Raw genomic sequence first — 119,792 nt, 5'->3', positions numbered from 1 at the left:
TTTTCCCAACTGTGTATGTATCTCTACCCAATGAACTGTTTAGTTTTACAAATCCTCACCTGAGGACATGTGTACGGGAGTGAGGGAGAGAGAAAAAAACATCAGTGTGAGAGAGAAACATCAATGTGAGGAAGAAACATCAATTGCTTGTCTCCATATGCGCCCCAACTGGGGATTGAACTCACAATGTAGGTATGTACTCCTACCAGGAATCGAACCACAACCCTTTTGGTGAAAGGACAATGCTCCAACCAACTGAGCCACCCGGCCAGGGCAGTTTTGCCTGTTTTTGAATTTATATACGTACTACAGGCCTGGTGCATGAAATTCATGCACTGAGGCGGGGGGAGGGTCCCTCAGCCCGACCTGTGCCCTCTCGCAGTCCAGGACCCCTCAGGGGATGTCCGACTGCTGGATGTCCCTGTGGGATTGGGCCTAAACCAGCAGTTGGACATCCCTCTCACAATCCAGGACTGCTGGCTCCTAACCGCTCACCTGCCTGCCTGCCTGATCGCCCCCAACTGCCCCTCCCTTCCGGCCTGATCACCACTAACTTCCTCCCCGCCTGCTGGCCTTACCACCCCCAACCGTCCCACCCTGCTGGCCTGCTCACCCCCAACTGCCCTCCCCCACCGGCCTGATTGCCCCTAACTTGCCTCTGCCTCCGCCCCACCACTATGGCTTTGTTCGGAAGGACGTCCGGAAGGTCTCCCAGTCTAATTAGCATATTGCCCTTTTATTAGTATAGATTATTTCATTATCTATTTCTAACTCTTATTCAATATTATGTTTTTGAGGTTCACCCATGTTAATCTCAAAATTATTTTTGTTACTGACTAGTATGCCACTGTATGAATACAGTCATAATTGGTCAATAACAGGCCATTGTATATGACTGTGGTCCCACAGGATTATAATGGAGCACACCATTGCGTTTTAAACCAACTGTTCCCGCCCTAACCAGTTTGGCTCAGTGGATAGAGCGTCGGGCTGCGGACTGGAGGGTTCCAGGTTCTATTCTGGTCAGGGGCATGTACCTTGGTTGCGGGCACATCCCCAGTGGGGGGTGTGCAGGAGGCAGCTGATCAGTGTTTCTCTCTCAATGATGTTTCTAACTCTATCCCTCTCCCTTCCTCTCTGTAAAAAATCAATAAAATATATTTAAAAAATAATTCCTTTAAACCAACTGTTCCCAAATGTTTCTTGAAATCCCATTATATGCTTAGTTAGCACCGTTCTAGACACGGAGTACAACGGTGAACGAGAATAGTGGAGTTTATATTGTAGTTCTGGAGAGATAAGTTGTAGCACAATGCAGTAGTCACGTGTTTGTGGTGATACTGGTGGAAGCAAACCTGTGCTGACTGTCATACAATACAGTACCGTACATAGACCTGATAATAAATGAGTATGTTACCGGTTTATGCATTCACTATACTTGTTACCATTATTTTATAGAGTGCACTCCCATTTACAGAAAGTCTGCTGTGAAATGTGCAGTATTAGGCTCACGTCTCTTGTTTACTGCTTCTCTTGATTGCACCATTTTCTCTTGTGCTTGAGGGAATCTCATGGTGTAGTGTAGCCTAAGTGCACAGGGCTTGTGAAGTCTCCAGCAGTGGGCAGTCACGACCTGGCCTTGGCACTCACCCTCACTCACTGACTCCCCCAGAGTAGCATCCAGGCCTGCCAGCTCTGTTCATGGTAAGTGCCCTACACAGGTGTTCCACTTTATCTTTCATAGTGTATCTTTACTGTACCTTTTCTATATTTAAATATGTTTGGATACACAAATACTTACCATTCTGTTATAATCGCCTCCGGTATTCAGTAGAGTAACATGCTGTACAGGCTGTAGCCCAGGAGCAATAAGCTATACCATATAGCCTAGGTGTGCAGTAGGCTTGTACCATCTAGGTTTGCTAAGTGCATTCTACAATCGCACATGGATGAAATTGCCTAATGATACATTTCTCAGAATGTGTCCCGTCATCAAATGGCATGTAACTGTATACTACACTATTAATTCCACTGTTTATAGATACTTGAGTTGTCTAGTTTTTCGTTGCTTGCTTTTGCTCTCACAAGCAGTGTTTTTTGTTTGTTTTTTAATATTTTTTTTATTGATTTCAGAGAGGAAGGGAGAGGGAGAGAGAGAGAGAGAAACATCAATGATGAGAATCATTGATCAGCTGCCTCCTGCACGCCCCCTACTGGGGATCGAGCCCGCAACCCAGGCATGTACCCTTGGCCGAAATCAAACCTGGGACCCTTCAGTCCGCAGGTCGACACTCTATCCACTGAGCCAAACCGGCTAGGGCAGCAGTGTTTTTATAAATACTATTTTACAGGTCTCTTACAGTGTGCAAGAACTTCTCCAGGAGGGATGATGCTAGGTCATTCATTGTGTGCACATTCAGCTTACTTTTCCCAGTACACGACCACAGCCCGCACTGTGCGAGAGTTCACTTCACACTTTTGCCAATGCTTAATTTTGTCAGGCTTATTATTTCTTCTAACCTAGCGGGTTTAGACATGAATTATAATTTGCATTTCCAGTCTTTTTGTCCGTTTTTAACAGTTCATAGGAATTTTTCACATATTCCGGATACCAATTCTTGTTGGTTACATGTTTGCAACTATCTTCTCCCAGGATGTGGTTTGTCTTTTTCCATTCTTGATGGTACTTTTTGATGAATAAAAATGAACTTTACTGTGAATAATCTTCTTCCTTTATGTATTCTACTTTTTATTATTGATGTATGCCCTCAAAGGGAAGGATGTTTTAAAGCTATGTTCCTTCTGCTGCTGCTTCCTCCTCCCTCTCCCCTTCCCCCTTCCTCTCCCCTTCCCCCTTCCTCTCCCCTCCCTGCCGCCACCGCTGCACCCTCCTCCTCCTCCTCCTCCTCCTCTTCCTCTTTTTTTACCAAGGAAGTTGGACTTTATGATGCACTTTAGGGGGTTTATATTGTTCTCCACTCCTCAGCTTTCCTAGAGCAGTGGTCGGCAAAGTCATTAGTCAACAGAGCCAAATATCCACAGTACGATTGAAATTTCTTTTGAGAGCCAAATTTTTTAAACTTCTTCTAATGCCACTTCTTCAAAATAGACTCGCTCAGGCCGTGGTATTTTGTGGAAGAGCCACACTCAAGGGGCCAAAGAGCTGCATGTGGCTCGCAAGCCGCAGTTTGCCGACCACGGTCCTAGGGCAATCCTCCAGGCCTCTTGCCTCATTCCTCACCCAGACCTCCCTGTGGGGGAATGGGAAAGAGGCAAAACCCATCTGATTCTGTCATCTGCTGCTTAATCTAAGCCCAGAGAAATATGAACCAAAATGTATTTTATTTCATTTTAATTCAATTTATTAGACCGTCATCCTACCTAATAAAAGGGAAGTATGCAAATAACCATCACTCCGCTATGCCCATGATTGGGCCGGCGGCAGGCTGGGAGCGGGACTTGGGGTGGCCAATTGAGCTGACAGGATGAGCGGGGGGCAGGGACTCACAAGTCCCCGCCCCCCGTTCCTCCCGCAGGCCCCAACGGCAGTCACTGCGGGAGGACCGATCGAGCTGGCGGAAGACGCTGGTGGCGGAACTCGGGGTGGCCGATTGCGTGGCTGCCAGCACCAGTTTTCCGCCAGCAGCAGTTTTCCTCTGGCCACCCGCCGATTGGAGCGCCTCCCGATCGGAGTTCCTCTCGGGGTGGCCGATCATGCTGGCGGGAGGCACTCTGATCGGCGGGTGGCCAGAGGAAAACTGCTGCTGGTGGAAAACTGGTGCCGGCAGCCAGGTGAAGGAAGGTCTATTGCACGAAACTTCGTGCAACGGGCTTCTAGTTGATTAATAAGATTATATAGGTTTCAGTGTACACTTCTATGATACATGACCTGTATATTGCATTGTGGCCACCACCCAAAGTCAAATCATCTTCCGTCGCCATATATTTGGCCCCCTTTACGAGCCTCCCCACCCCTCTTTCCTCTCGTAACCACCATACTGTTGTCTGTGTCTATGAGTTTAAGTTTTATATCCCATATATCAGTGAAATCATTTGGTTCATAGCTTTTTCTGACTGACTTACTTAGCATAATATCCTCAAGATCCATCCATGATGTTATAAATGGCAGTATTTTATCCTTTCTTACAGCTGAGTAATATCCATTGTATGTATGTACCACATCCAGTCATCTATCCAAAGACACTTCGGTTGTTTCCAAATCTTATCCACTGTGAATAGTGCTGCAGTGGACATAGGGATGCATGTATCTTTGCGAATAAATATTACCTTCTGAATACCTCAAACGTGGCTTTGCTTTTCCCAGTTAGATCTTTAACCTAAGTAGAAGAGATTTTTGTGAATTTGTGGAAGGTAATGATTGCATTTTACTTCTTTCCAGCATCACCTTACTGTAAGGTCCATATTTTACCCACTGACCTGCAAAACCACTCTCATCATCAGCTGCTGTACATTCACAGGTTTGATTTGGGCTCTCATCTATTCAATTAGGTTATCACCACGCCATTTCATCACAGTCTAACTTCTGTAACCTAATACAAGTCATTACCTCTGAGACCTTGCCCTGTTCTTAAAGATTGTCTATTCAAAGCCTTGGTGCTTTCATATAAGTTTTAGAATAAGCTTATTAATTTTCACAAAGACTTTTATTAATTTTATTGAAATCTTATTGAATCTATAAGGTCACTGGGGAATATTCACATCTTTATGCTATAGAGTCTTCCAATCCTTGAATGTGAACCATCTGTTTAGGTCTTTATTGTCTTCAATTAACTTTTATACTTTTAATATAGTGGATTTAAACAAGTATTATTTTTAAGTTTTTCCTAGATGTTTTGCATTTTTGATGCCACTGTAACTATCTTTTATTTTTATTGTTTATTGCTGGTGTCTAGAGAAAAATTTGGTTTTTATGTTCAGCAACTTTGCCAAAAACACTTAATTCTAAAATGTATTTGTAGTTTCTTTTGCATTTTTTGCCTTATATAATCATATATGAGTGGTGAACCTTTTGTTTCTATCTTCAATTTTTATATCTTTTTTTGTCTTACTGTGCTAAATAGGATTTGTCACGCAGTGCTGACTGGAAGTGATAATAGTGAACGTCCTGCCCCTATTTCCAAAGCCCCAGGGAACGTGCTGTGTTTCATCACTAAGTATGATATTCACGGGAGGTGTTTTGTAAATACCCTTTTATAAAGTTAGCAGAGTTACCTCCTATCACTGCTTGGCGAGTTTTTATCATGCAGGAGAGCATTGGTCAAATACTTTTACTTTATTAAGATGATCATAATTTCTTTTCTATCTTTAATTTGTTAAATTGGTGAAATGAGTTCATCAGTTTTCTGAAGTACCCTTGCATTTGTGGGGTCATGATATGTTATCTTTATTACACACTAGAGGCCCGGTGCACGAATTTATGCACGGGTCTGGTTGGTGATGGGGCTGATCGGGGGTCTAGCCGGCCGGGGGGAGGGGCTGCGAGAGGTTGGCTGGCCGCCAGGGGCAGGAACCGCAGGAGGTTGGCTGTGGGAGCACACTGACCACCAGGGGGCAGCTCCTGCATTGAGCATCTGCCCCCTGGTGGTCAGTGTGCGTCATAGCAACCAGTCGGCCGGTCATTCAGTTGTTCATTCACTTAAGCTTTTATATATATAGATTGCCGGATCCAATTTGCATACACACAGACACTTGCATGCGCGCGCGCGCGCACACACACACACACACACACACACACCATGTGCATATCTGTGTATTTATGTGTGTGTGAGTATGTGTATTTCAGGTGTTTTTCATCTATGTTCATAGGTAAGAACACCTCAGACCTTCCTTTCTCATCCCTGTTGACCTTTTCTATTAAAATATGCTAGCTTATGAAATAAGTTTCAAGTGTCCCTTCTTATTCTGTACCTGGAAAAGTTTCATAAGACTGGAATGACTTCTTTCTTGAATATTTTCCAGAACTCCCTGAATGCCACCTGGGCATGGACTTGACAGGGGACCTCAGGCCATGCCCCCTGCCCTGGTGCTGGGCTGGGAGACCTCAGGCCTCGACCCCCGCCCTGGCACCAGGCCGAGGGACCTGAGACTGTGCCCCCCGCCTAGAGGGGCTTGACGGGGGTGGGGCTGGCCAGGTCTGGGTCTCACCCAATTGGGCGGGGGAGGGCGTCTGGGTCTGGGTCTCGCATGATTTTGAGGCGCACATGGGTGGGCGGGGACTTGACTCTAGGTCCCGCAGCGAGCCCCAGATTCTGACAGGAGGGAGATTTTCATATACATTTTACTAATTTTCTTTCATCTCTGACACTTGTATTATAGAGAAAGGGCAAATAGCAATATTAAAATATTTCCTCTAATTAATTCCCTTTTAATGTGCACAATTTTTGTGCACTGGGCCACTAGTCTTTTAATAAAAGTTCTTAATTTTAACAATGTTTAAATTATCAGTTTTCTTTCTTTTATGCCTAGTGATTTAGGTGTCCAATTTAAAACAAAAAAACAAAAAAAAAACTTACATACTCCAAAGTAAAGAAATGTTTATATTTTCTTTTAGACATTTTATTGTATTGCCTTTCATATTTGGATCTATGATTCATCTGGAAATAATTTTTGTGTATAGTATGCAGTAGGGGTCAATTTCATTCTTTAGAATTTTTTTAGTAAAGATCTGCTAAGAGCAAACTTCATTTTCGTTTGTAAATATATTTATCTTATTTTCAAACTGTTTTTTGAAGGATATAGAATTCTAGATTGGAAAATTTTGTTTTAGCACATTGATGTTTACTTCATTGTCTTCTGGTTTCAACTATTTCTGTTGTAAAATGAGCTATGATACTCCTTTGTAGGTAATCAAACTTCTTTTTCCTTTTTATCTCTGTTCTGTGTCACTGTGACATATCTGTGTGCAGTTTTGTGTGTGTTTTTTCTGATCCTGCTTGAGATTCTCTGGGCTCCTTAGATTGTTGCCTTTTATCAATTCTGAAAGATTCTCAGCTGTTATGTTTCTATTATCTCCGTCTCCTTCTCCCTCTCCTGTAACCCTGATAACATATGTTGAACTTGTTGTATCCTCTGTCTCTTAACCAATTTCACTTTTCCCAGTCTGTCTCTGTGTTACATTCTTTAATTTCTTAAGAATTGAGACCAAATGGATCTGGGAAAGAACTTCTATTTGGCCTGGCCGGCGTGGCTCAGTGGTTAAGCGTCGACCTATGAATCAGGAGGTCACGGTTTGTTTCCCGGTCAGGGTACGAGCCTGGGTTGTGGGCCCAGTCCCCAGTGTGGGATGTGCAGGAGGCAGCTGATCAATGATTCTCTTATCATTGATGTTTCTCTCACTCTCTCTCTCTCTTACTCTCTGAAATCAATAAAAATGTATTTACAAAAAAACAAACAAACAAAAAAAAACACCACCACTTCTGTTTGGTTCTTCTAGAAATGAAAATTAATTTTTAAATCCAAAGAGTGGGTTTAACAGATTAGACACAGCTCAGGAGAGACTCTGTTTCAAACTAGAATACAGGTCAGAATGTTCGCTTCCACTGCATCACTTGGGGGCAGAGCCATTTCAGGGCCACTTTAACCAAATTCTCAAAGTTTTTGGGCCAGTGTGATTTGTGTTGCAAAACGTAGTAAAATTCACTGACTTGTGGTTACAAACTATTGGGGGTAAAATTGTCCTCTTCATTCATACTGAGGTTCAAAACAGGCCATTTTTTTAACTTTGGTAGGGTTGGGGTGGAGTATTTTAGTTCAATTTACTCTTATGCAGAGGGTGCCGGCTTTGAGCCCGGGCCTCCTATTTGGCCCTTCTGACGCAGGCCCCTTTTTCTCTGTCCTCAGGGTAAAAGCCGGTTCCAGAGGGTCCCTAACCCTCTGGGTTCCTGCCTCCACTTAGACTTTTTAAATTTCGCCAAACATCCGTCGATTTCCACAGGCCAGCACTTAGTCTCCCACACTGGCAGACACGGACGGCTGCAGAACTCGCTCACATCCTTGACAACGTCATTTCCTCCCCACCTGCTGCTGATCTGTACCCGAGAGTCCTGGTTAGGTTGGGGGGGGGGGGGCGGTCTTTGTGGGGTGTTTGGCAGCTCTTCACCTTCCTCTCAGTATCATGACTTCCCTTTGGGGAGTTAAGATGGAAATGGCGTTGGCATAATCTGAGGTTACCACCCTGTGAGTGGGAGTGGGTTTTTATTCAGAAGGTAGTTTAACTCCCCAGTTTGTGCAAATGTTGACACACGGGTTAGATTTAACGCGCCAGTGCCTCTTCGGTAGCTCTAGTGTTTGTGTGGCCCGGGCCCCGCGTTCTTTGGGAGGGCACTGCAGTCCTTGGCTTCGCTTTTCCCAGAAGCGCCTGCTCTGCAGGAGGCGCGGCTTTCCGTGCCAGCAGAGGTGCCACTGCGGGCCCCCAGCTGCCACCTCTGCTGCTCAGAGCCGGGTGCGTACTTCCTGCCGTATCACGTCACAGCGGCCCCATGAGATGGAGTGTTGTAACTCCATTTTCATCAGGAGAAGACGGAGGCGGAAAAATGTAAAAAGCTTGTCCAAGGGGACTCTGCTGGGCACTGAAACTCAAATCTTACCCTCAGCCTGTCTCGCCTCCCTAAGGAATCAGACATCCGTTTTACTTACAGGGGTAGTAGGTGTATATTTCACAAATAATCTTAGTTTTGTCACAGAGGTCTCCTTGGCCTTCGTGGAGATCCTTAGCTTACCTTCCAGTCACGTCTGATCTGTAACACAGATTGTGCCTGGAACGTGTGTGAAGTGAGGGGTGATATTCAGTCATCACATGACGTTGTTAACAACGGCACGCTAGGTTGGCCTCTAGCCGCACAGGGGGCTTCCGCACAGCGAGAGCCAAGGCGCGTGCAGGAGGCAGACAGCAGCAGGGTAATGTGGAGGAGGGCAGTCCTGGAGGAGCAGAGCGTGCCCCTCCAGGAAGACATAAGGAGGCTCCAAGCATGCGAATGTGTGAGAACAGGACGGCGCTGTCAGGACGGTGCAGGCGTGCGGCCGGTTTGAGCGTGCTGTGACTGAGACGGTTCCTGGGAGAGGGGCTGTGAGGGTGAGCAGGAGCCAATTCCTGCAGAACTCCCTCCCCCGCCACCCCCCCTCGCTGCCTGGACGCCCAGGGGTGCCGTGGGGCCCTGAGCATTAATTCCAAACAAGCTCCCAGGCTGTGGGTGACGGGGAGAGCGCCAGCCAGCCGAGCGAGCCGCTGTCCACTCCCAGCCAAAGCTCCGCGTTCAAGACGCAGCCCCAAAATGTGCTGCTCTTCTCAGATGAGGTGGGTATCAACTCCCAAAATTAACTTTATCAGGAAATCAGGATGCCACTGAATTTAAAGACCTAAAAAGTGATGCCCTTTCTCCAAATTCACATCCTCTCGGGTGTTCTTGTTTGCTCCACAAGCCCCTGAGCACCTACTGTGTGCTGACCATGGGCCCTGGGGAAGGAGGCAGCCTTCTGTCCAGTACAGTGGCCACCAGCTATCGAACGTACACCCGGCTGCATGTCAGTGCTCAGGGCTGTGTCACTCACGGCTGCTGTATCACTCACGGCTGCTGTAAGGACACAGACACAGGAATTCCGTCTCAGCTCAAGGGGCTGTTGGGCAGCGCTTGTCTAGTGCGCACGACAGACCCTGCACACACCTAAATGGGCTGAGTTAGCTCTCAGGAGCAGGAAGGTTTGGTGAGCTCTGACCGTGAACCTGAGGGGCCCGGGCACTGTGAACGGGTGGCAGTGGGACAGGCCAGAGAAAAGCAGGTGGGAGCTCGGCTTCCCTCCTAGTCTCCTTGTCCTTCAGTTCCACAGGCCCTCACGTGCCCTAACCCCCTTTGCTTCAGTGCTCTTGATGGCGACTCATGAGAACACAAAGAGCCCCCCGCCCCTGCCGTCTAGGACTGTGTTCTGCAAACGGCTCCTCAGGTGCCCAGCTTCCCCCGCCCCGGAAGAGACCACGGTGCCCGCGACTCTGAGTGTTTGGTTGGCCCTGCAGGGGAGGCGCCCTGACAATCTCAGTTAAGTGGGGTTTCCCAAACTTCGCATGGCCGTGTGGCACAGCAGCTGCTGACACCTGGGATCTGACTCGGAGGACCGCCAGACTGGAGAAGTGTTGTTTCGCACGTTTCACCTGGAAAGCCCGTTGTCAGATGCGGTGCGGATGAGCGCGGCCCCGGCTGCAGAGAACAGGCACACGAGGGGAACAACATGTTCTTTTATTGATGCAAGTATGTCCAGTCACACCAACAGCCGACATGCTGTGTCACAGTACAGCCTGATGCTCACAGTTCATCTCAAAATACCAACACATCACAGTCAGGAGATGGACCCAGCTGGGCAGATGAAGTGGCAGCACGGACAGGTGAGGTGAGCACAGAACTTGGCCTGCGACGTGGAGGTGACGGGAAACTCCTTACACGTGGACAGAAAATGCTCTAACGCGTATTCCAAATATAGACTCTCAGGGTTAAGCCTTTATCTCAAATACATAAACAAAGCAATATGTACTATCAGTATACAATATGTACTATCTAGGACATCTGGAAAGTGCAAAAACACTGTGACAATACAGTGTAAATATTCTCGCTCCACCCAGTTACAGGTGGCGGCAGCAGCGACCACAGAGCCACCCTTCCTGAGGCCTGGCCCGCGCTCCAGGTGTCCTGGGAGCGGTGGGAGCAGCAGCTGGCAGGCTCCCGCTGGGGGCTCTGCAGAGCCAGGCGTGCGGAGAGACCAGGGTGAGGGGCTCCACTCCACGCACAAAGGAAAGCCGCGAGGGCCACGCAGTCCGCGTGGGTGGCCCGCCTCCCGCGCTCAGGGAGCAGGGCGGCCACCGGCCCGCGGCCAGGACGTCGGACGGCCCCGTGGCGTGTGCTCCCTGCGTCTGGGAGTGGAAACGACCTCCCGGTGCCGGGCAGTGCGTGTTCCACCTACACCGAGGAGACTGACAATCCAACCCCCTCGCCTGTCCTTGTTCTAGATTTTCTATTTTCCTAAAATGCAGTTGAAGAAAGCTTGGCCAGACATGTTCCAACAGAAAAGTATGCCGCCAGGTGTCCCCTGCCCTCCCGGCCCCAGAAATCCCTGATAAAGGAAAAGGAAAATGTAAACGTTGGAAAGCCCGCTCTCCAAGGTTGGCTTCCAGAAGTACGCGAACGAGGCGTCCTGGCCCCCCAAGGCCTGTGGGAACCTGGAAGCTCGCGGCCCAGGCTTTGCGGGCCCAGGCTTTGCGGGCAGGCGCCGCCGGCCGTGGGCCCTCTGGGACCCTCTAAGGCACCAGCCCTGACATCCCAGACACTGGCTGGAAGGGCGTCCACGCAGGCAGGGCTCACATGGGTTTTGGTTGGGTTTTTTTAAATATTTTCTCAGAAGGTGAATATAATCAAAAGTAGAAAATAAAAGTCTACGCTTCCTTAGGCCAAGATGTTATCATGGATGCCCTCTCCCATGATACTCCTTCCCACCCCTCCCTGAACCAGGGCGCCGCCCTGTTATTTAAAAGAAACAAAAACACGTTGCGCCAAAGGTTGATGCATGAAATAATCACCATTTTTTTCCATAAAAGTTATATACAAAATGGGCCCCAACCAGTGAGGCCGCCCATCTCCACCCAGGTCAAGGTTAAAGCTCGGTTCTCGTGCGCGTCCTCGGTCGCAGGCCGCACCCACGCCTCAGGCTCTGTTGAGGAGAGTGGTCCTAGAGGGGACGGCGCAGGGTCAGGGGACGTCGGGAGGCCTGGACTCCAGGCCCCGGCCATTGGGGGAGGAGGCAGGACATTCAGACCCAGGTCCTCAGCCTCCTTCCCCTGGCAGCTGCCTAGACCCCTTCCTCCCGTGTGTGGGGTGCCCTCGGCTGCCTTTCAGAAGGCAGGTCCGTGACGCCCGTCCTCTCCCCTCCTCGCCTGGGGCGGCCCCTTCAGTCCTCCTACCTCAGGGTCTTCCAGCTGTCCTTCTCCATGTGGTTCTCGGGCCCCTCGCTTTCGAAGGAGGCGATGAAGAGTGCTGAGAGATGGGGGGCCCCTCAGACGCATGTCCGCATGAGGTCAGCCCACCCTCTGTCCCCGCTGTCCCCTCTCCAGCCCTCATGGCCGGGGAGCAGCTGGGCTAAGAAGGGACTCCTGGACCAAGGGGCAGTGGCCTCGGCCGGGGCTCGTCCACGGATCTCCGCCGTGTGAGGCCCCAGGCCCCGCAAGGCCCCGCGAGGCCCCGCGCTCCCAGCTACCTGCTCGGGGGCTCTGCTTGGTGCCTGGGTCTGAGCGCTGGCCCGAACCCGCCTGGCTCTCAAGTGGCCTTCGGAGCCTGGTCTCCTTAGTCCTTATCCCTCATCTGTCCTCTGCCCACAACCCACCCTCACGAACTCACCTGTGGCCGGGCTTCCCCTGTGTGGTGTGGGGATAGTGATCAGCCCCCATGGAGACCCAGCAAGGGGGAGTCGGGGCCAGGTGCTATGGGGCTCCCGCCATGCGGGGCGGCCTCACCTTCCTCGCTGTAGATGGGCGCCGTAAGCAGGTAATTCTGAATCTTCTTGTCCTTTTCAAAGGGACACTCTACCCGTGTCCATGTCATGAACTCGTGGATCTGTCTGGAGATCTCCCAAAATTTCTGAAGGGGCAGAGGACAACGGCGGTCCCTGTCACCTTGATCAGGGCCGTGTGCTGCTCCCTGCCTGGCCCCAGCACGGCGAGGCGGCGGCTCTGCACAACTGACTGCGTGGCCGCGGAGCACGCTGGGCAGCGTCAGAGCCAGCAGGCGTCCCAGAGCACACACCGTCCTGCCCTCCACCTGGGCCATCAGGCTGGCGGCAGGGTCTGCGCCTCCCCTGCCCCGGGACCCCAATCCCTGACCCCTAGCTGAGACAGGCAGCCAGCCAGACCAGCACAGCACCACCAATCTGAACACGTCATGATGTCACTCTTTGGGGCCCGTGTGGGAATCCATAACCCCCTCCCACCCTGACCTGCGTGAGGTGAGCGCTGGACACCCAGCTCCCCCTGCACCTCCCCAATCCCACCCTGACCTGCGTGAGGTGAGCACTGGACACCCAGCTCCCCCTGCACCTCCCCAATCCCACCCTGACCTGCGTGAGGTGAGCACTGGACACCCAGCTCCCCTTACACCTCCCCAATCCCACCCTGACCTGCGTGAGGTGAGCACTGGACACCCAGCTCCCCTTACACCTCCCCAATCCCACCCTGACCTGCGTGAGGTGAGCACTGGACACCCAGCTCTCCTTACACCTCCCCAATCCCACCCTGACCTGCGTGAGGTGAGTGCTGGACACCCAGCTCCCCTTACACCTCCCCAATCCCACCCTGACCTGCGTGAGGTGAGCGCTGGACACCCAGCTCCCCTTACACCTCCCCAATCCCACCCTGACCTGCGTGAGGTGAGCACTGGACACCCAGCTCTCCCTACACCTCCCCAATCCCACCCTGACCTGCGTGAGGTGAGCACTGGACACCCAGCTCCCCCTGCACCTCCCCAATCCCACCCTGACCTGCGTGAGGTGAGCACTGGACACCCAGCTCCCCCTGCACCTCCCCAAGCACCTTTGTCCTAGCCTCCTGCCTTGGCCAGACGGGCCTCTGCTTCCATCTGGAGTTCTGCTGCCTTCTCCTTCCTGCTCGAGTCCCTCTTACCTAAAGCCGCCCTGATTCTCCCACATGGGATCAGTGTTGGGACCAGTGTCCCGGGCGAATGGAGGCTCCTGTGGCTCCAGGCCCTATAACCAGGTCACCCACCCAGCAGAGTGGGGCCACCCTCACACCTCGAGGTCACATAGTGTGACCCCCCCTTGGAGCTGCCAGTCCTAAAGGCCCTCGCCTTGGGGCCATGCCTTGCTGCTCTCCTGCACAGGTGGATCCTGCCTGCCCTGGCGTGGCCCTCCGGGAGGTCCGCCCTGCTCTGTGCTGGGACAGCCGCCCCGCCCTCTGGACCACAATGGGGCTGAGCTCACCTTGAAGTTGATGTGCCCATTGGGCAGGTGGTTGGTGTGGATCTTGTGCAGGAAGTAGATGTCCTTAACGAAAAGGTTGAACACAGGAATCACAATCTTCTCTCGGCTGCTGTTGGCCATCTGGGACCTCTGTGTGGCCCCCTGGAGGGCCGTGCGGTAGTTGCAGAAGTTGCTGGAAGGATCCATGTGGTGCTGTGCGCAGATGGGAGGGAGGGAGGGAGGGAGGGAGGGAGGGAGGGAGGATGCATGTGGTGGGCAGCGCTTCTCCTGCCCCCTTTACAGAGCAGAGAGTCCGCTGATGAGGACGGCACTTCCTCTCTGGGCAGCCCGGACTGTCACCCAGAAAAGGCCTCCCTTCCAGGAGGGGGCCCAGAGGTGCCAGCTGAGCGCAGGGCCGTCTGGGTCTGGGTCTGAGCGTCACGGGAGAGCTGCAGAGAAGCCGCCCCCCATGCCTCTGCCCTGCCCTACTGGGCCTGCTCTCTCCTCCTTCCTTTCAAAACCCTCCTTTGCCCCCCTGCTTAGATCGCCAACTCCCAACACCCACCAGCTCTATGGACACACATTTGTGAAAAACAGACTCCGTGGTCAAATACATCTGGGCCAGGCTGTGCGTGAACTCACCCGCCAGCCCCCGGGCCAGCCAGAGGGTCTGGTGCCTCGGAAAGCTGGGCCAGGAAAAGGCCCGTGTCTGCTGAGTTAGCATCAACCACTGCAGGGCTCGGGGCCCATGTCTGTCCAACTCTTTAGCAGCTACTCCCCGGAAGCAGCTTTAGGCGATGCCAGATCTGACTGAGTCAGGGCCGAGGACAGCTGCAGCGACCTGGTCCCCAGCGTGGCCAGGTTGGGCAGGCCGGACAGCCCAGCCCCCGCCTGCACTGCGGGTGTGATGGAGGCCCACCTCCTCAGGCCCACACAGGATGGGCTGGGTGCCTACCTCCAAGACATCGAACTTGGCCGTCTTAACTTTGGACCATGTTTTCTTCAGCCGAGCCACAGGACTGAGGTTCATGCCAGCTGCAGAGAAAAACAGGCAGGGTCAGGGCGGGCGGGTGGGTCAGAGAGGAGCTGGGTGGGCAGCCCAGCCGGACACTCACAGATGATGGCCATCATGGAGTTGAAGTTCCCGATGTTGAAGCACTCCCGGGCCACGTCGATGAAGAACTCCAGCATGCGGGTCCGCTGCTTCTTCTTCACCACCTGCGGGCGGCAGCAGCCTCAGCGGGGGCCCCACGAGGGGCCATGCCCTCCACCACCAGCCCCTGAGGGCCTCGGGTCGGAGCTGCCCCAGGGCCCACAGAGCTGTCAGACCCGGTGGCAGGGGGGGAGGGGGGCTGCAGAGGCAGGAAACACAGCTGTGGCGTGTCTGATGTGGGGCAGAGGGCAGGAGGATGGCGAGAGGACTGAGGGGCCCCCAATGAGCTCATAGACGGTGCTGAGCACAGGGTGCACTCCATGGATGGGTCTCCATCGTAATTTAAGGCATCACAGTTGGACGTGTGGGGGGGCAGGGGGGCAGCAGCTCCAAGGCCCTGGCAGTGGCGGCTCCTTATCTCCACTTGCAAAGTTTCAACGCCTGAGGGGCTGGAGCACCTGAGGGTGTCTCGGGCAGCCCTGTGGGGGTGGGGAAGAGACGGTCACCCTGCCCGTGGCTGCTGTGCGGTGCGTACCCGGCACACCTCGGTGGCCACCAGCATGCTGAGGCAGTTGAACCAGTTGTCGTAGGCCTCCAGGCTGTAGGTCTTGGTCAGGTCCCCTCGGCACTGGGGAGGACACAGCAGGTCACAGGAAGCCCAAGGACGCTGCTGGTGCTGCTGCCAGCCCTGCCCCAAGACGGAGGGGCCGGGACCTTGTCCAGAGGAGGAAACTGCAAGTGACATTGAGTGGGGGCAACTGGACAGGTCCCCTTGGCTAGCCTGGGGCTCCACAATGCCCAGGGCTCGCCTTGGAGGCCAGGCTGGGAATACCGGGCCCCCTCCCAGCATGCATCTCCCCGTGTGGCCTCCACTGACCCCCTGGAGCAGGTGCCAGGAAGCCAGACAGCATCCATGGGCCAGACACCCCAGAGGCGCTCAGGCGTGCTGCGTGGGGTCTCCGCCCACCCTGCACGGGATGGAGGTCCAGGCCCACCCGCAGGCCACAGCCCCTCACCCTGTGCTTGTCCCGAGAGTCCATGTGGCTGACGATCTGCATCAGGTCCTGGGGGTGAATGCTGCTGACCCGCTCCTGGGGCAGGCGGGAGACAGCACAGGAGTGATCAGCCTCTGGCCTGGAGGCCCCACACTCGGCGTGCAGGACGTGTTCGGAGCAGCAGTCAGAACTAGTCTGCAGGCGTGTGCAAGGGCCCCTCCTTGATCCGAGCACCCCGCCAATGGGCAATCTCTGCCCAGGCCCCTCCAAAAGCACCCCAGGGGTCTGGAAGGCCCTCCTCTGGAGCGGAGGGAGCAGGGCTGCAAGGAGTGGGGTGGAAGCCTCGGGTCCGTGGCTGCCATGTACAGGGACCTGCCCAGCCCAGGTACAGGCAGGGTGAGGTGACAGTAGGAGAACTGGCTCTCCCCCTCGAAGCCCCTCACCCCCATCCTGGGGCCACTTTAGTCCTGGCCACCCTCCCCCTCCCCTTAGCACAGGGCTGCTGTGCCCCGGGGGCCCGGACGCCAGGCACAGAGAAGCCTGCTGCGAGGTGGACAGTCAGCCAGAGGCAGTGATCAGGGCGGGAGCGGCCTCCCCTGACACCCCACCTGCCCAGCGGGGAGCCCTGTGGTGCTGAGACTGAGAACGCTGTGGGGGCTCTGGACCAGCAGGAGTCCGCGCACCCAGCCTGCCTGAGCGGCACCCGCGCACTGACCAGCTCAATGTGAGTCAGCTGCTGGGCCAGCACCAGGGGGTCACAGCACACGCCCAGGATGTCCTTCTGAGAGGCCGGGGGCTTGGCCTTGAGGATGGGCCCTTTATCCACAGCCGGCGAGCGGAGCTTCTCCCGCAGCTCCTGCAGCTGGCTCCGGGCGGCCAGGGACAGCAGCAGGCTCTGCGTCAGCTGGGCAATGGCCTTCTTCACCGTGCCGTTCTCCTGCGGGGCAGGGAGCATGGAGGACCACCACCTCTCGGGAGGGACCCACCTCATCTCCAGGGACATGCCCAACGCTGAGCCCACATGCCCGACCCAAACCTGCCCTGAGCACCTAGGCCTGACAGAGCGGGGCACAGTGTGGGCTCCTGAGGCCCTCTGGACAGCTGGCTCAGCGGGCTGTCCTGTGAAGGAGGGATCTGAGGGCCAGAGCAGGGCCAGAGCTGTCCCTAAGGAACCTTCACCCCTTTCTCACACACACACACACACACACACACACACACACACGCACACACACACACACGCACATACACACACACGCACATACACACACATGCACACACACATACATGCACATACACACGCGTGCACACACACGCACATACACACATGCGCGCGCACGGAGCTCCACCCCAGCCGCGGGAGGCCCTCACCTCATCACACTGCATGATCCGGTGGGTGATGGCCTTCAGTTCAGCCATGGCCTTCTCGTCCTGGAAGTCACAGGGGAAGGCCTCTGTCCACTCCTTTAGCAGCTGCACAATCTTGGCTGAGAAGGACTTCAGCATGGCCTGGGGGTAGGCACAGGTGAGGCCTGACCACCAGAGTGCGTGACAAGACAACAAGTGGTACACCAACCCCAGGACCACCGGGCGAGGGGGACGGCCCCCAACAGGGCCACCTGCAGTTTTGTCATACCTGCTTTGTTGCATATTCGCCTTGGGGACCCTGAGAAAGAAGGTACCTACCCAGAAGGGCTCCTGGCAGCTAACTGGGCTCACATTTTTAAAAAACAGCCAAGCAGCTGTTTCTAAACAGGGGTCTCTCACGCAAGCCACTCGTCAGGGAGAAGCCTACACTGAGCTGCCCATCTGCACTGTGTTCCTGCCACTGGAGCCAAGCTTTATAAAGGAGTTCCTGGAATCCTATTTCAACCAATAGGACGACACTTTCCCCATCCAATCAGACCTGTGCAGCTATATCTCCATTAGCACCAGTCAGAGCCGCTCCATTCTGGCCAATCAGGGCAGTGCTTTTTGGACCAATCAAACTGTGAGGATTTGGAGTTCTCATTTGCATAAGCACAGACCAATGAGGGACTAGGGGCAGGACCTCTCTATATAAGTCAGCTCCCCTGTTGTTTGGGGAGCCCTACCTTCCCTTTCCACTGAAGCCTGCGTCTCCCTGGCTGGAGCTGAATCGTCAATGACTGGCCAGAGCACCCACAGCACCCACAGCTGCCTCCCCTCCCAGCGTGCTGCTCCGTACCTGAGCTGTGACACTGTTCGGAGCGGGCCCACACTGTGCTGTTGTCACAGCCATGCTGCTTCATAACGGAGGTGCTTGCACTGAATGAAGTTTCCTTCTTCGCCACACCCCAAATTAGAGATTCGAGTTGGCATTGAATTGGTGCCAACGACCATCAGTTGACACCCTTAAGGTAGTTCTCTTTTTCACTTCAGTGAACTCATTTTCAAAAACCCCAAACTTCAGCCAGTGTCTGTCCCCATCGTGCCCCACAGCGCCCGGGACAGCCCCTCTGAAGAGGAGACTCAGAAGGCCCAGCTTTACAGGCCTCTGCCGCAGCCCTGCAGAGCCGGCCTCGGGGAAGAAGGTGGAAGGAAGGTCATCAGTCCCTGGTCAGGCCAGCTCTGCGCAGCCCCAGGAGGCCCTGCCAGCTCTCTGACAGCTTGCCTGCCACCCCTCTGCACCAGACCCTGGGCTTCTAAAACCTCACCCTAAGACCCAGGGCCTCGGAGCTGCGGTTTCTTGACCATCCTGACTGCCCACAGCCTGGCTCTGTCAGAAGGGACAACAGTAGCAAATGGCCCTGTTTGAGTCGCTGAGAACTCCTATGAGCAGACACCAGCCTGAGGGTGCTGCACCCGACCCCCAGAGGAGGCAGGGACCCAGGCCCCTCTGGCTTCTTTTGCACCAACTGGAGCCAGGCCTCCACTGGGGGGTACTGGCCCTGATCAGGAGAGGGGATGTGCATGCCCACCACAGCAGTATGCCCGCACCCTGGGAGGTGAGCACGGCCCCGGACATCAGGGAGGGCCGGGCCAGGCTCAGCCAGATGCTGCCAGCTGCGCTCAGCATGCTTCTCTTGGAGCGGGCGTGGGGGGCAGCCAGGGCACCGACAGGTGCATCAGGTCAGCACGCCTTTACCTTCTCAGACCCAGCCTCCAGCTGCTGCCTCTGCTCCAGGTAGATCTGCCCCACACGGGCCAGCAGGTCATGAGGGGGCATGAAGACCCGGGAGCTCAAGAGAAACGTGAAGATGTATGTTCTCTGAAAAAGAAGAAAAGGAAAGGGAGAGGGGGCGAAGTGTGGGTCAAGCCTGGTGGGGCCCCATGCCTGCTGCTCCCCTCGGCCCTGCTGGCTCCAAGCCCAGCATCACCAGGCAGCGGCGTGGCTCTGCGTGGCTTACTTCACCGTGGACGCCCCCTGGCTGCAAGGCACAGACCAACCCCACTTTGCAGCGGCTCCAGGCCTCCCCAGTGAGCTCAGCCCCCCGCAGTCTCACTCCACGGGGCTTCTCCTCACCCTCCGTCCTACCCCAAGATGGGCGCTAACCCAGCCTTGGATGTTGGCAGGACTCTCCAGGCCTGGGTGAGCCTGCTGCCCAGCCCACCGTGCTCCCTGGCCTGGCTCCAAGCCTGCTTCTCTCCAGATCCTCACTGGCCCGCCCTGTGGGCCCGGCTGGGGCGGGGGGCGGGGGGGGGGGGGGCTGTACCTGTGTCAGGGACTGTTGCCAGGCCCTGTGCAGGCACTAACCGGCAGTGGGCTTGTGCCCAGCTGCCACGCCGAGGCCCCGTTCCACCCCATGCGCCCTTACCGCCGGGCTCTGCCGTGCAGGCTCGCGGAGTTCCTCAGCATCTGGCTGAAGGGGGACAGCGAGCCGCCCCAGCAGGCCCTGACAGGGGGTTGTGGGTGGAACGAAGGGGTTTGTGGATGGAAATAAGGGTTTTGTGGATGGAAGAGTAGACAGCACCCCAACAGGGAGGTAGTGTCCGGACTTGGTGGGTAAGCCAGAACTCCCCAGAAGCTTAGTGGTCTCCAGCACCATCAGATAAAAGCTGGAGGGCATTGGGGGGAGGGATTCCTCCCCCACTTTCTTTTTTTTAATCTATTTTTATTGATTTCAGAGAGGAAGGGAGAGGGAGAGAGAGAGATAGAAACATCAATGATGAGAGAAGAATCATTGATCGGCTGCCTCCGGTATGCCCCACACTGGGGATTGAGCCCGCAACCTGGGCATGTGCCCTGACCGGGAATTGATCCTGACCTCCTGCTTCATAGGTCGACGCTCAACCACTGAGCCACACCAGCCAGGCTTCTCCCCGACTTCCCATAGGCTACGTCTGACTCACAAAGGCCAGAAAGCCCAGCTCTGCCCTGGGGACGAAGCGGGCGCCAGAAGGGCCAGCGCAGCTTGGCTCTCAAAGGGAGCAGGCAGGCCCGCGGCTCTCAGAGGCAGAGGGAACCCCCACATGACAAGGGAATTCTTTCTCTCTGGTCCAGCCATGCCCGTCTCATGTTGAGGTGAAGAGGGCGGAGCTGGCCGGCAGGTGGGTGCTGGCCCTGCAGGGTGGGTGCTGGCGGGTCCGAATACTGGCGGTCGTGCAGGGCTGTCCCCTCTTCACTTTGGACTCTGGCGGTTCGTGCACAAAGCAAACTTCCCAGCTCAGGGTCGGGGCACGTGCAGGCTGAGGCCTCATAGGACGCCCCAGCTCCTGGCTGGCCCTTAGACTCCACTTCCTCCCCCTGCACAGAACCTGTCGCTTGCTGGCACCACCAGGGCCATCTTCCACCTTCCTGGAGGCCACAGGCCCTCCCCCTGGCCCACCACACCCCTCCCCTGATACTCCCTCCCTGTCCAGGAGCAGCTACCCCTGCAGCCCAGGTAACCCCCCCACCACCAGGCCCAGGCACTCACATCAGGGTAATAGTCCACTGTGGGGACCAGGTGCTCCATCAAGGCCTCCAGGGACCCGGAGATGAGGCGGCCATCCTGGAAGATGAGGTCCCCGGAGCCGGTGGCCCCACCGCCTCGCTCCCCCATGCCAGGCGGCACCTGTCCACTACAGCTGGGCCCAAGTACGCTGGAGCAGATGATGGACGTCTGGGGCATAGCTTCCTGCGAGAGAAGAACAGGCCCTCAGGCATCGAAGGAGCCTCCTCCAGGTCCCCTCCTGGCCCTCACGGGGAGTAGGGTGCCATCGGACAGCAGCTCGAGCCCTGGCCGGTGTGGCTCCGTTTGTTGAGCATCATCCTGTGCACTGAGAGGTTGCGGGCTCGATCCCTGGTCAGGGTAGGTGCAGGAGGAGTCAATCTGTTCCCCTCTCACCGCGATATTTCATTCTTTCTCTCTACCTTCCTCACTCTCTAAGAATCCATTTAAAATCTTCTTTTTTTTTTTTAAGAATCACAGACATCAGCTCAAGCGGACGGGTCTGCAGCCGCTAGGTGTCCTCAGCACCTGCTCCCTGCACACCAGGCCTCATTCCAGGTGAGGGGACACACAGCCATGCCCCTGGGGTTAGCTCCCACTGGCAGAAAAAAGCTATGCCCATGGCCGGAGGAGAACTTGAACACTCGAGGTGGGGGGAGGTCAGGCCGCCTCAGGTAGGGGCCTTGGCATGCACTGATGGCGTCAGCTGTGCAGCTCTCTGGGCTAAGAAAGGAACATTCGAAGCACAGAGATAGCAGGTGCCAAGGTCCTGAGGCCAGTGTGTGTAGAGGGGATGGGCAGGTAGAATGGTCTGAAGAGGGACCAGCCGGGCCATGCACACCCCCCGGCCAGAGTGCGGCATGCTGCTCTCTGATAAGGGAGGAGGTGTGGGAGCTCTGAGCACAGGAGTGGCCCGACTCAGGGTGAACGTCACTTTGGCTGCCATGTGGAGACCCAGCCAATGAGGGGCCTGAAAACCAGTTGGGTGAGGTATTGCTCAGGTCAGGTGGTGCTGAGACAGGTTAGTAAGCCCGGACAAGTGGAAGAGGGAAACTGAGACAGGTACTTACCCAGCCCACCAGTTTACAGCCACCTAGTCAATCCCAAAATCCCATCTTCCCTAAGCAAGGACACTTACCCTTTCCTCCCCAACCGGAGGGTAAAGAGCTTAAACCACCCGCTCAGAGGGACGGCAGAAATCCAATGAGTGCCACTTGCCGACCACACCCATGGACGGACGAATTCAGGGGAATCAATCTCATTTTGGCTCATCAGCTTCAAGCTGGTGAATATTCTACTGAGGTCCTCCCCTAAATGCCCAGCCTTGATATTTTATTATTTTTATTTTTTAAAATATATTTTCATTGATTTCAAGGAGAAAGGTAAAGAAAGATAGAAACATCAATGATGAGAGAGAATCATTGATCAGCTGCCTCCTGCATGCCCCCTGCTGGGGATCGAGCCTGCAACCCGGGCATGTGCCCTTGACTGGAATCGAACTGGGGACCCTTCAGTCCACAGGCCGACGCTCTATCCACTGAGGACCAGCTAGGGCAATGCCCAGCCTTTAAAACCCTCCAGGGGAAGGACCCAGCAGGGCTCCCCCTTTCCCTCCCTCCCTTCCCCCAGCATGTTACCTCTGCCTTTCTCCCTCGTAAGCTCCGAGGGCCCTTCTACTAGCTCTGCCACTTTCTGAATAAACTCTCTGAGAATTGGAGTTCTCGGCTCTGAAAGCTTTTCTTTGCCGAACTCAAGAACCGAGGTCCAACGTCGCTGCCAACACCGCCAGTAACAGCGGAGGAGGAGGGGCCGACTTCGGACACTGCAGAGTGGTCTCTGGCCCAGCGACTAACCAGCACGGGAAAGCGCGAGCGTGGGGCTGAGGAAAGATCCGGAGCGTGCTTTGGGGCATGTTGGATGTGACACGCCTATCACACATAGATGCCGGGCAGCAGTCAGGGGACTGGGCGCTCCCGTGCTGGGGCTGCCCCGTGGCCTGGCCATGTGTGATGGAGCAGAGGGTCCCACCTCCCGCCACTGCCCCGAGGGCTCTCAGGAGGCCTGGGAGAGTCAAGCCCTTGGACTGCCGTGTCCTCACTGCCTGAGGCAGCAGCCGCACTGGAGGGGGCTCTCTGGGGATTTGCCAGCCTTGAAAGCTAGTTCTCCCTGACGCTGCGGGTGTGGCCTGACCCCTCCCCCGCACACACACACACACACACACACACACACACACACACACACCCTCGCTCAGACAGCCCCACCCCGGGAGGCAGGCGGGCTGAGGTCGGAGTGCAGGAGCTGGGCCTTCCTGCCTTGGCGGTGCCATGGTCAGGCGATGCCGCTCTGGTCACTGGCAAGCCGGTGCCACTGCCCCAGTGCCCGCCTCCCCAGGCAGCCTCGTGCCCTCCCGCTCCCCGGGCAGGGCTCCCTTGGCCCTCCGTGCTGACCTTGTCCATGATGCCACTGTCCCTCGCCCCAGCCTGCTCTCTGGCCCAATGGGATGAACTCTGGGCCATTCTGGCCTCAGCTTCTCTTCTGTGCAGAGCAAACCATAGTCGCCATTATTTTACTGCCAGGAGAGAGCCCCAGGCTGCTGCCCTCCTAGGAGGGCACACACAGAACCAACTCCCTCCCAACGCACATCAACTGAGCCTCCCGGCCAGGCACCTGGAGGCGCCTTAGAATCCTCTGGAAACCCTTTGCCAGGAGGGCAGAGCTCCAGGCAAGTCCCCGCACAAGGCAGGATGGGAATACCCCCGGCCCACCGAGGCTTCCCTCCAGGGTAGGGGCTGGGACTCACCGAACATGTTACAGGCCCACCCTCAGCCCTGCGGCCTCCGGGGTTCTGATGCCGGTGAGGCCGAGAACCACCGCCTGGAGCCGTCCTGCATTTTTCAGGTGTTGAAACAGAAGCTCAGTGGGAAGGAACTTGGCTGAGGAAATCTTAGGGTTTCCAAGTCCAGTCCTGGGGTCACTACCTCCAGGAAGCCTCCCTGGGTTAATCCCTGGACTACTGGATGCTCGAGGCGGAAAGTGACCTTCACATCCTCCTGCCGGCTTGAGCCTGGCCCACGGTGCTCACTGGGATGAAATGTATTACTGGTTTGAATACAGTCTGCTGAAATTTAAACTTGCTATTTGTGGGATGAAATAACAAAAGTGGGCTCCCAGGCACCTCAGCACCCTCAGCTGCTCTGCGGTGCCGTCACTGGCTCCCGGGGGGACTTGAGCCCCAGCACTGCACCTGAGACCCATGTGCTGCGGGGCAACTCCCCCACGATCACATAGTTCTGGTTTCAAAGGGTGACCCACGGGTGGTTTCCTTGGTCAGTGGGTGCTTTTTGAGTCACTGGCTCTCCCGCTGTGGAGGCTGCAGGCCGCTCTGGCCAGGAGGTACCAGGGGAGGGCACTGTGGCCCCTCTAGCTCACACAGTCCCTGAGGGCCCTCACAGGGCAAGGCCACCCTGGGCCAGCCCGCAGGGGGTACAGTCTGGAGCTCTGAGTCAACACAACTCAGGTCAGAAGCCTTTGTGGGACCTCAGACAAAAACTTTACCTGCTGAGCATTTGCAACTGCCCTACATCATACATCATGCACACAGACCCTGCACACACAGTGCACACACATACAAAGCACACGGTGCACACACATGCACAGTGTGCACGCAATGTACAACATATAGTGTGCGCAAACATACACGGTATGCACAGCACACACATAGCATGCACAGAGCATGCACACACAGCACATACACAGCATACACACATGCACAGCACACACAGCATGCACACAGCATACATACATGCACAGCACACATGCAGTGTGCATGCATGCACATCATACAAGCACATACTGCAAACACACATGCACAGCACACACATACACCGTGTATACATGCACAGCGTACACAGCATGCACACAGTGCACAAGTGTACACACACATACATAACACACACAGCATGCACACACATGCACAGCGCATGCACACATGTGTAATGCACATGTGCGCACACCTGCTAAGGAGCACAGTGCACCAAAGCATGGACAGCATGGAAGCCGCCTGGACTGAAGGCCCAGGGGGAGAAGAGGGCAGCTCAGCGGGGCAGCCTGGGTCTGGAGACTTCTGAGCCTTTGAGAGAGGGAGAAGAGGGGTCTCAGGCAGCCCCCGTGCTGGGAGAGACCCGGGAGAGGGGAAAAGAGAGTTTTAGGGGCTTTTTGCAGATGATTACGAATGAAATTCCCTTTTGCAGCCTCTTCAAGAGACTTTAGCTTGAGATTGGAGGGCCACTCCCTGCTACAGTGCTTCCTAATGTGGTCTGAACAAGCTAGGGCCTTGGGGGACCCAGGCCTCTCCATCAGGCAGCAAAGTAGAGAGGAGGTACCTGCAGGGGCAGCCCTGCACACCCACGTGTACACCTTTTGTGACCTGCGGCATCATCCTACTCACAAACTCGGGTGTGCCTGAGATGGCCTTCAGCGACAGACAGCCCCACTCCATCATCCCAGGAGCCCTGGTCCCAGGAGCTGCAGCTGTGGCAGAGGCCTGAGGCCTTGTGGGCCAGCCTGGCTTTCCTCTGACAGCGAGCACCCAGTCAGAGCACCCAGTCAGAGCACGCAGTCAGAGCACCCAGTCAGAGCACGCAGTCAGAGCACCCAGTCAGAGCACGCAGTCAGAGCACGCAGTCAGAGCACCCAGTCAGAGCACGCAGTCAGAGCACCCAGTCAGAGCATGCAGTCAGAGCACCCAGTCAGAGCACGCAGTCAGAGCACGCAGTCAGACACTGCTGAGAGCACCCAGTCAGAGCACGCAGTCAGAGCACCCAGTCAGAGCACGCAGTCAGAGCACCCAGTCAGAGCACGCAGTCAGAGCACGCAGTCAGAGCACCCAGTCAGAGCACGCAGTCAGAGCACGCAGTCAGAGCACGCAGTCAGAGCACCCAGTCAGAGCACGCAGTCAGAGCACCCAGTCAGAGCACCCAGTCAGAGCACGCAGTCAGAGCATGCAGTCAGAGCACGCAGTCAGAGCACCCAGTCAGAGCACGCAGTCAGAGCACCCAGTCAGAGCACGCAGTCAGACACTGCTGAGAGCACGCAGTCAGAGCACCCAGTCAGAGCACGCAGTCAGAGCACCCAGTCAGAGCACGCAGTCAGAGCACGCAGTCAGAGCACCCAGTCAGAGCACGCAGTCAGAGCACCCAGTCAGAGCACCAGTCAGAGAATGCAGTCAGAGCACGCAGTCAGACACTGCTGAGAGCACCCAGTCAGAGCACGCAGTCAGAGCACCCAGTCAGAGCACCCAGTCAGAGCACCAGTCAGAGCACCCAGTCAGAGCACCAGTCAGAGCATGCAGTCAGAGCACGCAGTCAGACACTGCTGAGAGCACCCAGTCAGAGCACGCAGTCAGACACTGCTGAGAGCACCCAGTCAGAGCACGCAGTCAGAGCACCCAGTCAGAGCACCCAGTCAGAGCACCAGTCAGAGCACCAGTCAGAGCACGCAGTCAGAGCACGCAGTCAGACACTGCTGAGAGCACCCAGTCAGAGCACGCAGTCAGAGCACCCAGTCAGAGCACGCAGTCAGACATTGCTGAGAGCACGCAGTCAGAGCACCCAGTCAGAGCACGCAGTCAGAGCACCCAGTCAGAGCACGCAGTCAGAGCACCCAGTCAGAGCACCAGTCAGAGCATGCAGTCAGAGCATGCAGTCAGACACTGCTGAGAGCACCCAGTCAGAGCACCAGTCAGAGCACGCAGTCAGAGCACGCAGTCAGACACTGCTGAGAGCACCCAGTCAGAGCACGCAGTCAGAGCACCCAGTCAGAGCACGCAGTCAGAGCACCCAGTCAGAGCACGCAGTCAGACACTGCTGAGAGCACGCAGTCAGAGCACCCAGTCAGAGCACGCAGTCAGAGCATGCAGTCAGAGCACGCAGTCAGAGCACCCAGTCAGAGCACGCAGTCAGAGTACGCAGTCAGAGCACCCAGTCAGAGCACGCAGTCAGAGCACCCAGTCAGAGCACGCAGTCAGAACACGCAGTCAGAGCACCCAGTCAGAGCACGCAGTCAGAGCACGCAGTCAGAGCACCCAGTCAGAGCATGCAGTCAGAGCACGCAGTCAGAGCACGCAGTCAGAGCACCCAGTCAGAGCACGCAGTCAGAGCACGCAGTCAGACACTGCTGAGAGCACGCAGTCAGAGCACCCAGTCAGAGCACCAGTCAGAGCACGCAGTCAGAGCACGCAGAGAACGCAGTCAGACACTGCTGAGAGCACGCAGTCAGAGCACCCAGTCAGAGCACCAGTCAGAGCACGCAGTCAGAGCACGCAGAGCACGCAGTCAGACACTGCTGAGAGCACCCAGTCAGAGCACGCAGTCAGAGCACCCAGTCAGAGCACCCAGTCAGAGCACGCAGTCAGAGCACGCAGTCAGAGCACCCAGTCAGAGCACCCAGTCAGAGCACGCAGTCAGAGCACCCAGTCAGAGCACGCAGTCAGAGCACCCAGTCAGAGCACCCAGTCAGAGCACGCAGTCAGAGCACCCAATCAGAGCACGCAGTCAGACACTGCTGAGAGCACCCAGTCAGACAATACTGAGAGCACCCAACGGCACTCATCGATACACCAGCACATCTCTTCACACGCACTTGCACTTGGCCCCCCGGGCAAGAGTGACCTCCTATCCCCGGGGCTTTTCCTGCCTCCTGTACCGTAAGGACCCCTCCTCTCCCTCTCTCAAAGGCTCAGAAGTCTCCTGACACCGCCAATGGCCTCCCACAGCTGAAGTCACACAGTACCCGGGAGAGGATACAAATGATGGTGACTCGAAACCCGCCCATCACTGCAGGATCCCTGTGCGAGCTGTCGTGCCCACTGCTGTCGGGGCAGCCCTGCCACCTCCCTGGGGTGCCCCATGCCAGGCTCTGCTCTCACAGGGAGCCCTCAGTCCTGCGTTCCAGCCCTCAAGGGCCAGGGTCCCTGCCCAGGAGCAGGATGGCAGGGAGGGGAGAGGACAGAAAGAGGCTCAGAGTGGCCAGGAGGGACAGCGGCCTCGTCCTTCAGGAGCCACATGGGAGGGGTCACGGCCCCGACCAGTGGACTCTCCGAGGCCTCTGAGGGCAGCTACCTGCCCCCACCACCCTGCTCCAGGGCACACGCCGGGGAGAGAGGCAGGGCTCAGGAGCATTCACCCCAGCACCGGGTGTCTGCAGGGCACGCCGCTGGGCCCAGACGGGCTGCAGGAGAAACACTGGAAGGTGGCACCGTGGTAACGCCGGCCTCAGGCACAGCCAGCTCTGCCCCAGCTGAGGGTGGGAGGGCAGTGGGAAGGGGACAGTCTCCTGCTCAGCGGACAGGGCGGTGTCAGGCCTCCACTCACCCGTGAAAAGGAGGAGCTCTGGGGCAAGTTCCCAGGGCACAGCCAAATTTTAGGGCCCCTTCCAGATCCTACCGTCCGCAGTCGGGAAATTTCTGAGAAACACGGGAGCAGAGCCAAGCTTTCTTTCGTGTGTTCGTCCTCAGGAGTTGGAGTCACTGTGTGCTGAGCGTTACACATCTCATCTCACCCGATGCAACCCCTCCACCCCGGGGGCATGCAGACCCCATTTCTCAGATGAGGACCGGCACGCATCTGCCCAGGCCTGCCCGCCTCACAGCCCTGCTCCTTCTCGGAACTGTCACACACCCCCCCTCGCTGTCCTTGGCCTGCACGGCTCTCTAAGCATTGGGCAGAAGCCCGCACCTGTGCACATGGGAAACGCTCGTTCCTGGGCATTCTGCATGATTCCAGGAACCAAGAGGCTCCAGAGGCTCCAGCTTCCTGGACACCAGACAGAAATGGCCCTCAGGGCCCTGGCCGGCGTGCTCAGGGTTAGAGTATCAGCCCTCACACAGAAGGGTTGTGGGTCTGATTCCCGGTCTGATTCCCGGTCAAGGGCACATACTGGTTGCAGGTTCGTTCCCTGATCAGTCCATGTGTTCTCTTGCATCAATGTTTCTCTCTCCCTCCTCCTCTCTTCCACTCTCTCTCAAAAAAAAAAAAAAAAATCAATGGAAAAAATATCCCTGGGTGAGGATTAATCAAAAATACATAAAGGGCCCTCAGGACCCATCCTGCATGAGACCCCAGGAATCTTCCCAACGGTGGAGGAGCGGCCAGGAGCCCCGCCCTGCCAGGCTGTGCACAGGGTGCTCCCCTCTGAGGCAGCGCACACGCTCACACACGCGCTCACACACGCGCACGCGCTTCTATTTTTTAACCTGCTCAACAAAACAGAGAGTATTTTTAGCTCAGCAAGCTGTGAGGCATCACAATTAGCAACTGAGAATTACACACACTGCCAGTCTCCCTTCTGTTATCTGGGAGACACCGATTCGGCGCCCGGGAGGGAGCAGGTGCCAGCCCTGTGTTCCCACCCTGGGGGCCGCTTAATCAAGAGGCCAGACTTTGGCAGAGATTTGGGAATGGGTGCTTCGGTGGAGCTGTCTCGAGTTTCATGCTGGTTCCAAAACACTCCCGCCTGGATGGGAGCAGGGCAGGAGCCACACGCAGTCAGAAGATGCTGCTGGGGAGAGAACCGTGATGGCTGGTTGGACCAGGCCAGCGGCAGGGGAGCCCAGCTCTGCCAGGGACCCTGGCCTCCTGTCCCATCTGCAAAGTGAACTCCGTCACCTTCTACAGGCTGACTGATTCTCTGAAGTCCTGTGCTCTGGGGTGTGGCAGGAGGTGGGGTGCTCCACAGAGCCCTGCTCCTTGTCCCTTCGTCCACTCACTCACTCGTCCATGCTAACAGGCCTGCCTGGACACGGAGGACAGGGGCCGCGGTCCTGCGGAGCCCCCAGGAGCAGGCTGTGGCAGGACAGGCCCTGAGTTTATGGGTTAGCAGTGGCCGGTGCTCTCAAGAGGAAGAAGGCCCCGGCTTCCTGAGGAGGGGAGGTCTGAGCCTGAAGGAGAATGCTGGGAAAGGAAGAGCCTGCGAGAGAGGATGGGCTGGCGCCAAGGCCTTCGGACCTGTCCGCCTTCCACCGCATTGGCTTTCTGGAAAGTCTCCCTGGAGCACTTCCCACCTGCTCACTCACTCCAAAACCAATACCTCCCAATTGCCTGTGTCGTTCTTGCTAAACGTGGATCTGTGCCAGGCTGCCCCTAACCCACCCCAGCCCTGGAGTCAGGTCACATGGAGTCTCCTCCCAGAGCTCTGGGAGTGGGGAGGGGGCGCCCTCCCTGCCCTCCTCCAGCACAGACCATCCCAGGCCTGCATGGGCCTCCAGGGGGGCTCCTCCAGCAGGATCTGGCAGGTGACCCCTTTGGGGGGCAGTCTGGGGAGCGGGATTAGCAGAGGGGGCCCTCACTTTGCATAGCAGGGAACTCTAAGCAGGAGGTTTCAAGTCAAAGCAATTTGTAACTGAAATACTTATTTAAATGTACTAGAGGCCTGTTGCATGATATTCATGCAAGAATAGGCCTTCCTTCCCCTGGCTTCACTCCCAGCCGCCCGGGAGCCGGCAAGTCCTCGCTTCTGTCTGGAGCACCACTCCTGTAGCTCCCCTCCACTGCCCCCCTTCCCCTCATAGCAGGCTTCACTCCGCTCTGCACCTGCTTATGCAAATTAACCTCCATCTTTGTTTGGTTAATTTGCATACTCACTCTGATTGGCTGTGGGCATAGCGGAGTGATGGTTAATTTGCATGTTTCTCTTTTATTAGGTAAGATGGCCCCAACCCTGGGATTCTTTGAGCAAATGCAAAACCTTTGGGTAAACTTTAGAGGGTCCTCTGCAGGGGTGAGGATTTGGGCCTACCCTGAAGTCACACCACCTGAAGGGGGGAGTGGGAGAGGGCTACCCCTGCCCAGCTAAGGCCATCGGGATGCTGAAGGTGGCATCTCGAAGAGGGAGAGGTGACGGTGCTGGGAGGCTTCCTGGTCTGGACAGAGGCTAGAGTCACCCTGGGACAGATGGCAGTGCACTGTGCCTGTCTCTCCTGCGCTGTGAGCGCGGGCCTGTGTCTTGGGCTGCCTCCCTCTGGCCACACATGGCAAGAATCAGGCTTCCCACCCCACGCAGGCCAGGCCAGGCGGCAGAGGCAGCGGCACCACCTTATTCCCCCATCCTCTCACTTAGTCTTCCGTCCTCCGATCCTGGTGTCCCCAGCTGGGCTCACAGACCGGAAAATGCAGCAAGAGCTGCAGACCAGCAGTGGACGGTGGCTTCACCATGCCTCTGTGGTCCCACCTGCGGTCCGGGTGCTGGGGGAGGGGGCAGAGAGAGGCAGCAGGCGCTGGACCCTCTGGCGGGAGGAGCACAGGGCTGCCCGCCCCCAGCTCAACCGCCTGCCCTCTCAGGTCCTCCTTCCTCTCCCCTCTTCTCTAATTATCTCCTCCTGAAAGCTCCGTGTCCCTCCCTCCTCACTGCACACCCCTCCCCTTCCCACTCTGGGACCTGAAGTTTCTTGGAACTATTAGGACGGCGGTTCCCCGCTGGCCTCCATCCCCACCTGGGGCTAAGTGGCACTCGCCCAGTGACCTGCCAGGGCCAGGCCCTCTGGGAGTATCTGCAAGTCACACCACCTGAAGGGGGGAGCACAGGCAAGCAACCCCTACTTGGGAGTCTTCTTGCTTAGCTCACCATCATTTCCAGAGATCCCAGTGGTGCAAGAGGTTCTGGGAGCCAGGACCCTGCCAGCCAGGCCTTGCACCTGCCCCAGGTGGCCCCGCGTCTGTCTGCCCTCCAGCTCAGGTGGTTGGATCCCAGAACCTGGGGGACCCACTTCCGGCAGCTCTGCTGCCCCCCCTCCCCTGCATCCTCCATCCACAGGGAGGGGAGGGCCCAACCTCAACAACCCCCAACAACTGAGGGGTCCAAGCAGGAAGCTCCCGCTGGGGGCTGTCCTTCCCCCTCCAAGTTCTTCCTAACTTTGAGCTGAAATGTGTCCCCCTAAGCTCCAGAAAGCCCTGGCTACTCAGGGTCTGGCTGCAAGCATGAGCTGGGGGCCCAGCAGGCTGGGAGGAAGGCCTGGGCACCCCGTGAGCGGGAGCCAGCACCCTCCTCTGCGCCGCCAGCACCTACTTCACAGGTGGCAGTGAGCAAGGCATGAGGCCACCGTGCTCAGGGCATGCTTAGGACCTGCGGGTTTGGGCAACACCAGAACCATGGGACACTGATGGGCACTTGTCCTCAAGGTTACCTACTGCTTTCTTAGACAGAGATTATGGGGGCGGTGCTGCTGCTCTCCCTGGTCCCTGGGCCCCTCTTGCCACCCATGCCCAGCACAGCCCCTGTGCCCCCACCCCCACCCCACAGACAACGAAAACATGGGGAGAAGCTGCCTCCGGCTTCCAGCAGGCAGCTCATGGCCTTTGTACTGCCCTGTCCTGGCACGTGGGGCCCAGAGCAGCCCTGGCCTGGAACGGGTGGGGAGTGGCAGAGGTGACCCGCCTCTGACAGGCCTCTTCAGTTCTCACCCTCCTCCCACTCACCCCTTTGGACTTTCCACCAGGGAAGTCCTTGGGAGGACACGCTGGCCCCATCCCTGCAGCTCCCACCTCGGCATCCTTCCAGCCCAGTGGGCACTGGGGCCAGAGGGCGGCGGGGGACGTTTTCGTATAAGCCAAGCTTCAAGAGCTCACATTCACAGGTGCCATGAGGGTGGCCAGGCTCACCCTCCCGTGCCCTCTGGGCTGTAAGCCAGACTCCAGTGGGGAGGCCGCTGCCATGGGAACCGGAGCAGGCAGCACCTCCTCTGCAGAGCCGGCCCGGGGACGGGGACAGAGGCTGGTCAGTAAGGCTTTGTTGCAGATGCGTGATTCATATTTTTCCTCTGAATTCCTCCCCATTCCCAGATACTATCTGCATTGACTGAAGGCATCTCGCCCTCTCCTCTTCGCACTCCTAAATACAAATTCTGCCGAGTCTGGGTTTTCGTCTTCTTTTTCCTCCTCCTTTTCTCCTTTTTTGTCCACTCAGCTTCTTATGCGGCTGCCCAGGGGACAAAATGTCATTGTCCACAATAACCATCCCATTATTGAGATGGAGCGGCGAGGAGGAGAGGGAGGGTTTCAGAGAATCCCTGCCCTTTCCCGTGAGCCACTGGCTTCCCACTCAGGTTTGGGGGGGGCGGGTTTAAGGCGGCGGCGGGGGAGGCCTGGGGCTTCCTCTCCCCCTTCACCTCTGGCCTCTTTCCCTCTTGAGCCAATGCCATCAGTTTCCAAGGGAGCCCCCCAGTGGGTGGGTGACTCCGGTGCCTGGAGGCTGAGCGGGGCGCAGGCTAGGACGAGCGCGTGTGCGAACGGAGGAAATCTTAGGAGCCAGGCCTGTCACTTCTGCTGTCCCTCCAGGTGCCTCTGAGGCGGAGGTAGGGCCGGTGCAGACCCCACCTCAATGGAAAGTGCTCCTCTTGGACCCCTTCCAGGCGGGGGGGGGGGGGGGGTACCCGCGTAAGACTCCTGCCAAGCAGGTGCTCCCGCCGGGGAAAGGAGGAGGACCCAGGTTCCGGGAGGAGCAGCTCAGCAGCTCCCCTTCCCAAGCAGCATGGCCCTGAGCGAGCAAGACAGTGAAGTGCTGTCAGAGCTGAGGGTCCTGGAGGACAGGGAGGCGGGACCTCTGGATGAACAGGTGGGGGGCAGGCCTCCACCCCCCAAGCCTACCTGGGGTGCTGGGATACAAAAAGAAAGAACACGGTTCTTTTATTTTTAAATGACATCCAATTAGGCTGATACGTTAAACACAATACTTTTCCTTAAAAAACAAACAAAAATCCACTTCCTTCACTTGAATTTCATCCTCCTGTCCCTGGGACCTCACTGTGCTTCAGGAGCAGAGGTCTCTGTGCCACCCGAGGGGTGGAGGGAGGGGACACCCAGCTCCCCGCTGGGCCCGGAGCCCAAGGCCTGGTCCAGAGGCCAGAGTCTCTCAGAAACAGGACCAGGAACCTGTCCTGACCCTCCAACAAAACCCCTCCCACCCTGCGCCACTCCCTGTGCACCGGCAACTTCCCTGCTCCATGCCCTGTGTCCCCTGGCCCTGGAGGCTTACAGCCAGGCGGCTGGAACCTGCTCAGCCCCCAGAAGTCCCACCAGCACAGCCACCTCCAGCCCCACCCCCCAGGGCAGCGCACTTCCCCACACATCACAGTCCCATCTTTCTTGTTTCAGGAAGGACCCCTCAGGGCCCCTCAGAACCAGGCCCAAAGGGCTGAAGCCATCCACCTCGGTTTTAAAGCTCCAAAGCCGGGCAGCTGGGGTCTGAACCCTGGTGAGTGTGACCATCACGATCTGATCCGAACCCAGGACCATCTGCGCAGACTCAGGAGAACGACGGGGAGAAGCAGGTGAAGGCCCGTGGGGGCTGCCAGGGCCCCTGCAAGATGGCTGAGGCCTGGCCAGGGTCAGAGGGCCCGCCGTGCAGTGCCCCTGGGGGGCCCTTCCTGAAACAGCCCAGCTCTCTCACTGCCAATGAGTGACATTCACAGAGGACTGCCCACCTACTGGCCACCCTGCACATCCCCACAGCGCCCTCCAAGGCGCTGCTGCCTACAGAGTAGGGGCAGCCCTGGAGGCCAGGACAGCCTGAGGCCACACGGAGGCTGTGCCCAGGAAATGGGCCCGGTGCCCAGCACCACGCAGGGAGCTCCTCCTCATGGGCCAGACAGGAGCCAGGACAACCAGAACTTTCTACGCTTCCTGACACTGGTAGACACCCAAGGAGACACTGGTGGGAAGGAATGGAAATACTGCAGTGCATCCTCTCAAGGGGGGTTGAGGGGGTGGAACCATGAAGAGACAAATGCAGGAAACACCACGCCCTACACACAGGATGGCACGTCCTGCATCAGAGGGCCCATCGCAGCGTTTACACATCACAGCGCCAGTGAAGCCCGGCAGGGTCCCAGACAGAAGCCTACAGGGCAGCGTGATACGGACACGCCGCTGAGCGTCAATAAGCAAACGGTGACTCAAAAGTGCTCACCCACTTCACAAAATCTTCCCTAAATCCTGTTTGGGTGCAAAACAATCAAACTCCAATTACAGACACATCAGAAAAATAACCCTTGTAACTCCTTATGCAATTTGATATGGCTAAAGCTGTACCCGGAGAAAAATTCATAGAATTCAGTAGATCTTAAAGAAACACGAACAAAGAAAACAAATGAATTAAACTCTTGATTCAAGAAGTTGAAAAGAGTTTCTAAACAAAACAGACATCAGCAAACTGGAGGAAGGAATTACTAAGAGATAAATTAGTGGATTTAATGAAAGAGAGTAGAACTTGCTGATTACACTCAGGAACTGATTTTCTTTGAAAACACACATTAAAAAATCAACCTCTGGCAATTCTAATCAACAAAACGATGGAAGAAAGGAAGGAGAATGGCAGTGAGGGAAGGGAGGTGGGAGGGAGCTGGGAGGGAGAGAAAACGCAAAAATATAGCTACTGGGAATGAAGATATGGAGAAGAAACTTAAAACAAATACACTATGCAGATCTGTGCTAAAAGACTGAAAGCAGTTTGAACTGGGATATTATCTAGAAAATACAAGTAACCAAAATACACTAAAAATGTTTAGAGCGCGGAAAGACCAATAACCATAGTACAAATTAAGTAAGCTGACAGCCAACTAAACCTCAGAGAAAAGTAAAAGCAAGCCATAGCTGATACAGTTTCTAAAATGAATTACTTCAGGCCTTGGAGAGTACAATGATTTTATATTATATTTAAACTAGCTCAACTACACGATTCATGTTGAAAACCTTTCCTGTTCATTGTATGACGCTAACATAACTATGATTTATAAACGTGACAAATATGCCCCCTAATAGAAAATTACACGGGCCCTGAGGAAAGCCTAGGAAGAAATATAGTCAATAATCCTGCGAGAGCTATGCCTGGTGCAGGGGGAGCCATATCGAGGGGAACCCTATGTAAAGTATGTGATTGTCTAACCACTAAGCGGTTCACCCAGAACCAATACATAACAATAAAAAAGGAAAGCACATATGAATTTCTACCTATTAATATAGATGAAAAATACCCTGAGCATCAAATCAGTGGGACGCACCTGAGCACTTTCAAGCACAGTCGAGCCTGACCCCTGGGATTCCGTCCAGGAACACGGGATGATTTCGCTCAGAAGAGCTAATACGTCAACACGTTAACAAGCCCACGGAGACAGAACTGTGACGGTTTTGCTGAGTACAGGAAAGCTTTTGATGAAACCGAATATGAATATCCATTCTTGGTGTACACACTTGGCGATTAATGTATGAATGGAGCATACTGTTCATGAAGAAGAATATTTACTTGAAATTTAAGGCCAAATTCAGACTTAACCGTAGGACATTCGAGGCCCTCTCATTAAAATAAAAGCAAGCCAAGGCAACTGTCATTATTTAATGTTGCTTTGCACCTTTTAGGAAACACAGAAAATAAATAAAAAATACGTTAGAAATGGAGAGGTAGAATGTATCTTATGTGCTGTAATGGGATTAATTTCTTGGGTTTTCCAGGAATCCCAACTGAAAATCTGTTCCAGCAGATGAGAGTTCAATTATCAATTACCTAATACAATATTTAAAAATAAATAGCTTCCCTACCTGTCTCCCTGGGCACAGGGGTCCCCATCCCCAGAGACATTCCCACTGAGTCCACGGGGAGCAGAAACTGTAATGCTCACTCCAGTGGCCGTGAGGGAGGGGCATGTGTGAGCAGGTGCCTGCATGTTGCTGGCCCTGGGTCGCCCTGGCTCTGTGGGTCTCTCAGCCATTGGCCAGGGACACGTCTCCCCACTGGGCCTGCTCTGTCACCCAGAGCTGCCACCCGGCCTGTAGCCCTCCTTCCTGGCCCCTGACACGGCACCATTCCGCCCTCTATGCGGGGCCTACAGGTTTCCAGCCTCCTTTAGGAACTTGCTCTCCGTCTCCTAAGGACGATGCTCCTAGCCCGGTGCCCCAAGGGCAAGCAGGCTCTGGGGTCAGCCAGTCCCAGAAAGCATGTGGGCTCCCCCTGCTCCCCGTGCTGCTGCAAGCTCTGACCCCTGACCTCCTGGCTGACCTCAGGCAAGCTGGGGCCCCTGGACGCCTTAGTTTCCCTGTGTGTAAAACAAGGAGGCAGAAACAGGCCACGCGCTGTTTCCTGACTACGGGCTTGTTCTTTCCTTTCTTCCCTCACTTACTCGGTGACCAAACATCCATGAGGCCCTGCTGACCTGTGCCTCACACTTGGAAATAGAACCCAGGGACCTCAGGGTCTGCCAGGGGAGACAAATGTAACACCACAGTGCAGTGTGAGCAACTTGGGATTAGGGGTCTTTGCTGGGTGCTGAGGAGGAACAAGGGCGGGAGAACTGACGCTAAAAAGAGAAAGCAGGAAGGGCTGCCTGGAGGAGGTGATTATTTATTTGTTTATTTTTAGGAGGTGACTTTTTAGATTGGCTTCTAAGGATGACCAGGAGTTTTCCAGTGGGTTAAGCGAAGGAAAAGCAGGGCAACATCACAGGTCTCCGGGCTGACACCCCAGTCCCGACAGACCTTGCTCTCCTCTGGTCACTCCCAGCAGCTACCCTGAAGGGTGAAGTCCAAGGAGCCCAGAGATGTGGAGGGTGCAGGCACCTTCCCCAGGTGCCCCAGCTCCATCCTGCGCCCAAGTCAAACCCTGCCCATCCCAAAGCCAATTCATGGTTCTCTCCCCAAAGGGGCCCCCCAGGCTGCTCAGCCCTGGAAGACTGGTCCCTGGCTTGATGGTATGTGGCCTGCAGGTGGTGCTGTCCCCTGATTCCCACACCTCAGCCAGCCCCAAGGCACACAGCAGCCCAGTCATACCAGAGGAGCCAGCGGCTCCCTCAGCTCACCTTCCCTCTCCAGGTGAGGCTCACTGAAGGGCCTCCCCGTCTCCTTGCAGGAAGCCCAGCAGGATGGGAGTGGGGTGCTTGGACAGGCCGGGCCCAGGGCCAGGCTGTCCTTAGGCAGCAGGTACAGGTGTAGGCAGTGTGGCCAGGAAGTGGCAGGGAGCCCACAGGGCGGAGCAAGCTCAGGCTCCAAATTAGCACTCCTGGCCCTGGGTCCCCATGGCTCTGTGGGTCTCTCAGCCATTGGCCAGGGACACGGTCTCCCCAGTGGGCCTGCTCTGTCACCCAGGGCTGCCACCCGGCCTGTAGGCCTCCTTCCTGGCCCATGACACGGCACCAAACATGGGACTCTCCCGGGGCTGGTCACCTGGCTGGAGGGTGGGTGGTCTTGCCCATGTTGCCTCCAGGACCCTCCACCCTGCACGTCACACACAGAAGCCCTACCTGGGGCTCCAGAAACAACCTGGATGCCTGCTCCCCAACTCTGTCCACTGCCTCCCACCTACCCCCCTGCTCCACCTGCATCCTTTCTCCCCTCTGCGGAGGGCCATGCTCTCCTTCCAGCGGTGGCGCCTTCTCTCCACCCGCAGCACCGCACCCCTGCAATCAGTGAGGCCTGTGCCTCGCCTCCTCTCCTCCACTGCTGCCTCCCTGCCTGGCGCCCTGAGCCCCTGCACCTGCGCTGGCCCCAGTGTCCTCGCCTGCTCTGCTCCTGACACCGCCTCCCGTCCGACCCCTGGACACACAGGTGGCTTCCTCTTCAAAGCCCCGCCTGGTCTCTTCCGGCCGCGCCCCTCTCTCCCACTGCCGCACATCAGGTCTCCCCTGGGTCAGGTCTCCATGCACAGGAGCACACGCCGAGGCCGTCCTTGTCCACCCTCCCCAAGGTGCAAACAGCTCCCCGCACTGGCCAGGACTCTGCGCACCACGTTGTCGGGCCCTGGGAGCCAGGCTGAGCAGGATTGTCATCGCTGGTCCCAGAGAGGCCCTCCTCTGCCTGCCAGCGCCGAGCGCAGGGGGTTGGAACAGAGGGCGCACCTGGTCACACTGCGGTGCGTCTGACAGGCAGGGCCTCCGTCAACAGCCGTGGACAGGCAACACTCATGCTCGGGACTCACCTCAGGGCAGGGTCTTGGCCTCCCGCCAGCAGAGAGGAAGCTGCCCCGCACCCGGCGCTCCACTCTCCTGAAACCCACAGGCATCTGTGGCCCCCGAATCCTGCCCCACACAGGCCTCTCCTCTCTCCCCCACACACCCCTTATATAAACACGCAGAAGTTTCACATGCTCTCACTCTCGCCCACGTGCCTCTTCATCACAGACCTCCCCTCCCTGCACCTCCTCCAGGGCTAGCAGGCGGCTCCGGACCCCTGGAGTCTAAGGCAGGACCCAGGGAAATCTTGGTTTCCACCAGCCTGACTGTGCCGGTCCCCGGGCAGCCATCCTGTTTGCACCTGCTCCCAGGACTGCTGTCTCCTGCCTCCCTGGCCCTGTTCACCCACAGGAGTCCCTGCCAGGCTTGCCGGTGCCCTCAGCCACAGCCCATCAGGAAGGGCAGGCAGCCGGGCCATCCCACCGTCCTGAGCCCCGGGCGCCGCCCACCTGGCAGCAGGTGCCCCTGGAGATGACGCATAAGTGGTAGGGGGGGGGGGGCTGTCTCTGGGCCGGACTGGAGGTGTTCGGGAGGGGACGGTCGGGTCGCACTCCCTCCCGGTGACAGAACCCCTTCCCCAGGTGTGCGGCGCAGAAACGGCTCACGCCGGGTCCTGCTGCAATCGGGGTCTCCCTGGCGCTTCCCCGCGGCGCCGCCTCCAGGACCCGCCACCTGCCGGTCACGCACCGCAGCCCTACCTGGGACTCCAGAAACATCCTGGCTGCCTGCGCCCCGCCGGTCCACTCCCACCCTCCGCCCTGCTCCTCCCTCCTGCTCGCGGCCTCCGCGGGGCGGGGCGGGGTCAGGCGTGGGCGGGGGCGGGGGTTCCGCGGGGACCAGCCGGGCCAGAGCCGGGAAACGCGGGGCGGGAAAGGCGAAGCCGGGCCGGGAAGCGGGCGGGGGCCGGGGCGGGAGCGGGCCGGGGCGGGGTTGGGACGGGGCCGGCGGCGTGGAGGGCCGCGGGGGCGGCGCCGGGATGGGGCGGGCGAGCGAAATGCACGGGGCGAGCGGGGGCGCCAGCGTCCGGCGGCGGCGGGTCGGTGCTGGGCGTGCCCGGCTGTGGCCCCGCCAGGGCGCTGTGGGCCCGGCTCCGCGCGGGACGGGACGGGAGCGGTCGTGGGGGTGAGACCCCGCTCGCAGAGAGCCCTACACCCCATTTCCTTTCTCGAGCATCTCCCCTCTCCCTGCCTCACCTGGCCTCGCCTTCTCAGAGCTCGGAGGTGCTGCACCAGCGCTCGGCTTGGATGCGTCCCCTGACGGGGCGCTCACTCCGCACCGCTCCGGCCTGGGGCGTCACGCGGAACTCTGCCCTCCCATTTCCTTGGCGAACACGGGGACACCAGCTGCTTTGGTGGGAGGGCCGATCTGAGACACGCGTGGGGCGGCGCTGGCACATGACACTGAGGCGCATTCCACCCCCAGGAGCCCCAGCGCTCCGGAGGAATCCTGTCAGGTGACAGGTCCCCCTGCACCTTGCTCCTGCCCCCCACCCAGGCGCGCAGAGTTTGTAGGAAAAAGACGGACCGGCCGAAGAGCGCCCTCTCTGGGAGATGGGGAGCCGGGAGCCCAGAGGCTGGTGGGAGAGGAAGCCGGAGAGAGATTCCGGGGACCCATCACTAAGAGGAGCAGGGGATGCCCAGAGAGGAGCTGGTCAAGCCCCTGGGAGCTCAGGAGCAGGCCCTGGGGCGGGGAGCGAGGTGGGGACCCCTGTCCGTGTCCAGGTGGTTCCCAGGATGCCCACCTTTGCCCGGAGCTGTAGGAGACAGCTCTCTCCTCCCGGCGACCCCTTCTTGTTTGCCGGCCGCCTCACCAGTCACGAGATTAAGTTTTGGTAACACAAATTAAAAAATAATTGACAGCTGATTCCCAGTTCCTCCATGGCTGTGGGCCCCGGATAAGGCCGGTTTCTGGACCTCGCCCTCTGTCCCCATGCAATGGAGAAGGGGGCAGCCTCACTCCCCAGTTATTTGCCTCGAGGAATGAGGGGCCGTGCTGGGTCCACGGGCTGGCCTGCCCCAAGGGGGTGAGGAGGTCCGAGCAGCTGTCCTTCTCTTTTTTAAAAAAAAAATATATATATATATATATATTTTATTGATTTTTTACAGAGAGGAAGAGAGAGGGATAGAGAGTTAGAAACATCGATGAGAGAGAAACATCGATCAGCTGCCTCTTGCACAGCCCCTACTGGGGATGTGCCCGCAACCAAGGTACATGCCCTTGACCGGAATCGAACCTGGGACCCTTGAGTCTGCAGACCGATGCTCTATCCACTGAGCCAAACCAGTTTCGGGAGCTGTTCTTCTCTTGAGCTCTGTCCCAGCCCCCACTTTCCCTGCGAGGCCTGGAACTCCGCTCTCACTGCTTCAGCGCCTGCAGTCCTAACCATGGGTGGGCAGTGGGGGCAGAGAGAGGGCACCAGGCAGAAATGGCCACGGCTGCCCTGACCGAGTGGCTCAGTTGGTTGGAGCATCATCCTGTACACCAAACAGGTTGTGGGTTTGATCCCCAGTTGGGGCACAGATAGGAGGCAACCGATCGATGTTTCTCTCTCACATCAATCTTTCTCTTTCTTTCCCCCTTCCCCTCTCTCCCTCAAATCAATAAAAAACACATTCTCGGGTGAGGATTAAATAATAATAAATGGCCAGGGCTGCAGGCTGCTAGCACATCAGCCCCCTACACTTCCGCACGCCCTGCTCCCCTCTGCCTCTGCTGCTCATGTCAGGCCAGCTGGAGGGTGCAAAGCTCCAGTGGCCTCTGCAAGGGACTTGTGGCACCATCAGGCCAGCCGGGGCATTTGGGTCCTGGACCTGCACGGATGGCTACAGAGCACCAAAGCGGGTGGGCCTGGGTCTTGCCCTGGAGACGCCTGCCGGCCACCTGTCCCCGCCGTCCTCAGCCCTGCCCCACAGCCTTGCGGGACATCTGGTCCCTACGGTGTCCACAGTATTGTCTCAGGGAGTCCATGTGAGCAGGTAAAAGCCCTGCTGCCACCTGCACCCCGAGAAAGCCCTCCCCTCTGCCTTTCTGGTACACAGCCAGAGGAGGCGGCCAAGCTGGCGGGCAGCCGCAGGTGCCTTCCTGTACGTCACCGAGTGGTTTCCCAGGTGCGCTCACCCCCAGAACTCGCCTGCTTCCCCCAAGGCTTCCCCGGGAGGAAGGAGGACCCTCTGCCCACTGTCTCTGCCAGGAGCATCCTCGCAGACACGATGGCCCTCTCCTTCGCTCACAGGGGTGCGCCTGGACTGCATCTACACCCTTCCTGGCGCCCAAGGCGGCGGGGCCAGGAGTGCCAGTGCTCCCCCTGCTGGCCGTTCCCCTGCTTGAAGCTGTGCGAGGGGCTGGGCGCAGGGAGCAGGGTCCTGCAGGGAGGGCTGTGGGCTCACACAGGACCCCATTACCTTAGCTAGTCTCCTCTAGGGAGAGTCCGAGCTCCATGAGGCAGGGCCTTCGTTTTGTTCACTGCTGTGCCCCAGTGACTGACATGTTTGCACACGGGGCCGTGACACCTATGTGTTGAATAAATGTGTGTGTGTGTGTGTGTGTGTGTGTGTGTGCAGATGTAGAAATACTTGCATATATCTAGTACAGGCCTTATATCCACAATATAAAGAACTCAAACAAATCAAAAGTCAGAAGACCTGAGTGTTTAAAAATGGGCAAAAGACTTGAGAATATATGTCAAAAAAAGGATATGCAAGAAGATAAACATAAGAAAAAATATTCAAGTTCATTAGTTATGGGGAAGGGAAATTAAAACCACAGTGTGACACTGCCATACACCCAGCAGAGTGGCTAAAATGAAAAGGCAGAAAATGCCAAGTGCTGACAAGGGTGTGGCCCCATGGGAACGCCCAGCCACTGGTGGGGGTGTGACCTGGGGCAGCCGCAGGGAAGAGGGTCCCACAGTGCGTGTGGAAGCTGGGCATGTGCAGGCCCAGAATTCCCTCCTGGGTGGAGACCCACCAGAAACGCTTATTCACGCACACAGCAGCCACATCCCGAGCCGGAGCGCAGCACTCTCACGGCGGCCCTGACAGCAGGCCTGGGTGTCTGCTCAGGGCGCGTCCACAGCGCTGAGGATGCAGAGACAGCCTCCGCAAGGACTCCTCACCCCATCATGTGGACACAAGAAACCGCACACACATCCGTCAGGCTCCCGCACGGCCAGGTCAGAGGGCGGGGTGGGGCTGCGGGGCTGGATGCCCGTGACCCACGTGCTCACCCCGGAAAATCACTGAGCTGCGCACTGAAGACTCGTGCACTTCTCTGCATGTCTGTTACACTTCAGAACAATTATGTTTTGAAAATAGTTGAGAGAGAAAACAAACAAACAAGAGCTGGTGTGCCGGACCCGGCCGGCAAAGCTGTCTGCGCCCTTCCCGGTCTGTGGGGCCCGCCTCGGAGCAGTGACTCAGGGAAGGAGCATCGGGGGCACTGGGCCTTGGCCTCTCTCTCCTCAGGCCCCAAAGACCAAGGCCAAGGCCCTCTGGGGAAGAGGCTGCTCCCGCCTTCACAAAGGTGCAGCCGTAGGTCTGGGTTCTGGCCGATGGAAGGTGGCTCTGGCAGGGCGACGGGCCTGGCAGGCAGAGGAAGTGGGAAGCTGGGTGCCCCACCGGGGGTGCGGACAGGATCAGACAAAGACCCTACGAGACGAAAACCTCCGGGGCTTGGGTTTCGGGATGGGGGCTGCCAAGGGGCGGCCGGGCTGGCAGCAGCACGGATGCAAGTTTGTACTGTGCCCCTGGGACCACGCAGGGGCAGCACTGAGGGCGAGCGCTAACTACCACCCGCCTCACCCCCCGGAGAGCCGGGCAGGCAGAGCTTGGGTTCCAACCCTGAGTGTGAGGGATGGACCGGCAGTGCCAGCCGGGCTGCCTGCGGCCCCGCTCCAGCCCTTTCCACGCCCGCCCCACGTCTCACAGGGGCCACGCTCCGGCTCCTGCTCACGAAGAAATGAACTCATTTCTCACAGCAGAACTTCCTTTGCACAGCACCCCCTTATTGGGCCTGCTCTGGAGTGAGGCTGCGGAAGCCCAGACTAGCCTCCCTGGCAAGTGCCAGCAGCTCCCAAGGTCCGACTCCCCCAGACGGGGCCTGCACGGCCCACCTGCTGGCTGCACCCCAAACGTCCCATTCCTCTGGCCCTGAGGCTGGCCCGGCGAAGGTCCGCCTGACATTGAGGGGCCTGGTTCCGGTTCTGTGATCGGCACAGTTCGGAGCACATCCCTTTTGCCAAGGGGTATGGCCTCCAGGCTTACAAGCCCTGCTGCGGGCAGCTGCCCCCGGAGCGGGCCCAGGAAGTCAGGCTGAAGGGAGACTTCTGGCTCCTGGGGGTCCCAGGGCTGAGGGCAGAGACCCGGAGGCTGGGCCCTCCAGCAGGCACCTCCCTGGGGCTGGGCGGTCCTCTGGGTTGGGGACAGCAGGGCGCTCAGTCCAAGAGAGCGTGTGCTTGTGTCTGTCGCGGTGAGGAAGGGCGTGCCTCTAGCCTGTGATGTCACCCGCGTCCGTGAGCCTCAGTCCCCACCCAAACACGGCACTCAGGACGTGCTTTCTCACAGACGGTGCTAAGGCCGCACGCTGGGTGGGTGCTGCTTCCCAGGCAGAGGGGTGTGCGGTGTCCCCGGAGGGCTACGCAGGCTGAGGGCGGGAGGCAGGGCATGGAGGTGGCACCTGACCGCCCGGAGAGAGACAGGGTGTCTGATGAACACCAACCAACCAGGGAGCACCTGGGGAAGGCGCAAGGGCAGGGAGAGCGGCCTTCGGTCCAGCACGCCCCTCTCTCCGTTGTCGGGGACAGAGGCTGAGGTCCAGGAGGGTGCCTTGTCCCCGGGCCCACAGCCACGAGGACCTGGGATCTGGCTGTCACGTCCAAAGGGCGGAGGAAGGCTGAGGCAGGAGGGCCAGACCACTGTGCTTGCGCTCCCCCATGGGGGTCACCCGGCCCAGCCTGCTTTTACCTTCGCCCCCGCCCCATCGTGTTGGCCCTGTGACGAGCGCTGGCAGGGTGCCCTGTGGCGGGACCGCTATCTGGGTTTGCACCAGCCCACAAGCCGACACTGTGGACGCACCCCCACACCTCCCAGGGGAGGAGACGGCCCAGAGCTCCGGCAAGGCGGCGCAAACGGGATGGCCCTGCCCGGCTGCAGGGGAGCGGCCTCTAGGGTCAGCGCTGAGCACTGGGCTCCCCGGCTTCTCGGAGCCTCAGCCGAGCCGGGCGGGAGGGGCTTCTCTTCCCGCAGCGCCTTGGTGGGAACCAGAAAAGGGCCCCCTTCGCCCGGGCGGGGCGTGCTTTGCAGGCAGAAGTCAGTGGCTCCCAGGCCACTCGCCCCACGACCCGGCACCCTCGCATTGCACGCGGCAGCCGTGTTCTAGAGCAACCGCTGGGCAGAGCGTTTCTCAGCGGTGTGTGACCACAGAGCGCTCTCTCTCGAGTGTTCCAGGAGACCCTGCAGGGTTGAGGAAGGGCCTCCTAATGTGCCCCCCACCCCTGCGGGCCGGCCACACGGGTCCGTCTGCCAGCCCATGCCGTGGCCCTGAGTGTCCGAAGCACGAGCCCTGCCTCATGTTTGTCCCCCTCTCCCCGAGCCCAGCCTCGCGGGGGAGGCCCGGCCAGGCAGGAAGCTGGAGCGAGGCTGCCTGGCTTCCAGGTGCTACAGACACAAGCCCGCCACCTCTCCCCAGTCACTGGGCGGCGGGACCTCCAGGGCACAGGTGTGCTCCGCTGGGATCTATGTTAAGCACCACAGGGTTCGGACCGTCCTCTCGCACGGGCTCCCAGGGATCTGAGCGCGCACGCCAGCCTCCTGCAGACAGAGGCCCTCCAGGAGCCGCTCTGCCAGCTCTGCGAGCCGGGTCCACCCAGGACTCAGCCGCACTGTGGGCTGCCAGACTCAGGGAGCGTGGGGCCGGGAGACCAAATCCCCAGAACTAGCTAAGGCCACGCCGGCCTGGGCCTCAGAGGGCGCGTGGGGGCTCGGATGTTCGGGAAGACAGTGTGAGGACTTGGATTGGAACGCAGGGCCAGGACTGAGGGCCAGCCTGTGCAAAGGCACGGGGGGACAGTGAGAAGCCATTCGGGGAGAGGACATAGGGTCAGGGGTCAGGCCCAAGGCAGAGGACCTAGTGAGGCTCCGGCCATCTGCGGGGCCTCCGGGATGGCACTGCGGTGGGGAGGTCAGGAGGAGGCTGCCGGTCACCCTGCAGGCAGAGGCCAGGGCCGGTGACCTCCCTGAGATGAAGGGGTCCTGATGTGTACCAGGCACCCACAAAGGGCCCAACCAAAGTGACCATGGGGCAGAGAAGGCTGGGACCCTTCCCCACCACAGCTCCCAACACCCACACCCTCACCCAGCAAAGGACGGACTGCCCGGGAGCCGGCGGCACACAGTGGGGCCAGGGCCAGGAGTGAAGGTCCTTGTGGCAGAGCCTCCCCCTCGGCGCCTGGGGAGAGGGGGAGGGGCGGGCACATGAGGAAGCAGGGAAGGCCCATCAACAAGAGGCGAATCGCTGAATTCAGAGCCACAAAAAGCCTGGTCATTGATTTTCACCTGTGAAATCTACAAAAATCACGCCAAAGGTAACACATACAGGGTGCTAGCGTGGGTGCGGGGGACAGAGGGGTCACTGCAGGAGAGAAATGGTGACAGGGATTGGTTCCATCGGTGACCTCCCGGGAGAAAAGCCGCTCCTTGGCAGCAGGCCTGGTTTAGAGCACAGCGCATCCGTGTGTGCGTATCTCTTGTGTGCACGCATTTGCACATGTGCTTTGTGCGCGTGTATGCCTGTACTGTGCAAGCCTGTGGGTGTGTGTGTGTCTGTGTGTGTGTGTGTGCGCACGCACGCCTATAACACAGATGAGCACATACACACTGCAAGTTAATCAGGGTGTGGGGCCCACCGGCCTCTCCTCTCAGGCCCTCTTTTGCTCCCCTTCTCTTCATTTATCCTTGTTGAGTGTTTCCCAGATTCCCTCCAGTCAACATGAGGAGTTCTGTCCCTGGCATAACACCATGCAGGTTCTTTTCCTAAAACCAGGCCTTGAGGCTTCGGGGCTCCCGAGGATGCCTGGTGGAGGCAGGGCTGCGCCAGCAGTGGCCCCCCAAGGTCCTCCACAGGCCAGGGTGGAGCAAGGGAGGGAGGGCGCCCGGGCAGATGCGGTGAGGGCGTGAGGATCAGAGAAGCCTGGGACCTCCTGGTTGGATGTCAGCGTGGCTGCCTCAGGCAGCATGGCCGCTTGGGAGCAGCACCCTCCAGACACCTGGGTCCTTGACGGGCTGTCCCTCAGCTCTGTCATAAAGGCCTAGATGAGTCCCCAAGCAGCCTCATGCCCTTCACTTCTCCTCTCCTTACCCTCCACAAGCTCCTTCCTCCCCTCAAGCTCCGCCCTCCAGCGGGCACATCAGAAGGCTCTGCCTGGTGCTGGCAGGGACCCTGTGGGAGCTGTTTGGGGGCAGGCAAGTGGGTCCCCGAGACAGCCCGATAGGAGCCCTCCTCTCTACACAGGCTGGTTTCTATTGTCTTGGGACGTGTCCACTTGATTTTTACCTCCAAGACTTACGTTATTACCCACCCTCCAAACTGTCCTCGTTCCCCCTCTGCCCCAATGCCTATCACCTCTTCCAGGAAGTCTTCCTGACCCTGGAGCAACACCAAGGGCCTCACCTTGGACTGCCAGCCCACGCACAGCCTGCACCTTACACCCTAGTCTTCCTCCCACCACCTCTCAGGGAGGGCTAGTGGCTCCCCACAGGGCCTCTCTGGGAGAATCAGAGCTCCCGTCTAGGCTCCTTGAGTCGAATGTTCTGTGTTAGATTAGTGATGTCTGACCAGGTGCGGGTGTGGAGGAAGGGATCACTAGGGCCCTGGAACTGCATTCCTCATTTGTGGGTTCTTCAACAATTGGCTGGTAATTTGCATTCCTAACTAGACTAGTCACTTAAAAACACACACACACACACACACACATTTTTATTGATTTTGAGAGAGAGAGGAAGGAAGAAGGAAAGAGAGAAACATCCATGTGATAGCAAAACAATTATTGGCTGCCTCCTGCACGCCCCCTACCGGGGATCAAGCCCACAACCTGGGCATGTGCCCTGATGGGAATCGAACCAGCAAACCTTTAGTGCACAGGGCGATGCCCAGCCAACTGAGCCACACTGGCCAGGGCGGACGAGCATTTACTACGTGTTAAGTTCTCAGAGACACAGTCCCTGCTCTGCTCTCAGGGTTTCTCTTAGGGCCATGGGATGCAGGATGGTCAACAAGTAAACAAATGAACAAAATTATAGCTGGTGATGGGAAAGGCTTCGGCACGGAGTGTGTGGGTCGGAGGAGGCCTCCCTGGAAGGTGAGCCTGGAGCAGAGACTGCTGGGCGGGGCTGCCAGCCTGTGAAGGCACCAGGAGGACACGCCAGGCAGGGAGCCCAGCAAGTGTGAATGCCCCACGGCTCGAAGGAGGTTGGTGCATTCAAGGCACAGAGAGACCAGTGCGGGCGGCTGCAGCGAAAGACCGCTGGACGCTCCTGGCTGTCCTGGGCATCCTCCAGAACTCAGCAGAGTGGCCGAGTGGGAGGTGGGGTGGGGGGTGCATGCTACCTGAGAGGTTTTCACCTGGGCAGCACGCCTTGAGGATTCTGACAGCCTCCGCAGCACTCACAGGGCAGCTGGGCTGACAGCCTTAACCTCCTTGGGGCTAAACCTGCAGCAGCTGCTTCCCAACTGGCTGGAAGCACTTCACTGGTTCAGACTAGGTCTAGCCGTCCACCAACAGCCTCGGGGCTGCACCCTCCCTGCAGCCTCCCCACCCAGAGCCTAGGAGGCCAAGCCCAGCATCTGCCCTCCTCCAGGGCTCATGCGGACCCTGCAGTAGAGGGCTGACTTTGCAGATCAAAGCTTTATTTCCACTTTTAAAGGGGGAAACAAGGCTGAGGCCATTTAGTTAGGATGTGAATCCGGGTTAGGAACCCTCACTTCTTCCCAATCTCTCAAAATCCACAGCTGCAGGTGGGGTTGGGGATGTGTATCTTGGGAATACGTATTCCCTTTTACTCTTGAAATCAAGGGAAAGAACATTCCCAGAAGATGTCCCAAGACTGATGGGGCAGAAATAGGATGTTGGGGCACCAGCTAGTATTGTAAGAAATATTAATCATGCTCTGCTAATCGTGATTGTTTTATTCTGATTAAGGAAGGCACTTTCTCACCTGGCTGGCAGCCGCACTGGGACCCAGCCCCTCCCCCTTTGGAGCTGCCTATTATCATGGAAAGATGAACTTTGCTGCAGACACCAGAGCCAGAAGCCAGAATCGCCAGCCCTTTGAAGCCCCCAGCCCTCTGCTTACCTGTTAACTGCCCATTTGGCATACCCTCTGGCTACTTCCCCGGGTAATCTTTGGCCTTTTACCCAATATAAGCAGCTGGCTTATGGTGGGATGTAGAGCAGGTTTTTGTGGATGACCTGCTGCTCTCCCATGCTGCCGGCAGGATTGGAATAAACGCTCATATATGATTCAACCCTGTCTCTGCTTCATTGGTTCACGTAGTGACAGGCAGCACGGACCCATTGATTGTCCGGTTACAAGACCCTCATGGCGACTGCCTCTCTCCTCTGGACCCCAGCCTGTCCCTGGACCCTTCCGTGCACCCAGAGGGGCCAGCCTCTGAGCTGCTGGCGTGTCCTGCCCAAGTGCCTGCAGTATGAAGTGCAAGCGTGGCTTGTGTGGATTTTGGTTATCTCGATATTCCAAAAATCCTTCTTCATGGAGAACAAACAGATGCCAGAATCCATGGCTAATTCCTCCTCCACACGACGATGGGGCGCAGGACCAGCCCAGCGACACGGGCCGCTGCATGGCCCTGGGATCTGAGTGCAGGCGGTGGACGAGCCCCCCTGGACTGGGGGCATAGGCTTGTTGTGGAGCCCTGGGCAAGCCCTGCCCCTCTGTGTGCCTCAGTTTCCCCATCTGGACTGGCAATTCCTTAAGGGCCCTGCAGCTGGCCACCTCGGATAACACAGAATAAAGTCCTGAGGCTGCTGGGCAGAGAGGTGGGACCAGCAGGTCCATTAGCCTGGCGGGGGTAGCCGAGCTGCTTGGGGGCCGCCCCTCCCACCGCTCTCCTCTCGGACCTGGAGCCCCCCAGGGAACAGCACACCCCTCCAGTGTCTGGTCTCCATGTGTGGGGACTCAGCTGTGCTGTTGTTGCTGCTCCCCATCTCCTCCGCCTCAGGAATTGGGGCCATGTGACCCCAGTCTGGGCAGAACATGCCCAGGGCCCACACTGGGTGGGGGGCCTGGTCTCCCATGTCTCTGCATCCCCTGCCTCTGGCTCCAAAGGGTCAGTACTCGTGGGTCCCAGGCAGACGCCTTGGTCCTGCCTGCTAGGGGTGCACAGTACCCCGTCCTCGTGTCCACTGCTCTCCGCCCCCCTCCCCCATTAGGATGGCTCGCCCAGGCCCTGCAAGGAGAGGACACATGCCTCCGGTGCCCTCTGTCCTCATTTCCCGCCTGGGCAGGGGCTCGCCAGGTGGAGACTGAGGTCACCGCCCTCTGGTCAGCCAGAAAGGAGGCAGGGCAGTCCTGAAGTTCAGTCCCAGAGACCAGAGTCCCTGGGAGACCCTGGGCCACGTCCTTCCTGCTCTGTGGGGAGGGCCCAGAGGCTGGAGGCAGCCGGACAGCTGTGAAGAGCTGTGCCCATCACAAGCATGTCTAGGTCAGGCTCGCCTCTGCTCCAGGATCAGGGAAGACTCTGGGACCTGCACCCACCTAGGGACGCCCGGGTCAGTGACCACGCCCCTCTCCTTCCCACAAGGTCGCCTGCCGCTGCCCACAGTGCTCAGAGGAGACCCAGCCGGAGAACACACATTTGCGCTCCCTGGTGAGTGTGTTCGTGTGTGTCAGGTAGGGGAAGGGGGTGCTCAGGACCAGCTGGCTTGGGTGCGGTTGGGAGTGAAGGTGGTCACGCCTGCCTGGATTAGGAGGCGGCGGTCAGGCTAGCCTGGCGGGGCTCTCCTCCTCCTGGCTGCTCCTCACGGGCATCACCCCGCGGGTGACCCCAGGGGCCCCTTCAGACACACAGCCCCAGCCACCAAGACATTTCTCTGGACACACAAGCCCTGCGATCGCTTGGGCAACGGCACACTGAGACCCGCCCCTTGTACACCCTGGGCATGAGCTCGGCCCGGCATAGCCCCGGGCCTGGTGGGAAGCAGGAGCCAAGAGCAGAGGTGTGCCAGGGCCTGGGCAGGTGCCTCTGAGCCCCTTCAGGGACAGGCTTTACCCAGCAGGACATGGGCCCCGGTGGGTGAGCTCCCCTATTTACTTCACTGGCCTCAGCTCTTTGGGAGAGTCACATGCTTTTGACAGTTTACTTATATGTTATCCTGGGTCTGGGGAGAGTAGGTCCCTCCCCGGCCTTCCTTGTCCACTGTCCCATCTCCATACCTACATGCAGTCCTACAAAGGTCCTGCAACCTGAAGAGGCACCCGGGCGCCGGGAATCCCATGAGCGCCCCCTAGCCCTCTCTGTCTTAGCTGTGATGGACAGAGCGACCCTGACAGTCACTTGGCCATCTGAGCTGGGAGAGGCACTGGGGAGTGTCAGAGGGAGGCCGGGAGGCTGACAGGTGAGAGCAGGGCATGGGCCTCGGGAGCCGTGCCCTCCTCCCCTGCACCTGCCGGCCCCTGAGCATCTGAGCAGACAGAGCCTGTCTTGAGCCGGAGAGAGAAAATGATGCTCCAGACTGTGGAAAGGGACTCGGTGCCCCTGGACACGAGGCGACTCGTGCGTGCAGGAGCCCATGTGGGTCTGTGCACCAGCCTATTCCTAGAACAGCACAAACGTCCCAGGAAGGTTTTTCCCAGAACCCTAGGCTCGGAAGGAAGCTGCCACACCCGCTCCCCCTACCAGGCAGCTGCGGTCCCCTGGCAAGTGCCCCAGTTCCCGGCCATCACTGAGTGGCGACCCGGGGCCACGGCTGGACAGGCCTGTCCTGAGGATACCAGGTGAAGTCACACCGATAAGACAAGAGCATGTGCCCTGTCCCCTCTGGGGCCCCACCTCTGTCCCAGGACCCCTGGGGGCGGGCACGGCCTGTAGAGGAGTGCTCTTCGTTCTTCTCCCTAGAACCCAGGAAGAGAAGGCGACCAGACCTACCTGCGCAGGGCTCACCCATGACCCACACACTGACTTGCCTAGTTTGCTTGTTTATTTTGCCCATTCTAAAACAGAAAATGCACTACCGTGCTCATGAGAAAACACTCCACCGTACAAAAGATCAAACAAGGAAAAGCACGTCCCCTCCCACCCCAGGCTCCAGCGTCACACACACCCCCCCCACCCCAGACTTCACTACTAACAGTTTCCTGTGTGCAACCTTCCAGAATGTCTCTGTGTTCATGAAATCATTGACCTGCGATACAGGGTTCGTCTTCTGAGCTAAAGGGCTCGCGCCCCACACACTGTTTCCAATTTGCTCTTTTCTCACCTTCTGCACCAGCTGTGGGACTCTGCTGGCGGCTGGGCTGCCCCAGGCACCGTTAGTCCCCTAGCAACGGGCACTCCGCTGTGACCCAGTGACCACAAAGACTCCTCAACCAGCGCTCCTGACCAAAGGTCTTTAGCCAAATGTGTGACCATATTTGAAGAATAAACTCCTGAAATTGAACTTGTTGGATCAAAGATTATGTGCATTTTCCGCTTAAAGAGATATCACAGACCTGCTCTCAAAAGAGCATGGCCGAGGGCAGTGAGATGGCAGAGTAATCACCTCCGAAAACTCGCTCTCGTCCCATAAAAGCAACAAGAAAACCAGAATCAACTTCTTTTTTAGAACTTCAGCAACTAATCAAGAGCTTGGATAGATTAGGGAGTATTTATTGGCACAGAAAAAGTAGCTGGACCTCAGTAAGAATCATAAGCTTTGGGGGGCGTTAACTTGCCCTGGTCCCACCCCCAACTCCTTAGCTCCCAGTGCCTTGAAACCCCCCCACTCGTCATGAAAAGCCTGGAAGCCGCCGTGGGGAGCTGAAACTCTCCCGAGGCCTCACTCCCAGAACACTGCCATTGTTTCCGCTAGTTCCTGAAAGATCCCATCGGCATGAATCCTGTATTTGACCTGATTCAGAGCTCACCTCGTACAAAAAGCCTGTTCTCCGGGATTGATTGTCGGAGCAATTACAGGCATGTAACTTCTCAGCTGCCTGAGGCAGTAGATAACAGTTGGAGCGAACAATAATTAAAAAGCTTGAGAGACAAGGCTTAGGAATGAGATGTCCACAGGAGCTTTAAAAGCTTGCAGTGGATTCCTGGAATCCAGAAGGCCACATTCACCGCATGCCCAGGCTTGTGCACATGCTCACAGAAGCACTGAGGAGATCCTGAGCCCTCACCCTGGCCGACTTGGAGGCTCTGAACAAACAGGAAATGAAGGCTCAGGCAGAGTTCTCATCCACCCGGCTGAGGGTGAGGTGTGCCCCACATGCACACGGAGCTCTGGGCAGAGACTGGGAGACTTTCTGGTTCCAGGCATTGACGGAAACCTCTAAGTTGTCTTCGTTACATGACAACTAACATAATGAAGCAGAAACTACAGTGGCTACACACCACCAAATACAGACTTTGCAGAATTAAATCAGAAAAGTCACTAAACAAACAACAACGTCTTCAAAAAACATCAATGACAACAAACCCTGAGGAGGAGGGGGAATCTGACTTCCAGAGTTGCCACATTAAGTTATCTTAAATGTCCAGTTTTAACAACAACAAAAATTAAAAGGCATAAAAAACAACAAGATATGACCCACAAGCAAAAAAGCAATCAGAACTGCCCCTAGGAAGTACATTCGACTTATTAAACAAAAACTTTAAATCAGCTACTTTAAATATATTCAAAGAAATCAAGTAAGGCAACTTATGGAATGAGTGAAAATATTTGCAAAGCACACATTTGATAGGGTTCCAAACCATATAAGGAACTCATATAACTCAACAGCAAAAACTCAAATAGTTCAATTTAAAAATGGGCAAAGCATCAGCAGATGAGTGGATTAAAAAACTGTGGTACATCTACACAATGGAATACTATGCTGCGGTAAAAAAGAAGGAATTCTTACCATTTGCAACAGCATGGATGGACCTGGAGAGCATTATGCTAAGCAAAATAAGCCAGTCAGAGAAAGATAAATATCACATGATCTCACTCATTTATGGAATATAATGAACAACATAAACTGATGAACAAAAACAGATCCAGAGACAGGGAAGCATCGATCAGACTGTCAAACCTCAGAGGGAAGGTAGGGGAGGGTGGGGATAAGGGGGAGAGATCAACCAAAGGACTGTATGCATGCATATAAGCCTAACCAATGGACACAGACAACACGGGGGTGAGGTTATGAGTGGGAAGGTGGAGGGGGGGCAATGGGGGGATAAGGACACATATATAATACCTTAATCAATAAAGAAATTTTAAAAAATGGGCAAAGGACCTGAACAGACATTTTTTTCCCAAGAAGATATTCAAATGGCCATCAGATACATGAAAAGGAGCTTAACATCTCTAATCATTATGGAAATGCAAATCAAAACCACAATGAAATACTACCTCAAACCTGTTAAGATGGCTATCCTCAAAAAGATAAGAGCTACCAAATGTGCTTGAGGATTGATGATGTGGAGAAAAAGGAATCCTTGTGCATGTTTCCTGGGATTGTAATTGGCACAGACACTATGGAAAACAGTATGGCGTTTTCTCAAGAAATTAAAAATAGATCCAGCAATACCCTTCTAGGTATAAATCCAGCAATCCCAATTCTGAGTATATATCCAAAAGAAACAAATCACTATATTGAAGAGATATCTGCACCCCATGTTCACTGCAGCATTATTTACAATAGCCAAGAGATGGAAACAACTTAAATGTCCATCAATAGATGAATGGATAGAGAAAATGGGATAATGTCCTGAGAAACGGAAAGCACCAATCAGAAAGAATGTAGGCACCCCTATGTTCATAGCAGCACAATTTACAATAGCTAAGATCTGGAAACAGCCCAAGTGCCCATCAGTAGATGAGTGGATAAAAAAAACTGTGGTACATTTACACCATGGAATACTATGCAGCAGTAAAAAAGAAGGATCTCTTACCCTTTGAGACAGCATGGAGGGATCTGGAGAGTATTATGCTAAGTGAAATAACTCAGTTAGAGAAAGATAAGTATCACATGATTGCACTCATATGTGGAATCTAAGTAACAAAATAAACTGAAGAATGGAGTGGATCCAGAGACATGGAAGCATGGAACAGAGTGCGCAATCTCAGAGGGAAGATGGGGGAGGGTGGGTGGATGAGAAGTAATCAACCAAAGACCTTGAATGCATAAAGTTAAACTATGGACACATACAATAGGGTGCTGAAGGCCTGGGGCGGGGAGGGGGGAGCGGGGGTGCTGGAGGGGATCAGTGGTGGAAAAGAGGGGACATATGTAATACTTTCAACAATAAAGAATTATTTAAAATAATAATAAATAAATAAATATGTGCTGATGAGTACACAATGTATAAAGATGTAAATTTTATGACAATAAGAGCACAAAGGAAAGAGGAGGTAATAGAACTAAAGAGGAGCAAACTATATTGTTATAAATTAAGATGTTAATGGTAATCTGCCAAGCAACAACTAAGAAAATAACTCAAAAATATATATAAAATAAAGGCAAGGAGTTTAAATGGTACTAAAAATATCTACTCAACATAAAAGAAGGCAATGATGAAGGAACAGAAGAAAAAAATGACCTAACATATGAAAAACAAATAGCAAACCCTATCTTATCAGTAATTTACATACTAGTAAAATGCAAATGGATGAAACACTTCAATTAAAGTCAGAGGTTGGCAAATATATTTAAAAACATCATCCATCTACATGCTTTCTACAAGGGACATACTTTAGATTCAAAGTCAAATAGGTTGAAAGTGAAAGAACTGAAGATATTCCATATAAACAGTAACCAAAAGACAGCTAAAATGGCTCTATCAAACAAAACAGAATTTAATATCAACAAAATAAACTTTATCAGATAAAATAGACTTTAAGAAAACATTAGGACATTTTATAATGATAAAAGGGCCAATCGGTCAAGAGGCTGTAACCTAATAACAGAGCCCCAAAATTTAAGAAGCAAAATCTGATAGAATTGTGGCTAAAATGGACAATTCAACAAAAATAGTTGGAGACTTCAACACCCCACTTTCAATAATGGATAAAACAACTATACCAGTAAGGATATAGAAGACTTGATCAATGCTATAAACCAGCTATACCTAACAGACATGTATAGCACACTTAACAATGGCACAACGTATTTTCTCCTCAAATGCACATGAAACATTCTCCAAGATAAACCATGTGCTGTCATAAAGCAAGTCTTAATAAGTTTAAATTAGCTGAAATCATACAAAGTATGTCTTCTGGCCACAATGGAATAGCAGAAGTCAATAACAGAAAGAAATCTTGGAAATTCACAAATGCAGGGGTGGGCATAACTGTGTTTTCTGTACTCACACCTGTAAACCTACTTTTATTCTGCCCTGTATGTGAAAATTATACAATATGCTCCTAAATAACCACAGGAAAAAGGAGAAAATCACAAGGGGAATTTTAAAGTGCTAACTATAAATGAAAATGAATGTGCAATATACCAAAACTTATGGAATCCAGCTAAAACAGTGCTTAGATGAAAACTTCTAGCTGTAAACATCTGCATTTAAAAAGATCTCAACTTCTATCCACTATTGCACTGGACGTTCTAACCAGGGCAACTAGGCAATATAAAGATATAAAAGTCATCCACATTGTAAGGAAGAAGTAAAGCAATCTCTATTTACAGATGACATAATCTTGTATATAGAAAATCCTAATCAACACACACAAAAAAACTTTTAGAACTATTAAGTAAGTTCAGCAAGATTGCAGAATACAAGATCAATACACAAAGTCAGTTGTAATCCTATATACTGGTGATGAACAATCTGAAAATAAAATTAAGAAAACAATTCCATTCACAATAGCATCAAAAAGAATTAAAATTCTTAGGAATAGATTTAACAAAATAAGTGCAAGACTTGTACACTGAAAACTACAAAACAAAGTTGGAAGAGATTAATTTAGTCTTAAGTAAAGACATCCCATGTTCATAGATTGGAAGACAATATTGTTAACATAGCAATACTCCCCAAATTGATCTTCAGATTCAATACGATCCCTATCAAAATTCTAGGTGCTTTTTTTTTTGCAGAAATTTAGAAGTTGTTAAAATTCACATGGAAATACAAAGGACCTAGAATAACCAAAGCAATCCGTTAAAAAAAAAAAAAAACAGTTGGAGGCCCTAGCTGGTTTGGCTCAATGAATAGAGCATCAGCCTGTGGACTGAAGGGTCCTGGGTTCGATTCCAATCAAGGGCACATGCCAGGGTTACGGGCTTGATCCCCAATGTGGGGCATGCAGGAGTCAGCCAATCAATGATTCGCTCTCATCATTGATGTTTCTATCTCTCTCTCCCTCTCCCTTCCTCTCTGAAATCCATAAAAATCTATATATATAAAAGGCTAATATGCAAATTGTGCAGTTGCTGTCACAATGTTTGTCCGGGCCAGCATCAGTTAAGGTGCTATGACGTGCAGTGGCCACCAGGGGGCATGCACACATGTGAGCAGGCTGTGGGTGGGGGGGTGGGGATTGAGACCCCTGCCATCAGCCCAGCCAGAGCTGGAGGGAGGCCGGGGACCGGCACAGCCGCGGGTGTGGAGCCGTGGGACCCGCCCTCCCCCCCCAGGTGCACGAATTTGTGCACCCTAGTATGTATATATATATATATATTTTTTTTTTAATTGGAGGACACACTTTCTCCATTTCAAAACTTGCTACAAAGCTACAGTAAACAAATCTGTACAGTAGTGGTACAAGGATAGAATATAGACCACAGGAATAGGATTGAGAGTTCAGAAACAAACCCTTATATCTATAAAAATTGATTTTCAGCAAGGGTGGCAAGGTAATTTATGAGAGAAAGCATAATCTTTCAACAAATAATACTAGTGGATAGCCATATGCAAAAGAATGAAGTTGAAACCCTACCTCACACCATGTACAAAAATTAACTCCAAATGGATCTAAGACCAAGCAAAAACCATAAACTCTTAGAAGAAGACACAGGTGTGTATCTTTGTGACCTTGAATTAGGCAATGGTTTCCTAAATATGATACCAAAAGTATAAGCAACCAAATAGAAAAGAGATGAACCGGACATCACAATTTAAAGCTTGTGCTTCAGAGGACACTATAAAGATGTTGAAAGGCAACCTCCAAAATGGGAGAAAATATTTGTATACCACATATATGATAAGGATGAAATATCCAGAATATATTAAGAACTCTTACAATTCAATAATAAAAGGCAAATTAAAATTGTGCAAAGAATCAGAATAGACATTTCTCTAAAGAAACATGCAAATGACAAAAAACATAAAAAGTTGCTCAACACCATTAGTTATTAGGGAAATGCAAATCAAATCCTTGTGAAATACCACTTTACACCTATAAGATGACTATAATAAAAAAGGTGAATAAGAACAACTATTGATGAGGCTGTTGAGGAATTGGAACTCTAGTATGACGCTGGTGACAATGTAAAACTGTGTCGTTGCTTTGGAGAACAGTCTGGCAGTTCCTTCAGATTTTAAACATCCAGTTGCCAAAGAACTACCAGCAATTACAGTCCTAGATCTATAGCCAAGCTATTTGAAAGCTCATGCCCACATACAAACGTGTAAGCAAATGTTCATAGCAGGATTACTCGTATTAGCCACGAAGTGGAAACAACCCAATGTCCATCATCTAACGAAGAGATAAACATGTAGCATATCCACAGAGTGAAAGGTTACATGGCAATAAAAGGGAATGATGTTCGTGTTTCATGTATGAAGCTTGAGAACTTCATTCTAAGCAAAAGATACCAGACACGTGAAATGTCCAGAATAGGCAAATCCAGAGTCATGAGCTGGACAGTGGTCACCCCGGGCTAGCAGGAGGGGAAAGAGAACTGACTGCTAAGGGGTGGGGTTTCTTTGGGGGGTAGTTAAAATGAACTGCAATTAAGTAATGATGATGGTTCCATAACCCTGTGAATATACTACAAAACACTGAATTGGTCACTTTAAATGGGTGGATTTTGTTATATAATTTATGTATTTCAATTTTAAAAAGAAAAAAGAGACGGTCCAAGTTACATTCCTAGGCCAGCACCCCAATTCCCCTCACGTTCACGACAAAGTGATAATGATCTCACTGCAGACTTAATTTGTATTTCTTTAATTATGAGCAAGACTGAGGTGGAGGAAAAAAAAAAAAAAGAGGCATTTTTTTCCCCTTGAATTGCCTGTTTGGGATCTGCCCCTATATCCACCTGGCTGTGGATGTTTTTCTCACTCGTTCGCTGATTACTTACCGGGCACATGCCACGCACTACTCTAGGCACTGGCGATAGTCATGAACGCAATAGACAAGTCCTGGCTCTCAGGAGGCTTACACGGTAGCGGGAAGACACAAATACTGCACAAGGAGCCAGGCACCAGCTGGCAGGAAGTGCTGTGAAGAGAGCTAAAGGGGCTTTGCTGTTAGAGAGGCCGTCAGGGAAGGCCTCTCTGTGTGATGACTTCCCAGCCAAGACCTGAGCGACGTTTCCCTGGAGATCCAAGGGAACGTCAAGTCCAAAGGCCCTGGGGCAGAATCCTATGTGACCTGCAGAGAAAAGGCCTGTCCAAGGCCAATGTTGCTGGGGTGGAGTGACGGTGGTAAGAGGCGAGAGCAAACCCAGCTGGGCCGTGTAGGCCAGGGTAAGGGCTTGCTCTCATTTCCTAGGGTTACAGCACACCTTACCACAAACAGAGGGGCCTAAAACAACAAATGTGTATTCTCTCACGGTCTGGGGAGCTAGACGTCTGAAATCAAGGTGCGAGCCGGGCCATGTTCCCTCTGAGGTTCTAAGAACCCTTCCTTGCCTCTCCCCAGCCTTTGGTGGTTGCCAGCAACACTCGGCGTTCCTTGGCTTATAGATGCATCGCGTCAGTCTCTGCCTTCATGGTCACATGACCTTCTTCCCTCCGTGTTTCTATTGTCTGCTTCCCTTTATAAGGACACCAGTAATTGGACTTAAAGCCTACCCTAATCCATTATGGTCTCTGCAAACACCTATTTCCAAATCAGGTTATATCACAGGTTCCAGATGGACATGCATTTGGGGGACACTATTCACCCCCGTTCAGCCTCCTCTTGAGGCCCTGGAGTCTGCATGTGTCTGCAGCGTGCCCTGCCTCTTTCATACCTCCGCACACTCTCTTTGGGGTAGGAGACTATATCCTGGACTGGAGGATCTGTGTGCAGAATGACACCATCTGATCAAACCACTCTGGTTGGTTTATGGAGACCAGACAAGGGGGCACGTTGGAAGCAGGAAACCCGTTAGAAGCTCCTGCAAAAACCCAGGTGCCCGGGAAGGTAGGCCGGACTTCAGAAGCAGCAGCGCAGGAGCGAGATCGGGCGGATTCTGGACTTGACTGAGGCAGAAACAGAGGATTTGCTCATTGCTCAGATGTGGGTTTGGGAGAAAGAGAAATGAAGGCGCTGTTGCAACTTTAGGCCTAAGGAAAGGAAGCAGAACCTGTGCATTTATAAGAGCACTTTCATAGGAAGCCATCCTCTGACTTGCAGTTTAGATGGTGACCTGAGCACATGCATTTGCTTTTTACCCTTCCCAACCTCCGTGAGAGAGAAGGGCACAGAGGAAAGGCAAGGCGGCCACCAGCGGCCGAGGTGACTCACACCTTCTGGAGAACGGAAGGCAGCTGGCCACAGGTGGATGGGTGAAACCCCGCCGTTCAGGGAGAAGCAGGCTTAGAGACAAGGCCACGTGGAGGTCCTAATACCGGACAAGTGCAGGTCACTACGGGGCTGGGAGGCCGCAGACACCCCATCGGGAGCCGCCCTCTAAGCCAGCCTCCTGTGTGGAGCCGGGCACCCCCGGTGGAGCCCCCTGAGTCCTGGCCTAAGGGGAGGGGTGGCGTGGCTTGCAGCAAAGTGCTGACTACCCCACCTCACTGCACCAGGTCTGCCTGGGAATCCCGGGCAGGGAAGAGACGCTGTGGGGTCCGAGGGAGCGCTCACCGGGCCCCCAGGCTCCTCCTTAACGTGGGCAGAAGGCATGAACAGGCAGGAGAGAAGCACGGACAGCAAGAAAGAAAGGGCCAAGGGAAGAACTGACCCCAGAGAAACAGACACTTGAAGAAGTCTTTTTTAATTGATTTATTGGGGTGACATTGGTTAATAAAACTATCCGGGTTTCAGGCGCACAATTCTATCATCCATCATCATCTGTATATTGGACTGTGTGCTTACCACCCAAGTGAAGTCTCCCTCCATCACCATTTATCCCCTTTTCCCTCTCGCACCTCCCTCCACCCTTGCTTCCCTCTGGCCATCACCATACTGTTGTCTATACCCATGAGTCAACAAAAGAAATCTTAAAAGAAGCAAGAGAAAGAGAGCGAGAGAGACAGAGACAGAGAGAGAGACAGAGACAGAGACGACTTGAGAGTTGCATCCATGTAATGAGCAGGACACTGCAGCTGAGGGCCTGGCAGAGCTGCGGAGACCCCTCCCTGACATTCCGTCCCTCCCTGCTCCTCCCCGGCAGTTTAGCCTGCTCTGTGCTTTCCACATCTGACCTGTCTGTCTGTCCATCCCCCACAGGAACGCCCTAGTCCAAGTAGCCAACCCTTTCTCCCCAGGGAATAGCACTGGCCTCCCGGTGGCCAGGTTTACTGCCACCCCCTCAGCCCCTCCCGCTGCTAACCACTCTATAGAGGGGGGCCTGTGTGTGGCTCCCACCTGCCCCTTCTTACAAACCTCAATGGCTTCCCACTGCTTCAAGCAGAGGAAACCTGTGACTTGGCTGTAAAGGCCCAGACTCCCTGGGTGGGATTCCCCATTGCTGTCGAGTGGCTCTGCTCCCTCCCCCACAGGCCTCCCAAGGGCTGCTCCCTCTGCTCAGAATGCTCCTCCTGCAGGCCTCCCTGGCCCCCAGTCCCTGCAGGACACACAGACCTGCAGCCTTCCCTCCGTGTACCTTCCCAGCTCACAGCTATGCTATTCTGGGACCATCCGCCACTTGCCTCTGATTTGGAAGAGGTGCTCACAGCAACTGGCTCAGCCCAGGACGCTTGCGGGCAGCTGTGTGCTGTGCTCCTTAACGTCTGGCCTGAGTCTGGCCCCAGGGTAGGCTCAGCCTTCCTTTAGACTTTACGGATTTTTGAGTAAGATCAGTAAGATCGAAAGCACGTTAATAATGTACTCTTGCCTTAGCTGGGTCGGCTCAGGGGATAGAGCGTTGGCCTGCCACCTGAAGGGTCCCGGGTTCGATCCCAGTCAAGGGCACATGCCTCAGCTGCAGGCTGGATCCCCAGTAGGGGGCGTGCAGGAGGCAGCCGATCACTGATTCTCAGCATTGTTTGTTTCTCCCTCTCCCTTCCTCTCTGAAATCAATAAAAATATATTTTAAAAAATAATAATTTACTCTCAGTCCCCAGGAATCTGTGCTCAATATTCTCAAGATGCACCTCTGCCCCCAAGAACTGCGGCCCCGGGTGTTGGCCAGGGTTCCTAGGAGGGAGGGTGGGAATGGATGGGGCAGGAGACTATCCTGGGCCGGAGAACAGAGGACGGCCAGTAGTCACGTGGTGCTCATTGAGGCATTGGCTCCAGGGTCTGATAGTTCCTTAATCAGTGAAAGTGCTGCTCCAAATGCTTCCATTTGTGGGTTTAAAGTTTATTTTTAAAGCAGGATTATTCCGTGCTCTCCTCAGGCAAAGCCCCCTGAAGACGGCCACACAGCTGTACAGGACACCCTGCAGCCTGGTGAGGCCCCAGATCTGCGCCCCCACTGGGGGAGCCGGCACAGCCTTTGATCTCTCCGACCCTCAGTGTCTTCTAGGAAACGCCGCGGGTGATGTGCACCCGGGAGTGGGGTGCAGCTCAGCCCAGCACCTCCTCCTGGCGCTGCACACACAGGTGAGGCAGATGCCTCGGGATGACTGCAAAGGAGGGGGGACCCCCACAGGGAGCTCTGAGCAGCTGGGACTGTTCCACCTGGGGTGGTGCAGAGACGGCTCCCAGCTCAGCATGCGCCTGTCGCCACCACAAGGAGACCGTCATCCCAGCACACCGATGACAGCCCAGTGTCTGCCTGTCGTCCGGTAATTCACTCTCAAAGCGTCCCCACCCCCACCCAGCAAGACTGCTTTAAGCGGCTTCCTGGGCTCCACCCCGGTCTGACTACACCGGAGTCCCAGGGCCGTGGCCCGGGAATCGGTACCGAAGTGCAGCCAGCCTGGAGAAGCCCTCGGAAGGCGAGCCAGCTGCCGCAGGGGCCCTTCACTCTCGGCCCTCACCTGGCCCCTAGATCAGGCCCGAACATCAAAGGCCTCTGTGGGGCAGAAGGCTCAGCTCTTTTCCCACCTGCCCCAGGCCCAGGGCAGTCCCTGCAGGGCAGGGGAGAGAGGGCCGGAGGCTGGGGTGGCTGGCCTGCTGGGACAGCGGGGAGGACTGGCAGGAACCCGGAGCGGGCCGAGCACTGGGAAGGCGGCGGGGAGGGCCCTGCCCCAAGGAGCAGAGTAAGAGTGGGCAGTGCCTGGGGGTCACACACAGCAGTGCGGGCTGGATTGCAAACCCCATGTTCCGGGGCACCTCCCTGGCCGCGGGGCATGGAAGGTCGTGGTCACCCCTCGGACGGACCAGGCCTTGAGGGAAGGGCTGGGAGGGCTGCTCTGGGGTTGGGGCCTGGCCTCCCTGTCCTTCGATCCCGCTTCTGAGACTTGCTTTCCCTTCCCACCCCCAGTCCAGACACGCAGCGAGGATCCGCCGGAGCAGCCCCCGCGGTACCCTGGGAGGCCCGCCCACCAGGGGTGGGGAGCAGCCCCGTGCTGCCTGCCTGCACCTCCCAGGCGCACCCCCCACCACCATCCTGTGATCCGGGGCTTCACCAGGAACTCCCCAGGAAGCACAAACTGGGGCAGGAACAGACCACATGAATGGAAAGGAAAAGCAGAAGACACAGGTTGGTTTCCTGCTCCTCACTGGCAGCGGGGCAGGAGCGCCGGTGCACACACCCCTGGACAGGCAGTTGTGAAACAGATGTCAACCCAGGGCTCGGGCCGTGCCGTCTCACCTCCATGAACGTGTGCTCGCTGTGGCAGCTGGAGGGCCCCGAGCGGCCGGCGGGCCTGTCCAGGACTGGCTTTCTGCCTGAGCGCTCACTCACCCCCACGGGCACTGCCGTTCTGCCCCCAACCTCCGTCTGCTCCCCCGGATGGACATGGGCGAGCACAGGGCGGTGCTGGACAAGCACGGAAGCCGGCTCTGGCCCAGCGCTGCCTGATCCAATCACACGCATCCATAAAATTGGGAGCCTTCCCACTGCGGTCAGAGAAAAAGCTGTGACTACAGAGCGGGGCAGAAAGATGGACTGGACACCCCCCTGCTGGTGTGGGAGCCACGTGGGAGGCCTAGAGGGGCCCTGGGAGCCGAGGGCCGCCCTGCCGACAGCCAGCAGGGAGCAGAGCCTCCGTCCCGGCGCCTGGATGGCAGGAAACGTTCCTCCCCTTGAGGCCCAGGAGGAAGGCCAGCACCGTGACCTCAGCCCGCTGAGCCGCACTGGCCTCTGCCCCACAGAACCGTCTGATGATAAATGTGTTATTGCAGCCGCCCTGTGTGTGGCATTTTGTTAGGGCAGCTGCCTGCACAACAGGTCCCTGGGACCATGGCAACCAGCTCTGCTTCAGAGCATCAGGGGTCTTATACGCCGCCTGGCTCAGCGCCACAGCCCGCGGGGCACAGCCCTGGAGGCCGCCCATGCCAGCAGTCAACCTGCAGCCACACACACACACACACACACACACACACACACAGACACACACACACACAGACACACACACACACACACACACAGAGACACACACAGACACACACACACACACACACACACACCCCGCTCCGCCTCTGTTCCTGCCAGGCCAGGAGCTGGCCTGGCTCTGGCACCTTCTCCTCCTCCCTGCAGGGCTGCTGTGTAAAGTGAGGACCACAGACAGGACCTGGAATGTGTCCACATGCGTTGGTACCGGGCCAACGTGCTCCCTCCAGAAATGCCCCGTGATCCCCGCTGTCCGAGGAAGCGGGAGCTAAATGGAAACACCCAACATGGCAAGCCCAGGCGTTGGAGGGGCTGCAGAGAGGGCAGCGGTACGGAGGGAGGTCCCCAACCGTGCAATGGCCCCGAGAGGGGTCCTGGATGCCCCCTCTGGAGCTGCCAGGGTGCCTGCTGCGGCCACACTTCCTTGGGCTGCTCCCAGGGAGGGCACGGGGCGGCCCAGCCCCAGCCCCTCCCCCCAGGGCAGATGCCTCAGCAGGCGCCTTTCCTCTGGGCTCCAGGCTGCCTCTGGGGTCTGCCCTCTTCCTGTCCGCTCCTTCCGCTGCTCTTCTCCATCTCAGGGCTCACGGCGGCTCCCCAGCTCCCGCTCTCTCGTACGCCTGGTCTAGTCTGGCTTCTGCTTCTCGGGGGCCTGGAACCGACACCTCACGCCATGCCACACCATGGCCATACCACACCGAGCCTCGTGGGCCTGGGCAGCAGGACTGGGCGGGGCTGGGAGGCCCAGCAGGCGGCCCTGCTCAGCGGGCAGCTGGCGTTGCCCCTCCACGCGGCTGTGTTTAACAAGCAGAGTGCTTTTTGCTAACGCAAGTCTGGGACCATTGCTGTAGCTCAGGTTCACTATGGGGTGAGCTTCAAGCAGCGGTTCTCCCCGGTGGCCCCAAACTCGCAGCCACAGGGAGGGACCAAAGGAGGCAGCTTCCTCAGGCCGTGTTAGCAATGCATGAGAGCCACTTGGCGAGTCCGCTTCGGGGTCCGCGCACGGAGACCGCTGGAGCGGCTGGGAGCGCTGTGGCATCCAGAGGCGCCTGCACCCCAGCAGCCTGGACACAGGGCACAACGGGAAAGCTGGGGACTTTCCTCCTGGGCACAGGCTGCCAAATTCCCAGGCATCTGGAGAGGAAGCCAGGAGGTCACGGGGGTTCCAGCAGCTCCTGGGAAGTCCCCGCAGATGGAAGCCCTCCCAGCCCGCCCTCTGGCGTGGCTGAGGTGGAAATGCCACAGAGGGAGGTGCCTGGGCTGCGGGAAACCCTCAGTGTCACTGACCGGCCACGCCTCCCAGCAGCCCGCACCTGCCTGCACCACCCGCTGGCTCTGGCTCATTTTGACGTCCTCGCCGCCCCAGTTCGCTACCTGCTCAGTTTCGCGTCTTCCTGCCCCTGCCCACTGCCACCACCTTTCCTCGCTCGTCACCCTGGGTCTGGACCACCACCCCCCCACACACATACACACACACACACACACACACACACAGGGATGTCCTGGGCAGTAGGGAGGGCTGAAGGGGGATGCAGTGCCCGGCTGCACCTTTGTGCAGTTTGTCCCAAGGCTGGGGAGCGTCTGGGGGACCCGTCCTCCTGTCTTCTCTTAACTGTAAGCTCCTGGGGGCAGGGGTTGCTCCTCACAGAGCCCCTGAGTCCTGCCATCCCACTCATGGGTGCCCAGTGTGCCCTTGAGGACTGAATTAAAACATCACAGCTTTGACATTTACTTGTCACAGTCAGTCCTGTGAGGAGTGCTTCTGGCCCATTTTACAGGAGTGCAAGTTGAGGACTGAGATGTAAAACAGTCTGTTCAAGATCAAAGTTGAAACCAACGCCCAGACTCTTACCTCACAGGCAACTGGAGCCCGGTGCTAGGAGTGGGGGTTGGGGTGAGCTGCTGGCTCAGCACCCTTTCTCCTCGCACCTCCTGGCCCGCCCCTTAACCTCTCCAGGTTCCTCTCTGTGAAATGGGGCTGGAGCAGCCTGCCTCGCGGGGTTATGAAGAAACTGGATGCGTGAGTGCAGATGGGGTGCCCGCCAGGCCCCACACAGAGCAAGCCTAGGCATCAGCATCCGTCCTCTGCCCAAACCCCAAGCACCTGACCCCGGGGCATATGCGGGCTGCCCTCGATGAGCCCTGTGCCCACAGCCCGTGTTGGCACCTGGGAGGGCGAGCCTGCCCGCGTGTGCTGGGCTGAGGGAGGAGCAGGGCCTGCAGAGGCTGCCTGTCCCTCTTCCTCTGGCTCCGGGAAAAGCCACAAGGGTCACTGCTGGCCTGAGCTTCAGCTTCCTCCCATCAGCCTGTGCCCGGCACTCTAGTCCCCAGGGGAGGGCGGGGTGAAGGCAGGGGCCCAGCTGTGGGGGAGGAGGGGAAGGTCAGGGGGTGCGGTACCGGGTGTGGTGACCTGCAGGAGGATGAGACACAGCTGGATGAGACACAGCTGTGGGGGTGGGGGCAGGCGATGCAGGACAGAGGCTGCGCCCAGCTCTGGTCAGGGCAGCCACAGGGCAGGGCTAGGCCCAAAGACGCAGGGCTTTGCCGGGACTTCAGCACCAGGTCCTGGACCTGAAATACCCAGGGCACAGGCTGCCAAGGATCAGGCCGCTGGGGCGGGAGGGGAGGCCTTCATGTTCAGTGGGTAAGCAAAGGCCCAAAACGGTGGGGCTGGAGGTGGGCAGGGGCAGGAAGGAGGATGGCATCTGTGGTCCAATTGAAACCATCAGAGAGACACTGTGGGTGACAAGAGAAGGAGTGGAAGGGAAAAGGCGTGGTGGGCAGCAGGCTACGTCTCCCTGGACGGTGAGCCCTCCTCTGTGGGTGAACGAATGAATGGCTCCCTGGACGGTGAGCCCTGCTCTGTGGGTGAATGAATGGATGGTCTCCCTGGACGGTGAGCCCTGCTCTGTGGGTGAATGAATGGATGGCTCCCTGGACAGTGAGCCCTCCTCTGTGGGTGAACGAATGGCTCCCTGGACAATGAGCAGTGCTCTGTGGGTGAATGAATGGATGGTCTCCCTGGACAGTGAGCCCTCCTCTGTGGGTGAACGAATGAATGGCTCCCTGGACGGTGAGCCCTGCTCTGTGGGTGAATGAATGGCTCCCTGGACAATGAGCAGTGCTCTGTGGGTGAATGGATGGTCTCCCTGGACAGTGAGCCCTGCTCTGTGGGTGAATGAATGAATGGCTCCCTGGACGGTGAGCACTGCTCTGTGGTGAATGGCTCCCTGGACAGTGAGCAGTGTTCTGTGGGTGAATGAATGAAAGGCTCCCTGGACAATGAGCCCTGTTCTGTGGGTGAATGAATGAATGGCTCCCTGGACAGTGAGCAATGCTCTGTGGTGAATGGCTCCCTGGACAGTGAGCACTGCTCTGTGGGTGAATGAATGAAAGGCTCCCTGGACAGTGATCACTGCTCTGTGGGTGCAGTTTTGCAGCATCAGATGTGCCCTCTGCCACTTGGGACTTGTCGCGTGCTATGAAGGGTCAGGGGTTCCTGCCCCTCGCACCCCCTCCAGAGGCTAAGTCTCTGCCCACATCCACCCAGGACCCACTCACATGGCCCTTACACGTCATGAAGGGGGCCTTTGGTGTGTGCCCTGGGCCCGGTGAGGAAAGGGAAGGAGCTGCAGCTGGGCCCTGTGAGCAGACAGAGCCTTCGGACCTGAGGTTTCCCAGGTGACTCCCCTGCACCTCCTGGGAAGCTGCCTACTCCCCACAAAGACCCACACAGACACCTGCCAGGTCTGAGGCCGCCTCCCGTCCAGGGAGACCTTCGCCAAGTGGGAGGGGGGCGACCAGGCTGTGGTCTCCGTGGCCACACCACTGAGCCTGCCTTTCCTGCTCAGGCACGTCCCACCCGGTGCCCAGGCTGCCCGGCCGGCGGGCACACCAGAAGGACAGTGCAGGGGTGGGTGAGCCTCTCCACCACCCCTCCCAGGGCTGCCCCCGCGGCTACCCTGCCAGGGCCCCGCCTCCCAGGAGGCTGTGGAGATTCTGTTCACTCCGCTCCCTTCCCAAAGCCTCAGAAACCACACAAACATACGACCGCCTGGCAAATCCCCTGGTAAAAACATCAACTTAACTTGCTATTTAACGATAACTATTTCTCCCTGTACGTCTGGGTGGGAGTCCCGGGTCATGCACCGGCTCCCGCAGCCCGAGGCTTGTGCGCTGCCTGATGGTCCAGGGTCCGGGTCCTCGTTCTGACCCCCGTGCTGCACGGCTTGTCAGCTCTCTCAGCCTCTCTGGGCCCACTCTGCTGCTGCGGACTGAAGAGCAGCCTCAACTCAGGCTCTGTGAGAACAGAGAGCTCTCGTGGAAAGCTCCTCCGAGGTGCTCACCTCTCCTCCCACCCAAGCCGGGATCCCTTGTCAAACGGTCCATTCAAAGGCCTCCCCGTGCAGCCTCCGACGACGACGCAGTGGTCTTGTTTTGCCCCAGGCAGGGAGATGCCAGCAAGACCGTCAGCCCCGGAGTGTCCCAGCCCCTGAACGCCAATGACGGGGAGTCTAACGGGTCGATGCTCTGAGTAACTGGGCTCAGTGGCACCCGAGTGATTGTCTGAGCAAGTGTGTGGGGTGACAGGGACAGGTGTGGTCTGGAAGTGAGCTCCCCCATGTCCTGGCCCCGGGCCAGCCACAGCCTCCCCTGGAGGGTGTTAGGGAAAGGCAGGGCCCACAGCCCCTGAGGGGTCATCCCAAGGGTGCAGTCACGTGTCCGGGGGAGATTTCCACCTGTAATTCTGTGACTGATGCTGGGAGTCGCTGAAAGCCACTCGGCCGCTCTCCAGGGACCAGAGCAAACACGATGAAAAGAAGAGCTCCTGTTCTACATTGAACTCAAAGGTCCCTGCACTGCGGCCCTGCTGGGGCCAGATACATCCCCAGACCCACGCGTGGTGAGCATCCGGGTCCCAACTCAGTCCACTCTCTGCGTGACCTGGCAGAGCAGCATCTGGGAGTGCCTTGCACTCAGGAGGGCTCAGTGGGCTCAGCAATGCAGGCTGGGGTCTGGGAAGGTTCCAGAACCAGAAGAACGGGTCTTATTCTTGTCCAGGCCTGAGACCCTGGGCTGGGCTGCTTGGTTCTGAGAAGTGGTTCTCTGACTTTATCACGCAACAGATCCCCTGGGGGGCTTATGAAGATGCATGTGGCCCCCTTCCCAGAGTTCTCACTCAGCAGGTCTGTGGTGGGGCCTGTGAACCTGCATTTCTTTCTTTCTTCTCTTTTCTTGTTTAATTTCAGAGAGGAAGGGAGAGGGAGAGAACAATAGAAACTTCAATGATGAAAGAGAATCATTGATCAGCTGCCTCCTGCACGCCCCCTGCTGGGGATGGAGCCCGCAACCCGGGCATGTGCCCTGACTGGGAATTGAACCGTGACCTTCTGGTTCATAGGTCAACACTCAACCATCGAGCCACGCTGGCCAGGCGGAACCTGCCTTTCTAACAAGGCCCAGGGTTGTGGTGCTGCAGGTCCTGGGGTCCCATTGTGAGGGTCACAGATGTAAAGTCCCAGCTGGGTGAGGGCTGGCAGCAGGAGAAGGAAGATGCTGCACACAGAGCCCCGAGCCCCTGCTGGCCCAGCCAGAGGCTGCCTCTGCCTCGGGGTCAGTCCAGGGGGTCAGGGCTAGGAAGCAGGGGGCTCAAGAAGAAGACCATGCAGCTGGGAGGAGCGCCCGCAGCCCCACACACACTGGGACAGGAGGTCCTGGGAGCCTCAAGAAACTCACTTCTCCTGCCTGTCACTCTGCTGCTCTCAGCACTTCACCTAAGGGGACACTCCCGGGCCCCCACCAAGCAGAGCCCCAGTCATTGGTCTCAGACCTCTGGACCCGCCACCAGTGTAGACTCGGATATGGATGTGCAGCCTGCCAGGCAGAGGCTTGTCTGACCACCTTTGTGGCCTCAGCACATTGCTGTGAGGCAGATAGCAACTGCCAGTTCACATGTGTAACAGACACGGCGGGTGCCTGGAGGGCGGGTGCCTGGGGGCGGGTGCCTGGGGGGCAGGGCGGGGCGGGGCAGGGCGGGAGAGGAGGCTGCCTGAACACTGGGAACCCTTCCTTCATGCACCACTACACCCTTGCTGCCGGTGCCCCCACGCTGAGCCCCACACTTCGCTGGAGCAGAAGGTGCAGGTCAAGGTGGAGTGTGCTTTCTACACCTACTGGGTTCTTCTGGCCAGTGAGTCAGAGACCCCATGCTTCCTGCCCATGACCCACCCCAGCGTCAACCCACCCACAAGGGGCTTCATCAGACCTTGCAGGAGGCACAGAGGACAGGGCAGAGCTCAGCTCCCCGAAAGTCAGCATGGATGGGGCGGGTGCTGAGCTGGGGCCCAGAGCCCAGGGACCTGCCAGATACACCCTCGCTCAGTGCCCTGCCCCACAGGCCTCCGCCTCGGTCAGACCAGCTTCATCACACAGCTCCCCCTCCTCAGGCCCTTCCCTGTGAACCCCCGCTCCTGCTTGGACCCCAGGTGTGCCCTGCCTCCCCCGTGCTCTGGGCCCAGCATCTCCTACCGCTGTGACTCGGCCATCTCATGGAGGTGCCCCTGTCTGACGCCCTGACTTCGCCGTGCAGAGGCGCCCCTGGTGTCCATCGGTCGTGGGCCTGTTGGGGTCTGCCCTTCCCTCCTGCCCTCTCTCCTAACGTGAGCACGATGGCTCACATCCATAGCATCATGAACGGAAAGGGGGAGACGGCTGGGGAGCACTTCTCCCACATCTCAGGCAGGTCTTGCTCCATGCACGCTCCTCACTCCCCTCCAAATGTGCAGGCGTTTCTGCTACATCCGCGCCAGGTGTCCTGGGGCAGAGCCTCCGCTGCTGGGAGGCCATGCCTCGGCGCATCAGGACGGATGGGAAAGCCAGGTCGGGCCGGCCACCCCCGTGGGTGCAACGTCACAGCCAGAGACTGGTCAGCCACAGTGACAACCACAGCAAACGCCAGCCCGGTTAACAAGGCCGCAGCGTCCCACCAGACAAAGGAGCGACCATCAATACAGAGCTGTGCCCGGAGCCATGGTGCTGACCACCTGATGGAAAGGGGGGTGGCTGGGGCGCCATGAGTTGGCAAAGGAAGGAATTAAGCATGCATCTCGCTTTGTTTAATAAGATGATTTCGGGAAATCCAAACAGCCCGGTTGATGAGGGGATGTTCCTTACGGAGGGTTCCACAGACGCCTCTGGGAGAAATGACATTGGGAAGAAAGCCCTGGTGCCACCCTGGACGCCCACAGAGGTTACCAAAGGCTGGAACCCTCAGAAGGATGAATGAATGATGCCAGGACGAGGGTCTACCCCCCCCCCCGCCCCCAGGCTCACAACCACCACAGCCAAACCTGACTTGGTATGCTCGCCACGCCAAGAACAGGGCAGCACCACGGAGCAGTCTTGCCACAAAAACATAAATCCCGAAGAATGAAGCTGTTGAGCTAAACCCCAGCTCGGAAGGAAAGGGGGTGCAGGAACTAGCTCAGTGACATCGTGAGGGAGCAAACGCAGAAGTCACAAAAACAGGACCTTCTACAGGCAACTCACCAAGGGTCTTCACCAGCCGATGGCTTTAAAAGGGCAGTGGGCGAGGGAGGGGCTGCTTTAGAGTCAAGAGGTGTTTTGTATATTTTTTAATCCTCACCCAAGGATATCAGCACATGAATATACAGACAGAGGAACACAGCAAACAAGAAAATCTAGAAATAGCCTCAAACACGTATGGCGGCTTAGTCCATGATAAAAGTAATAATTCAAATCAGCGAAGAAAAGGCAATTATTTAATAAGTGGTGTCGGACAAATGGGTGGCCATCTGGAAAAAAATTAAGTTGGAGTCCTACCAGATGAATCAAATACTCACATTTGACAAATGAAACCATAAACCTTTGAGATAAACGAGAGAATTTCTTTACAGTTTCTGAGTAGAAAAGCCCCTGAAATTACTGGTAGACAATCATTTTTGACCTATAGAAACAGTAATTTCACAAGGTTCAAGCCTAATATGTATTTTAAAATATGTTTAAAAAATCATAGTTCTGGCTACATACATTTTTAAATTCTTCACGCAAAAAGCACAACAAAATGGACATACAGTAAACTAGGGGAAAGATCTGCAACTCATGCTCCAAAAGTTCAGTTTCCTTAATGTATGTAGAGTCCTCCTATGAATCAATAAAAATAGTGCCATAAACCCAACAGAAACAGTGTTGGTAATACAAACACCAGCTCACGGAAAAGAAAATACAGGTGGATCTTATGGAGATACCCCGATCTCATTCTTAGAGAGAGAAATGCTAATAAAATTCCAACGAGATACCATCTCTCACCCATCAATTTGGCCGAGACAAGGGGGTGGAGAAACAGGCGCTCACATACTTCCACAGCAGGAGATCCGTGCCGATGGCTCTGGAGGAGGGTTTGGCAAAGTCTAACAAAATGACAAGTGCACCTCCATTTCACCCCGTGATTCTCTTCTACCAATGTGCTCCACGTGTCCAGAATGTCCCATGTGCAAGCATGCTCCCCGAAGCACTGTGAGAAAGAGGGTGCACACGGCTGCACGGCCGCCTCTCAGTGTCTGGATGCACAGGTCATGAAACACCCATCCGTGGGAGACCAGGCAGGTGTTAAAAACAGCGAGGCCGCTCCGTGTGCACGGAGATGTGCGTAGCCCAGGACTGACGCACTGCACGCGTGCATGGACCTGAACTGTGCGGAGAGCACTCCGATGGCCACCGGGCCTGCAGGGAGGAGCCGGGAGCTGCAGGGATGGACGGAGATGTGGGCCCTGTCCTTTTGAATACATGAAAATAAATGCAGCGCCAGGATTTACATTAAGGAGAGGGCAGGGGAGAGGGAAAGGGAGGAGGAAGAGAAAAGAATTTCAGGTGCAGGCCTGGCCAGGTTTGCTCAGTGGTTGGAGTGTTGGCCCGCAGACCTACGGCCACAGGTTTGATTCCCGGTCAAGGGCACAAACCTTGGTTGCCGGTTCCCCAGCCCCTGTAGGGGTGCCTACAGGAGGCAACCGAGTGATGTGTCTCTCTCACTTTGATGTTTCTCCCTCGCTCTCTTTCTCCCTCTCCTCTAGAAAGCCACTCTCTCTAGAAATCATTAGAAATAATATCCTTGGGGGAAGGTCCAGGGGGTCACCAGAGTGGCCTCCCCAGAGTCCCTGTCCCCGTGGCCATGAAGAGGCCATGCCTCTCTCCCCGCTTCCCAGGGCGCCTCAAGCTCAATGCTAGTCCTTCTATCTCAGCCCCTTCCCCCAGGCGGCAGCCCCAGGCCCTCCCCTGGGGAGGTGCAGGGCTCTCACGTTGGAGCTGAGGACATAGCGGGGGGGGGGGGGGGGGGGGGGGGCCTTTCTCGGAGCCAACACACATGGCCATGGATGAGCTGAGAGGCGCTATGAGACCCCAGCCAAGCCACACCACTGGCTCATCCCCATGACACATCATCCGTGGCCCAAGTACCAGCTCTCTTGGCGTTCCAGCCACGCCAGCATTGTCCATCTCGGGACACGGGACTTGCTGTGCCCCCTGCGGTGTCACCTGGTCTCCTGCTTCCTCCTTCCCTAAGGCCTTGCTCACGCTCTGCCTCCCCGGGGGAAGGGGGGGCTGCCCTAACCACTGCTCTACGCTGAAGCCCACACCCCTCCTCCTGCCCCGTCGCTCTGGGCCTGGCGCGCAGGTCCTCACCCGCACCTCAGGGAATGCGATGATCAGACACCTCCCAGGAGCTTCTGGTTCTTCAGTGGCTGTGCCTGAGTCCCTCTCAGGGGAGGGGTGAGCGACACCTCAGAGGGCGGGTCTCACAGGCTCCAGAGCCAGAGTGATGGACTAAGGGACAGGCCTCGGCCATCGGCCTCAGGCCCTCGGAACCTTGGCACTACCCGGGTGACTATTTTCACAGCCACCTTGGACAGGCTTGTGTCTGGTCGCCCCTCCACATCTTTCTTGCCCTGTGGGCACCTGGGTGCCACCGCTCCTCCAGGCCTCAGCCCCCATCTCTGTCCTATTGGCCAGCACCACCGTCCTATGAAGGGACATTCTTCTGCCCAGACCTCCCCCGCCCCCCATGCCCAGCAGTGAGGGACAGAGCGCTGGACAACGACAGCTTCCAGAGCCCATGCACCCCCTACCCCCCCCACCACTACCTCCTACCCCCCACCTCCCCTGCATCAGGCTGTTTGTCGTTGTTATTCCTCCAGCAACACGTCCATCTGGGCCAGGGTTCCTCTTCACTGGGTTTCCTCGGGGGGTGTTGGGCCTCACACGGGCCATCCCTGCTGGCCTGGGGAAGGGCGTGCCCCTCAGGACTGACACACACTTAGGGCCACAGTCCACCTCCTCCCACTGCCCAGGCCAGGCAGCCAGCGCTTCCGACCAGGACACACAGAGAAGCCTAGTGAGGGTGGCAGGCTGGAGCCAGGACCTGGGGCCTCTGATGGCGGAGCTGTGAGGCCCAGCGGTTCCAGCGGCCACTGTGGGAGGACACGTACCACCCGACGGGAGAGCCACAACTAGCACGGGCGAGCGCAGGGTTGCTGGGAGGGGCGGGGGGGGAGGGGTAGGCGGATGTGCACACGTGCGTGGAGCACCTTGTAGAGGCCGGCCTGCCTCTGAGCCACACGGGGCCTGGGGCTCTGGAAACACTGCACTAGTCAGCCTGGCCTTGAAAGATGGAAACTGAGGCACAGCTCAGTTTACTTAAACGCAGCGTCATCCGAATAGGTGGGTATGGGGGTGTTTAACCCTGAGGTGGGAGGTTCATGCATGGGGTGCAATGCTGGCTCTGACCAACGAGCCTGCCCTGTCAGAAGGCCGAGGCGGAAGGCAGGGGCAGGGTGAAGATGCCCTCCTGGTGGGTAGCGGGAGGGTGAGGTCAGGGCCCTCCATGGGCCCTTCCTGAGAGGAAGGAGCGCCATGGGGAGCACAGAGGAAGAAAAGTCCCAAGTGTGAGACTGGGGCAGCAAGGAGAATGGGGTAAAGGGGGATGAGGGGCTGCGCAGGGAGCCTCGGAGGGGCCCGGCGGGGTGGGGGGGGGGGCTGCTGGGCCCAGTGCTCTCATGAGCCAGAGTCAAGCCCCCTTTGTGCCACAATCACACTGCCCCTCGCGGTCTGCCCGCCGGCTCAGCCTCCCCACGCCTCTCTCCAGGTCAGTCCATGTGGCACCACCTGAGCTGCAAGGAGCCAGGGACAGCTCATGGGCCCAACTGCAGGCTGCCCCAGGGGTCCCGGAGTCACCGTCACCGGGCACGACAACCTGGGGATGAGACAGTGGCTGCGGCCGGAGGGCAGGCCCCAGACCCCAGGCCAGGGCTCTTCCACCTCCACGGCCCTCACCGGCCCGGGGACGGGCACCTCGAGTCTGGGGGACTCTGGCCAGCCCTGTCTCGCTCTCCCGTCCCTGGCCTGCCTAGCTTCCTGCCACTGAGCCCAGGGCTGACAACCATGACTGTCGGTCAGTCCTTCCCTGGACAAACTGACAGAGTCCCTCCATGGACCGCCCAGCACTCGGTCCTGGAGCCCCCAGGGAGCAGCATGGAGCAGATGGCACAGAAGGGCCGGGAAGGTGGCGCATCACAGCAAAGTAGCCAGTGCTGCGTGCGCCGGGCCGCAGGAGGGGAGGGCAGAGCCAGGAGCTGGGAGACCGAGGGAAAGCAGGTAACGTCTTGCCTGAGGGTGGTGACAGTGCGAGCTGGCCATGCTGCTGGGCCCCCCCAGATTCCTAGGCCCTCCTGCCGGCCTGGGGCAGATGCCCCCCACCCCCACCCCTAGGGCTGCAGGCATGCTGCACAGCCACACCCTCAACCGTCTCCAGAGGACTGGAGGGGTCAGCTCTGGGCAGCTGAGGAGCACGGAGGACCAGAGCCCAGCTCCCGGCCTCAGTGACATGAGCTGGGGGTCCAGACTCCACTGCCGAGCCCCCATGGGGTTGGGCTGAGGTGAGACTTTCAACCCTCCTCCCTTTCCTACCTGCTTGCTCACCCCAGTCCGGAGTCCCTGAGAGCACACCCTCTACACCTCCTGCATCAGAATCCGCATCTCGGCTCTGTGCCTGAGCAACCGGACCGACACCAGGCCCTTCAAAGGCACGGTGAGCGCCAGGCCCTTCAAAGGCACGGTGAGCTGAGGGACCCCTTCAAAGGCACGGTGAGCTGAGGGACGTCGGCGAAGCACTCGGGGGAGACGCTGACACACAGGACACGCTAGCACCGACACTGCAAGTCCCTGGAGAGTTCCCTGAACTCGCGTTTGCACCCAATGACCACAGAGGTGGAGGAGCTCCCTGCCGGGAGCCTGAAATCCGAGGTGCAAATGTGAGCTCAGGGAAGCACAAGGGAGGGGGAGTCACAGTCAGAGGCAGGAAAGGCAGCGGTGAGAGCAGCTCAGGTCCTGGCCGTGGGGAGGTCCGGCAACAAGAAGGGCACCGGGAGGTCAAGGGAGGCACCAAAGCAGCACATTCCCACGCTCCAAAGTGCTCCTCGGCACAGAGGGGAGTCCTACCCCGCCCTTCCCTTCAGACCCAGAGGCTCCTCAGCAACATTGGCGCAATGATGCCGCATGAAGAAAGGTGTTCGGGGCATTACGTGAGGTCAGGTCTCATGGAAACCTGCAGCAGGACCTTTGGGGCAGAGGGCTGTTCAGGGCCCCCGGCCTGGTGCTTGTGTGTGAATGTACACACGCACGCACACGCACGCGCGCACACACACACACACACACACACACACGCCCAGCACACCGATATCCTGAGCTGGACAAGGTGGTCCAAGGGTTCTGGCCACCACAGTGCTGCCCTCTCCCCTCGCCCTCCGCAGCCTCGCACCCTTCCTGGCAGCAGCCCTTTGACGGACACCCCTGCTCTTTGCCTCCTCTCACAGTATCCCTGGCCTCCTCCCTGAACAACAGCTCTCAGGCCCAACCTCTGGACATGCCTGGCTGTGCCCCGGGGCCTTGTCCTGGTGGCCACCCTGGCCAGAGCGCATGCTCTCAAAGCCCTGGTCTCTGCAAGACCCCAGACCTGACCTGCTGACTGCAAGGAGAAGCTGGGGACGCCACACCCCCCGGGGGACCCCTGTGGTCCTCAGGAGGCCTGACCACCGCTCCCTGCCTCTAACCCCTTTCCCATCTCCAGGCCAAGGAGGAGGCACCTGCACACGACCTTCTCAAGCACTGGGCTGTCCACACAGACACCCGGCGACACACTGGCAGTGCCACGACGGCTGTGCCCACCAGCACCCCGCATTATGTTTTCATCATTGGATTCCACTGCCATCTAATACCAGGATGACTTATTCTTTGATTAGTGAATATTTATACGTGCTTTAAACTCCAAATATGAGACGCTTTAAACTACGTTTTGGTATTGATTTCTGTCATTAGCATGGCATGAATCACCATGTTTCTCTGATAAACCTTTGGGTGGTTTCACAGCTCGTCTGCAGGCAATTTTCAGGAAAGTCCCCGCACTGACTGCAGTGTTCTGCTCCTGCGCCTGGGCTCATTAGCCGCTGGGGGCGGGGCACGCGTGGTGGGCGGTTCCCTCCAGGCCCCGCCCCATGCGGGATGCCCACTTGTGACCGCGGTTCTAGCTGCCCTGGCCCTCCCCAGAGGAGCAGCTCGCACCCTGGACAACCCTCCTCACTGTCAACCCTCCCTCCTGGGTCCTTCCGAACTCACTCTGCTGGCCCAGCAGTGACCCAGGGCTCCAGTGCCCAAAAGAGACACCTTCAGCCACACTCACCTTGCGGGGTGAGCTGGGCTCCCAGGCCAGAGGAGGGAGGCCACAGGCCTGGGGGGCCCCTTCCTGGGGTGGGCCCAGCAGGAAGGGCCCTGGCCTTGGATGGGCAGTGCATGTCGGCCACGGGCTCTCCCCCAGGCCAGCCTGAGGTTCTCCTGCGAACGGCTCAGCCTCCCACAGGGCCCACCCGCTACTACTAACAACAGTGCAGTGACTCACTGGCGCAGCCTGCTCTGCCGTTACCTCCTGAGAGCCGTGGAGGCGCCACAGGCTTCTCCTCTAGGAGCCTCCAACCCCATCCAACCCGATCCATCCAGCCCTAACCCCCTCATCTCGCCTGGTCCACACACCCAGCCTGGTCCACACACCCAGCCTCCACCTCTTCCCTGTCCCTCAGCTGAGGGCGGAAACCTGGGTCCTGGCCGCCAGGGCCCACCGTCTGCAGTCAGCAAGGGGGCGGCCAAGACCAGGCCTCAGAGGAGGCGATCCCTGAGAGGGCTCCTTCAGGGGCATGGCAGGGAGCCCCCGCAGAACCGTCTTGGGGAAGTTTCAGGCAGAAGTATGGGCCTCTGAGCTGGGTTTCTACAGTGACAAGATGGGGCTCCTCACCTAGGAAGTGCCCGGTGCCAGGGCTGGGCACATCCCCCACACCCAGGGCCTTCCCTGGGGCCGGCTGTGTCTGGGATCTAGGCCATACCCAGATGGAACTGAGGCACCGAGACAGGCACATTGGGGGTCTGGATACCAGAGTCTCAGCCTCACGGGCCAACCGGGTCAGCAGAGGGGCCATCCGGTGAGCAGCTTAGCGGGGGTGGGCAAACGGGCTCGGCTAATAAACCCGTCAGGATGCACGTCCTCTCCCAGCCCCCTCAGCTTCTGGGTGAGCCAGCCTCCTCCACGCAAGCTACTCTTTGTTAACAGAGTTGCCATGGCAACTGATCCAGGAGAACTCTCTTCAAGGTAGCATCTGAGGGTGACACTTGGATAGATGGAAGTGGTGGTGACAACAGGCAGGAGCCTGGCCTCCCAGCCCACCCCCATTACTCCTTCCTGAGCAGGTCTAGGTCACCAGAGACCTCCCCCTTCTCGGCCCAGAGCTTCTGTGTCTGCTCCCCTCTCCTCTCCCGGAATGGGGATAGCAACGTGGCCCAGGCCAGGCACATCCCTCACCCCTCACCTCCCACTCCCACAGGCTCCCAGGCTCAAATCTGTGCCCCTCTGCCCACCACACACAACTGCTCACAGGCTTTGCTGAGTCTACCAGTGCAGCCACCATTTCTGAGCTTGGGGTCCAATTGGGGCCAAGCCGGTGTAGACATGACTCCAAGGGGTCACAGCCCGATAACTGTGCAGGGGCAGCACCCAGCAGAGGGCCAGGGCACCTGGCACAGCATGCCCATGCAGAGAGGCACCCCAGGAAGGCTGGGAGCCGACTAGGTGGGCAAAGAGGCACCTGCATGGAGCAGGAGGTCCGAGCATCGTTACAACGAGAAGGTTGAAAAGGTCCCCTGACTGTGCTGTGCAAAGGGATTGCAGGGGAGGAGGCTGCTGCAGGTGTCCAGGCCGGCGGGGGGGGGGGGGGGGGGGGGAGGGGGGCAGGCGGGGGAAGCCTGACCTGGGGCGGTGGCAGTGGGCAGGGACAGGTAGAGGGGTAGAAGACAGGTCTGGGATGGCAGGCTAACCTGGCTGATGACTCAATCCATACAAGAGGGTCTGGCAGAGGCACAAGGGAGACCCCAGCTGCCCCACCTGCTCAGATGGGGAGCAGAGGGCAGGAGAGTCAGGGAACCATGACAGCTGACAGGCTGCCCGTGGTCACCTGGAGGCCTCCAGCAGGCACCAGCTTGAATGTTGACAGAGCCCAGGGGTCAGGAGGGGCTGGTACGAGCTGGAAAGGGATCAGCACCGAGGAGGGAACAGAAGCGGTGGCTGGGAGGAGAGGATACAGGTCCAGTTCCTGAGGAATGGAACTGCACCCCGGGAATGGAGCCAGAGGCCATGGAGGCCCAGGGGTGAGCCTGCGGAGCCCAGCCCACGCCTGCCTGGGAGGAGGGGCAGGGACTGCCTGCAGATGTCCACAGGCCTCTGAAGACCAGTTCCCTGGAGCGAAGGGGACGCGCCAGATTGGAGTGGGAAGTGAGGGTGTGGAGTGAGCAAGCAGAGGCGGCTGCAAACTCCGCCTGTGCAGGGGAGGACAGCGGGGTGGAAAGAGCTGGAGAGGGAGACAGTGAGAAGGGGTGGTTGTGTTTAAGCTGCAGAAGCTGCATGCAAGTAATTCCACCCGCCAACTAGGGCAGCAGCACCTCACCTAGGAGGAGGTGACACAGCAGCTGGACAAATGGACAAAGTGCCCCCGAGTGCCCAACACTGTGCCCCGGGGGCTGGCTCCCTGACTCAGAGAAATGGGTGCTCTCCTCTGAAGAGTCAGGGAGACTCCCAGGGGGCCAGCCTCGGCCCCTCCTCCCTGAGCGGTGCTTGCCCACTGCTCCCTGAACCCACCTGCACCGCCGACCTCCACAGCCCGCTCAGAAGGGACGGGGCGGGGTGTGAGCGCCTGCCTCCGCTCTGGCAGCACAGGCTCAGCCTGGGCCTGGCCCAGTGCCGGTGCTCATGGCGGGCGGGGAAGAGGCTTTCTCCTTGCGGTCCCCATCCCAGCATCACTGCGCGGACCCTGGGAGCCTCCCTGCCAATGAGGGAGGTGGAGACGCTCCCCAGCGCAGGGCCGCTGGCACCTGTGTGGTTCTCGGGAAATGTGGACGAGAGCATCACACTGCCCCTGAGGCCATCACTCTGCCGCCCTCCGCCCTCCGCCCTCCGCCCTCCGCCCTCCGCAGGGGCAGCCAGGGGGCAGGAGCATTAGATCTCGCCCACCCTCGCCCTGGCAGGCAGCAGGGTGAATGCTGACACCTTCACACTCTTGGTGACATGTCTCACAAGCCTCAGGCCCAACCCAGGAAACCCATTCATTCCCAAGACCCTCCCTGCCCCCGGAGCCCCATCTTCCCCGCTGGCCCCGGCCCTCCCGCGCTCTGAGCAGGCCGGGACCGTGTGGGGTTCTCCCTTCCACGGTTCCTACGCCACTGCCAGGCTGACCTCTGCTGACCTTCCCAAATCTGGCTCCAGGTTTGTTAGACTGGCACTTCCTGGTGTCCCCAGCGCAGGGACTTTCTGAATGGACCCTGGGAGACCAGCCCCTCTGGGCCAGGCCAGGGCATCTTTTGCATTCACTCCCTGACACACACACATGTGTACACAGCCCTCTGCTGGGGAAGAGGTGAGAAGGTCATGCCCTCTGAGAAGAGAGCAGAATGCCCTCCTCAGACCCCTCAGGTCAGAGGGCCCAGACATGTGACCATGGACGTCAGAGACCTCCCCCATGGCAGTTTCCCTGCTGGTGCCACCACAGCCTCCATGATGACGGCCTCCCTCCCTCCCCCCTCAGACTGCCTGGAAATCACGTTGCTAAGTAAACACTCATCAGATGGAGGTGGGCACCGGAGGGCAAAGGAACAAGCGGCAGCCTGGAGTGGGTAGGAGGCCCTGGAGGCAGATCTCAGCGCTGAGAAAACCAGCCCTAGCGACCAGGGCTGCAGCAGATGGCCTCGGGAGGGAAGGGGAGGGAGGAGGAGTCCCAGCAGGGGCCCAGAGGATGGGCCAGGACTGGGAGCCAAACTGAGTCACGACCACCTGGACAGGCCCGCTCTGCATCTCAGTTCCTTCCACCAAGGCCCTGGGGCCCACCCCCGTGGGGAGGCCTGGGGCCCCCTTCTGGGGGAGAGTCACACAGAATGTGCACCCTACACCAGACACACACACACACACACACACACACACACACACACACACCAGGGCAATGGTTGGGCCTTACAGGCCCAGCTGCTGGCCCTGCACCTTCACTTGACCTATTTGTCAGATTTGGTTTCTGTGGCACATGTGGCCTGAGAACGGGGTTCTGTGGCTCAGAACCAACAGTCAACCAAAGCCACTACCGTCCTGCTCATCCCACTCATTATTCCACAGGGGACAGGGTGTCAGGGGGCCTCAGGTGAGTGGACAGAGGAGTGGGTCTGCCCCTCACCTGTCTGGGGTCCACTTGCTAGAGACACTCTCCCCCCGCCCCCAGCCTGGGCCCACCGGCCCCCGGCCTTGCTCAGGCCTGCCCGGCACAAATGCTGGTGGGCCCGCATTTCGCATTTCTCCCGCCTCCTCCTCTGCCGGCAGTTGCTAAGTTACGCCAAAAAAATCCCTCTGCTCCGTGTGAACTGTTCCATTTCCACGATTTTCCAGGTGGAAGGAAGCCATCAGGCTGACAGTTCGAGAAAAACAAACTTGGGGGCTGGCTCTCAGGCACCGGGGCATAGGTGGGGACACCTGCTTGTGCTCCCAGACCCAGCGGCCATTTGCAAGAGTGCACGGCGGCCCTGGGAGGGTCACACCGGCACGCGGGTCCGAACTGCTCCCTCCTTCTCAGGAGCCTGCGGGTTCTGCTGCCACGCCTGCCTAAGCTGCTGGGCACCATAACCCACGCCTCTGGGAACAGAAAAGCCAAACCCCCCACTTCCTCCCACTCAGGACCCCGCCTCCTGTCCTGGGCCGGGTCCTGAAGTTCCACTGCAAACTGTCCCCATGTGTCAGGGAGGGAAGCTCCCTCAGTCACTGTGACCAGGGGTCATTCTACAGATGGGGAAACTGAGTCTCGGCGAGGCCTGCAGATGGCAAGCCCTGTGGCCTCCGGGCTCCCTAGTTCCCTGCTTGTGACAGGAGCTGCGGCTGCTCCCTGGGCCTTTCCAGGCAGGGAAGAGCCTGCCCCGAGGCTGGGCCGGGCGTAAGTGTCGGGTGGCAGACCCTGAGGGGCAGACCAGGCAGACCAGGCAGCTGCCTCTGTGCCGCTCTCCCGCCTGCCAACCTGACTCCCTGTCCTGGGCTCCTGGGGCAGGTGGCCATCCGGGCCCTTCCCTCGCTCCGGAGGGTAGGAGAAGAATGACAACGCGGGAGGAGGGCGGGCCAGATGGGGCTCTAAGCAGGGAAGCAGGGAGCCCCAGCCACCAGCACACCTCAGCCCCCGGCCGCTCCCAGAAGGCAGGCAGCATCCCCCAGTGCCCACCAGCTTCGGCCCCCACGAGCAGCCCGAGATGCAGGGGGCAAGGGCCTGCTGAGTGTCCTCCCTGGTCAGCAGTGAGCCCTCCCCATTCACACAGGCAACCAGAACGAGCTGTACCTGCTCCCTGCAAGGCCGGGGGCGAAGAGATCACGGTCCTTCAAATGACCCTGCCCACGGCGAGAGTGGGCCGTCACGCCCTGGTCCAGGCCATCTCCCCTCCAATGCTGAGCTCACCCCCAATTCCTCGCCAAACAGCAAGGGAGTGAAATGCCATCGCGGGGCCCAGAAGGCAGACAAGCAAATGGAAACTTCCAACTGCGCAGCGCCGAGCTCCACCGATCCCCCAGCCCCCTCTGCCAGGCGGGCCGGGACGGCGGACCTGCCAGGGGGTGCCCACGCCCGCCTGCCGCGTGCGCTCCCGCCACGCCCAGGCCGAGACCGCCGGTGCCCTGCAGGGTCGCGGGGCCGGGGATCCCGGCTCAGTCCCGCCGCGGTGACTTCTCGGCATTCCGCGCTGGGCTCCAGCCCACCCTCCTCCGCGCGCGTCCCCAGAACCGCGCCGGCAGCCCACGCCCCGGCCCCACGACGGCCGCGCCAGGCAGAACCCTGGGCCCACGCACGCCCCGCCTGCCCGTGCCCGCGACCGGAGGGGACGGCCCGCCGGCGGAGAGACTGAGGATGGGCGGCCGCTGCCTACCTGGGTCCGGGCCAGCGTAGCTCCCGCGCAACCCTCGCGCCGCAATCGGGCCCGGAGCAGCGCGCGGCCGGCGCCGGCGGCTCATGCTCCGCGCCCGGGCACCCGCCCACCCGCCGCCGCCTCCGCGCTGCGCCAGCTGCGGGCAGATCAGCTCCCTCCGCAGCTGGCGCGGGGGAGCGAGAGCGAGCGAGCGAGCGCGGCGGGGGTCGCGGAGCCGGCACGGAGCCGGCGAGAAGCAGGGGCGGGCGGAGGTGCGATCGCTCCGGGCGCTGGCGGGCGCCGGGGAGGGAGGGCGCCGGGCAAAGGCGCGGAGAGGGGAGTGCGGGACCGAGGTGCCCGAGAGGTGGAGGGGTGGCCAGGGAGCTGGGCGGGGGCGGGTGTGGGGGTCGAAGAGGGAGGGCGCAGGGAGAGAACGCGCCAGGCTTTCGTGTTTAAAATTATAAGGTAACGAGCAGCCTAAATGTTTATCAGTGGCGAATCCTGGTTCCCCTGACCACCCTAGCCACCCTGTAAGCTTGTGCTGGGTTCGTCCCCCCTGTACAGATGAGAAGACTGGTGGTCAGGAAGGGACGTGACCCTGCAGGACCTCAGAGCTGGTGAGTGTCAGAGCAAGGGTCCAAAATCTCCGGGAGCCCTAGCCGGTTTGGCTCAGTGGATAGAGCGCCGGGGTTGTGGGCTGGATCCCCACTAGGTGGCGTGCAGGAGGCAGCCGATCAATGATTCTTCCTCATCATTGATATTTTTTATCTGTCTCTCCCTCTCCCTTCCTCTCTGAAATCAATAAAAATATATATTTTTAAAAAATTTGTGCTCGATTGATTTTTCAGTGAGAATATTGGTAACCATCCACACCTTGATTTTCACTGTGGGAGGGTTTTAGGTTACTGACTCTTATTCTTTCATATATATATATATATATATATATATATATATATATATATATAATTGATTTTTACAGAGAGGAAGGGAGAGGGATAGAGAGTTAGAAACATCGATCAGCTGCCTCCTGCACAGCCCCTACTGGGGATGTGCCCGCAACCAAGGTACATGCCCTTGACCAGAATCGAACCTAGGACCCTTCAGTCCGCAGGCCGATGCTCTGTCCACTGAGCCAAACCAGTTAGGGCCTGACTCTTACTCTTTAATAGATACATGACCGTGCAGATATTCACTTGTTCCCATGTCACTTTTGGTAAATTGTGTGTTTTTTAAGTTGCCTTGTTGTCTACATTTTCTGATTTACTGAGAAGTTGCTCATGACATCCTCACGTCATCCTCAGATGTCTGTAGAATCTGTAGCAATGCCCTGCTTTTCATTCTGATATTGAGAATCTTTGTGTTTTCTTCATCAGTCGTGTTAGAATTTTGTCAATTTTATAATTTCTACTTTTGGGGGATATTAATTATCCTCTTTTTTCCAGTTTCTTAAATTGGAAGCTACGGTCATTGGTTTTCAACCTTCTTTTCCACTATATACATTTAAAGCTATACATTTCCTTTTAAGCACTATTTTACTGTCTCAAATTTTAAGTGCACTTTTCTCATTTAGCTCAAGATATTTTTAAATTTCCATTTTGACTACCCTTTTGGCCCATGGGTTATATGGAAAGGTGTTCCTTCGTTTCCAAATATTAGGGGATTTTCTTGTTACTGTCCTGTTATTGACTCTAATTTAATTGTACAACAGGCAGAGGATAGACTCCGACTGATTTCCACACTCTGAAGTCTGCTCATACATTCTTGATAGCCCAGGCTATGTTCTGTTTGGGTAAATGTTCTGCATGCCCGTGAAAAGAATGAACACTCTGTATATATCACTCAGGTCAGATGGGTTCATCACGTCCAAATCTCTATTGTACTGAATTGTGTCTCACGTTCTTTCAGTTCCTGAGACAACCCAAAAGCCCTTCACTGAGTGAATGAATAAACAAACCATGGTACAGCCAGACAGCTGAATTCTACTCAACAACAAGGTGAATGGTTCTCAAAAGCATTATGTAAAGTGAAAGAAGCCCGGCTCAAAATGGTTGAACTGTATGATTCCATTTATATGACATTCTAGAGAAGGCAAAGCTGTAGAGATGGAGGACACAGCCATGGTGCCAGATGTTTGTGGTGGGGAGAACACAGCCGTGGTGCCAGATGTTTGTGGTGGGGAGGTGGCGAGGGGTGGCTCTAGCCTGGGGAAATTTTAGGAGCCGTGAAAGTGTGTCTGTGTCTTGACTTGTGGTGGTGGCCACATAACCCTATGCATCTGTCAAAATTTTAAGAAGCTGTATAGCAAAAAGAATGAATTTTGCTGTATGTAAATGTTCAAATAATTTTTAATCACTAGGGGCTTCTGTGACCACCCTGTCATCTCTCTCTGTTCAATGTTGTCCACGGGATTTTGCTTTCCCCTCCTTTTTGCTGTATCTGTTATTATTGGGGGGTGGGGGTGGAATCAGGATGATTCATTACTGCCAATGACTAGGGCATTGCCACTATTGCCAGGAGGATGAAGTCTAGGGCGCACGGGGACCGCGGAGGGAGCAATGGAAGGCCCGCTGCAATAGTCAGATGGTGAATGACACTGGCTTAGACCCGGATAGTCACGCTCATGGTGCTGAGAAGTGCTTGGACAGGTACTGCAGCTGGAGCCAAAAGTGCTTGGGTCAGAGAGCCGGGAGGAGCGCACCATCGTTTTGCCCGAGGCACGCCTATGCACCCTCCCGTGATAAGAAGCGCCTCCAGGGGCACCTGCCCGCAGGACACACGGTGTTCTCTGTGCTCCTTGGTTTGGGCTGGCTTTGGGGTGGAGGGAGTTCTGCAGGTGACAACTCAGCCACCCCCTGTTCCTGTCACTCTCGGACACGGCTGGGCCTCCCATGCCCCACCCCCTTTAAGAAGGAAACCTCGGCTTCCTTATTGCATTTCCACTGTGAGGTTGCTAAGGCACATCACAATGTTCAGTGGTGAAGTCTTGTGTTACTATGGTTCCCATTCCTTTCCATTTAGAAGCGGAATAAAATTGTATTTCAAATACCTTTTTAAAAAATAAGCAATAAAAGACTTTCCATCACAATGGGTGCACCAGCTGACAGCGCTGTCCTCCCTTCCTGTCAAACCAGGTCACCGGGATGTCAGCTTTCTCCCTCCTGCCTCCACCCGCCTCCCGTTAGCCTCGTTTCCCAAGAACAGGTTTTCAGTTGTTCCCTTGCCAATACCCTAGATCTCCTTGCTCCTCTTACCTTTGTGTCCCCCACCTGGCGAGACTCCAGTGACAGACAAACCCAACTCTGCCTTCCCCAGGTATCCCCGCGGGTGTCTGGCGCTGCTGGAGGCGGCCACCAGCCCTGCCGTCCGTCTGGGCACCCACAAAAACTCATCAGCGGAACCGGGGGCTCAGCACCACTCAGCCATTCTCCGGGGGTTCTCTTGCTCCTTTCCTTTTCTTTCTTTCTTTTTTAAAATATATTTTTATTGATTTCAGAGAAGAAGGGAAACGGGGAGAGAGATAGAAGCATCAGTGATGAGAGAGAATCATTGAGCAGCTGCCTCCTGCACGCCCCACACTGGGGATGGAGCCCACAACCCGGGCATGTGCCCTGACCGGGAATCGAACTGTGACCTCCTGGTTCATAGGTCGACGCTCAACCACTGAGCCACGCCGGCTGGGCTCTTGCTCCTTTTCTGAAATTGTGAAATAAGTCACAGATACGGGAAAGTGTATGAAGTGTGTGTACAGTTCCAGGAATAACCGCAATGAGAATCCGCCTGGAAGCAGGACGTGGGCTAAGAGGCGGGGCATTGCCGGGTGTGCGAAGCCCCCTTCTCCCAGGGCTTGGCCCTCGTACCCTCTCCCTACCACCCGCCTCCCATAGGTAACCGTTATCCTGATGACACCGAACCCAGGGCCCTTTGGCTGCCTGTTGCTTGAAAGCCAATAATCAAGAGACAGGAGCTGAGGGGAGGAAAATTCCGTTTATTCAAAAGCCAGAGCTTGTCATCAGAAGGACCATCTTAACATCTGTCGATTTAATTAAACGTCCAAACCTGTAAAAATTTTATGAGTTTATTCAAGCCAAACCGACAACAATTTCCAGGAAGCAAAATCGCAACGGATTGAGAAAATGCTCCGGAAAATGGCAATTTTGCACCTTCTTTTATACATCAGACTCAAAGGAGAAGATGGAAGGGGTTACATGAAATGTACTGGTGATCGATTAGGTAGGCGGGAGACAGCAAAGCGAGAGGAATTTCTGGGATTGAATAAAAAGTAAAACGAATAGACACACACTTGTTTTACATCTGTGGGTATAGAATAGTTAGCAGTCGACAATTAACACAATGACAGTAACAATGAGGGGATTTGTGGTCTCTGCTCGGGTGCAGTTAGGGGTCTGGTAAAAGGGCGTTCCAAAGGTATGCTATCGTAGATGCATAGGTAACAGACAGGCTCGATTAGGTGAAGACTGGCCTTGGTCAGGGAAGACAATGGCGTGGGACATGACTACCTGCCATGACTCACTTTTAGCTGGACAGTGTTCATTTCAACCATCTTATGTGGCCGCTTTAGGTCTCTGAGTCTGTAAGGCTTCCCTGGAGTTTGTCAGGTTTCCTGTGTGGCCCCTTTTCCATCCACACATTTCAGTGCAGGCCAGGGTTTTGTTGGTTTGTTGGTTTGTTTGTTTGTTTGTTAATGTGCCTCTTGTTACCTTACTGAGGTGACTTTTTTTTTTTTTTTATTGATTGATTTCAGAGAGGAAGGGAGAGGGAGAGAGAGATAGAAACATCAATGATGAGAGAATCATTGATCGGCTGCCTCCTGCACACCCCCTACTGGGGATCAAACCCACAACCCGGGCATGTGTCCTGGGACCCTTTAGCCTGCAGGCCGATGCTCTATCCACTGCACCAAACTGGCTAGGGCCAGGCAGGGGTTTTATGAGCGGGGCAGGGGAAAGCAGAACAAAGGAAACTGGAGGGGTGGTGGCTCTCATTTGAGGGTGCGGGGTGCTGTGTGTGAGTCAGCACAGTCTGCTCTGCTGACCATCTTGTCAGTCAAAGGCGAGCAAATCTCCTGGAGCTAAAATGCCCGAAGGCTGGAGTCCGCTTCCTTTGAGGTTAGCTCCTAGAATGTTTTAAGCAAACAGGCTGTTTATCTGTAGCTACCAGTGAATTTACCAGTCATCATTTACAGAAACAATGTTAAAAGAATGATGGGGTTGGTTACACGAATATTTATTTCCATGCCTCCATTTTAAACTTCCATTCCTAAATATATGCCTGTTTTCGAACTTTTGTGAATGGAACTTTTGTGAATGGGACCAAAGTTTTGCTACCCAAAAAATACCTCTTGGGCTATTGATTTTAAGCTGGTTATTAGGAAACAAAAGACTCAGCTCAGCCAGTGTGCTCAGTGGTGGAGCGCCAACCTGTGGACCAGGAGGTCTGATTCCCTGTCAGGGCACCTGCCTGGGTTGCAGGCTCAATCCCCAGTAGGGGGTGTGCAGGAGGTAGCTGATCAATGATTCTCTCTCGTCATTGATGTTTCTCTTTCTCTCCCTCTCCCTTCCTCTCTGAAATCAATAAAAATATAGTTTTTAAAAAAGACTCAGAAGGAACCTTTGACCCTCCGCCTTTACTGCCTAAGAGATTCAGATGGAAAAATCTGCTTCAGAAAGAACCTTTGTAATCACCTTAGCATTAGACGGGAAGACACCAAGCAAGGACCTGTTAACAGGATCATCACCTATGACCCCTTGTTTCTGAGTTGCCTAACAAAAACCTGTCAATTGCCTATTTTCACTTTTTAAATCTAAAATCCTGTTCCCCCCACCTTTCTCCTTTTTCCAAAATGTCATATAAAAATTAAAAAAACAATAAAAAGAAGAAAATCAAAATGTCATATATACCCAATTTTGCCTCACTTTCTCTGGAATTTTGGGGCTTCTGTGAATTCCCTGTGTGCATGTATTAAAATTTGATTTTCTCTTGTTACTCTGCTCTATGTTGTTTGAATTATTAGCCCAGCCAGAAGAAAGTAGAGGGTGAAAGTAAAAGTATTCTTTTAGCCCCCACAGAATCATATTCTATATTTTCTACTGTCACTTGCTTGTATCATCAATATTATGGTTGTGAGATTCACCCATGTGGATGGATATAGTTTATTCATGTTGACTGTTGTTGGTATTATTATATGTTGTGGTTTTTTTTTGTTTTTTGTTTTTTTTTTGGTCTACCATAAGTAGACATTTGGGGAGCTGACATATTTTTGCTATTATTCATTTATTCACTGAAGGAATACTTTTTGAGCACCTACTATTTGCCAGACACTACTTTAGGCACTGGGATGGAACAGTGATCAAAACAGGTAAAATTCCCTTCCATATGGGTATTCAATAAGCAGAAAAATTAGATCCTGGAGAATGAAGATGGCAGTGTAGGCAAACACCAATACTTGCAGCCTCCCACAACCACATCAAAATTACAACTAAAATACAGAACAACCATCATTCAAAACTGCCTGAAATCTGGCTGAATGGAAGTCCTACATCTTGAGAAGTAAAGAAGAGAGCACAGGGAGACTGGTAGGAGGGGCAGAGGCATGGAACAGGCTGGTCTGACACCCATGTGTGCCATTTTTTAATGGAAGAGATATCTCTGCCGCAGAGGCTGCCTGTGAGGAGCAAGGGGTCCAGCCCCACACCGAACCCCAAAGACATGGTTTCAGTGCTGGGAAGAGAAGTCACTGTAACTTTAGGCTATAAAAACCAGCAGGGATTGTGGCTGAGTGACCCGGAGGGAGGCTGCTGGAGACCCAGGCAGTTCCTCTTAAAGGGCCAGCACGGGGACTTACTCAAACTTGATCCCTCTGGGCTGCAGCACTCGGGCAGCAGCTTGAAAGGAACCTGGGACATTCAAGGAATTGGATTGTTTGGCATCAGGGCAAGAATTCGGGGGCAGCTTTCTCCCAGACAAGGGTGCTCACAGGGGTCATTTCTTTCTATGCTGAGACCTCCCCATGATAGAGCTGACTGACAGCCATATCTGAGTTTCCATCAGCTTAGCTCTCGTGATGCCCTCGTGATCCCTAAGACCCCACCCCATCCAATGTGCAGTTCCACCCAAGCAGTTTGCAGCAGCTTTTCCATATGAATGGCCTGTCCTGGCTCAGGCTTCAGACTTTGCTAAAACCTCTCAAACAAACAGAAGCTGGCATCAGCGATCCCTAAACCTATCAATAAGAGACCTAAAACCCAGCACTAACACCAGCCTGCCTTGCTTCTCAGCTTGGCCTCTCCGTGCACTTCCAAATCTAATACAAGTAGCAGCCATCTGCAGATTGCTCTGTAGCTCCTGCCTGGTGGCTGACTTTGCACCTCCCAGAAGGCCCCAGAGCAGTGCACCAGCTGGACAGCTTCAGACCATACCAGATTACAACTCTACACATCCATAAGTGACATAATCAAGGGGAAGACTCGGTGAGCACCAAAGCCCCACTGAAGCAAGTCCTGCTCCATAGGAGTGTCTCCTGCACAGCAGCTTTTCCAGTGTAGTTGCAGCTGATCCTCACAGCCAATTGGCCCAGAAGTCCATTCCTCCCAGTGATACTAACAGCAATCAAGGCCCAACTACAACAAGACTGTGCGCACAGCCCACACAGGGACACACATTGAGTGCCCCGCTCAGATGACTGGGGAGGCTGAGCCATTGGGCCTACAGGACACCTACAACACAAGGCCACTCTACCAATTCCAGGAGACATAGCAGCTCTATCTAATACATAGAAATAAACACAGGGAGGCAGCCAAAATGCAGAGACAAAGAAACATGTCACAAATGAAAAACAAACAAACAAACAAAAAAACAGAAGAAATCTCCAGAAAAAGAACCAAATGAAATGTAAGCAAACTAACTACTAGATACAGAGTTCAAAAAAATGGTTATAAGGTTGCTCAAGGATCTCAATGAGAGCTGCAAGGAACTAAATGAGACTTTCAGGGATCTTAGTGAGAAGTTAAAGAATTTTAGTGAGAACATCAAAGACATGAAAAAGGACCAGTTAGAAATTAAGCATACACGAACTGAAATAAATAATAATTCATAGGGATTCAACAGTAGAGTTGATGATTCTAAGAATCAAATCAATGATTTGGAATATGTAGTAGCAAAAAACACCCAATCAGAAGAGCAAAAAAGAAAAAAAGAATTTAAAAATATTAAAATAGTATAAGGAGCCTCTGGGACAATTTCAAGCATACCAACATTCACATAATGGGGGTGCCAGAAGGAGAAGAGACAGAGCAAGATATTGAAAACCTAGTTGAAGAAATAGTGACAGAAAACTTTCCTATCTGGTGAAAATAATAGACTTACAAGTCCAGGAGGCGAAGAGAGTCCCAAACAAGAGGAACCCAAAGAGGCCCACACCAAGATGTGCCATAATTTAAATAACAAGGATTAAAGACAAAGAGAGAATCTTAAAGACAGCAAGAGAAAAGCAGTTAGTTACCTACAAAGGAGTGCTTATATGACTGTCAGCTGATTTCTCAATAGAAACTTTGCAGGGATTGGCAGGAAATATTCAAGGTGATGAATAGCAAGGACCTACAACCAAGATTACTCTACCCAGCAAAGCTATCATTTAGAATGGAAGGTTGAATAATGAGCTTTACAGACAAAAACAAACTAAAGGAGTTCATCACCACCAAATCAGTATTACATGAAATGTTGAAGGGTATTCTTTAAGAAGAGGAAGATGAAAGAGAAGAAGAAGAAAAAATATAAACAATAAAATGGCAATAAATATGTATCTATCAATAATTAAATCTAAAAATCAAAATAAACAAAAAAGAAATCTAATGAACAAAATAAACTGGTGAATAAAATAGAACTAGTGGTATGGAAACATGGAAAAGACTGATGAATCTCAGAGGAAAGGGGGGCGGGGGGCAGGAAGAGATTAAACAAAGATCTTATATACATATATGCATGACTTATGGATACAGACAATAGGTTGGTGAGGGCCTGGAGTGGGGCAGGACCTAGGTAAAGGGGGGTAATTGGGGGGAGGGGATGGGGAAAGGAGGACATCTGTAATACTCTCAACAATAAATAGTTTTTTTAAAAAGATAGTGACTCAGAGTACCCATCTCTATAATACCCACCCACCAGAAAGGAAGGAAGAAAAAGAGAGAGAGAGAGAGAGAGAGAAAGAAAGGAAGGGATGAAATAGACCAATTATATTGTATGTTAAAAGATGAAAATACTAATTAGGAACAAAAGCAGAGAAAGATGAAAAGTACCAGAGTGGGATGATGCATTCTATGGTATTTCCCACTGAGTTGACATCTAAGCCAAGACTGGAAGGAGGTGGAGATAGTGCCATGTACCACCTGGGCAAGGTGTTCTAGCAGAGGAAGGAGTCCATGCAGCAGACTCAAGGCAGGACTAATACAGAAGTGTCTGTGCAGCTCTAACTACCCAAGAGGTACTAACTACCCAGAGTTAGGACAAAGTTTATTAGTTAAGAACACAGTCCCCACAAGATTTCTCTTACTTCAGACACCAACCACAAGCTGAGGGGTCCCAGGCCACCCAAACTACTGACCAACTGGTTAAAAATGTGGTTTCCATTATCCACTCAAGTCTGATAATTCATTAGAACAACTCACAGAACTTAGGTAAGCATTGTACTCATCATTACAGTCTTATAATGACAAAAAGGATTCAAATCAGAACCAGCCAAAAGGTCTCATAGGATAAGATCCAGGAGAGCCCCAAACAAGAAGCTTACATGTCCTCGCCTCAGAGTCAGGCTGTGTCACCCTCCCAGCTCAGTGTATTGTTAACCAGGGAAGTTCACCTAAGCTTCTGTCCAGAGTTTTACTTCTGTTTCTAGCGTTTTATTATGTAGATATGATTGAATCATCCATGTCCATGTGGTTCAATCTTCAGCCCCTTTCCCCTCCTCAAAGTTGGACAATTGTCACCCGACTCAAAGCACCAACCCTCTAGTCACATGGTTGGTCTTTCTGGTGTAACTAGCCTATTATATATCACTTGTGGCCTGGTGCATGAAATTCGTGCATGGGGAGGGGAGTGTTCCTCAGCCCGGCCTGCACCCTCTCCAATCTGGGACCCCTCAAAGGATGTCCTACTGCCGGTTTACAGGGATCGGGCCTAAACTGGCAGTCAGACATCCCTCTAGCAATCCGGGACTGCTGGCTCCAGCCGCTCACCTGCCTGCCTGCCTGATTGCCCCTAACCACTCTGCCTGCTGGCCTGCTTGCCCCCAACTGCCCCCCGCCACTGGCCTGCTTGCCCCCAACTGACCCCCATGCCAGCCTGCTCACCCCCAACTGCCCCCCCTGCTGGCCTGCTCACCCCCACCTTCCCTCCCCACTGGCCTACTCACCCCAACTGCCCCCCTGCTGGCCTGCTCACTCCAAACTGCCCCCCGCCGCTGTCCTGATCACCTCCAACTGACCCCCACTGATGGCCTGCTCACCCCCAACTGGCCCCCCTGCTGGTCTGCTTACCCCCAATGGCCCCGCCCCCCACTAGCCTGATCACCCACAACTGCCGTCCCATCCTGGCCTGATCACCACCACCACCACCCCTCCCCACCCCCACCACCCCCACCCCCACCCCCCACCCCGGCGACCCAAGCTCCCAGCCCCTCCTTTTTTTCTTTTTTTTTCTTTTTTTTTTTCAGCGCCTCCTTGAGCAGAGGCCAGGGCCGACTGGAAGCAAGTATCTGGGATTTATTTATCTTCTATAATTGAAACTTTATAGCCTTGAACAGAGGCCAGGGCTGGCCAGGGTGGGCGGGAAGCTTGACTTCCTCCATCGCCGGGGGCAACCCAAGCCTCCTGCTTGCTCCAGCTCCATGGCCACCGCCATCTTTGTTGGGATTTATTTATCTTCTATAATTGAAACTTTGTAGCCTTGAGCGGAGGCCAGGGCCGGCCAGGGCGGGTGGGAAGCTTGGCTTCCTCCATTGCCAGGACAACCCAAGCCTCCTGCTCACTCCAGCTCCATAGCTGCTGCCATCTTGGTTGGGTTAATTTGCATACTCACTCCTGATTGGCTGGTGGGCATAGCGGAGGTATGGTCAATTTGCATGTTTCTCTTTTATGATTGTAGATGTGTGTTAGAAGAAGAATACGCATGAATAAGAATAAAAAAGAGATGCAATTAGAGAGATAATAGAACTAGATTCCTTTGACTATTTTATTACCTGTGTTCTGGAGCCTACGTGCAAGAGTTCTCTCAGATCTAGGCTGGAAGTGCACCTGCTGGGTCATAGGAAGTGCCCATGTTCAACTCTACCAGGAAATATCCAGTTGTTTTCTAAAGTAATTATACCAACATATATTCCTAACAGCAGTGTTCTAATTTGTGGTAGGTAGAATAATGTCCCCTCAAAGAGTCCATGTCCTACCTAATCTCAGAAGTCAGTGAATATGCTTCCTTACATCAATAAAAGGGACTTTGCAGATGTGATTAGTTAAGGATCTTGACATAAGGAGGTGGGGTTTTTTTGGGGGGTGGCGCGGGGCGCGGGGAATGTAATCTAATCACAAGGGCTCTTATAAGAGGGAGACAGGAGGGTCAGAGTCCTAGGAGGTGTGTGAGAAAACAAACTTTTCTTTACCCTTCAGGTTCTTCTGGCTTATTTAGTAATGAAATAGACATGAGATAGATTAGCAAGAGAAAATAACCAAATTTAATGTATACATATGTATCCCACATACATGAGAGAGTCAGACATCTCACATGCAGGAGGTACAGAGATAGAAATGGAACATGTGTATGTAAGACATCCTGAGCCAGGGATGGTAGTAAGGTGCATGGGGGCTTCAAAAGGTCATTGTAGGATGGAAGGAAGAGCAGACCATTAGTAAACAGACGTTTGCTCTGCCCTATAGATAGGTCAAAAGTTATCTCTGATCATCTCTTATGGGCAAAGCCTCTCATTCAAATTATTCTAGGTAGTTAAGGGATGGGGGCAGAAGTTTCTCTTGAGCCTGTGGATAAAGTTGCCTTTAGCTAAAAACAATCTGCGTACCACACAGGCACATACTGGGGTGTCTTGTTCTGGACCCAGTTTCCTCCTCCGAAACTTCCCAGGAAATCTCACATTCCAGAAGTTGGGTTGGTAGGTGGTTCTATATTTTATTAATCTGTACACTATTCAAAAAAATGTTTGGTTCAGTTAAACAGCTGTGCCCCATTTCAGGAGGCAATGGGGCAGGTGGGCTCCAAAAGTTAAGCCTATGGTACAAGCACTCAGGTATTTTATGAGGCATCTCTATGAAAACAAAAGAAAAACAAAAGTTAATCGTTGGAGCAGACTGTAATTTCAGTTTCTGAGTTCTGAATGCAGGCAGTCAAGATTTTCAGATATCTGCCATCTTCAGGTGGAGTGGAGACAGGCAGTGATAACAGTCTGATAGATTCTCCTGCTCAGCAGTTTGATGGTCTCTGGTGATTTTCTGCAATAGACACAAAGATTGTTCACAGATGAGCTGTTCTCTGAAATCTATGTCAAGTTACCCAACTTTATCTTGAATTGCCTTGGAAAAGGACAGTTTTGGTTCTCAATTATTCCAAGTCAAAGATGAGAAAATAAAAGTGTTAGTTTGGAGCAGTGGTCGGCAAACTCATTAGTCAACAGAGCAGCAAACCGCGGCTCGTGAGCCGCATGTGGCTCGCGAGTGGTGGTTTGCCGAACACTGGTTTGGAGGATTGCAGACAAATATTTAAGAAAACTAGAAAAATTCAAGATCCAACCCAGTTTATAGGTAGAAAAAACAAAAATCTCAAAGGACAATTAATAGCACTAGGATCTAATATCCACAAAGGTATATTATAGTTTTTATTGAAAAACTATAAATTTTCTCTCTAAAATTACACCCATCTTGCCCTAGCTGGTTTGGCTCAGTGGATAGAGTGTCGGCCTGTGGATGGAAGGATTCTGGGTTCAATTCCAGTCAAGGGCACATGCCTGGGTTGTGGGCTCTATCCCCAGTAGGGGGAGTGCAGGAGGCAGCTGATCAATGATTCTTTCCCATCATTGATGTTTCTATCTCTCTCTCCCTCTCCCTTCCACTCTGAAATCAATAAAAATAAAAATATTTTTTAAAATAATAAAAATTACACCCATCTTTACCAAATTAAGATTAATTTATTTGCAAAATAAGTCAATTCAATAAACTTGGCCTAATTATAAGTCCAGCAAGAAGAGTAATTAACCGGGGATGGGAGGAGGGTGGGAGTGGTGGTATGTAATACTTTAAACAATAAATAAAAATTTAGAAAAAATAATAGTAATTAACCACATAGACTTTTAAATCTGCTTTGCTGGACTTCTTCATAAGGAATCTTCAGATTGAACTTAAAAAGGCCTCTCAAGGCTAAGAAGCTAAGCCACATACTCGCCATCAGACTTCACCTGCAATGCCTATAAACTTGGAGTTAATTCCTCTCTTCTCAAGTTTCTCCATGTATTCTTTTTTTTTTTCAATTTTTTTATTAAGGTATTATATGTGTACATATCTTACCATTGCCCCCCCCACCCCACTCCCATATATGCCCTCACCCCCCAGAGTTTTGCATCCATTGGTTATGCTTATATGCATGCATACAAGTCCTTTGATTGATCTCTTATCTCCCCCACCTCTCCCTAACCTTCCCCCTGAAATTTGACAGTCTGTTTGATGCTTTACTGTCTCTGTATCTATCTTTTTGTTCAATTTTATAATGTTCTTTATTATCCATAAATGAGTGAGATCATGTGGTATTTTTCTTTCATTGACTGACTTATTTCACTTAACATAATGTTCTCCAATTCCATCCAGGTTGCTGCAAATGATGAGAATTCCTTCTTTTTTATGGCAGCATAGTATTCCATTGTGTAGATGTACCACAGTTTTCTGATCCAGTCATCTGCTGACGGGCACCTAGGCTGTTTCCAAATCTTAGCTATGGTGAATTGTGCTGCTATGAACATGGGGGTGCATATATCCTTTCTGATTGGTGTTTCTAGTTTCTTCGGATATATTCCCAGGAGTGGGATTACTGGGTCAAATGGGAGTTCCATTTTCAGTTTTTTGAGGAAACTCCATACTGTTCTCCACAGTGGCTGCACCAATCTGCATTCCCACCAGCAGTGCACGAGGGTTCCTTTTTCTCCGCATCCTCGCCAACACTTGTCGTTTGTTGATTTGTTGATGATAGCCATTCTGACAGGTGTGAGATGGTACCGCATTGTTGTTTTGATTTGCATCTCTCGGATAATTAGTGACGTTGAGCATGTTTTCATGTGTCTCTTGGCCTTCCTTCTGTCTTCTTTTGAAAAGATTCTATTTAGGTCTGTTGCCCATTTTTTTATTGGATCATTTATCTTCCTTTTATTAAGTTGTATAAGCTGCATGTAGATGTTGGAGATTAAACCTTTATCAGTGATGCCATTTGCAAATATGTTCTCCCATGTAGTGGGCCTTCTTGTTGTTTTGTTGATGGTTTCTTTTGCTGTGAAAAAGCTTTTTATTTTTATGTAGTCCCATTTGTTAATTTTCTCTTTAGCTTCCATTGCCCTAGGAGCAGTGTCAGTGAAGAATTTCTTTTGGCATATGTCTGAGATTTTGCTGCCTGTGGATTGCTCTAGTATTTTTATGGTTTCCCGTCTTATGTTTAAGTCCTGTATCCATTTTGAGTTTATTTTTGTGTATGGCGTAAGTTGGTGATCAAGCTTCATTTTTTTGCATGTATCTGTCCAATTTTCCCAACACCATTTATTGAAGAGACTGTCTTTATTCCATTGTATGTTCATGCCTCCTTTGTCAAATATTAATTGAGCATAGTGGTTTGGGTCAATATCTGGATTCTCTATTCTGTTCCATTGATCTATATGTCTGTTCTTGTGCCAGTACCAGGCTGTTTTGAGAACAGTGGCTTTGTAATACAGCTTGAAATCTGGTATTGAGATCCCTCCTACTTTATCTACTTTATTCTTCTTTCTCAGGATTGCTGTGGCTATTCGGGGTCTTTTTTTATTCCAGATGAATTTTTGGAGAGTTCTTTCAAGGTCTGTGAAATATGCCGTTGGTATTTTAATGGGGAGTGCATTGAATCTATAGATTGCTTTGGGTAGTATGGACATTTTAATGATGTTGATTCTACCAATCCATGAACATGGTATGTTCTTCCATCTGTTTACGTCTTCCTCTATCTCTTTTTTCAGTGTCCTGTAGTTTTCCGTGTATAGGTCTTTTACCTCCTTAGTTAAGTTTATTCCTAGGTATCTTAATTTTTTTGGCGCGATGGTAAATGGGATTGCCTTTTTAGTCTCTCTGTCTGTAAGTTCACTATTGGTGTATCGAAAGGCCATAGATTTCTTGGCGTTAATTTTGTATCCTGCTACATTGCCGAATTCCTTTATTAAGTCTATTAGTTTTTTGACGGAGTCTTTTGGATTTTTTATGTACAATATCATGTCGTCTGCAAATAAAGACAGCTTTACTTGTTCTTTTCCAATTTGGATGCCTTTTATTTCTTCTTCTTGTCTAATTGCAATGGCTAATACTTCCAGTACTATGTCAAACAGGAGTGGTGAGAGTGGGCATCCCTGTCTTGTTCCTGTTCTTAGGGGAAATGTTTTTAGTTTTTGTCCATTGAGTATGATGTTTGCTGTGGGTTTATCATATATAGCTTGTATTATGTTGAGGTATGAGCCTTCTATTCCCATCTTGTTGAGAGTTTTTATCAAGAAAGGGTGTTGGATTTTGTCAAATGCTTTTTCTGCATCAATTGATATGACTATGTGATTTTTATCTTTCAATTTGTTTATGTGATGTATCACGTTTATTGATTTGAGGATATTGTACCATCCTTGCATTCCTGGGATAAATCCTACTTGGTCATGGTGTATGATCTTTCTAATGTACTGCTGGAGCCGATTTGCTAGAATTTTGTTGAGGATTTTGGCATCTATGTTCATGAGGGATATTGGTCTGTAATTCTCTTTCATTGTGTTGTCTTTATCTGGTTTTGGTATTAGGGTGATGCTGGCTTCATAGAAGGAGCTTGGAAGTGTTCCTTCCACTTGAATTTTTTGGAATAGTCTGAGGAGGATAGGTTTTAGTTCTTCCTTGAATGTTTGGTAAAACTCTCCTGTGAAGCCATCAGGCCCCGGGCTTTTGTTTGCCGGAAGCTTTTTGATGACTGCTTCAATTTCATCCATAGTTATTGGCCTATTGAGCTGTTTAGATTCTTCTTGATTGATTTTTGGAAGGTTATATTTTTCTAGGAATATGTCCATTTCCTCCAGGTTGTCCAGTTTGTTGGAATAGAGTTGTTCGTAGTATTTTGTAACAATCCTTTGTATCTCAGCAGGGTCTGTTGTTATTTCACCTCTTTCATTTCTGATTTTGTTTATTTGGGTCCTCTCTCTTTGCTTCTTGGTGAGCCTGGCTAGAGGTCCATCAATCTTGTTTATCCTTTCAAAGAACCAGCTCTTGGTTTTGTTGATCTTATGTATTGTTTCTTTGGTCTCTATGTCATTTATCTCCGCTCTGATCTTTGTTATTTCCTTCCTTCTGGTTACACTGGGCTTTTCTTGCTGCACTTTTTCTAGCTCTTTGAGTTGTAGGGTTAAGTAATTTATTACCATTGTTTCTTGTTTTTTGCAATAGGCTTGTAGAGCTATGAACTTCCCTCTCAAGACTGCTTTCGCTGTGTCCCATAGATTTTGGATTGTTGTGTTTTCATTGTCATTTGTTGCCATGATGTTTTTTATTTCTTCCTTGATCTCTCTGGTGACCCAGTCCTTGTTTAATAGCATGCTGTTTAGTCTCCATGTGTTTGATTTCTTTGGATTGTATTTATTGTAGTTGATTTCCAGTTTTATGCCACTGTGATCTGAGAAGATGCTTGATATAATTTCTATCTTCTTGAATTTGAAGAGACTTTGCCTGTGACCCAGCATATGGTCTATCTTTGAAAATGACCCATGTGCACTTGAGAAGAATGTATATTCTGTGGCTTTGGGGTGAAATGTTCTGAAGATGTCAATTAATTCCATCTGGTCTAGTGAGTCATTTAGGATTGCTGTTTCTTTGCTGATTTTTTGTTTAGAGGATTTGTCCAGTGGTGATAGTGGGGTATTAAAGTCTCCTACTATGATTGTGTTGCTATTAATCTCTCCCTTGATATCCTCCAGGAGTTTTTTTATGTATTTGGGTGCTCCTATATTGGGAGCGTATATGTTTACCAGAATTATTTCTTCTTGTTGGATTTCTCCCTTTAGTATTATGAAGTGGCCTTCCTTATCTCTTGTTATGGCATTTACTTTGAGGTCTATTTTGTCAGATATAAGTATTGCTACCCCAGCTTTTTTTTCATTTCCATTTGCCTGAAAGATATTTTTCCATCCCTTCACTTTCAATCTGTGTGAGTCTCTTGTTCTGAGGTGGGTCTCTTGTAGACAGCATATACATGGGTCGTGTTTTTTTATCCATTCAGCTACTCGATGTCTTTTGATTGGAGCATTTAGTCCGTTTACATTTAAAGTTATTACTGAAAGGTATTTGTTTGCAGTCATATCTGTTTTTGTGTCTGTATTCCTTCTTACCTGTTTATTTCTTCTTTTTACAGTATTCCCTTTAGCAATTCTTGCATTGCTGGTTTGGTGGTGATAAACTCCCTGAGGCTTTTTTTGTCTGCAAAGCTCCTGATTTCCCCTTCAATTTTGATTGATAGTCTTGCTGGATATAGTATTCTTGGATTCAGTCCTTTGCTTTGCAACACTTTGTATACCTCCTTCCATTCACTTCTAGCTTGTTGTGTTTCTGTTGAGTAATCATTTGACAATCTGATGGGTGTTCCTTTGTAGGTAACTCTCTGTCTCTCTCTTGCTGCCTTTAGGATTCTCTCTTTATCATTTATATTTGCCATTGAAATTATGACATGTCTTGGTGTGGGTCTTTTGGGGTTGATCCTGCTTGGGACTCTCTTTACTTGCGTAACTTTTATCTTTCCCATATCCGGGAAGTTTTCTGTCATTATTTCTTCAAATAGATTTTCTAATCCCTGCTGCTCTTCTTGTCCTTCTGGCAGCCCTATTATACGCATGTTACTTCGTTTCATGTTGTCCCGAAGCTCCCTTGGGCTTTCCTCCTGCTTTTTAATTTTTTTCTCCAATTGCTGTTCATAATGAGCTTGTTTCTGTACCTGATCTTCTAACTCACTAATTCGGTCCTCTGCTTCTTGTAGTCTACTGTTGAAACTTTCCATGGTGTTTTTGATTGTAGCTATATCACTTTTCATTTCTTCCTGATTCTTGCATAAGTTGTTGATTTTCTCATCCATCCGATGTATAAATTCCATGACCATTACTCTGAACTCCTTTTCGGTCATGTTGCAAACTTCAGTTTCACTAATTTCCTTTCTTGGCGACTCCACATTTTCTTTCCTCTGTGAGTTATTTCGTTTCCCCATTCTGGCTATTACCAGAAAGCTCAAGCTTCCGTTTGCGTGGACCTGGGCCGTGTGCTGTGGGGACTTCGCTCCACCCGAGTTTCACTGAAGTGCTCTGACACTAGGACGTGTGGCTGCCTTTGGTTGGGGGGAACCACATTTGCCCAGGGTCAGTGTCCCCAGTGTTCCGTGTGGTCTCGTGTGCACACTTAGAATCAGGGGCCCTGTCTGCACCACACTGTTGGTATGTGCCGAAAATGAGATCCTTAGCATGTGCCAGGAGTCAGAGTTTCCCTGTGTCTGCACCAAGACTCGAGTGTCAAAGTCTCTGTTGCCTTGTGTGGTTTCTCGTTGAGAATCAGGGTCCCTGTGTGTGCATGCACCAACAATTGGGGTCGCTGGGTCTTAGTGTGAATGCGCTGTGAGTCAGGGATCCCAGGCAGCTGTGTCCGGCGTGCCAAATTCCCTGAAGTGGAGCTGCGTCCTGTGTGTGCTCTCTCTACTGAGCCAAACCGGCTAGAGCGCACATTCTTAAAACCCTGAAGGTGAGCTGGCTCCGTGGTGCACTCTCCCAGGGTCCCGGAAGGGGGGCGGAGTCCGTCCTGCGCGCCAACTTCCCCAAAGGGAAGCCCTTCTGTGCACGCTCTAAGATTCCCAGAAGGGGGAGCTGTGACCCGCAAGCCAAATTCCCCGAAGGGGAGCCCTCTGTGCGCACTGACAGATTTCCCCGACAGGGAGCTGCTTCTGTCCCGCGCACGCCAAATTCCCTAGGGGGGAGCGCGTCCCTGCGCAAAGCTCGGCAGCTTGGGCGAGGGGCAGGTCTATCAGTTACTATGGCGCTCTCCACGCGCCTGTGAGCGCTCAGCAGCTTGGGGGAGAGGTGGGTCTATCAGTTACTATGGCGCTCTCCGCGCGCCTGCTGGGAGTGGGGTAGGCTCTTTGACTCACGGAATTCTGCTGAGAAGTCTGGATTTTGTTGTTTGTTGGTCTGAAACTGTGATAGCAGTTCTCTGTGCCCAGTGGCTGCAGGGTCCTGGTTTGTGTCAGAAGCCAGGATCCGTGTCTCAGGCAGCTCTGTTTCCCAAGATGGCGTGGTCTCCGCGTCCGCACCAGCCGCCGAGAAGTGTCCGCTTTGTGCGCGGGGCTGCGCCGTCTAGGACTGCCCAGTTAGGGAGCCCCTTGGAAGACGTGCAGAATCTAACTGACCCTAGCTCATACACACACACACACCACACACGTCTACACTCTCCTCTATGGGTTCCTCACTTACACTCTCTCCCTACCTTCCTGCCGATCGCCATCTTTTTTTTTTCCCCTTTGTTTTTCTTCTCTCCATGTATTCTTAAGTGCTTTCTTTGCATCTCCCAGGAAGCAACTTTTGTTCCATACCTGGAAAGACTGCTATGAACAAGTTAGCAAGATATCAGGCTGCTTTCCCAGAGAGGGCTTTTATTGGTTTCCAAAGACAATCTTGATTCTTTAAAGCTTTCTAATCATATCTGAGTCTATGCATGTCTCTCTCAAATATGACATTCCAGTCAAAACCTTAAGAATTAAGTTCTGGAGTTCCAAAATGGCAGCAGAGTAAGTGGAAGCTACACTGACACTCTCCCAGAACCAAACTAGAATTACAACTAAAAAACAGAAAAACCATTCTGAATAATCACCTGAATACTAGCTAGAGAGAACCCTGATAACCAAGCACAGAAAATGGAGACCACATAGAGACTGGTAGAAAGTGCAGAGACACGAGAGGGCTGGCTGGGCTCCCACAGACAGTAGCAGCTGAAGTTCCTGAAGAATATTTCAGCTGTGGGGGGGTTCCCAGTGAGAACTCTGGGGTCAAAACCCCAAACTGGGCTCCCCAGCCGAGAGCAACAGAACTGAAAAAGGTGCCCACATGACATCAAGATGTTAAAAGCAGCAGGTTTGCTGTCTGCCAAGGAGAGACAGCTGAAAATGCAGGCACCCTCTTAAAGGGCCAAGGCACAAAAGTTTGTGTGCAGCCACTCTCCTTGTGAGAACACAAGGAGAACAGAGCTGTGTGAGGAGAATCCAGGGTTGGGGCTCTGTAGTGAGAGCTTGGAAAGCAGCTATTCTGGTTTCCTGTGTTGAGTCATTCCATCATACTGCAAAAGACATCTTTCTCCAGCAGACCTTTAACAACCAGGCAGCTTTTGCCTGAGGAGGAAGCAATTGTCCCACCCTATTGGAAAAACCTCTCACCCCAACCTGTGGAATTTATGCCTTGCTGTAGTCAATAGCATGAGGCTAATTAAGACTGAGAATAACTATAAAACTGCAGGCAGAGGCAGATCTCCGGAGGCTTTGAGTCTTTGTCTGATCTTCTTCTAAACCCAGGGTTAGGAAAAATAGACGTTGGTGCACATCTTGATCCTTTCCAAAGGCACCCAGCCCAGCAGAGAGAGCCACAAGCTGTGGATTGCTTATAACTCCATACAGTACTCAGGACCAGTCACAAACCATGTCTGACATTGTTCTTCACCAGAAACTAGGAATCGTAGCAGATCTACCTAACACATAGACACAAACCCAAACATGCAGTCAAAATGGCAAGACAAAAAAAAAAAAAACAAGCCCCAAATGAAAGAACAAGAGAATTTTCCAGAAGAAGAGCTAAATGAAATGGAGATAAGAAATTTATCAGGTATAGAATTCAGAATAATGATTACAAGGATGCCCAACAGCATGAGAAAAAATATAGTAGCTATGAAAAATGACCAGCCAGAAATGAAGAATGACATAGCACTAATAAAGAACACATTGGAAGGAATACAGAGCAGATTAGGTGAAGCTGAGGATTGGATCAGTGAATTAGAAGAAGTAGAAAAATCATTTAATCAGAGAACCAAAAAGAAAAAACAATTAAAAAAATAGGAGGACAGCTTAAGGGAGCTGTGGGACAACATGAAACATAATAACATCCTCATTACAGGAGTACCTGAAAGTGAAATAAAGGAGCAAGGGATAGAGAACGTATTTGAAGAAATAATGGCAGAAAACTTCCCTCATGTGGGGAAAGAAAAAGTCATACCAGTTCAGGAGCCACAGAGAGTCCCCAGCAAGAAGAACCCAAAGAGGCCCACACCCAAGCACATCATAATTAAAATTCCAAAAATTAAAGACAAAGAGAGAATCTTAAAGGCAGCAAGAGAAAAGCAAATTGTTACCTACAAAGAAGCTCCCATAAGGATGACACCTGATTACTCATCAGAAACTCTATAGGCCAAAAGAGAATGGCATGAAGTACCCAAGGTAGGAAAAGCAAGGATCTGAGACCAAGATTACTATATCTAGCAAGGCTGTCATTCAAAATAGATGGTCAAATAAAGAGCTTCACAGCCAAAAAAAAAAAAAAAGGCTCAAGGAGTACACCATCATCAAGCCAGCATTACAAGAAATGCTAAAAGGACTACTATAATGAGAAGAAAAAATAGAGAGAGAAACCTAGGCATACTAATTAAAATGGCAATAAATAAGTGCACATCAATAATAACCTTAAATGTAAATGGATTAAATGCTCCAATCAAAAGGCATATGGTAGATGAATGGATATGAAAACATGACCCAACTATATGCTGTCTATAACAGACTCACCTCAGAACAAAAGACACACACAGGATGAGAGTGAAAGGATGGAAAAATATTTTCCATGCAAATGGAAAAGAAAAAAAAAGTTGGAGTAACAATACTCATACCTGACAAAATAGAATTCAAAATGAAGGCCATTACAAGAGACAACAAAGGTCACTACATAATACTGAAGGGATTGGTCCAACAAGAGGATATAACCCTGGTAAACATATTAGCCCAACATAGGAGCACCTAAATATATTTTTTTAAAAAAAACCTTCTAGAGGACTTTAAGAGAGATATGGACAACAATATAATCATAGTGGGGACTTTAACACCCCGCTGACTTCACTGGATAGACCTTCCAGACAAAAACTTAGCAAGGAAACAGTGACTCTAAAGGACACACTGGATCAGAGCGATTTAATTGACATTTACAGAACATTTCACCCCAAAGCTGAAGAATATACATTCTTCTCAGTGGGCACATGGATCATTCACAAAGATAGACAACATGTTAGGATACAAAACAAGTCTCTACAAGTTCAAGAATATTGAAATCATATGTAGCATCTTCTCAGATTACAGAGGAATTAAATTAGATATCAACTACAATAAAAACATTCAAACACATGGAGGCTAAATAGCATGTTATTAAACAATGAATGAGTTACCAATGAAATCAAGAAAGAAATCAAAAACTTCTTGGAAATAAATGAAAATTAACACAAAACCATCCAAAATCTCTGGGACACAGCAAAAGGAGTCCTGAGAGGGAAGTTCATAACAATACAGGCCTTCCTAAAAAACAAGAAAAATCAACAATAAACTATTTAATCCTACAACTTAAAGAACTAGAAAGAGAACAACAAGAAAATCCCAGAGTAAGTAGAAGGAAGAAAATAATAAAGATTAGAGCAGAAATAAATGACATAGACACTAAAAAAAACAATACAAAAGACAATACAAAAGATCAATGAAACCAAAAGCTGGTCCTTTGAAAGGATAAACAAGATGGATGAACCGTTAGCCAGAGTCATGAAGAAACAAAGAAAGAGGACCCAAATAAATAAAATCAGAAACGAAAGCGAAGTAACCACTGACACCACAGAAATACAAAGGATTGTAAGAAAATCCTATACCAACAAGCTGGACCATGTGGATGAAATGGACAAATTCCTAAAAAATACTATCTCCCAAAACTGAATCAGGAAGAATCACAAAACCTGAATAGGCCAATAACAACTGATAAAATAGAAGCAGTAATTTTAAAAAAACAAAATTCCCAGCAAACAAAAGCCCGGATCCAGACGGCTTCACTGGGTTATTTTACCAAACATTCAAAGAAGAACATCTATACTCCTCAAACTTAAAAAAAAGAAAACGAGGAAAGAATACTTCCAAGCACTTTTTATGAAGCCCGAATTATCCTAATTCCAAAACCGGATAAAGACACTACAAAGAAAGAGAATTACAGGCCAAGATCCCTGATGAACATAGATGCTAAAATCCTCAACAAAATATTAGCAAAACAGATCCAGCAATATATTAAAAAGATCATACATCATGACCAAGTGGGATTTATTCCAGGAATGCAAGGCTGGTACAATATTCACAAATCAATAAACGGGATACATCACATAAACAAATTGAAAGACAAAAATCACATGATCATATCAATAGGGCAGAAAAAGCATTTGACTGACTGTTATCAGAGGGGAGAGAGGTTGCCAGGAAGTTAAGGGATTAAGCAACAACAACAAAAAACCTCATGGACAGACAATAGTATGGTGATCACCAGACAGAAAGGGGATGGGTAGAGGTTAAATTGTGATGGATGGAGATTTGACTTGGGGTGGTGAACACACAATACAATATACGAATTTGTGCACCTTGAAAGGAACTGTGGGCTGCAAGGCTGCGATAGGCACAGGGGCGGGACTCGGCCCATCCTCCACGCCCCCGCCCAGCCCCTCCCACTGTGGCCCTGGTCCCCTATCTGCCAGCAGCCCCACTCCCGCAGCCACCTAGCGATTGGGGCCAGCGCTGTCAGCTGGTACGAGCAGCAGCGGCTGCTGTCCCAATCGCCCCTCAGGAGCAGGGGGAGGTGGAGAAGCCCTGAGGGGTGATTGGGGCTGTCAGCCGCTGCTCACACCCTGCTGACGGCACCAAGCAATCAGGGCCAGCGCTGGGCGCTGGCAGTGGGTGTGAGCAGTGGCTTCAGCGCCAGCAGCAGGTACAAGCACCAGGCGGGACCGCAGCACACGGGAGCAAAGAATTTTCAGTCACCACCAGAGGCTCACCCCAATGACAGCGACCGGCGCGCCGATGCCCACCATGTTCCGTGCACACCCCCTGGTGGTCAGCGCACGTGATAGCAACCAGTTGTTCAGTTGTTTCGGTTGTTCCGCTGTTCGGTCTATTTGCATATTAGCTTTTTATTATATAGGATAGGATTGTTTATAACAGCAATACATCTATAAAAATAAAATAAACAACCCAAATGTCTATCAAAATGGAAAAATATAGCCCTACCTGGTTTGGCTCAGTGGATAGAGCGTTGGCCTGCGGACTGAAGAGTCCCGGGTTTGATTCTGGTCAAGGGCACATGCCTGGGTTGTGGGCTCGATTCACAGTAGGGGGCATGCAGGAGGCAACTGATCAATGATTCTCTCTCATCACTGATGTTTCTATCTCTCTCTCCCTCTCCCTTGCTCTCTGGAATCAATAAAAATATATATACTTTTTAAAAATGGAAGAGTGTAAATAAATGATCACTGTTCAGCAGTTTAGAAATGAAATCAACCTACATGCATTAATATGGCAAGTTCTCCCAAGATTATATTATTAAATAGAGAAAGCATGTAGCAAAAGCATGAATACATACGATATTGTTTAATTTAGAATACCATTTGTGTTAACTCACAGATGAAACCCAAATCACACAAAAGAATATTAAACAAAAAACTGTCTGGAGGGTTACATATGCTAAACCATTACCACATCACCTGTGGGGAGGGCCTCAGGCTTGGCAGCAGGGAGTTTGTGGCCATAGGAGAGAGCAGTTTCATTGTTCTAAATAACAGAACATTTTCATGTATTATTTGTGCATTTAGGAAACAACAAATTCTAACTGTAAAGGACTTGATTTGGTCTAAGGCAAAGAACAGGCATACATGTGAAGCACCTGCTGGGTCTTGGTGATGCTCACGTGGGTTCCTGGACTGCTTCCCAGCGTGAAGGCCCTCCCAGGGCAGAAAGAAGAAGAGAGAATGCAAGCCTGCTGGTCATGGGAATGGGAGATACCTTGTCCTGGGGCAGAGGGTGTGTGTGTGTGTGTGTGTGTGTGTGTGTGACAGAGAGGTGTTGACATTCACTTTGTGACTCTGAGACATCGATGCCCAGGTTTTTCACATGATGCAATCCTTTGTGCTGGCAAGAGCATGACTGATGTGACATTTTTTAGCACAACGCCCGCTATTTTTTTCTGGATTCTCTTCCATGCCGCTGATCCCCACTCTGCAAGGGTTGATGCTGAAATTTTCCTGATCTTACCAGAAGGTGTCAGCAGAACGTTTTAGAGTCACAGCACCCCGACTCTTACTTCCAGTGGTCCCTAGGTGGCTTGCTGACAGAAACACTGAGGGTCCGGGGTCGCCCAGCCGAGCCACCAGGAGTGACAGTGCAGGAAGTGAGGTTGACTTCAGGGCTGCCACCTGGCCAACAGGAAGTTAAGGCTGCCAATGGAGGGATGTGCCCTCATTTCTGAAATGCTGAGGTATAAAAGTGTGTGTTTCAAAACTGATCAAATAAACTACTCCTCTCCCATCAAACCCAAATGCTTAGAGATGTCATTAGTCTATAGGGAATCTGGGGAGGGGGCAGGAAAAGGCAGCACTGTCTTCTTATCACTCATCACCCCGCAAGGAAGGTAAATGAAATGGAGGCTGTTCCGACCCAGTTTTATAAATGCTCCTGGGACACCCCCATTCCCACCTGTGGGCAGTCATGCCACCTCCTAGGGCATCCATGCCCCTTCCTGACCAGTCTGACTAGTCTCTAGGAGAACTCCACTTGCCTCTGTGTGCTGTCTCCCTGGGTCATTGCATGTCCCTCTGCCCCACCTGGTTAGAGCTGGGAATCCCTATGGAATTTCCAGGTCACTCTGGCTCCAAACCCGTGATTCTTTGCTGTCATGTGCTGCTGAGATTTGGGGTCATTTATTACAGCAACACCTAAGAGCCTACACTGACTGATGTACACACATAGAGGGCCAGCAGTATATGTGGGTTCCTTACTATCTCCCCTCTAAGGTTGAAGAACCCATTAGGCTTAGTATAATGAATTAGGAAGATCAGTGCTCCAAGTTTCAGAGGCAGGGAGGGTCAGGGCCTGTTTGGGAATAGCAGGGGGTGGAGCACAGTGGCTGAAGTACAAGTGCTGGGAGTGATGTGGTGGGGGAAGGGGTGGGCAGGTGCAGGGCCCTGGGTGGCAGGCTTGGAGCTGGGATTTTACCCAACAGGCTCAGGCCTGGCAGGGGATGGACTTCATCAATATATGCTGAGGTATTGGGATTATGGGTTGAAGACCTAGACTGGTCGGCAAACTGCGGCTCGCGAGCCACATGCGGCTCTTTGGCCCCTTGAGTGTGGCTCTTCCACAAAATACCACGGCCTGGGCGAGTCTATTTTGAAGAAGTGGCATTAGAAGTTTAAGTTTAAAAAATTTGGCTCTCAAAAGAAATTTCAATCGTTGTACTGTTGATATTTGGCTCTGTTGACTAATGAGTTTGCTGACCACTGGAACCAAGGAACCAAGTTGTCTTGCATTCTTGTCTATGTTTCAATGTGAAAACAGTACCATTAGTTACCGTCCACGTCTTTCAGTGATGATAAAATTTTGTGAGCACCTTATTTTGGAGGGGGTGTCACGTATCCCATTTAAGGTGTGCCAGTGGGGGCCACGCCAGTTATCCCAGGGTGTTAGCAGGTGACAGGCTTAGTGCAGGTCCGTGGACATAGTGGAGGTGGGATGGTGTGGGCCAGGAGGCAGGGCACAGGTGCGTTAGTCGGTGTAGGTGAGGTGGGCTGGATGTGGGGCAGAGCCACATGGAACTACCTCTGTCCTTGCCCCCAGCCCAGGCTTCTCCACAGCAGGGCAACTACCATAGGTCAGATGTGACTGGGGCTGGGACTCTGCAGCAGCCTGCAGTGTTTGTCTGGCATTAATGAGAATGTTATCTCCAAGAAAGGACACGCTCCTCAGCACACACGGTGATCATGAAAGATATTTGGCATGATAAACTTGAAGCCCTGCCACAGAGATCTGAGTGGAAGGAGCACAGCTTTTTGCTCCTTGATAATTTCATGGTTGACTTAACTGTCCTTTTTCTTTTGATGAGTTTTAACTGGTTTTTAGAGAGGGGGGAAGGGAGAGGGAGAAAGAGAAAAACATCAATGTGAGAGCCAAACATGGATCCGCTGCCTCCTGCATGCTTCCTACCAGGGATCAAGCCCATAACCCGGGCATGTGCCCTGACTGGGAATTGAACCGGCAACCTTTCCATGCACGGACAATGCCCAATCAACTGAGCCACACCAGCAGGGCGGCCTGTTGTTGTTGTTTTTTTAATATATTTTTATTGATTTCAGAGAGGAAGGGGAGGGAGAGAAAAAAAACACATCAATGATGAGAGAGAATCATTGATCATCTGCCTCCTGCACACCCCCTACTGGAGATTGAGCCTGCAAACCGGATTCGGACCTGGGACCTTTCAGTCCTCAGGCCCATGCTCTATCCACTGAGCTAGGACCTAACTGTTAAGTGATTATAAATAATGCTGGTGAGTATCTACAGTGAATATATATATATAGTGAAGGTGTGCTTGAAATGCTCTTACTTTTTTTCCCACCAGTTTTTTTCTTTCTTTCTTTCTTTCTTTTTTTTTTTTGTCCTAAAAGAGTCAAACTCCTGATGTGAAGTGCAGCTTCCCAGCTTTGATGATGATGATGATGATGATGATGATGATGATGATGGTGAAAGAACTACCTGCATTTCCAAGCAGTCCCCCGGCCAGGCTGCCTGAGTGCCTATGTTCCACGCATTGTTTTGTTGAATTCTCTCGACAGCCCATGAGGCAGGCACAGCCACCTGGACTGTGCGTTCCATGAGGGCAGGGCTTGTTACCACTGCATCCAAGCATCTAGAACATACCTCGGTTGCAGATTCAATCCCCAGCCTCAGTCAGAGTGCAAGCAGGAGGCAACCAATTCATTCCGTCTCTCTCACAACCAATTCATTCGTCTCTCTCACATCTCTCTCTCTTTGTCTATCTCCCCCGCTTCTCCCTCCTTTCCACTCTGCCTAAAAATTTAATGGGAAAAATATCCTTGGGTGAGGAGTTTTAAAAAGAAAAGATAGGCAGGGGAATGGCATTAGAGAAAGAGGCATTTTGGAAAGATACAGGAAGAAATTGTCAACAGGATGAGCTGCATGTTTTTAAATGGATTGTGATTTAGGTTGCACAATAATTTAAAACTCTTGCAGCAGTATTTCCCAAAGGTGGCCACACATGCTCTTTTTACAGTGTTATATGGACTTGCCTCCATCCAGAGGTGGGGCCCAAGTCTCCTGCCCTTGAGCCTGGGCAGACCTCAGTAATTGCACTTCTGCAGCACAGCTTTGTCCTGGACCTCTCTTGGGACATGAGCCTTGAAAGTCTGAGCTGACAGAAGACTGACTCTCCTGGGGCTCCTATGCCGGGACTCATTTAGAGGCCACTGAGATAGAAATGCCTGAGGATGCCTGGCTTCCAGACCACCAGCTGTTTGCATCACCCAGGGAACACTTGCCAGACATGGAAGTGAGGAAGGGAGGAACCAGAACCATCAGGTGATTCTCACCTTGGTTTTCAAGCTACCCCAGCTTCTGCAGAGTGGACAGAAATGAAAAGGCCCCACCAGAGCTGCTCGAATTGCAGCTTTGTGAGCCATATAAACATTGCTATGGCCCTAGCTGGTTTGGCTCAATGGATAGAGCGTCACACAGCCTGCAGATTGAAGGGTCCCAGGTTTGATTCCAGCCAAGGGCACATGCCTGGGTTGCGGGCTCGGTCCCCAGTAGGGGGCGTGCAGGAGGCAGCCAATCAATGATTCTCTCTCATCATTGATGTTTCTCTCTCTCCCTCTTCTTTCTTCTCTAAAATCAATAAAATATATTTTAAAAAACAACAACATGGCTATGGTTTCTCATGCTCTTGGTGGAAATGGTGGCCTGGAATAGACGAGGGGGTGTGGACAGTGGAGCTGCCCCACATCCTGCTACACTATGCCCACTAGTGCTGCTGTCTGAAAAGTCCCAGCCGCAGTGTGACCCCTGTACCCCTGGATCTAGCACTGCCACCTCTCCACCTGTCTACAGCGATGCTATGGTACTACTCTGCCCCTCCAATAGACGGGTAAGCCCACTACCTCGCTTCAGCAAGGATCCCTTCTCACTCCTACAGCATCACATTCCCTCTCAATTGGATCATTAATACCAATCACAAACACCTTTTTATTAATCCTACCCTTTAAAAAAAAATACTATCTTGGAGCTTCAGGTCAAGATGGCAGCGTAGGTAAACATGGTACTCGCATCCTCCAACAACTGCATCAAAATTACAACTAACTTGCAGAGCAACCATCATTCAGAATCACCTGAATTCTAGCTGAACAGAAGTTCTACAACTAAGGATATAAAAAAAGAAGCCACATTGAGACTGGTAGAAGGGGAGGAGGTAAGGAATGGGCTGGTCTCACACCCACATGTGGTGATTAAAAATCAAAAGGGATATCTCAACTGCAGAGGTTCCCTCTGAGGATTGAGGAGGTCCCAGCCCCACATCAGGTCCACCAGCCCAGGGTTCTAGTGCCAGGAAGAGAAGTTCCCATAATTCTGGCTGTAAAAACCAGCAGGGACTGTGGCTGAGTGAGACAGAAGATAGCTAGAGTCCCAGGTGTTCCTCTTAAAGGGCCATCAGAAAACACAGATATTTACATTACGATTCATAACAGTAGCAAAATTACAGTTATGAAGTAGCAACGAAAATAATTTTATGGTTGGGGGTCACAACATGAGGAACTGTATTAAAGGGTCATAGCATTAGAAAGGTTGAGAACCACTGCTTTAGAGTGTTTCTTGTATACAGAAGGAAGTGCAGCCTTCTGACATGTTAGCCATCCATTTTAACTCTGTGAGTTTAACTCTCCTCTGAAGGGAGGCACAGAAGACTTTCTTTAACTCTACTTGTCACATTGTGAAATTTCATCCCAAATGGATTATTTCACACTAAATCACTTTGATCCAACATGAGATTTGAAAGCAGCTTTAACAAAGTTTTGTAAAGCCTTTATAGAGCTACTCTCTCATCATTGATGTTTCTATCTCTCTCTCCCTCTCCCTTTCTCTCTGAAATAAATAAAAATATATTTTTTAATATTTAAAAAAGAGAAACCAAGATGGCGGCATGGGTAAACCCCTAAACTGCTGCCTCGCACAACAATTTCAAAACTACAACTAAAAGACAAAACAGACATCATCCAGAACCACAGGAAGTCTGGCTGAGTGGAAATTCTACAACTAGAAGGAAAGAGAAAAGCACACTGAGACTCAGAGGAGCTGTAGGAGGCAGAGGTACTGAGACACGCACGCAGAGAGGACTGGAAACTGAGTGCGTGGCTGGCTTTCTCAAGCGGGAGGGAGATAAAAGCTCCCGACTGCACTGAACTCGAGTTCTGGGCGAGACTCTGGGGACTCAGACTCATACGGGGTGAAATGGGACTGCCAGGAAAGAGAAAAGCACACTGAGACTCAGAGGAGCTGCAGGAGGCAGAGGTACCGAGGCGCGCATGCGGAGAGGGTGGGCAACTGAGTACGCAGCTGGCTTTCTCAAGCGGGAGGGAGACAAAAGCTCCCAAATGCACTGAACTCCGGTTCCGGGTGAGACTCTGGGGACCCAGACTCATTCGGGGAGAAACTGGACTGTCTGGCAGCAGGTGAAACTCGAGGGCAGCTTTCTCTCAGAGGTGCTTGCTGCGATTACCACGGGACACTGAGACACAGGGGCCTATTAGAGCAGGGTTGACGGGAAACCAATGCTGTCTGCTCCGCCCTGAGACTCTGCCCCATTCAAGCTGAGCACAGAGGCTTTTGCAAGTCTTCTCACATAAGGGTGTCTCCAGCACAGAAGTTCTCCCAGTGTAGACACAGCTGATCCTCACAGCCAATTGGCCTGGATGTCAATTCCTCCCAGTGATAGCAACAACAATCAAGACTTAACTACAACAAGACTGTGCACACAGCCCACAAAGGGGTGCACCAAGAGTGTCCACCTCAGGTAACTGGGGAGGCTGAGCCACTGGGCCCTATCGGACACCTAGCACACAAAGCCACTCTATCAACTCAGGGAAGCAGCCAAAATGCAGAGACAAAGAAACAGATCACAAATGAAAGAAATGGAGGAAAGCAAATGACTGAATATAGAGTTCAAAACCACAGTTATAAGGTTTTTCAAGAATTTTCTAGAAAAGGCCAATAAATTTAGTGAGACCCTCGAGGATATGAAAAAGGACCAACTGGAAATTAAGCATACACTGACTGAAATAAAAAATATTATACAGAAATCTAACAGCAAACTAGAGGAACGCAAGAATCAAGTCAAAGATTTGAAATACAAAGAAGCAAAAAACACTCAACCAGAAAAGAAAAAAGAATACAAAAATATGAAGAGAGTGTAAGGAGCCTCTGGGACAACTTCAAGCGTACCAACATCAGAATTATGGGAGTGCCAGAAGAAGAGAGAGAGCAAGATACTGAAAACCTATTTGAAGAAATAATGACCAAAAACTTCCCCCACCTGGTGAAAGAAATAGACTTACAAGTCCAGGAAGTGCAGAGAACCCCAAACAAAAGGAATCCAAAGAGGACCACACCAACACACATCATAATTAAAATGCGAAGAGCAAAAGACGAAGAGAGAATCTTAAAAGCAGCAAGAGAAAAACAGTTAGTTACCTACAAGGGAGCACCCATACGATTGTCAGCTGATTTCTCAACAGAAACTATGCAGGCCAGACGGGAGTGGAAAGAAATATTCAAAGTGATGAATGGCAAGAACCTACAACCAAGATAACCCAGCAAAGATATCATTCAGAATTGAAGGGCAGATAAAGAGCTTCACAGACAAGAAAAAGCTAAAGGAGTTTCATCACCACCAAACCAGTATTATATGAAATGCTGAAAGGTATTCTTTAAGAAGAGGAAGAAGAAAAAGGTAAAGATAAAAATTATGAACAACAAATACATATCTATCAACAAGTGAATCTAAAAATCAAGTAAATAAAAAAGTCTGATGAACAGAATAAACTGGTGAATATAATAGAATCAGGGGCATAGAAAGGGAGTGGACTGACAATTCTCGGGGGAAAAGGGTGTGGGGGGTACGAGAAGAGACTGGACAAAAATCGTACACCTATAGATTAGGACAGTGGGGGGGGGGGTAAGGGCAGAGGGTGGGGTGGGATCCAGGTGGAGGGGAGCTATAGGGGAAAAAAGAGGAACAATTGTAATAATCTGAACAATAAAGATTTATTAAATTTTAAAAAAATTTTAAACGATAGTCTCTTCAATAAATGCTGCTGGGAAAATTGAACAGGTACATCTAAAAAATGCAACTAGACCATCAACTTACACCCTACACAATAATAAACTCAAAATGTATAAAAGACTTAAATGTAAGTTGTGAATCATAATAATCCTAGAAGAGTCAGGCAGGCATAGTTCAGTGGCTGAGTTTCAACCTATGAACCAGGAGGTTACAGTTCGATTCCCAATCAGTGCATAGGCCCTGGTTGTGGGCTTGATTCCCAAAGTGGAGCATGCAGGAGGCAGCCAATCAATGATTCTCTCTCAATCATTGATGTTTCTATCTCTCTCTCCCTCACATTTCCTTTCTGAAATCAATAAAATTATGTATTTTTAAAAATCCTAGAAAATATACACTGAATGGCCAGATTATTCTGATCTCTGAATGCATAATAATCTGGCCACTCAGTATATATATTAGAGGCCCAGTGCATGAATTCATGCATGGGTGGGCTCCGGCCAGCCTGGCCAGGGGGAGGGGACATGGGCGGTTGGCTGGCCTGCCTGCTGGTCGAACTTCTGGTCAAGGGGACAATTTGCATATTAGCCTTTTATTATATAGGATATACACTGAGTGGCCAGATTATTATGTGTTCAGAGATCATAATAATCTGGCCACTCAGTGTATATAGGCAGTAAAATCTGACATCTTGTAGCAGAATTTTCACTAATACATTTCCTAGGGCAAGGGAAACAAAGGAAAAATAAACAAATGGGACTACATCAAACTAAAAGGCTTCTGCACAGCAAAAGAAATTACTAACAAAATGAAAAGGGAGCCCGGACCGTGTGGCTCAGAGGTCGAACCAGTTCATGGTTCAATTCCCAGTCAGGGCACCTGCTTGGATTGCCGGCTCCATCCCCAGTAAGAGTCATGCAGGAGGCAGCCAATCAATGATTCTCTCTCTTCATTGATATTTCAACTTCTCTCTCCCTTTCTCTTCTCTGAAATCAATAAAATAATATTTAAAAAATGAAACAGGAACCCACAGTATGAATGTTAATTTCCAAAATATATAAAGACCTCATACAACTCAATACCAGGAAGACAATCTATTAAAAAAATGAGCAAAGGACCTGAATAGACACTTCTCCAAAAGGACATACAAATGGTCAATAGGCATATGAAAAAATGCTCAACGTATCTAATCATCAGAGAAATGTAAATTTAAACTACAGCCTGGTTGGTGTGGTTCAATGGTTGAGCATCAATCTATGAACCAGGAGGTCACGGTTGGATTCCTGGTCAGGGCACAGGCCAGAATGCGGGCTTGATCCCCAGCACGGGGGTGTGCAGGAGGCAACGAATTGGTAATTCTCTCTCATCATTGATGTTCCTCTTCCTCCCCCTCCCTTTCCCTCTGAAATGAATAAAAATAGATTTTTTAAAAATATAAAGCACACACCTACCCACACAAAATATATTACAGTGATACTCTTAAAAGAACTTTATGTAAATGTACCACACAGTTTACTTCTCAGATCACAAAACTTTAATACTCCCCACTGACTCTATGTTATCTTCAAAATTTTTCTCAACTTTTGCAATATTTTATCACTTAAAAATTGTATGATAATAGTTTTGTACAGAGTTGAAAAGCACCTCAAGTTTATCTGTAATTTTCTCGACCAAAAACAATGGAAGGAAATAGTCAACTCAAAATGTCAGTGGCTGCCCTGGCTAATGTGGTTCGGTAGGTTGAAGCGTCATCCTATACACCAAAAGGTGGCAGGTTCAATTCCCATTCAGGGCACATACCCAAGTTGTGGGTTCCATCCCTGGTCAGGCACATATGGGAGACAGCCAATCAATGTTTCTCTCTCACATCAAGGTTCTTCTCTCTCCATCCCTTTGTCTCTAAAAAAAAAAAAATCATAGTCAATATCTCTTACATTTGTATAATATCTGTAACTTTCTTTATGTTCTAATATTCCATAACTTTTTAAAAATATTTTTATGGCTATCATCAACAAATCAACTAATGACAAGTGCTGGCGAGGATGCGGAGAAAAAGGAACCCTCTTGCACTGCTGGTGGGAATGCAGACTGGTGCAGCCACTGTGGAGAACAGTATGGAGTTTCCTCAAAAAACTAAAAATGGAACTCCCATTTGACCCTGTGATCCCACTTCTAGGAATATATCCCAAGAAACTAGAAACACCAATCAGAAAGGACATATGCACCCCTATGTTCATAGCAGCACAATTCACCATAGCTAAGATCTAGAAACAGCCTAAGTGCCCATCAGCAGAGTGGATTAAAAAACTGTGGTACATCTACACAATGGAACACTACACTGCGGTAAAAAAAGAAGAAATTCTTACCATTTGCAACAGCATGGATGCAACTGGAGAGCATTATGCTAAGCGAAATAAGCCAGTCGGAGAAAGATAAATATCACATGATCTCACTCATTTATGGAATATAATGAACAACATAAACTGATGAACAAAAACAGATGCAGAGACAGGGAAGCATCGATCAGACTATCAAACCTCAGA

At 53.3% G+C, this 119,792-nt stretch overlaps 1 protein-coding gene across 13 annotated transcripts; it reads right to left on the bottom strand.

Moving 5' to 3' along the window:
- Positions 1 to 10,170: 10,170 nt before the first annotated feature.
- Positions 10,171 to 84,635, bottom strand: RASGEF1A (RasGEF domain family member 1A). 13 transcript variants are annotated; one of them, XM_079793434.1, is made up of 14 exons: positions 39,684 to 39,838; positions 22,786 to 24,083; positions 20,988 to 21,188; positions 19,217 to 19,339; positions 17,482 to 17,619; positions 16,829 to 17,050; positions 15,996 to 16,209; positions 15,654 to 15,850; positions 15,081 to 15,183; positions 14,921 to 15,000; positions 13,987 to 14,178; positions 12,509 to 12,632; positions 11,960 to 12,032; positions 10,171 to 11,727 (listed from the first exon to the last, which is right to left on the bottom strand). In XM_079793434.1, exons 2-14 carry the CDS (start codon positions 23,326 to 23,328, stop codon positions 11,703 to 11,705), a joined length of 2,235 nt encoding a protein of 744 aa, XP_079649560.1. In that variant the 5' UTR covers positions 23,329 to 24,083; positions 39,684 to 39,838; the 3' UTR covers positions 10,171 to 11,702. The 13 variants fall into 13 exon arrangements, with proteins under 13 accessions (XP_079649560.1, XP_079649561.1, XP_079649564.1 ...); XM_079793435.1 differs by lacking the exon at positions 39,684 to 39,838 and adding an exon at positions 28,445 to 30,467 and having other exon boundaries at positions 22,786 to 23,537; XM_079793438.1 differs by lacking the exon at positions 39,684 to 39,838 and having other exon boundaries at positions 22,786 to 22,881; positions 23,450 to 24,768.
- Between the last annotated feature and the right edge of the window lie 35,157 nt (positions 84,636 to 119,792).

Source organism: Cnephaeus nilssonii (genome assembly GCF_951640355.1).
Source record: "Cnephaeus nilssonii genome assembly, chromosome: 16".
Classification (NCBI taxonomy): Eukaryota; Metazoa; Chordata; class Mammalia; order Chiroptera; family Vespertilionidae; genus Cnephaeus; species Cnephaeus nilssonii.
The sequence above is the reverse complement of the archived record's forward strand: the minus strand, read 5'-3'. Positions and strand labels throughout refer to the sequence as shown.

Bases quoted from the DNA above. Each gene is read 5' to 3' on its own strand.
- RASGEF1A (XM_079793434.1), bottom strand. From the start codon at position 23,328: ATGGCACCGCCAAGGCAGGAAGGCCCAGCTCCTGCACTCCGACCTCAG. The intron at 15,851-15,995 runs GTCAGTGGAGGC...TGTCACTTGCAG, and splicing joins CCTGGCACCTGCTCCAGGGG to TTTCCTCCTCTGGACAAGGT. The intron at 14,179-14,920 runs GTAGGCACCCAG...ATCTGCGCACAG, and splicing joins CCAAGTTCGATGTCTTGGAG to CACCACATGGATCCTTCCAG.